Source organism: Panthera onca, chromosome A3, assembly GCF_046562875.1.
Source record: "Panthera onca isolate mPanOnc1 chromosome A3, mPanOnc1 haplotype 2, whole genome shotgun sequence".
In the NCBI taxonomy this organism is placed as follows: domain Eukaryota; kingdom Metazoa; phylum Chordata; class Mammalia; order Carnivora; family Felidae; genus Panthera; species Panthera onca.
The window spans coordinates 87,718,428-87,862,606 of record NC_138341.1 but is presented as its reverse complement, the minus strand read 5'-3'; the positions used below and the strand labels follow the sequence as shown (position 1 = coordinate 87,862,606).

The 144,179-nt window shown below is 40.9% G+C and overlaps 2 protein-coding genes across 2 annotated transcripts; both read right to left on the bottom strand.

Annotated features, from left to right (window-relative positions):
* Positions 1-46,566: 46,566 nt before the first annotated feature.
* SULT1C2 (sulfotransferase family 1C member 2) lies at positions 46,567-94,045 on the bottom strand. Its single transcript, XM_078443801.2, is given in 8 exon segments — positions 46,567-46,679; positions 49,128-49,308; positions 49,440-49,534; positions 49,968-50,094; positions 53,817-53,914; positions 65,828-65,953; positions 66,387-66,564; positions 94,004-94,045. Coding segments are annotated over 8 exon segments (960 nt in total).
* On the bottom strand, positions 93,056-143,282 carry LOC132663679 (sulfotransferase 1C1-like). Its single transcript, XM_060610174.3, has 8 exons — positions 143,067-143,282; positions 121,992-122,176; positions 119,654-119,782; positions 100,209-100,306; positions 97,229-97,355; positions 96,193-96,287; positions 94,826-95,006; positions 93,056-94,592 (listed from the first exon to the last, which is right to left on the bottom strand). The coding sequence occupies exons 2-8, from the start codon at positions 122,161-122,163 to the stop codon at positions 94,480-94,482; spliced, it is 915 nt and encodes a 304-aa protein (XP_060466157.1). The 5' UTR covers positions 122,164-122,176; positions 143,067-143,282; the 3' UTR covers positions 93,056-94,479.
* Between the last annotated feature and the right edge of the window lie 897 nt (positions 143,283-144,179).

Below are 144,179 nucleotides of genomic sequence, written 5' to 3'. Positions count from 1 at the left end.
TCCATTTCTATTTTTTGGAAGAGTTTGAGAAGAATGGGTATTAACTCTTCTTTGAATGTCTGGTAGTCCCCTGCAAAGCCATCTGGCCAAGGACTCTTATCTGTTGGGAAATTTTTGATTATTGATTCAATCTCCTTACTGGTTATGGGTCTGTTCAAATTTTCTATTTCTTCCCGTTTGAGTTTTGGTAGTGTGTGTGTGTCTAGGAATTTGTTCATTTCTTCCAGATTGTCCAGTTTGTTGGCATATAATTTTTCATAGTATTTTATAATCATTACTTGTATTTCTGTAATGTTTGTGATCTCTCCTCTTTCATTCATGATTTTATCTATTTGGGTCCTCTCTCTTTTCTTTTTGAGGAGTCTGGCTAGGGGTTTATCAATTTTGTTTATTCTTAAAAAACAGCTTTTAGTTTCATGGATCCATTCTACTTTTTTTCTTGTTTGTTTCTATATAATTTATTTCTGCTCTAATACTTATTATTTCCCTTGTTCTGCTGGCTTTGGACTTTATTTGCTGATCATTTTCTAGTTCCTTTAGGTGTAACTTAGGTTGTGTATTTGGGACCTTTCTTGCTTCATGAGATGAACTTGAATTGCAATGTACTTTCCTCTTAGAACTGCCTTTGTTGCATAGCAAAGCGTTTATACTCTTGTGTTTTCAATTTCATTTGCTTCCAGTTTTTTAAATTTCTTTTTAAATTTCCTGGTTAACCCATTCATTCTTTAGTAAGATGTTCTTTAACCTTCATGTATTTGAGGGCTTTCCACAATTTTTCTTGTAGTTGATTTTAAGTTTCATGGCATTGTGGTCTGAAAATATGCATGGTATGACCTCGATATTTTTGTAGCTGTTGAGGGCTGATTTGTGACCCAGTATGTGACCTATTCTGGAGAATGTTCTGTGTACACTTGAGAAGAATGTGTATTTTGCTGCTTTAGGATGAAATGTTCTGAATATATCTGTTAAGTCTATCCAGTCCAGTGTGTCATTCAAAGCCATTGTTTCCTTGTTGATTTTCTGCTTAGGTGATCTGTACCTTGTTGTAAGTGGGGTATTAAAGTCCCCTAATATTATCATATTGTTACCAATGAGTTTTTTTATGTTTCTAATTAATTGGTTTATATATTTGAGTGCTCCCAAATTGGCATATTTACAATTGTTAGGTCTTGATGGCTCGACCCCTTAATTATGATATAATGCCTTTCTTAATCTCTTGTTGCACTCTTTGATTTAAAATCTCAATTGTCTGATGTAAGTATGGCCACTCTGGCTTTCTTGTGATGTCTGTTAGCATGATAGATGGTTCTCTGTCTCCTCACTTTCAATATGCAGGTGTCCTTAGGTCTAACATGAATCTTTTGTAGGCAGCTTATAGATGGATCTTGTTTTTTTAGTCCATTCTTATATCTTATGTCTTTTGTTTAGAGCATTTAGTCCATTTACATTCAGAGTGATTATTAAAAGATATGAATTTAGTGCCATTGTGTTACCTATAGAGTTGGTGTTTCTGATGATGTCCTCCAGTCCTGTGTAGTCTTTGATGTTTTGGTCTTTTTTTTTTTTTTTATTCCCCCTTCAGGGAGTCCCCTTTAAAATTTCTTGCAGGACTGGTTTAGTGGTCATGAACTCCTTTAGGTTTTGTTTGTTTGGGAAACTATCTCTCCTTCTATTCTGAATGACAGACTTGCTGGATAAAGGATTCTTGTATGCATATTTTCCCTATTTGTCACATTGAATATTTCCTGCTACTCCCTTCTGGTCTGCCAAGTTTCAGTGGACAGGTCTGCTACTAATCTTATGTCTCTACCCTTGTAGATTGGGACATTTTGTCCCTAGCTCCTTTTAGAATTCTCTCATTATCCTTGTATTTTGCAAGTTTCAGTATAATATATCATGGTGTTGACCTATTTTTGTTGATTTTGAAAGGAATTCTCTGTGCCTCTTGGACTTGGATGCCTGTTTCCTTTCCCAGATTAGGGAAGTTCTCAACTATAACTTGTTCAAATAAACCTTATGCCCCCCCCCCCTTTTTCACTCTTCTTCATCTGGGACTCCTATGGTAGGGATATTAATTCATTTCATGGAATCACTTAGTTTTCTAGGTCTCCCCTTGTGATCTAGTAATTTCCTTCTTTTTTTCAGCTTCATTATTTTCTATAATTTTATTTTCTATTATACCTATTCTCTCCTCTTCTTCAATCCTCACTGTCACTGTATCTAGCTTATTTTGCATCTCACCTATAGCATTTTTAAATTCTTTCTGACTAGTTCTTAGGTCTTTGATCTCTGCAGCAAGGGATTCTCTGGTATCTTCTATGCTTTTTTCAAGCCCATCTAGTAGTCTCATGACTGTTGTTCTAAATTCTTGTTCAGATTTATTGCTTATATCTGTTTTGATCAAGTCCTTGGCTGTGATTTCTTCTTGACCTTTCTTCTGGGGAGAATTCCCCAATCTTGTCATTTTGGCTAAGTTTCTGTCTTTTGTGTGTTATAAAATCTTGCTGTATTTCCTGAACCTGAGAGTATTAAAAAGGGGTCATACACTGTTCAGGGCCTGGCACTACAGGAAGTGTTTCTGGTGTATGTTGTGTACACTCTGCTGTTGGTTTTGGCTGCTCTTTCCCACTGGTCAGACCTCTGCAGAGCTCCTCCTTGCTTGTGGTGGTGGAGTGCTTAGACCTTTAACTAGGTGTACTTTGATTTGTTTGTTGAAGTAACCCTGCGATAAAAGGGGTGGGGGTGGGGGAAGCCTGATACCAAAAAAGAGAAAAGGAAAGGGAACAAAAAAAAAACCAATCAGATAATTAAAAAACTATAAGGCTGATTTCAAAGAAAAAGAAAGGAAAAAATGGAGCAAAAAGCAGAAGAAAAGAAAAAAGAAGGGGAAAGAAAAAGAATAAAAAAGACTGATCCCAAAAGAAGAGAGAGAGAGAGAGAGAGAGAGAGAAAGAGAGAGAGAAGGAAATGAAAAAAAAAATGAAAAAAAAAAAAAACCCAAATAAGGAACTATGATCCTGATTCCAAAAGATAAAAAGGAGGAAGAAAAAAAGAGAGAGCGAGAGAGAGGGTGAGAGAGAGAGAGAGAGAGAGAGAGAGCTGTCTGTTCGTGCCTGGGTGGTGGTGGCTGTGTGTTGGTCTTCTTGAGGGGAGGCTAACTGCTTTGGCTCAGAGTCACTCTTGCCCCAGTCAATAAGCAGTTTCCAGGCACAGTGGGGCAGGGTTTGGTATAAGCGGTCCCACCTCCACTGGGGGATGCTATGCTGCTCTCTGAAGTTCCACCATGTTGGGAGGAAAAATGTTGCCACCCCAATCTCTCATTCTTGGATCAGGGATTTTAACCCCTGATGTTCAGGTAGCCCTCACAGAATAGAAAGGGAGGTTAGTTTACCCTATGCCAAAATTCTCTTGCATTTTTTTCTTCAGTGCGTGGCTGGGGATTTAAAACCCAAAGTCTTAAAGGACCCAGCATGGCATGGATCCACTCTCTTCCTCCAGAGTAGACCTTCTCTATCCTGCTGTTGAAAGGACTTTGGCTGGCACCTGTAGGGTCTTTTGCCTTGGGGAGGCAATAAACCCTCTTCCAAAAGTACTCCAGGAAGGAGACTTTTCTCTCCCGGTGCATCCCAGAGATTGCTACACCATGCTATGCTCTCTAGCCCCCTTCTCCCAAGAAGCGTGCACACAGCTCTGCTCCAGAGAAACTCGCACACTCCAAAACCTGAGTTTGAACTCCAAAAGCTGTTTGCAAAAAAGAACTGGGACCCTCAGCACTTCTTGCTCCCCAGTCTGTGGTTCAGAGAAGTTTTCCTCTTGTGCTAACTCAATGCTGCACTATCTCAACCCCTCTCTCTTTCTCTCTCTTTTGCCTCTCCACAAGAAAGGGTTCTTGTGGCACAAGGGTTCTTGTGGCACAAAAGTGGCACAGCCATTTTTCTCTCCCCCAATTCACATCCATGCACCTCGCACCTGCCAGGCTGTCTCCCTCTAACTGTGGAGATCCTTGTGCCACTCAGAAGACCGATTTCCTGGGTCCAAGTAATATGACTTCAATACAGCTGTGTTTGAGGGATGAGGAAAGACCAGGGTCCCCCTACTTCTCCACCATCTTAACTCTTCTCCAAATGCCTAGTCATTTCTTTTTGATTGGCTCATTTCTATTGTATGAAGGGTGGTCTATGGTCATACTGTTCCTTGTGGATCATATATTTTACGTTCTACTCATTTATAGTCAGGTCTTTTGTTTGTCAAATTCCTGAGGGAAACCTGAGGGGAAGTAGGTGGTGTCTGTCATATTTTCAAGAGGAACTTTATGCCTGAGTGAGTTTGCTTGAGGTCAGACTTTCCCACAAGAAATGTCTTAAAATAGTTTTTTTCCTCACCCAAGGATCTCAGGTCCTAACCTTTCCCTTTCTGCCTATTTTATCCTACCTTTCCCTATCATATCAGTGCCTTATGAGCTGCAAAATGAAAACCAGTGAGGACTGCTTCAGTCTCTTTCAGATGGATCCAAGTGTTTTTCCACATATCCTGACTCCATACAAGCTTATCCATAATCATTCAGTCCTTAAAACAACCTAGCTAATCAGCGCAAAGGGTTAAAGTTTAGGGCTCATGAGTAATCACTAGCCAGACCACTCTGAGCTCAACCCACTGCTGCTCAACTGGCTACTATGTGAGAGGTTCTACCTGGAGAAGTGCTGTGTACACTGCTAGGAGCAGTTGCTCTGTAGAGGTATATCAGGCTTTTGTCCACTTCCAGAAATGGGACCAAAATCCTAGGGGCATTCTCATCTTCATTTTTCTGTGCTATATTGCATACTCCATTCCCTATGCCTTCTATAGTCACAGAAATATATAACTTTAATGGTAGTCCTGCTTGGGACATGCCCAGAACTTTAATCTGCTTTACTACTTTTTGCCTTCTCAAATGCCCCTTGCTGCTCTGATCCCCATTTTCATACATATCCTTTCTTTACCAGGCAGCATAAGAAACAGAGGCACTTTGCAAGTGGGGAATAAATGTCCTCCCAGAACCCAAAATCCCCACAAGGGCTTGTAGCTCTTTCACATTTTTAGGGGTTGGGTAGGCTTGTACCTTATCAATTACAGCTTTGAGGACAACAAGTCTTACTTGTACAGATGACACCCAAAACCTCACTGTAGTGCTTGGGCCTTGAATTTTCTGTGGTTTTATTGCCCATCCTCTCTCTTATAAATGCTCCAGCAAAGCCTGCCTGGTGTTTTGCAGCAGAGGCAAATTGTTACATGTTAACATCATATAATAAATATAATGGGTCCATTTTACTGTTTGTGAGGAGGGTAAACAGGGACAAGTCCCCAGATACCATTCCATTACATATCATAGGACTATGCAGGTAGACTCAGGGGGAGCACTTGAAAGTTTCATCATGTCCCTTCCACACGAAGGTAAATTGATCTTAGTTGTCTGTACTTGTCAAAGTCTTTTCCATGAATCTCCTTGAAATGAAGACTTTTGCAGGAACATGTTTTTGGCAAAGCATCAGAGTAAAACAATAACATTTCAAATGACAAAAGATATATATGTCATATGATATGTCATATATGTCATATATATGTGACATATATGTCACATCTCTTTACAATGGCCATGGTTAAAGATCTGATGAGAGTTTATTATAATGCAATTGACAAGGGGATACCATTATAACAGAACATATAAGATTTTAGGAATTTCAGGGGTGCCTGGGTGACTCAGCCAGTTAAGTGTCCGACTTTGGCTCAAGTCATGATCTCATGGTTCAAGAGTTCTGGCCTCATGTCAGGCTTTGTGCTGATAGCTCAGAGCCTGGACCTACTTCAGATTCTGTTTCCCTCTCTCTCTGTCCCTCCCCTGCTTGCGCTCTGTCTCTTTCTCTTTCTGAAAAATAAATAAACATTAAAAAAAGATTTTAGGAATTTCATACAAATATATCCTAAAAGAAGTTTAGAATCACTTTTTATTTGACAATGCTTTCCATGAAATTTAACATATATAAAAAGTTACATTGTTGTAAAAAACTTAGCTCTTTAATAGAGGGGGCCCAATTTTCTCATGTAATCAAAAACATGATAAAGACAAAACACAGAATCTTTCTCTAGGCAAATTACATGAAAAGTAAGGAAAAACATTTGTTTACAATTTCTTATTAAGAGCAGACCAATAATGTAGGAAAACATTGCTCTTTTAACAGAGAGAAAACCATATTCTAATTTCACATCAGTGTACTTTTGATTTTAAAATTCTTTTTTTTTCCTTTTTAACTTACATGAATCCATTCCAGTTGTAGCTTGATCACACATAAAATTCCTTTTTCAATATGTCTCTTCCACAAAACTTTTGCAACTTTCTATATACATTCAGCTTTCATTTCAAAACCCTAGTAATGAATCTGGTACCCACTCCTATGGCTAAAGATTTCACTGATATCTATGATCTTTGGAGGCTGTGATGTGAATTCTGGGCATGGGAACTCCTGCAGAAGTCTGTATTTTATTTTATTTTTTAAAATATTTTATTTTTTTAAAGTAATCTTTATAACCAACGTGGGGCTCAAACTCACAGCTCTCAGATAAAGAATCAAATGCTTTCTTGACTCAGCCACCCATGCACCCCTACAGCAGTGAAATAAGTCACTGAGAGAAAGACAGATATCATATGTTTTCCTCATATGTGGAACTTGAGAAACTTAACGGAAGACCATGGGGGAAGAAAAGGGGAAAAATAGTTTCAAACAGAGAGGGAGGCAAACCATAAGAGACTCTTAAATACAGAGAACCAACTGAGGGTTGATGGAGGGGTGGGGGAGAGGGGAAAATGGGTGATGGGCATTGAGGAGGTCATTTGTTGGGATGAGCACTGGGTGTTGTATGTAAGCGATGAATCACAGGAATCTACCCCCAAAACCAAGAGCACACTGTATATGCTGTATGTTAGCTAGCTTGACAATAAATTATATTAAAAAAAAAAAAAAAAAAGCTCTCCTCCTACCTTTTTTTTCCTGTCTCTGTGGGCAATGTTTTGGTTATCTCTTGGGGTGTTTACATTTCAAAGACATGATAAGAACAGAGAAAGAATGCAAAGTTTTTTCTTAGGAGTTTGGGGGTAATTGTTATTTAAAATTTTCCTATGTATTAGGGGTCAGAAGTCATGGAGCATTTTGTCTGTTTTCTCTCCAGTTACCTCTTCATTCTCATCATCTTCCCACAGATTTCACCTCTTAGAGTCCTAATCAGGCTTTGTCATAAGTGTCTGGATCTTAATCAGAGACATTTTTTGTCATTCTAGTTTTGCAAAATGGCATGAAGGTCTCCAGTTTATTACCCTGCTCTCCCACCTTGTCTGCCAACCCAAAGCTAGCATGGTAGTAGACATTCCCACATCCTTGTCTAATCTCAGCTTTTCTTCTAACTTTCTAATTTGAGCTCTAGTTGGGCATCAGTGGCCAGCCAAACCGCTCACGTTAGAGGGCCCACTGCAGCAGCCACTTATTTCCCTCCTTTGCTATAGTGTGCTGTGCACAGTTTTTCAAATGTGCGCATCACAGCAGTCAGCAGTTTTGGAGTATCCCTGTATTTACTTGGAGCTCCACAAGCATCTGACATACAGTACACTCTTCCCTACAGATAGGTCAAGAGGTTGATGACCAACGAGGGATTTCCCCCATGAATGTCCCTTTCCCAAGGTTAGGGAACTTACCTAAGAGAATATGTAGGCTACCCCTCCCCACATAAAGGTTTGCTGGCCAACTTGGAATTTCCCCACAGATGCCTCATTTCCAAGGCCCATGTCTTATCTCCTGCCTGGCTCACAAATTGTTGGTTCACAGACCTCTTGAAGCATCCTGGGTATAATCTGAGACTGGCCCCTGTACTCAGAGGGCAGGGAGAGACTAAAGCAGGCGACTCCAGCTTGGGAGGTGGAGGTTTTAACAAGCAAAGGGGACTTGCATACTAGGCTTGTCATGGGCAACTGCAAGATGAATGGATCCCAGCACCCCCCTGCCAAATCTTAAAAGTTTATAAACAGGACTTAACAGTGTTCAGTCACATAAACTGTGCAGGTGTTCTCAGGACCATATCACTATCTCAAGGCTATGTCTTTGGAGCAGCCTCTGGAAGTGGGGAAGGCAAACAGAACCCACATTCCAAAGACAGGGGAGAGCATGCTGAGCTTCCAATTGCCCAGGTCCAGCTCACAGGTCAACCAGTGTTCATGTGTTTTTGATGCCCTTCCCAACAGAATCCCATTCTATTATCTGTTATTTATTTATTTATTTATTTATTTATTTATTTATTTATTTATTATTTTTCTCTTAGCTTTGTATGCACGTTAATAGAAACCAGGTAGTCACTGAGAAATGGCGACTACACCCTGGATCTGGGGAAAGGGACTCCAAGGAACTCGGGAACTAAGGACTGAATTAAGTGCTAAGGACTAAGAACTCTGTTAGAGCCTCTGTCAGTCCAGATTGATCTGTTAACCCTGGATGGGAAAGCCAATTAGATATGGAGCTCAAATGGAAAAATCCCACACTGAGAGAGACTTACAACAGCCCTTAGAAATGTTGAGAAAGTGAACTCAGAGAGACTCAAGGGATGCCATGCTTGTGTCTCTCATTGTTCTTGGATTCTGTCAGAAGTTTTCTTTGAATTCTGGTGCTGCCACTAAATCTGTTAAGAGAAAATGCAACCAAGAAAATTTGAAGATCTAATTGGCTTTATTTTTATGTTTCATGAATTGGGCATCATCCCATCTAGCAAGTAGGGGCTCCACTGAGCCACAGGTTTTTAAAGGCAGAGAGAGAGGGCATTAAAAAAGGATTTTATTAGCAAAGACTTCATAGCAAGACCCTTCTAAGTTGGAAGGATCTCCCAGGGGATTGCCTCCAGGAAATTCCACTTTGGCTAATTAATGGTTACATTCCTGAGAGGGTTGCAACTACAGTTAGGTTAGGTATTAAATCTTGGTTTAGTGACATGGGACCTTAAGTGATTTCACTGGAGATTTTTTTTTTCAGCACACTCTAAAGCTACTAGTTGGAAACCTCTGCTCTAAGTGGAAGCTAGGTGGAATTATATCTTCAAGACCAAAGCCTAATAAGGAGTCTTTCTAGACTTCTCTCTGAAGCTGACTTTAGCCTAGTTCCCATAGTCATGATGTTACTTCACTTAGCAATAAGTACTGGTTTGTTTTTTCTGGGTCTAACTCTGCACTAGAGCTTGGTTGGCCTCCTTAAGAGTCTAGAAGTCTAGAAATTTCTAACCGGTATCCTCCTTAGTTCCTGTGGTAAACATGATTTATAGAAATTGTGAAAATGTACTTTAGGAAACAGACCCCAAAATGTGCATTCCAAAGCATTAAGAAGACATATTAATTTCTCTCTGTGGAGAGAGCAGGATATTGCCTTATACATCCCCTTCCTAGCATTTTAAAATAGATTACATGTGACAGTGTCTGTGGAAATTTCCAAGTCTCTATGGAAGAAGTCATTAGTAACACAGGACTCTGTTTCAAAAAATTTATATATGAAATTATAATTATTTATGCTACTTAATTTTAAAGCTAAGTGATAAGACAGAAAGCAAAAACTAAGAACGAGAGTTATAATTTATTGATTTTATGTCTCTCCATGAAAGCACCTGAAGGGCAGGGACTGTGTCTAATTTTTCCTTGATGTTCTGGCATCTACAGCATTAAATGGGTAGATTGCTTTGGATAGTATAGACATTTTAACAACATTTGTTTTCCCAATCCAGGAGTATGGAATGCCTTTCCATTTATTTGTATCATCTTCAATTTCTTTCATCAGTTTTCATCTAAAAACTTTATAGTTTTCAGAATACAGATCTTTTACCTCTTTGGTTAGGTGTATTCCTTGGTATCTTATGATTTTTGGTGCAATTGTAAATGAGATTAATTCCTTAATTTTTCTTTCTACTCTTTCATCATTGGTATATAGAAATGCTACAGGTTACTACCTGTCGATTTTGTATCCTATGACCTTACTGATTCATTTATCAGTTCTAGCATATTTTAGTTGGAGTCTTTCAGGTTTTCTATATAGAGTATCATGTCTACAAATAGTGAAAGTTTTACTTCTTCCTTCCTGATTTGGATGGCTTTATATCTTTTGGTAGTCTGCTGTGGCTAGGACTCCCAGTACTATGTTGAATAAAAGTGGTGAGAGCATACATCATTGTCTTGTTCCCGACCTTAGGGGAAAAGCTCAGTTTTTCCCCATGGAGGATGACATTCGCTGTGGGTTTTTCATATATGGTCTTTATTATGTTGAGGTATGTTCTCTAAACCTACCTTGTTGAGTGTTTTTTATCATGAATAAATGTTGTACTGTGTCAAATGCTTTTTCTGCCTTTATTGAAAGGATCATATAGCTTTTATCCTTTTTTTTTATTGATATAATGTATCACGTTGCTTGACTTGTGAATATTGAACCACACGTGCAACCCAGGAATAAATCTCTGACCGTAGTGAATTATTTTTTTAATGTATTGTTGAATTCGGTTTGCTAGTATTTTATTGAGAATTTTTTTAATTTTTTTAATTTTTTTTTATTTTTTAATATATGAAATTTACTGTCAAATTGGTTTCCATACAACACCCAGTACTCATCCCAAAAGGTGCCCTCCTCAATACCCATCACCCACCCTGCCCTCCCTCCCACCCCCCATCAACCCTCAGTTTGTTCTCAGTTTTTAACAGTCTCTTATGCTTTGGCTCTCTCCCACTCTAACCTCTTTTTTTTTTTTTTCCTTCCCCTCCCCCATGGGTTTCTGTTACGTTTCTCAGGATCCACATAAGAGTGAAACCATATGGTATCTGTCTTTCTCTGTATGGCTTATTTCACTTAGCATCACACTCTCCAGTTCCATCCACGTTGCTACGAAAGGCCATATTTCATTTTTTCTCATTGCCACGTAGTATTCCATTGTGTATATAAACCACTATTTCTTTATCCATTCATCAGTTGATGGACATTTAGGCTCTTTCCATAATTTGGCTATTGTTGAGAGTGCTGCTATAAACATTGGGGTACAAGTGCCCCTATGCATCAGTACTCCTGTATCCCTTGGATAAATTCCTAGCAGTGCTATTGCTGGGTCATAGGGTAAGTCTATTTTTAATTTTCTGAGGAACCTCCACACTGCTTTCCAGAGCGGCTGCACCAATTTGCATTCCCACCAACAGTGCAAGAGGGTTCCTGTTTCTCCACATCCTCTCCAGCATCTATAGTCTCCTGATTTCTTCATTTTGGCCACTCTGACTGGCGTGAGGTGATATCTGAGTGTGGTTTTGATTTGTATTTCCCTGATAAGGCGCGACGTTGAACATCTTTTCATGTGCCTGTTGGCCATCCGGATGTCTTCTTTAGAGAAGTGTCTATTCATGTTTTCTGCCCATTTCTTCACTGGGTTATTTGTTTTTCGGGTGTGGAGTTTGGTGAGCTCTTTATAGATTTCGGATACTAGCCCTTTGTCCGATATGTCATTTGCAAATATCTTTTCCCATTCTGTTGGTTGCCTTTTAGTTTTGTTGGTTGTTTCCTTTGCTGTGCAGAAGCTTTTTATCTTCGTAAGGTCCCAGTAATTCACTTTTGCTTTTAATTCCCTTGCCTTTGGGGATGTGCCGTGTAAGAGATTGCTACGGCTGAGGTCAGAGAGGTCTTTTCCTGCTTTCTCCTCTAAGGTTTTGACGGTTTCCTGTCTCACATTCAGGTCCTTTATCCATTTTGAGTTTATTTTTGTGAATGGTGTGAGAAAGTGCCCTAGTTTCAACCTTCTGCATGTTGCTGTCCAGTTCTCCCAGCACCATTTGTTAAAGAGACTGTCTTTTTTCCATTGGATGTTCTTTCCTGCTTTGTCAAAGATGAGTTGGCCATACGTTTGTGGGTCTAGTTCTGGGGTTTCTATTCTATTCCATTGGTCTATGTGTCTGTTTTTATGCCAATACCATGCTGTCTTGAGGATGACAGCTTTGTAGTAGAGGCTAAAGTCTGGGATTGTGATGCCTCCTGCTTTGGTCTTCTTCTTCAAAATTACTTTGGCTATTCGGGGCCTTTTGTGGTTCCATATGAATTTTAGGATTGCTTGTTCTAGTTTTGAGAAGAATGCTGGTGCAATTTTGATTGGGATTGCATTGAATGTGTAGATAGCTTTGGGTAGTATTGACATTTTGACAATATTTATTCTTCCAATCCATGAGCAGGGAATGTCTTTCCATTTCTTTATATCTTCTTCAATTACCTGCATAAGCTTTCTATAGTTTTCAGCATACAGATCTTTTACATCTTTGGTTAGATTTATTCCTAGGTATTTTATGCTTCTTGGTGCAATTGTGAATGGGATCAATTTCTTTATTTGGCTTTCTGTTGCTTCATTGTTAGTGTATTAGAATGCGACTGATTTCTGTACATTGATTTTGTATCCTGCAACTTTGCTGAATTCATGTATCAGTTCTAGCAGACTTTTGGTGGAGTCTATCGGATTTTCCATGTATAATATCATGTCCTCTGCAAAAAGCGAAAGCTTGACTTCATCTTTGCCAATTTTGATGCCTTTGATTTCCTTTTGTTGTCTGATTGCTGATGCTAGAACTTCCAGCACTATGTTAAACAACAGCGGTGAGAGTGGGCATCCCTGTCGTGTTCCTGATCTCAGGAAAAAAGCTCTCAGTTTTTCCCCGTTGAGGATGATGTTAGCTGTGCGCTTTTCATAAATGGCTTTTATGATCTTTAAGTATGTTCCTTCTATCCCGACTTTCTCAAGGGTTTTTATTAAGAAAGGGTGCTGGATTTTGTCAAAGGCCTTTTCTGCATTGATTGACAGGATCATATGGTTCTTCTCTTTTTTTTTTGTTAATGTGATGTATCACGTTGATCGATTTGCGAATGTTGAACCAGCCCTGCATCCCAGGAATGAATCCCACTTGATCATGGTGAATAATTCTTTTTATATGCTGTTGAATTCGATTTGCTAGTATCTTATTGAGAATTTTTGCATCCATATTCATCAGAGAGATTGGCCTGTAGTTCTCTTTTTTTACTGGGTCTCTGTCTGGTTTAGGAATCAAAGTAATACTGGCTTCATAGAATGAGTCTGGAAGTTTTCCTTCCCTTTCTATTTCTTGGAATAGCTTGAGAAGGATAGGTATTATCTCTGCTTTAAACGTCTGGTAGAACTCCCCTGGGAAGCCATCTGGTCCTGGACTCTTATTTGTTGGGAGATTTTTGATAACTGATTCAATTTCTTCGCTGGTTATGGGTCTGTTCAAGCTTTCTATTTCCTCCTGATTGAGTTTTGGAAGAGTGTGGGTGTTTAGGAATTTGTCCATTTCTTCCAGGTTGTCCAATTTGTTGGCATATAATTTTTCATAGTATTCCCTGATAATTGCTTGTATCTCTGAGGGATTGGTTGTAATAATTCCATTTTCATTCATGATTTTATCTATTTGGGTCATCTCCCTTTTCTTTTTGAGAAGCCTGGCTACAGGTTTGTCAATTTTGTTTATTTTTTCAAAAAACCAACTCTTGGTTTCGTTGATCTGCTCTACAGTTTTTTTAGATTCTATATTGTTTATTTCTGCTCTGATCTATATTATTTCTCTTCTTCTGCTGGGTTTAGACTACCTCTGCTGTTCTGCTTCTATTTCCTTTAGGTGTGCTGTTAGATTTTGTATTTGGGATTTTTCTTGTTTCTTGAGATAGGCCTGGATTGCAATGTATTTTCCTCTCAGGACTGCCTTCGCTGCGTCCCAAAGCGTTTGGATTGTTGTATTTTCATTTTTGTTTGTTTCCATATATTTTCTAATTTCTTCTCTAATTGCCTGGTCGACCCACTCATTCGTCAGTAGGGTGTTCTTTAACCTCCATGCTTTTGGAGGTTTTCCAGACTTTTTCCTGTGGTTGATTTCAAGCTTCATAGCATTGTGGTCTGAAAGTATGCATGGTATAATTTCAATTCTTGTAAACTTATGAAGGGCTGTTTTGTGACCCAGTATATGATCTATCTTGGAGAATGTTCCATGTGCACTCGAGAAGAAAGTATATTCTGTTGCTTTGGGATGCAGAGTTCTAAATATATCTGTCAAGTCCGTCTGATCCAATGTATCATTCAGGGCCCTTGTTTCTTTATTGACTGTGTGTCTAGATGATCTATCCATTTCTGTAAGTGGGGTGTTAAAGTCCCCTGCAATGACCACATTCTTATCAATAAGGTTGCTTATATTTATGAGTAATTGTTTTTTATATCTGGGGGCTCCGGTATTCGGCACATAGACACTTATAATTGTTAGCTCTTCCTGATGGATAGACCCTGTAATTATTATATAATGCCCTTCTTCATCTCTTGTTACAGCCTTTAATTTAAAGTCTAGTTTGTCTGATATAAGTATGGCTACTCCAGCTTTCTTTTGGCTTCCAGTAGCCTGATAAATAGTTCTCCATCCCCTCACTCTCAATCTAAAGGTGTCCTCAGATCTAAAATGAGTCTCTTGTAGACAGCAAATAGATGGGTCTTGTTTTTTTATTCATTCTGATAGCCCATGTCTTTTGGTTGGCGCATTTAATCCATTTACATTCAGTGTTATTATAGAAAGATACAGGTTTAGAGTCATTGTGATGTCTGTATGTTTTATGCTTGTAGGGATGTCTCTGGTACTTTGTCTCACAGGATCCCCCTTAGGATCTCTTGTAGGGCTGGTTTAATGGTGACAAATTCCTTCAGTTTTTGTTTGTTTGGGAAGACCTTTATCTCTCCTTCTATTCTAAATGACAGACTTGCTGGATAAAGGATTCTCGGCTGCATATTTTTTCTGTTTAGCACACTGAAGATATCGTGCCAAGGCTTTCTGGCCTGCCAAGTTTCAAAGGAGAGATCAGTCACGAGTCTTATAGGTCTCCCTTTATATGTGAGGGCACGTTTATCCCTAGCTGCTTTCAGAATTTTCTCTTTATCCTTGTATTTTGCCAGTTTCACTACGATATGTCGTGCAGAAGATCGATTCAAGTTACGTCTGAAGGGAGTTCTCTGTGCCTCTTGGATTTCAATGCCTTTTTCCTTCCCCAGTTCAGGGAAGTTCTCAGCTATAATTTCTTCAAGTACCCCTTCAGCACCTTTCCCTCTCTCTTCCTCCTCTGGGATACCAATTATGCGTATATTATTTTTTTTTAGTGTATCACTTAGTTCTCTAATTTTCCCCTCATACTCCTGGATTTTTTTATCTCTCTTTCTCTCAGCTTCCTCTTTTTCCATAACTTTATCTTCTAGTTCACCTATTCTCTCCTCTGCCTCTTCAATCCGAGCCGTCGTCGTTTCCATTTTGTTTTGCATTTCATTTAAAGCGCTTTTCAGCTCCTCGTGACTGTTCCTTAGTCCCTTGATCTCTGTGGCAAGAGATTCTCTGCTGTCCTGTATACTGTTTTCAAGCCCAGCGATTATTTTTATGACTATTATTCTAAATTCACTTTCTGTTATATTATTTAAATCCTTTTTGATCAGTTCATTAGCTGTTGTTATTTCCTGGAGATTCTTCTGAGGGGAATTCTTCCGTTTGGTCATTTTGGATAGTCCCTGGAGTGGTGAGGACCTGCAGGGCACTTCCCCTGTGCTGTGGTGTATAACTGGAGTTGGTGGGCGGGGCCACAGTCAGACCTGATGTCTGCCCCCAGCCCACCGCTGGGGCCACAGTCAGACTGGTGTGTGCCTTCTCTTCCCCTCTCCTAGGGGCGGGATTCACTGTGGGGTGGCGTGGCCTGTCTGGGCTACTTGCACATGCCAGGCTTGTGGTGCTGGGGATCTGGTGTATTAGCTGGGGTGGGTAGGCAAGGTGCACGGGGGCAGGAGGGGCAGGCTTAGCTCGCTTCTCCTTAGGTGATCCACTTCAGGAGGGGCCCTGTGGCAGCGGGAGGGAGTCAGATCTGCTGCCGGAGGTTTGGTTCTGCAGAAGCACAGAGTTGGGTGTTTGCGCGCTGAGCGAGCAAGTTCCCTGGCAGGAACTGTTTCTCTTTGGGATTTTGGCTGGGGGATGGGCGAGGGAGATGGCGCTGGCGAGCGTCTTTGTTCCCCGCCAAGCTGAGCTCTGCCTTCCGGGGGCTCAGCAGCTCTCCCTCCCTTTGTCCTCCAGCCTTCCCGCTTTCTGAGCAGAGCTGTTAACTTCTGACCTCCCAGACGCTAAGTCGCGCTTGCTGTCGGAACACAGTCCGTCCGGCCCCTCCGCTTTTGCCAGCCAGACTCGGGGGCTCTGCTTGGCCGGCGAGCGGCCCCTCCGCCCCGGCTCCCTCCCACCAGTCCGTGGAGCGCGCACCGCCTCGCAGCCCTTCCTACCCTCTTCCATGGGCCTCTCGTCTGCGCTTGGCTCTGGAGACTCCGTTCTGCTAGTCCTCTGGCGGTTTTCTGGGTTCTTTAGGCAGGTGTAGGTGGAATCTAAGTGATCAGCAGGACGCGCGGTGAGCCCAGTGTCCTCCTACACCGCCATCTTCCCTCCCGGTGAGAATTTTTGCATCTATGCTCATCAGGGGTGTTGACCTATAGTTCTCTTTAAAAAAAAATTTTTTTTAAAGTTTATTTATTTTTGACAGAGAGAGAGAGACAGAGTGTGAGTGGGGGATGGGCAGAGAGAGCAAGTGAGGGAGACGCAGAATCCAAAGTAGGCTCCAGGCTCTGAGCTGTCAGCACAGAGTCCGATGTGGGGCTACGAGATCATGACCAGAGCTGAAGTCAGATGCTTACCCGACTGAGCCACCCAGGTGCTCCAGACTTATAGTTCTCTTTTTTAGTGGTATGTTTAACTGTTTTTGGTGTCAAAATAATGCTGGCCTCATAGAATGAATTTGGAAGTTTTCTTTCCTTTTCTATTTTTTTTGGAGTTGTTTGAGAAGAATAAGTATCAATTCTTCTTTAAATGTTTGGTAGAATTCACCTGTAAAGCCATCTGGCCCTGGAGTTTTGTTTGTTGGGGAGTTTTTTGATTACTGACTCAATTTCTTTGCTGGTTATTGATATGTTCAAATTTTATATTTCTTCCTGTTTCAGTTTTGGTAGTTTGTATGTTTCTAGGAATTTGTCTATTTCTTCCATGTGGTCTAATTTGTTGGTGTATAGTTTTTCATAATATTCTCTTATGATTATTTGTATTTCTATGGTGTTGTTTGTTATTCTCCTCTCTCATTTGTGATTTTATTCATTTTAGTCTTTTCTATTTTTTCTTGACAAGTCTGGCTAGAGGTTTATCAATTTTCTCGATTTTTTTTTAAAAGAACTAGCTCCTGTTTTCATTGACCTATTGATTTTTTTTTAGTTTATATATCATTTATTTCTGCTCTAATCTTTATTATTTCCAGCTGTTTTTAGGTTTTGTTTATTTTTATTTTTCTAGCTCCTTTAGATGTAAGGTTAGGTTGTTTGAGATTTTTCTTGCATCTTGAAGTGGACCTGTATTGCTATAAACTTCTCTCTCAGAATTGTTTTGACTGGATCACAAAGGTTTTGGACCACTGTGTTTTTTTCTCTCATTTGTTTCCATGTACTTTTTAATTTCTTCTTTGATTTCCTGGTTGACCCATTCATTGTTTAGTAGCATGTTATTTAACCTCCTTATATTCATGGTCTTTACAGATTTTTCTTGTGGTTGTATTCTAGTAAGACTTCTGGTAAGAAAATATGCATGGCATGATTTTGATATTCATGGATTTGTTGAAGTTTGTTTTCTGGGCTAATATGCGATCTATTCTGGAGAATATTTCATGTGCACTTGAAAAGAATGTGTATTCTGCTATTTTAGGATAGAATGCTCTGAATAAATCTGTTAAATCCATCTGTTCCAGTGTATCATTCAAAGCCTTTATTTCTTTGTTTATTTTTTGTTTAGACGATCTGCCCATTGATGTAAGCAGGGTGTGAAAGTCCCCTACTATTATTGTATTTTTATTAACTAGTTCCTTTTTGTTTGTTATTAACTTTTTAATGTATTTGAGTGCTTCTATGTTGGGTAAATAAATATTTACAATTGTTACATCTTTTTGTTGGATTGTCTCCTTTATTACTACATAGTGTTCTTTATCTCTTGTTACAGGCTTTGTTTTAAAGTCTATTTTGTGTGATATGAGCATTGCTACTCCTGCTGTCTTTTGACATCCATTTGCGTGATAAATGTTTCTCTATCCTCTCAATTTCAATCTGCAGGTGTCTTTAGGTCTAAAATGAGTCTATTGTAGGCAGCATACAGATGGGTCTTATTTTTTTAATCCATTATGTCACCCTATATCTTTTGATTTGAGTGTTTATTCCATTTACATTAAGAGTAATTATTAATAGATATGTATTTATTGCCATTTTATTCCTTGGTTTTTGGTTGTTTTTGAAGATTTTATCTCATTCTTTCTTGTCTTTCTCTCATGTTTTGCTGATTTTCTTTACTAATATATTTAAATTTCTTTCTCTTTATTCTTTGCATATTCATTAGTGATTTTTAATATGTGGTTACCATTAGGTTTGTATATAACCTCTTCTGCATATAGCAGTCTACATTAAGTTGATGGTCATTTAAGTATGAACCCATTCTTCTCTCCTCCCCACATTTTAGGTATATGTTATTATATTTTTTTTATCCTTTTTTTGAGAGTTCTTTGACTGATATTTTACAGAAATATTCATTTTTATTACTTTTGTGTTTCATACCTCTATACTGTCATGTTTGGTCTCTCCTTCCAGTCAAAGTGTCCCTTTTAGTATTCCTTGCAGAGCTGGTTTAGTGGTCATGAACTCCTTTAGTTTTTGTTTGTCTGGGAAACTCTTGATCTCTTTTTGTATTCTGAATTATAGCCTTGCTTGATAGAGTATTCTTGCCTGCAGATTTTTCCCATTAACACAGTGAATGTAAGATGCCACTCCCTTCTGGCTTGCAAAGTTTCTGTTGAAAAATCTCCAGTTAGCCTTATGGGTTTTCCCTTATAATTTATAGACTTCTTCTGTCTTGCTGTTTTTAGAATTTTTATCATTATATTTTGGAAATTTAATTACCAAGTGTCTTGGTGTGGGTCTGCTTTTGTTAATTTTATTGGGGGTTCTCTGTGCCTCCTGGATCTGGACATCAGTTTTCTTTCCCAGATTAGGGAAATTTTCAGCTATTATTTCTTCAAATCAATGTTCTTCTCCCTTTTCTCACTCCTTTTCTGGGACTTGTATATTATGAATGTTATTTTGTTTGATGGGGTCACTGGGTTGCCTAAGTCCATTCTCATTCTGTGTAATTCTTTTTTCTCTCTTTTTTTCATCTTGATTACTTTCCATTACTTTGTCCTCTAGGTCACTAATTTGTTCCTGTGTTTCTTCCATCCTGCTGTTCATTCCATCAAACATATTCCTCATTTCATTTATTGAGTCCTTTATCTGTGCTATGTTATTCCTTATCTCACTCATGTCTCACTCATGTCTTCCACACTTTTCTAAAGTCCAGTGAGTATCCTTATGAATATTGCTTTAAATTATCTATGAGACATGTTACTTATGTCTGTTCTGATTAGATCTCTGGCTATGGTCTTGTCCTATTCTTTCATTTGGGATAAATTTCTCTGTCTTCTCATTTTTTTGGTCTCTATGTGTTCTAAATAAGATTATATTGTATAGAACTTATGAAAGAAATGGTTTTTGTTTGTTTTTTAAAAAAATTTAATGTTTATTTATTTTTGAGAGAGAGCGAGAGAACGAGAGAGAGAGAGAGAGAGAGAGAGAGAGAGAAACAGAACGTGAGTGGGGGAGGGGCAGAGAGAGGGAGACAGAATCTGAAGCAGGCTTCAGGCTCCTAGCTGTCAGCACACAGCTCAAGACAGAGCTTGAAGTAATGAACTGCAAGATCATGACCTGAGCTGAAATCAGGTGCTGCCTGACTGAGCCACCAAGGCTCCCTGAAAGAAATGGCTTTTGTTAAAGTTTATTTATTTATTTTGAGAGAGAGAGAGAGAGAGAGAGAGAGAGAGAAAGAAAGTTCATAAGAGCAGGGGAGGGGCAGAGAGAGAGAGGGAGAGAGAGAATCCCAAGCAGGCTCCATACTGTCAGCACAGAGCCTGATGTGGGGCTTGATCCCACGAACTGTGAGATCACGACCTGAGCTTAAATCAAGAGTTGGATGCTCAACCAACTGAGCCACCCAGGTGCCCCTAAAATGAATGTTTTAATTAAAAGAAAATATAATAGAAGATGGAAAGAGGATGTATATAAGAAACAGGAATGATTAAATGTGTAGCATGTTGGCATGTTGAAATTCACCTAAACGCTAAAAATCTACAGATAGAGAGTTAAGAAAAAACTTTGATATTGATACTAGATAGTTGAAGTCACATTGGAGTTAATCCAAAAAGAAAGATCAGAGGTGCTCTTGGGGGACTTACTTTGTTAAGCATTCCACTCTTGGTTTCAGTTCAGGTCATGATCATGGTTCATGGGATCAAACCCCTCATCAGCCTCTGTGCTCACAGTTCAGAGCCTGCTCGTGATTCTCTCTCCTTCTCTCTCTCTCTCTCTCCCACTCACACCCTTGCTCTCTCTCTGAAATAAATAAATAAATACATACATACATACATACATAAATAAATGTTTAAAGAGTAAACACAAAAAACAAATCAGAAATTCAAGACTAAAAATGTCAGTAGCATTATGCTTTGATTCCTTTCTCTTTTGCATATCTACTATAGGTTTTTACTTTTTCATCACCATGAGGCTTATATAAGACATCTTATAGATAGAATAGTCTATTTTAAGCTGATAACAACTTTTACATATAAGACTACCCTTTTACCCCTCCTCATTTTTAGTTTTTGATGTTACAATTTATATTTTTACATTGCATACATTAACAACTTATTGTAGCTATAGTTAATTTAAAATATTTCTTTTTATAACCTTTATGCTAGATTTAAAACTCATTTATATTCCACTATTATAGTTTTAGAATATTCTGAATTTGACTATATACTAAGCTTTATCAATAAATTTTTTTGCTTTCATATGTTTACATGTTACTAATTAATGTCTTCCGGTTTCAGCTTAAAGAACTTCCTTTAGCATTTCTTGTACAGCAGGTCTCTTGGTGATTGATTCCTTCAGCTCCTATTCATTTTCAAAAGTCTGTTCTCTCATTCTGAAAGACAGGTTTACCAAAAAAGTATTCTTGATTGACAGTTTGTTTTTTCCTTTTCTTTGTTTTTTCTTTTAGAACTTTGAGCATATCACCTCACTCTCTCCTTGCCTGCAAGGTGTGTGCTGAAAACTCTAGTGATAGCCTGTGGGTTTTTTTTTTTTTTTTGTATGTGAAAAGTCTCTCTTCTCTTTTTGTTTTCAAATTTCTCTGTCTTTGATTTTTGACAGTGTAATTACAATGTGTCTCATTGAGGACCTCTTTGGGTGAATCTGGGGACGTTTGAGCTTCAGGTCCCTGGATGTGTATAACTGTTTTCAGATTCAGGAATTTTTAGCCATTATCTTTTATTCAGTGTTTTTCTGCATATCCTTTATTTGTATAAATTATTGCAAAATATATACTACTATTTTGTGTGCATGTGTGAGGGCGTATAGCCCTCAATCTGCTTTATTTTTCCCTAAGTCTTTATTTAAATTCCAGATAGTTAACATACAGTATAATATTAGTTTCATCTGTACAATTTAGTGATTCATCACTTACATATAATACCCGGTGCTTATCACAACAAATGGCTTCCTTAATACCCATCACCTGTTTAACCCAGCCCTCCCCACCTCCACTCCTTTTCCACCCACCTCCCCTTCAGTAAACCATTAGTTTGTTCTCTATAGTTAAGAGTCTGTTTCTTGGTTTGCCCCTCTTTTTCCACCCTATGTTCATTTGTTTTCTTTCTTAGATTCCATCAGCCATTATATCTTTAAATAAGCTTTCTGCCTTTCTCTCTCTCTCTCTTTTCTCCTTTTGGTGTTCCCATGATTGTATACTGGTACTCTTGATGGTACCCTACAAATGCCACAGAATTTTTTAAATGTTTATTTTTGAGACAGAGAGAGACAGAGTGTGAGTGGGGGAGAGACAGAGAGAGAGAGGGAGACACAGAATCTGAAGCAGGCTCCAGGTTCCCTGCTGTCAGTACAGAGCCCGATGTAGGGCTTGAACCCACAAACCATGAGATCAACACAATTAAAATCACAAATCATACTAGATGTCTCTTTTTCCACTTCTTCCATAGCCAACCTTTGACCAAGCCCTATAGATTCTGTCAGTTCTGTATATTTGGAATGCATCTCTTAACTGCCTCTGCCTCACTTTGAGTTTTCCTAATGCTTTCCTGGACTGTTGCCATCATCTTCTCATTGACATCCTGCTTTCAGTCTTGCCCCATTCTGTTCACTCCTCCACACCACCATGCCCCAGGGAGCTGTCTAAAATTTAAACAGGTTCCTTTCACTTCCTTCTTCAAATTCTTCAGTGGGACCCAAGTAGCTTGCAGGACAAAGTCTAAACATTCTAACACAGCAATGAGGTTCTTCACCTGAGGCTCCTATCTACCGTCCAGGCCTCATTTCTGACCTTGCATGTATTCTCTTAAGTGCAAAGGTCTCAGCTTCTGCTCTGTTGTAAACAGGAATGCTCTTCCCTTCCTTATCACTTGGAAAATTCCTATTTACTCCTCATGACCCAATTCCTTTGTTACCCTTGTCAAACTTCCTTGTCAAGGAGTTACGTATTCCTACCTTTCTACTCCCAGAACTCGGTACTCAGTTCTTCATTATGGTGCTCATCAGATTGCTGTTATAATTATTCTAATTTTACTGTTACCCCCAACCCAGGCCTGGCTCTGACTATACTAATAATATATTGTGTTTGTCTTCCGTCACTTTTTCTTTTCCCTGGACTCCAGATCTACAAAGAAAAACATACTAGGGTCAGCAAGGTAGAGTGATTAAGGGCCTGAATACACTCTGGAGAACCAGGAATGATTTAAGATGCTGATCTTGACAAGAATGTCAAAGGGCACAAAAAACTGTCCCATGGACAGGGAAGGATAGTGGCTGTTTTGGCTTAGTTCCAAGGGCCCCTCTGCAGCCTTTCTCTGTAGGTGAGCACTTCTTTAGACCAGAAGGCAATAAATGGTCTCTTAAGGCTCTGAAAAAGTTGAAACAAATTCCTTAGTGACCAACTGAATATGTATGTGAAAAAGTGCACATTAGGTTTCAATATGGAAAGTAATTTTGATGTTTATAAAAGTTTGACAAAATAATATGGATTTCACCAATTTTCAGAATGACCAGAACTTGTGTCATTAGATACTTGAAAGTTAGTTTGGCTACAGTGAAATAAAGTAAGAGGATAGTAGAACACATGGTTTCTGAGATTTCTTTAATGCCATCTTCTGATCACTTAAATAAATACTCATGACCTCAAGGCCAGGAGCAGTCCAGCCGTGTGTGAGCTTAAGAAGACTGTTGTGGTTGTAGGAGGCATAGAGTAGGTCATTGCCTACCCCGTTTTGGGGTAGGGAAAGATCATGGACTGTCAGGTCAAGAAGATCTGGATTTGCAGCTCATCTCTTCTACCTTCAGGTGTTTATTATTGGACAAGTTGTGTAACATCTCTGAGCAGTAGTGTTCCCTTCTGTAACTTCCACTCATAACATTATTGAAGTGATGAAAGATGCTTAAAATGGAGCCTAAAAGATGTTGGTCCTCGCCCTCTTCTCAACATAGGTGTGTACTGAGACCATCTGTATCAATGAGAGATGAAGAACATTGAAGATGAACTTAAGTCCAATAATCTATTTATTCCTTTGCACTCCTGGAAGATACAACATAGGCATAACTGGGCAATGGTTATGACACAAGATTCTTACAGGGAAAACCCATCTCTGAATATTTTCTGCTTCAAATTTACCTTACAGTTTTTCTCCCAGGAAGATAGAGGCAGAAGTTATGTGGGAAGATGAGTTTTCAGGGTCTTTAGGGAAGCCATTGCATTAGCTTGGTCACCTCCCAAAAAATTGTTCTTCTTATTCTTTAATGTTTAAAAAGTTTTATCTCTTATGTAATTGATTTTGTCAGTTTTTTCCCCCTGATTTCTGGCTTCTGGATTTTATGTCATGTTTAGCTCTTCTTCACTTCTAGAAGGTAAAAAAAAAAAATTCATTTTTGTTTTCTTTTAGTGCTTGGTATTTTATGTTTCATTTTGTATGTTAAGATCTTTGATATGTTGTTGTCCACTTGGTGTCTTATTCACTATTATGTACTCCTCCCCATTTCTCACCCTGTTAACCTTCGATAATTACACTAGTACCACTCAGTATCAAGGGATTGTTGACACAGATGCAAATGAAGACCCTAGGACCATGTGGCAGAAATTAGTGTATACACTGATCATTAGATGATCCAGAGCATGCCTTCACAGTATTTTTAAATTGCCATTCAAATAAAATAATAACTAAGAAATTGTTGTAGAGGTCGTGAGGACTCCCCAAAATGTGTCCATAGATGGTCTCTAAGATCAAACCCAAATTACTTAGTGTAGCCTAGAATATTCTTTGAGATATGTTCACAGTTATTTTTTACCCTCATTTTTACCACTTATATGTGACACTGACCAAGTGGTTTTGAAACATAGTGCATGTTTGGCTACTTCAGAGAGGGAGAGAGAGAAGAAAATAAAAGACAATAAACATTAGTTAAATTATTTTCCAAATAAGAGTTTATAATTAATTGTTTTTTCAGATTGGGTTAGAATGGATTCCTGTTGAAACAGTTATTAAATATGACCGGTTTCCCATGCTAGTCACCAGTCTCTTTAACTCCATCCTATACCTCAGTTACATATGCCAGGAGTATTCCAACAAGAGGTACACACATACACATGCACACACTATACCTTAGTAGTTCAGAGCATGGACTTTAGAAAAAGAATTCCCAAGTTCAAACCTTGGTTCTGTTACCTATTAGTTGTGAATCTTGAGAAAATCATACCCTCTCTGTTTCAGTATCTTCCTCTGTGACAGGGGTATAAAATAGTTACCTCACAAGGTTGTTGTGAAAACTAAATACATTAATACATGGAAAGTGTTTAGAATAATGCCTGCACATGGGTAAATGCTACAAAAATATTAGCTATGACTGTACCATTTATTATTTTTTCATGGAAAGTACATTGTAAAATCTCACTAGACACTAGGGTTCTTGGTGCTAGCCTTCCTTGACGTTGGCACTGGGGTCCCACATGGGAAAGCAAGGACTCTATTGGGGGAGGACTAGGTAGATATTCTTTGGCACTTGTAACCCATTGATACTTCATTTAGTAGAGGGAAATTACCTCTCTATTTTTAAATAGTAGGGTTAAATAAACTTCTAAGTGAAGGGACCTATGTAGATTTGCATAAGAAAAGACAACTTTCATCCAGTATTTAGATAGCATTTTTTTAAATATGAAATTTATTGTCAAATTGGTTTCCATACAGCACCCAGTGGTCATCCTAACAGGTGCCCTCCTCAATACCCATCATCCACCCTCTACTCCCTCCCACCCCCATCAACCCTCAGTTTGTTCTCAGTTTTTAAGAGTCTCTTAAATTTTGGCTCCCTCCCTCTCTAACCTTTTTTTTTTTTTCCTTCCCCTTCCCCATGTTCTTCTGTTAAGTTTCTCAGGATCCACATAGGAATGAAAACATATGGTATCTGTCTTTCTCTGTATGACTTATTTCACTTAGCATAACACTCCCCAGTTCCATCCATGTTGCTACAAAGGCCATATTTCATTCTTTCTCATTGCCACGTAGTATTACATTGTGTATATAAATCAAAACCACGCTCAGATACCACCTCACGCCCGTCAGAGTGGCTAAAAGGAACAAATCAGGAGACTATAGATGCTGGAGAGGATGTGGAGAAACGGGAACCCTCTTGCACTGTTGGTGGGAATGCAAACTGGTGCAGCCACTCTGGAAAACAGTGTGGAGGTTCCTCAAAAATTAAAAATAGATCTACCCTATGACCCAGTAATAACACTGCTAGGAATTTACCCAAGGGATACAGGAATGCTGATGCATAGGGGCACTTGTACTCCAAAGTTTATAGATAGCATTTTTAAAGTTTATTTTATTTATTTTAAGAGAGAGAGAGATAGAGGGAGATGGAGAGAGAGAGAGAGAGAGAGAGAGAGAGAATCCCAAGCAGACTCCACTCTGTCAGTGCAGAGCTTGATGTGGAGCTCAATCCCACGAAGTGTGAGATCATGACCTGAGTTGAAACCAAGAGTAAGATGTTTAATTCAATGAGCCACCCAGGAGTCCCTCATCCAGAATTGAAACTATTAAGATTATTTTTTCCTCACCAGAAAGTTTAAGGGAAGAAATGCTACATTCATTTTTATATTCCAATGATGTAATTTTAAAAATCTGAATGTACACTGATATTTCTAGAAAATGATAATACAGATAATTATTATATGTAACAATAGGGGTGAATTTGAAAAATATTACTATTCAAGGAAAATGACAGAAATTTCCACTTTTACCATTAAACCCTGACTGCTAATAAATAATCTTGTTCCTCAACCACGTTACCTTTTTTTGAACCATGAAGTTAATCCAATGCCAGCAATATGAAAAGGAAAGAAAAGTAAGAATTCCAAATAATCACAAACTGAAGAAATCTAGATTGAATGAATTTGTTATTAAAAGGCAAAGAAAGACTCAATGTAACAGTGACTCTTACAAAAAAGTTGAATTTTTTAAATTTTTTAGTTTTTTTAATTTTTGAGAGGGGAGAGGAGCAGAGGGAGAGGGAGAGAGAATGTTAAGTAGGCTCCATGCCCAGTGCAGAGGCTGATGTGGGGCATATCTCATAACCATGAGATCATGACCTGAACTGAAATAAAGAGTTAGATGCTTAACCAGCTGAGTCACCCAGGTGCCCCTTGAATTGATTTTAAACAGAAAAATAACCTTTGCTCTATTTGGGGGTATTATTTGTTTCTTTATAAGGCTTCATTGGCTATCTCCGCATGGATTCTGGGGAGCTCCTCTCAGCCCCGATTCCCCTTGGCCTGCCCAAAAAGTGTCTCCCTGTTTGGCTTCTGGGACACTTGGTGACCTGGTCTTGTATCTCTGGGAGGAAGCATGGTTTGGATGTGTGTGGGGCTGTCGAATTATATGGACTCCAAGCCTATCTCTGGGACATAGGAGTTGAGTGGTTTTGGATAAATTATGTAAAACCACTGGGAATCAAATATTCTTGTGTGTTTTTGAGAATTAGAAGAGAAAATAAGCAGAATCCAGCTTATGGTAGGGACTAAATAAACAATGTGCCCTAATCTTTTGACTGTGTTGATGCTAATATATTGGGAGGGCCAGAGCCAGGACATGTGAGACCATCTTGCTCAGGTAACCCCTGGAGAGAAAGATGTCATTATTGTAATGGTGCCCTCATGCCAGTTTCCCAAGATCCTGGTTCCCCTTTCCTTAGTACCTTGATGGTGATCTCTGGGTGCTGTCTTAAGTCTCCCCTTTTAGACTGTACTCTAGTACCATGTCTGCTCATCTCCTGGTTGGTTCCTATTCTGCAGTAAAACCAATTTCTCCTTCTCCACTTCCAAAATTAGAGTTAGACTCATCTGTGAAACTTTTGTTGCTTTCTTGTCAACTTATTGTCCTGACTCCATACTGTTTGGTTCTGCCCAATCCAGGCTGCTTTGAGATCATCACAGAGCTCCTTCTCTACACAGACTGGCTCTGCTTCCTTTTCAGGACACTTGAGGGTGGCCAAGCCTCTCAAAGGAAGTTGTGGTTCCCTATATCTATAGATTCCACCTCTGAGCTTGGCTTTGATGTTGTAGGTGCTGTGAACATCTCAGAACACCTGGGTTCCCTCAGATGTTGGTCCAGGCCATCCAAGGGCTCCTGCAAGACTTCCTTGCCTCACACTCCAGACTTGCCTTGCAACACAGTCTATTGACAAAGACCCTTACACTATGATTTGAAGTCATCAGTAATTACCCCTTATAGTCTCAGGAGAGCTGAATCCTACTAGCCCGTGCTCCTGGAGTCCTCAGTTTTGCCTTTCAGTGCAGTCTGATATCTTCCTTCCTTCCACGGACCCTAACTGCTAGCTGGAATCTTCCCAGAAATGAATGTTAACCTGAATGGAACCTCAGCAAACTATGACATGGCTCAGGCAAGCTGTGGCTGGAGTTATGTCCTATACTCATATGTGGAAGGTTGTAAAGGGTGAGGGATAAGCCCCTTAGATTACTCTTCTGAACAAAACTGTTTATTCCAGTTACTAGGGGTGCTGCTGATAGACAGCTCTCAGGTATTCCTTCCTTTTTGGGACCAAGTTCATGCCCCTTTCCTAAGTCAACTTACATCTTGTGATTGGTTGGTACCTGGTCCTCTCACCCAAACTGGGATGGCACCAGCTGTGAAGGGCCATCCCAGCTTCAGAGCATTGGATGAGGCCCTTGCTGGGACTAAGTTGAAGCTTAGTTTCTCCCTTTGTTCAATCCGACCTCCTTCTCTACCTTCCAGAGGAAGTGATCCCAAGAGCACTCCCTTTAAACATAACACACAATTATTTCTGATTCAGAGTCTGCCTTCCATGGAACATGACCTATGACATGGACAGAAAGGGACTCATTTGGGAAAGAATATCATGAACTAGGATTACAGCAGGCTGACTCAGGTAAGTAGCAGATGGGGACCTAGAACCTTGTGTGACCCTATTTGGAGTTAGGGTCTTTACAGAAGTAATAAAGTTAAAATAATGTCATTAGGGTGGGTCCTAATCCAATATGACTAGTGTTCTTAAAAAAAGGGGGGTAAATTTGGAGATAGATGTGAATACAGGGTGAACACTATGTGAACATGAAGACAGTCATCTGTAAACCAAGGAGAGAGGCCTGGAACAGACTCTTCTCTCATAGCCCTCAGAAGGAACCAACCCCAATGACCTGTGATTTCAGAGCTCTAACCCCCAGAACTATGGGAATGACTTTCTGTTATTTCAGTGCCCCAGTGGCACTTGGTTACAGTAGCCCTGAGCAGACTAGTTCAGCTTCTTTTTTATACCTTCCTCTATCTAAATTAGGGCCCACTGATATTCTACCCTTTATTTTTCCTTCTTATCCCTTATTACATGCTGTAATCAAAGATCTGTGTAATGATTTGATTAATGGCTTGATGTCCTACAGACTGCACTGGTAATGCCAGCAGGGCAAAGATAATGAATATTTTATCTATCACTATGTCTGGTGCTGGTCGCTGGTGTTTAAAATATTCTTGATGAGTTGCTGTTGAATGAAAGGAAAACAAATGATTAGCATAGATATTTTGACCTACAGAATCTGTTTTATCTGGTTGTATATTTTCAATAAATCAACTATTCTATTTCTGAAAAAAAAAAAAAAAACCCTTGGGGAAGCAAGGTACACTCTAGCTCCCTTGTCTCCTTCACGTTTATGCTTGGCCATTCCTTCCAACTTGGTCTTAGGCACTAGCGGGGGAAAGTGAAAAGTAAATGGAAGTTAGGATTCACATAGGCTTTATATCCCCAGTGCCTATATCCACAGAGCTCTATTCATTTTTTCCAGGTATGTATGTTCAGGCAAACAAAGAGAGGTAATTTGCATGACTCTGCATCCTGAAAGAAACTGGAACAAAATCCTTAATGTTGTGCCAGAGTAGCCTTCCCTGACTCTTCCTTGTTGCTGTAAGAAGGAAGAGCAGTGGGAAGATAGGTCAGCTAGGGGGCTTGCCCAAATCCTGGAGGTCATTTCCTGGTCCCCACAAAGATGAGGAATTGAGAAATGTCACTGAAGGAATGTCCAGAGCAAGCCTCCAGGAACCACCCTTTCTTCCTCCCTCTCTTCACCCGCACTTAGTAATTCTTTGTTCTAGGCTTGGTCATCCATGAAGATTTGGAGAAAATATCTTCCCCAGACTGAAAAGAACTGAGTTTCTGTTAGCACGTCATATGTTAAAGGCACATGTTGATATTGCCAACTGGGAAAGTTCAGCTTGGAATTCCATCCCAACTTCCAAGGTTGAATTAGAGTTACTTAATTCTCAGGACTCTATTTTTTGTAAGCATGAAGTTAGATTGTAATTGAATTTTTAAAAATCAAGGCATAATATACAGTAAAATGCATAAACCACAAATTACATTCTGATGGATTTATTTATACATACACTCATGTAAATACCACTCAGATCAAGGTAAGGAATGTTTCCATCACCTCAGAAAGTTCCTTCCTGCCTCTCTTCAGTCAATGCCTCACTACCAACCAATGCCCAAGGCAAGCACTATTTTGACTTTGATCACCACAGATAAATATTACTTATTCTTTGTTTATTCAAGTATAATTAATATGCAGTGTTATATTAGGTTCAGGTGTACAATATAGTGATTCAACAATTCTATACATGTCTCAGTGCTCATCAAGATAAGTGTACTCTTAATCCCATTTATCTATGTCATCCCTCCACCTCCCCCTTGTAACATCCAGTCTGTTCTCTATATTTAATAGTCTGTTTTTTGGTTTGTGTCCTTTTTTTCTTTATTTATTCATTTGTTTTATTTCTTTAAAAATTTTTAAAAGTTTATTTATTTATTTTGAGAGAGAGAGAGAGAGAGAGCGCGCAAGCACGAATGGGAGAAAGGCAGAGAGAGAGAGGGAGAGACAGAATCCCAAGCAGACTCTGCATTAACAGTGCAGGTTAGGGTTTGAACTCATGAACCATGAGATCATGCCCTGAGCCAAAACCAAAAGTCAGAGGCTTAACTGATTGAGCCACCCAGGTTCCCCTCGTTTGTTTTATTTCTTAAATTCCACATATGAATGAAATATATATATCTCCATTCATCTATCAATAGACACACTTGGGTTGCTTCCATATCTTGGTTATTGTTAAAAAATAATATATATGTATATTGCTAAAAATATATTTATAGTTAAAATATATATATAGTTATATATATTTATATATATTGTTTATAAATATATATAATATATATATTTAATGGTCAACAGTTTAAAAATTGAAGTCTAGTTGACATAAAATATTATATTACTTTCAAATGTACAATACAGTTATTTGCTTATTCTTTTTTATTTTATTTATATATTTTTTTACACTCATTTTTGAGAGACAGAGTAAGGCAGAGAGCGAGCGGGGGAGTGGCAGAGACAGAGGGAGACACAGAATCCGAAGCAGGTTCCAGGCTCTGAGCAAGCATTCTGCGCAGAGTCCAATGCAGGGCTTGAACCCATGAACCGTGAGATCCTGACCTGAGCCAAAGTCTGATGCTCAACCTACTGAGCCATCCAGGTGTCTTGCTTATTCTTTTTTTTTTAAAAGTTTTTATTTTAATTCCCATTAGTTAATGTACAGTGTTACATTAGTTTGAGATATACAATATAGTGATTCAATAATTCTGTACATCACCCAGTGCTCATCATGACAAGTAAGGTAGTGCTTATTCTTTAACTTTACATTAGTGGCATCATATATTGTACACTCTCTCCTGTCTTGCTTTGTTCTCTCAGCAGTTTTTGATTTGATTACAAGTGTCAGTAGTTCGTGTATTTCTATTGCTGTATACTGTACCATACTATTTGTTTATCCACTCTTCTTTTGATGGACATATGTGTTGATTACAACTTTTGGTGGTTATCAATAAAGCTTCTATGAGATTTTTGTATATTTTATGAGATTTTGTACATTCTATGAGATTGTGTGTGTGTGTGTGTGTGTGGACATATATCTTATTTCTCTTGGGTATATGCCTAAGATCTGAACTGCTGAGTCATAGATATGCTTAGCTCAAGTAGAAACTGCCAGTTTCCCAGTGCACAGATAAGCACACAGATTAATGACTTAATGACGTCAAAGAGCCACATGACTACTTGTCCGAATGACTTCCAAAAGCTTCTAATTCTGAGATTCTTTCTAGTAGAGTAGGAGGAAGGGCAGCTTTTTGTTTATCTCAGTTGCTGGCTCAGGTGGGATCGGCCTGGTAGGATTGTAAGTTTCACTCACTTTGGAGTGAATCCAGCATGTCCCCATGTCACTCAGCGCCACTGTGTTGGACAGTCAGGCTTCTCTGGGAATCACCTCTGCTAGAATTTCTCTCAGCCTCAAGATTGACAACACTGGAAGGGGACTCTTCTCTATGTCACCTTAAAGGAATTTTAGAGCCCATACTTTTCATCTATTTTGTAGTATGTTTCCTTTGGCATGCTGGGCATTGGCTATAATCACAAATTTCAAGCAAGCCATTACATAGGCCATCCAGGAAACGTTCGTTTCTCAACTTCAGCCTCAGCTACTACTGCTGCTTCCTCTGAGAGCCCTCACATGTGCTGCAAGAGTTTTTCCAGAGAAGACCCACCACCTGGAATCCCGGAGTGAAGGTGCAAAGAAAGGAAGAGTGTGCTAACTGTATCAGAGCTGATTGCTTTATTTCCTTTAGATAAGTCTAGATATTTTCCCATTTATTTTACTCTATCTATCTATCTATCATCTATCTATCTATCTAATTAGTTTGATCTATCTGAAGTTGCTTTTGAGATTAAAAATGTCAGACATTGGCTGGCCCAGCTTTAAATTATTGCCTCTCATGTCTGAGTTCACCAGTATGTGGTATTTCTTGAGATGCAGGGGCTGGAACAAGGCAGTCCAGGTTTCTGCTTGGCTGGCTGGCCCCTCTGAGTCTCTGCACTAGGGACACTGAGAGACAAGAGGAAGAACTTGGATTTGTTCCCTCTGTGAGCAGAACCCCAAGCCGTTTCTTCCTCCAGTGTGCAATTCCCTCCTGTAGCAGCAGCTGAACCCAGTGTGCAGGTTACCATCACTTACACGACCAGACTTTTATGGCCTCAGGGACATGAACAGGGCCAAGCAGTACTTCCTCCCCAGAGGTTGGGGTTTCCATTCCAGGTGCCCCATCCCCCAGCTTCTCAGTGTTAGTAATTTTAGTCATTCTGAAGTTGCTGCCTTTTTGATACTTGTTTTTTCTATTTTTTTTGTGGCCATTTTCAAATGATTCAACCTCATATTTACTTGCACATTTGAATTTAATAGTACAGGTCACTCTGACAAAAGGAAAATAATGTTCTCTTTTTCAGTGAGATGCAGACACTTGGCACATGAGAGATTTACTGAGGACAATGTTTGTGAAGGAAATCAGGAAGGGGGCTGTCAGAGCATGGTGCAGGACAAACCCCTGTGGAGGAGAGGGGGAAAGAAGAAAGACCAGGTGAGAAAACTCTTAGGCCGTGGTCAAGGTCTAAGAGTTTTAGCAAAGACACTGTGGAATTCTTGAGCCAAAGTTGCCTAGTAGAGAAAATACTCTTGCAGGGAAGGTCAGGGACAGGTGAAGGATGAACTTGGCCAGCAGACCTCAACAACTTCATACCTTGCTTTAGAGACATAACCACCATTTTCCTAAGTTCCATAGTTATTGTTACAACTATAAACTCTGTGCTTAAAGACCTGCAAAACCAGCACATTAGTTAACATAATGTTTTTATTTCCCAGGTGCATGCAAAAAGGAAAAAATGTACATAATTTCTAGTTCTTGCCTGAACAATTTGAACAGGTTCAGAAAGTCATTTCTAAATGGAAACTGATAAAGAAAATTAAAAAAAACCCACAAGATAAGGTAATAAAATTTCCCCTGAATATTCTAGATTTTGTCTTCCTCTCTGTAGAGTTCCGTGTGGAAGGTCAGAGAAGTGCCAGGCATCTTCCTCTCACAGTCTTCACTGAACCTCTAATTCTGTGCACTTTGAAGTAACTCTTCCAATCTCCCATTATCCCTGAAAGACAATGAAATCATACTTGAGAGATTGGGTAGGAAGTCTATTCTGAATGCTTTCCCCTTGAAGTGAAATTTTAGACATAAGTGAAAAGCACTAATTTCTGTTACTAATTTTATTGCACGTCACAAGCTATTTTCTTTCAAATAATGGTTTGAGAAAATCTCAGTTATTGGCAGCCTAGTGACAGTTAAAAATTTAATGAGCATATTCTTTCCCAAAATAATAGTTACACAAGAGCATTGTTCTCAATGAGCTTCTTGATGTCTGGAAAGTATCTTTTCTCATAAATGGGGAGATGTAGAGGTTCACAACTTTAGAAGACAAGGTTTTGTAGCTGGTCATTGGGTTTGTCTTCATAACTGTGAGTGAAGTGTGCTGAACAATCCTTTGACAGTTCTCTCCCTCTAGCTTCTTCCCCACAAATACTCCATCTTTTCATGTTCCTGATGGTGTGTGGGGGAAACAAGTGTTCATTAGGGGATTTTGGTAAGAAAATCAAGAAAAGCAAGGAAACAAAATTTGGGAGAGGTTTTTTCAATTCTCTTTATCTTAGTAATCATGCTCTTATTGGTCTTGCTCACCTGAAGAACATGAGGTGATCTTCATCTTGAATTCATTACATTATTTTGATTTATTTCTCTCTGTGTTTCTTCTGCTTTTCTCACCATTCAACAGTCTTCACTGTAGCTTCCCTGTCAGAAGATACATTACCTTTCAGTAAAGGACTGAACATATCTAGAGCTTCTACCTTACTCTGATGGGCCTGTGTCCCTGCTCTATTACCCTATCCCTAATCCCTGCCCCAGACATAGACCCTAATTATTTTCTTTGTAGTTTCACTGAGCAGCTCCTGCTCTGACCTTCCCCATTCCCATTTTTTTCTCTTACCTACAGAATTTTCTTTATTCTTGATTTTGTACTAGAAACCCCTTCATTAGAAAAATATTTGAGGGGTGTCTGTGTGGCTCAGTTGGTTGAGCACCTGACTTCGGTCACGATCTCGTGGTTTGGGGGTTCAAGCACCATGTTGGGCTCTGTGCTGACAACGCGGAGCATGCTTCAGATTCTCTGTCTCCCTTTCTCTCTGCCCCTGTCCTACTCACTCGCGCGGGTGCACGCGCTCTCTCTCTTTCTCTCTCTGTCAAAAATAAATAAATATTAAAAAAATAAAAAAAAATATATTTGACTAATATTCCACCTGGAGTACTCTCTTAGTATGAGAGTATTATGAGTATGTCTTTACATATTTATTTTACTTTCTAAGGAGCACGAATGCCATAAATAATATGAAACATGTAGGAAGATGACTTTCATTTCTGAATTTTTTAAATTAGAGAAATAAAGTAGTGTAATCACCCTGGTAGGTATTTTTCTAATCCAAGTATTAGGCAATATTTGCACCAAAGATTGACAGAACCTTTTCCCAGGGAGTTGAATAAACTAACTAATGGTTTCTGAGTCAAGTAGAACACGAGTTGGAGAAAAAAAAAATGTTTTATGTGATTTATGGGTACTTTGAGGTAATAACCTTACATGGATCTGATAAAGAAAGAAGTAAATTATCTCTGAGAATAAAGTGAGAATACAGACAATTTGAGAACTAAGAAGTCTGTAGAAACCAGTTGCATAATTCTTGCCTTCCAAGAACCTCTTAGAGAGAGAAAACTATTTTGGATTTCCAAAGGCTACCATGGTTCGATCTGCTGTCCCAGACATAAAGGTCTAGGAATCTGGTTCCTGCCACATGGCACAAGGCAGTGTATGTGCATATTTTATCCTGGTAGTTTGCTTGCTTTGCTGATATGTGTGCAGTGAATGGAGGGGGTATATTGCCTCCTCTCTTTCATTTCCTTGTGGAAACAGTGGTTTATTAAATTCCACCTTGTCTTTCTCTTTCCATCATCCTTTTACACGGTCATACCAGGAACCCCTGTGCACTGAAAGAAAGGAAGAAAATGCGGGCGTGGGTTGACTTGCCTAAATGCTAGTATGTGAAGGGTCCTTAGGCTGGGGCTGAGGTGTCAAAGGGAGGTGCTTAGTGAAGTTGGCTTCAGAGCTGGATTGTTTTTGTTTCCTTTCCTCTCACTGTAGAGTAGATATTACTAAGACTTCATAGGACCCCACAAGATCCACTCTCCCCTTTCACAGATGCTTCAGAGTACTGATTCCATGTTCCAGGGCCAGTGAGATGTGGTCATCCTGTGGAAGTAATAGCAGGACACTGTGTTGTCTTTGACATTCCTTGCCAAGTAGGTTATCTGTGATGATGGGTGAACCAGAGGTGAGAGAAAGAAAATTTTATTATTTGTGTTGTCACTTGTTTGTAAATCAAAGAATGTTCCCACAGGGAGTAGTAAATGCATGGGGTCTCTAGCAGAATTCAAGGAGCAATTTAGTTCAGGAAATATTTTAATGTTCTTTTTCTTAGTTTGTGAAAATTTAATGTTTTTCTTCTTTGTTCAGTGAATATAGTAATATTTTGTTTCTTTCAGGTTAATACTGAATCTTCTGAAAAGCTCCTAGGGCTCTTGCTCAGGCCTGGATACCCTTACTTCCTTTTTCTCTTTGTCATAGGATCCAAGGACTCAACGTGTTTGAGTTCTTTTTTAAATCTGACATTGCCCAAATTAACTCTCTGTGTTGGTAGTACTAATATGACTTTCCTAACTACTAATACTAATTACAGCAAAACAAAACAAATAAAACTTACTGAGCCCTTACTAGCAGGAGACTTTCCCAAGGGCTTTATATGCTCCAACTCATTTATCCTTCAAACTTTATAAGATAGATAAGAGTCTGACATGAATTCATGAGTGTTTTCCCAATACCACCAGGCAATTCTTCAGCCCCAACTGGGTGTCTTACAGTTCAACTCAATTCTGACACTATCTACATAGAGATAGTGTCAGATCCCACAGGTTAAGGGCTCAGACTGACAAGACTATCCTCCCTACACTCCTACTTGAGATATTAATTGCAAGTCCAGGTTGTTACCCAGGGTTTGGACCTACTGGCTATAGATCAGAGTTTCCCATGCCCCCCTTCTTGGGTTCAATTAATTTGTTAGAGTGGTTCACAGAACTCAGAAAAATATTTTCTTTGCTAGATTACCAGTTTATTATAAAAGGATACAACTCAGGGTCAGCTAGATAGAAGAGATGGGTAGGCAAGGTATGTAGGAAGAGGCATGGACTTCCACATTTCATGAGTGCATCACTCTTCCCAAATCACCACATGTTTACTAACGTGGAAGCTCTAAAAATCTAGTCCTTTTGAGTTTTTGTGAAGTCTAATTACATAGACAATTGATTAAATCATTGGCCACTAGTGGTTCAACTCAATCTCAAGCCCCTCTCTCCTCCCCAGTGTTTGGAGTGGGGCTCAAAGTTCCAATCCAGCTCCCATTACTATGTGACCCAGGGGCTTTCCAGAAGTCACTTCATTAATGTAACAAAAACACTTTTGCTGCTCTCAGGACCTGGGAAATTCCAGGGTTTTAAGAGTTCTGTGCCAGGAATGAGATAAAGACCAAATATATATTTCTTATTATAAATCATAATATCACAGTTGGTATGATCATTGACCCCATTTTCCAGATGAGGAAACTAAAGCCAGAGAAGTGAGGTGACTAGTACAAGGATGCACATCTAATAATTGGCAGAATCAAGGCTCAACCCTTGCAGTGAGTTCCAGAACTTATTAGATTGCTTGTCTAGGTTGACAGAGTCATTAGCATGCCCCTTTCATGTGACCTTGAAAGCAGGACCCTCAAGCTAAGCATGAGGACACTTTTTGAGAGTTTTATGGCTGTTCACTGTGGGGAACTAGTCCTGGGACATCCTTAAAATAATTTTAAAAATTTAAGAATCTTAGCAAGTTCTGACAGTCTCTGTGACTAAAGTCGCAGATTCCCTTTCTTGATGTGGAGCTTGTGCAAGCCTCCCCTGCTTCAGCTCCAGCCCTTCACTAGGCATGATAATTTCATCAGTTTTTCCTGCACTGATCTGAGGGCAAGCATATCAGAAGCTTTAACACAGGAGTGAATTAGACTCCTAGCACCCACTCACTGTGAATTTATGGGGACCTTCAGAATGAGTGATGCCCATCTCCTTGCTAAGGAAACTTTTTTCTTTCTTCTCTCTTGTCCTTTCTATAAGTTGGCTACTATTGATCACTCCTTCCCTGATGTTCTCCCTTGCTCCTAGGTTCCTGCATTCATTTATTCATTCATCAAATACTTATCCAGCACCTGTTATACACCATCTAACAGACATGATCTCTTCTCCCAAAGGCACTTCAATACTAACAAGGAAGTCAAGGGTAAACAATTATTCATGTAATTAATTGAGTACATTGTGTTTTGTAAAAATGGGAGAATTTTTTTGAAAGTTTTTGGAGACACCCCTCCCTCCCAAGCCATCAGAGAAATGAGACAAGGGATCATTGAAATGACACCAAATAGACCAATGGAAGAGAATACAGACTCCAGAATTGGACCCACGAATGTATGGCCAACTAATCTTTGACAAAGCAAAAAAGAATATCCAATGGAAAAAGTCTCTTTAACAAATGGTGCTGGGAGAACTGGACAGCAACACACAGAAGGATGAAACTAGATCACTTTCTTACACCATTCACAAAAATAAACTCAAAATGGATGAAGGACCTGAATGTGAGACAGGAAACCATCAAAACCCTGGAGGAGAAAGCTGAGAAAAGACCTCTCTGACCTCAGCCGTAGCAATCTCTTACTCGACACATCCCCAAAGGCAAGGGAATTAAAAGCAAAAATGAATTACTGGGACCTCATGAAGATAAAAAGCTTCTGCACAGCAAAGGAAACAACCAACAAAACTTAAAGGCAACCAACGGAATGGGAAAAGATATTTGCAAATGACATATCGGACAAAGGGCTAGTATCCAAAATCTATACAGAGCTCACCAAACTCCACCACAAAAAAACAAATAATGCCTTGAAGAAACGGGCAGAAAACATGAATAGATACTTCTCTAAAGAAGACATCCAGATGGCCAACAGGCACATGAAAGGATGATCAACGTCACTCCTCACCAGGGAAATACAAATCAAAACCACATTCAGATATCACCTCATGTCAGTCAGAGTGGCCAAAATGAACAAATCAGGAGACTATAGATGCTGGAGAGGATGTGGAGAAACGGGAACCCTCTTGCACTGTTGGTGGGAATGCAAATTGGTGCAGCCACTCTGGAAAGCAGTGTGGAGGTTCCTCAGAAAATTAAAAATAGACCTACCCTATGACCCAGCAATAGCACTGCTAGGAATTTACCCAAGGGATACAGGAGTGCTGATGCATAGGGGCACTTGTACCCCAATGTTTATAGCAGCACTCTCAACAATAGCCAAATTATGGAAAGAGCCTAAATGTCCATCAACTGATGAGTGGATAAAGAAATTGTGGTTTATATCCACAATGGAATACTAGTTGGCAATGAGAAAGAATGAAATATGGCCTTTTGTAGCAATGTGGATGGAACTGGAGAGTGTTATGCTAAGTGAAATAAGTCATGCAGAGAAAGCAGATGCCATATGTTTTCACTGTTATGTGGATCCTGAGAAATTTAACAGAAGACCATGGGGGAGGGGAAGGAGAAAAAAAGTTGGAGAGGGAGGGAGTCAAACCATAAGAGACTCTTAAAAACTGAGAATAAACTGAGGGTTTTTGGGGAGTGGGGGGGGGTGGGTGATGGGCATTGAGCAGGGCACCTGTTGAGATGAGCACTGGGTGTTGTATGGAAATCAATTTGACAATAAATTTCATATTTAAAAAAAAGGAAATGACACCAAAGAAGTGATGGGGTGGATGAGAGCTGAAGCATCGATGGCATGGTCAGCCTTGGGTGGGAAGGGGGTTTTATCTGCCCCAGAGACAAGAGGGGGAGATTTAGATAGTCACTGGGAAACTTGGGGGGGGGGGCGGTTCAGGCTTTGAGAAGTCAGAGGAAATTTTGGCACAGAGACAGAAGGACATGGGGAGGAGAGACACCAGAATTTGCAGTGATTTCTGCAGCATTGACAAGTTTTGTCAAACAGTTCTGTGGCTTGAAAGAGAGAAAGCTAAAAGGTGAATTGATCCAGACCTGGGCATTGCAAGTTGAAGACAACAATTAAAAAGCAGAGTAATTGGAAGTAATGGAACCAGAAAGAAGGATTCCAATTCAGACAGGAGGCAATTGGTATTTAAGATGTCTGAGGCACAGCAGTTGGTTGTTTCTATTTAACCACCCATTAAAGGCAAAATGGGCTAGTTTCTTCATAAGACATGGAAGAATTTTCAAGGGCCATGAAAGCTACTGGGACTCAGATTCCTGAATGTTGTAAATTGACATTTGGGATCTTACAGTGGCCTGTTGTCCTAATGGTCAGGGTTTTTAAATTCTATTGCAAACTATGATTTGCTATGGTGTATAATTAGGCAGGAACATGGTACCCAAGGTAATTCTGGGGCTTCTTTAAAAGACCTGATAACAACTTTGAGTAACTCACAAATTTGAGCTAATGGAGAGGGAAGTTAAAGAACAAGCTTAATTTCAGAATTACTTCAAAGCAACAATAATGTATTACATTAAATTACATTTGATGATTTAGGACAATTGCTAATCAATGTTCCCAAGAAGAGGTCTTACCAATTTTACTTCAGAGAGTCTAAGTGTTCTCTATAATTAGCAGTAGGGTATTACTGTACACATCACAGGTTATCAGTGGAAACATTGATAACCACATAAACATATGGAAACGTTGATTTGTGTAGGAATAATGAACATATAAGAGTAGTTTGGTACCATTTAATCCTGTACTGGGTTATAACATTTCTTCTGAAATCTTGTTTATACAATTAATAGTTTAGCAAGACATTTTTCCTAGGTGTTACAAAAAGCAAACAAGTTCAGCCTAAATTTCCACAAATCCAAAATCTTTTAAATTAAGTGGCTGTTTAATTTTCATAAAATAGCACTTTTTTTTTTTGCTTCTTAACTTGCAATCCCCCCCCCACAATGGATGGTGACATCAATTGCAAAATGAGTTGTTTTAATGATTTGTTGGAAAGCATTACATCAGCCTTTTCTAAGCCTGTAAACTGATTTGATTTTATTTATGTCTGTTTAAGAAACTTAATTTGGGGGTGCCTAGGTGACACCATCAGTTAAGCATCCAACTTCAGCTCAGGTCATGATCTCAAGGTTCATGAGTTTGAGCCCCACATCAGGCTCTGTGCTAACAGTTCAGAACCTGGACCTGTTTCAGATTCTGTCTCCCTCTCTCTCTGCCCCTTCCCTATCAGCACTCTGTCTCTCAAAAATAAATAAAAACATTAGAAAAATTAAAAAAAGAAAATTAATTAGAAGATGTTTCTACATAGGTGATTTTGTTTGCTGGGTGATGAAGGAGAATGCTCTATCACTAAGTACTTTACCTGCTTCCTCCCCCATATCCTGGGAGCTATGGTCACAAAGAGATGTCTTCTCTAACAGCCTACCTTGCATAAGTTAGTGCTGTGGCCACAGTCGATCCCACTTTCCTCTCTTCATCCAAACACATCACTCACAACTCTCCCAATCTGTCCCTCCTTTCTGCCTTCACTGTGTCTATTGTCCTTCACTGCAGCTACTCTTGCCAGTGCTCTCAATGCCCTTGCTTTTTTGTCTTTCATTTTCATTGGGAGTTTGGATAAATATTGATCAATGTTCTCTGCTTCCACAAGAGGGCCTTTTTCTCAATCTATATGCTCTCCATGGTTAATCCTAGTCCCTTGCTGGGCTTTACTTCCTGGCCATGGTCTGGTGACTCTCCTATTTACCTCTCCAGTCCAGTGGCCTCTCTCTCTCTTCTTAATTTTTTCTATTAAAAATTTTTTTTGAGTTTATTTATTTATTTTTAGAGAGAGAGAGAACAAGCAGGGGAGGGGCAGAGAGAGAGGGAGACACAGAATCTGAAGTAGGTTCCAGGCTCTGAGCTGTCAGTAAAGAGCCCAACACAGGCCTCAGACCCATGAACTGTTAAGTCATGAACTGAGCCGAAGTCAGATGCTTAATTGACTGAGCCATCCAAATGCCCCTCTAGTGGTCTCTTTGGAGTCCTATCTCCACTAACACATTTCATGGGCACCTCCTAATTCCCCAAAGAAAACTAAACCCACCATATTCCCAGGTGCTCAAGTTGGGGACTTGGTAACATGGGAGGCCCAGAGAAGTTAATTAACTTGTCCAAGATCACACAGCTTGTAAGTGGAAGAGTCTGAGGTTGAAGGATTTTCTCTTTCCACTGATCCACATAACAGCTTCTCTTTTATTTAGGGGTTAGGACTATTTTCCTATGCATCTTCAGGTCTCCAGTCATACATAGCACAGTGGCTAGCACACTGCAAAGTTCAGTAAATTTTTATTAAAACAAAGAATGCAAGTATATTCAAACATTTTCTTCTACTTTCTCACTATGCATGTAAGAAAATGAAAGCCAAAGGAGTTAGAGCATTTTCTCATGGGTGTGGTGCAGACTCACTCTTGGCACTTCATACACATCACCAACTGACTAGGAATTGGATTGATTTCTCTTCTGCTTCTTCCATCATCAATAGTTAATGGATCCAGTCAGTTAAGCGTATGACTTTGGCTCAGGTCATGATCTCGTGGTTTGAGCCATGTGTTGGGCTCTGTGCTGACAGCTCAGAGCATGGAGCCTGCTTCAGATTCTGTATCTCCCTCTCTCTCTGCTCCTCTTCCCACTCATTCTCTCTCTCTCTCTCTCTCTCTCTCAAAAAGAAACATTATTAAAAAAAGAGCTAATGAAAGGAGAAGTAAGAGGATATGAGGAGAATATCTAAAATAAAATAGAATTATATGGAAACACTGCTGAGGGGATGCTCATGGTCAAGATGAAGCAGGTTTAGGAAAACTTACTTCCACCTGTATATATCTCACTCCTGGGCAGGGGTAGATGACAATGCTGCCTGATTCTGTATGTGTGTGTGTGTGTGTGTATGTGTGTGTGTGTGTGTGTGTGTGTGTGTGTATGTGTGTGTGTATGTGTGTGTGTATGTGTGTGTGCATGTATGTGTATGCGTGCATGCATATGTGCCAGTACTTTGGTGTTTTGATGCATATTGCCTAGCACTATTCACACTGATGCTTGCTCTGCCAAGGGGAATAACCAGGAGATTGGAGGTGATGTGTGGGAGCACTAACCCTACGTTACCCATGAGGGTACACATGTGAGAAGCTTTTGCTCTTAGATGTGCTCTTTGGCTTCCCATAACCTGCCTTCCTATCTTCCTCAGCAATTTTGCACACCTGCTTTAGGATATGTAGCAATGAGATCATTAGGCCAGCCTGGAAGCACTGAATTTCATTCCAAAAGGCATACATGGCTTTGGTCAACAAAATTCCCTGCACATCTTCCATTTTGAGGTGCTGAATTTGGCCTTTCTGCTCTGGGCCATTGGGAAATGGTATTCTAAAATAAAACAAATAAAATAAAAAAGAGAGGGAAAAGTATTTTATTTTAGTTGATGTAGTTTGTCTCAGTAGAGATGTTCAGAAATGTACAAGCTTGTAGCAATGTGTAAGCTTGTCTTATTTGGGGACAGTTCTAGCTGCCAAGTGGTAGGGTAGGAAATGCTCCCCGGAAAGAGAGGATCAGGGTGTGATTTCACTTGCAGTGCTGTTGATTATAGCTGAGGCACTGTAATTTTTATTTTATCACATCATGACTAAGCACAATGGGAGATGTCAGCGTGTTAACTCTTGGCACACTCTGAAATGGTTCACCAGAAGACCTAAGAACACATCTCATTATGACTTGGTTGAGTGGTATTCTGACTGTCTCCACAACTGGATGAAGAGCCTGAAACAATTTAAACTGGTCATGTGGGGTTAGGTAGCTTGTTATCTTCTCTTTTTTCTTTTTGTTCTTTCTTTCCTTTTTCCTTCTCTTCCCACTTCTTCTTTATAAGTTAATATTCATTAGTATCCTGCACAGTTTTACCATGGCTTTATTTTGTTGAAAATTTCTATAAGTGTTCACTCATTGGAGTGGTGGGAGAGGCGGACAAGAAGAGCTTTGCCTAAACATGACCTACATTTCATGTGCCATTTGTTTACTAAATCATACCACTAATGTAATATTTCATTTTCTTGATTCATTCTTCATTCTTGCTTGGTTACTACTAATCATTAGAGAGTAAATTTCCATTTTAAAGATATTATTCAAAATCAGTGGGGCACCTGGGTGGCTCAGTAGGTTAAGTGTTTGACTTTGGCTTAGGTCATTATCTCATGTTTCATGAGTTGGAGCCCCACATTGGGCTCTCCATTCTCAGTGCGGAGCTTGCTTCAGATCCTCTGTTGGCCTCTTTCTCTGCTCCTCCCCCATGCTCTCTCTCTCAAAAATAAATAAAAACTTAAAAAATTTAAAAATATCAGTGAGCTATTTCCTGTAACAACAAAACTTTGCACTTACTAAGCAAAAAATTAATACCTTTCTGTTTTCACTTCTTTAAAATTTTTTTAATGTTTGTTTTTGAGAAAGCGTGTGAGTGGGAGAGTGGCAGAGAGAGAGGGAGACACAGAATCTGAAGCAGGCTCCAGGCTCTGAGCTGTAAGCACAGAGCCTGATATGGGGCTCGAGTCCACAAACTGTGAGATCATGTCCTGAGCTGAAGTCTGATGCTTAACCAACTGAACCACTCAGATGCCCTTATTTTCACTTATTTAAATTTCACTGAATTATGACTACAAAACCCCAAGCAGTCACATAGAATGACAGAATTGAAGAAACTAAAAATTTGCATCTTTGTTTTTATAATTACTGTGCTATCATTGTTCTGAATCTACTACTGTTGAAACAGGAATATTCATATACAACAGGGACACAAATTGTACTTGAAGTGAGTTTGAAGGATTCTGAACCGTTATGAACTTACCCTGAAAGGAAGCAGGCATCACTGCATCTGTGTGTCAGTTACAGAGGCTGGCTGTATACTTGGGTGTTCTCTGAATTAACTTCCATACAGAGGTAAGTAGACATGAAACCAAATCGCAAAAAATTAAAATCTAAAATTGCCAAATATGAGGGATATAAACAACTTTTTTTACACAGGAAAAAGATGCTAATTTGAACTTACATACATATGATTAAAATTTAGTAGTAACCAAGCAATTGTTTAGAATTTAGGGCTAATAGAAGATGGCCTTTTGCCCCCCACTGGAATATTTATCACTGATATTGTTTAGAACTGCCAGAGGAGGGTGATTATAAAAAACAATTTTAGTTGGCTTAAATCAAACTCTTATTGCCTTCTTGCCAGGTAAACTGCTCCTGTTGCCCTCAGCTTTGGAATGCCACTAGTTGGGACTAAAAGTTGGGAATCTGTGATATGAAATGTGCCCACCTTCCTATAGTCATTCATCTATGCATTCATTTGCTTATTCACTATATACTTGGTGGACACTTGTTATGTACCTTGCATTGCATTACGTATTGGGAGTAAAATGTTGAATAAGACGTGGAACCAAGTGCTAAAGAATTTATGATCAAGTACGAGATATAACAAGTAAATTGACAAATAAATGTGGAGCAAGAGGGCTACAGGTGGGGTAAAATATGCAAGCCCTTGGTTATGCAAGCCCTCAGTGGCCACAGCATTGCGGTTGAGACTATCTCTAAATCTGACAACCATGCCTGGGCTGACTTTGCTGATGCTATCTCCCGTTTTCTGCTTTTAGCAGGATATGACTCAGGCTCCCAAGTGGACACCCTTCAACTTCCTGTTTCTGTAATTAAGCACGCTATGACTCCTAATTAGGTTTTGGTCATCTGGCATCCCCCTCCATGCCCTTCCCTTTTCTTTCTCACCAGATATATTCGCATTATGGACTACTGCACAGAAGTGAAAAGCAGTGAACTACTGATGCAAGCCAATGGAGGAATCTCAAATGTTACATTGAGTGATAGACACCAGACACAAGCAGGTACATACTGTACGATTTCATTTATATGAAGTCCAAGAATAGGCAAAGTCAATCTGTGCTGACAGAAATTAGAATGGTGGTTTTATCCAAGGGTAGAGATTAACTGACACTCTGGACATGTTTTCTCAGGGCTGGCTGCATCAAGACTACCCTCAAAGTGTCCCTTCCATGCTAATCAGGTGGAACCCCAGAACATAGCACAGCTGGAGTTTCTTGAATGACTGGGAGAGATATCAGTGATTTCATATTTTCAACATAGATATAACCTAGTATTTGCATATTTACACCCAAGGTATTTTATATTACACACTAGAAAACTAGGATGCACTTTCCAGAATAATGGAGACCTAAAAAAAAAATCTTTGCAGTATTCAAGTCTTTATTTTATATTTTATTTTATTTTATTTTATTTTATTTTATTTTACTTTATTTTGTTTTGTTTTGTTTTACTTTACTTTATTTTATTTTATTTTATTTTATTTTATTTTATTTATTAAGCCATTTTATTTCTTACTTTGGAAAGGATGGTTGAGAAAATAAGCATTAGACATAATCCTTTTGAAAAATGAGGTTGGTAATAATCACAGAGACAGTGGTACCACAATTGTATATTTTTACAATATGCTTTCAGAGATTCTTTGGGCTTGACTGAAGGATTGAAGATAGCTTCCCCATTCTTGTCATCTACCTTTCTATGTACATCTTGTTCAGAGTTCCATGCAGAAATTTATTGAGGTTCCTTCCATCTTTTGTCTGTAGATTTCATCAAATCTTTCACTCTGAACCACAGTGAAGTGGTTTTTCCAATCCCCCACAGTTCCTAGAAGAGGAAAACCAAGCTCGACAACACGTTTGCCTTTCTCCCCCTCCCCATCGATGCCTACACTTCCACCTGCAGCCCTCTGATCTAAGAAGGACCCTAGCATGCTCTGCACAGGGGGTGGACTCTTAGCTAGAGTGGATAATTGCCGCAAAGGTGCTGGTGCTTGGCCTCACTTGTGATATATTCACATAATGGACCACTGCACAGAAATGACACAGACCAATGGAGGAATCTCAGACGTTACACTGAGTGATAGACACAACACACAAGAAGGTACATACTGTATGATTTCATTTATATGCAGTCTAAGAACGGGCAAAATCAATCTGTAGTGATAGAAATTAGAACGGTGGTTGTATCTGAGGGTAGAGATTAACTGGGGTGCTGGTTATATGGGTGTATACATTTTTTAATATATTGAACTGCATATTTCAGAGTTTGAATTTTTTGGTAAGTTACTTCTCAATTAAAAAGAAATAACTTTTGGGAAAAATGTCATTGAGACACTGGATATGTATGAGCTTTTTCACCAACTAGTAACTACTAAAATAATGTTAAAAAGGGGAAATACTCTATATCTCCGCAGTGCCTCTTCTGAAAATTTGTGCAACAGAAATAAAAGCATCAGGACATAACGTGCATACAAAGATGTTTACTATAACATTATTCATAAAGATAAAATATTAAAAAAACAAACTGTGGTATCTTTCACTAGGGGAATAGTTGAATGAGTTATGATGCATCCATGCTTCGGCATAACATGAGACCACTAAAAACAGTGAGCTATATGGACCTACATGCCTTGCTCTGGAGGGATGTCTTATATTCTGGCAAATGAAGGTGTGAAGTATGACCACATTTGGGTTTTAGCCTTCACCATGTTCTATATTTTTGTTTGCATATGTATGAGCCTGAGGGAAGGAAGGTGTATAGAAAGATAAGTTTGTCTGGATCTGAAGAAGGGCTACTTGCCAAATCTTCACCATTGATTATCTGAAGAGAAAAGGAATGGCATTTTTTGGTTTGCTGTACTAGCATGGGATGATGCTGTAAATTCAAAAATGCAACAAAATAAAGTAATAAATTAAAAAAATAAGAAAAGTTGCAAAGCAGTAGTATACCATGGTTCCTCTGTTGTGCAAAAGAAGTCTGTGTTCTTAAATAGAAAGGGAGCCATACTACTGGTGGCTACTTCTGGGGGGCAGGGTTTTGGTGAAGAAAAAAATTTTTTTCATTAAAAATGCAATTCCATATTGATCTAATTTTTTTTACAATGATATATATTACTTTTTAAATAAAAAATGATAAGGCTTTTTTTCCTCAAAAAATATTAGCTGGAGCCAATTAGAATTCCTGTTTTGGGAAGTAGAACTAAAAAATTAAGACAATGAAGCAGTGCTCAGTAGCAGTGATAGTTGGAAGTCATGATGGCCCATGTGTGGGCCATCATCAAGACCAAGCTATGAGCAGGGGTGCCTGGGTGGCTCAGTTGGTTAAGTGTCTGACTCTGGCTCAGGTCACAATCTCAGAGTCTGTGAGTTCAAGCCCTGTGTCGGGCTCTGTGCTGATAGCTCAGAGCCTGAAGTCTGCTTCAGATTCTGTGTCTCCCTCTCTCTCTGCCCCTCCGCCACTCTCCCTCTGTCTCTCTTACTCTCAAAAGTAAATCAACATAAAAAATAATTTAATAATAAATAAAGACCAACCTATGAGAAGAAGCCGAGTCAGCAGAAGCTATAAAGTAGAAGTGTAATGGGCAGAGTGACAGGAAGCTGGTCAGTGGAGGAAAGCACTCCTAGCAGATATGTGAAGGGCAGCTGAGTCCTGTAAGGGATGAAGCTTTCTAGCAAAAAGCTGTACCCTCCTGCTGCTGAGGCTCTTACTCTGAGATCCAGGGATCCCCACAAGGTCTAGACCAATGGTGGCTCTTGCTCTTAACTACCTGCAAGACTGCATTTCTCTTATACCTCTGCCTGACTTCTCCTAACAAACCCGTTTCTTACAACCAAATACCCCAGAGAGCTCTCTTCTGTAACAAGATTAAATCCCCACCTTATTAGTGGCATATTATTTTTAATAGGCTAAGTGTATTGTCTTGAAATTAATAAAACCTAACATCTTCTTGGGGCACTTGGGTGGCTCAGTTGGTTGAGCCAATGACTTTGGCTCAGGTCATGATCTCGCAGTTTGTGAGTTGGAACTCCACATCGGGCTCTGTGCTGACAGCTCAGAGCCTGGAGCCTGCTTCGCATTCTGTGTCTCCCCCTCTCTCTACCCCCCCCACCACTCACACTCTGTGTCTGTCTCTCAATAAGAAATAAATTTTAAAGAAAAAAATTTAAAAAAAAACCCCTAACATCTTCTTGATAAGAGGCAGACAGATATTACTAGACAAACTGAGTGTTTGGTTTATACTTATATTTATATAGTATTTGAGGCCACACACACCTTTTCTTATGAAGGGGGAAATGGACTGGTCCAGGATGGATTTGGGAACTGTAGATCGATTTGTCATGGGATTTTCTTTCATTTTCTCAAATGATGTCTCTTGGACAATTTTATCTAGCACTGTTTCATGCAAGCTCTTTCCCATGAACTGCATCACTTTCTGAATTTCTTGCTTTGGGTCCTGTGGTGAGGGTAACATTGCATTGGAATGGAAGATGGTATCAGGACACACATAAATTCTTCAGGGTGTCCCTCCCAGAGGTGCAGCCCTGAAAGAGCCTAGAATGATTTTTCTGAAGGGCCATTACTCACCCGTTTTATGTCCTCAAAGAAGAGGAAGAGAATCTGGTATCTGTCTTTCATCTCCCACCATCCCTTTACATGGTCATACCAGGAACCCCAGCCCACTGCAACAGACACAAGAAACATAACACTCTACATAAGGATCACCCAAAGTCCCAGATATATGCTGAGTCCTGATCTGTTTGACTTAGAGGGTGATATTGTATGGTATAGCCCTGGGGTAATTTATCCCAACATGCTACCTAAAATGGATTCATATTTATTGTGTATAATCACATATGCCCTGATATTGGAACAAGGATACTCTTTGGAATGGGGATGACTCTATGGGTCAGGTAACCTGGGGTAAAGGCTTTCAAATTGGGTGAGAGATATTTGCTGGGACTATGGGTATTCACTCTGAGCTCAGGCAGCCTGCCCTTCTCAGTCCCAGTCTGAGGTAGGACACATATAAGGAGGAACACAACCTTCTAAGGAATCAAATGATTCCTAGATACCTGGATTGGGAACCCAAAGATGTGAAGGATTATCCTTTACCTTTCCCATTGATGAAGGTTTCAAAATACTCTTCCCAGGTGCCAGGGTCAGGAAGCATTTGATTCATCCTTTGAAAATGGTAGTAGGAAACCATGCAGTCTTTGGCATTTCAAGCTACATAAAGGAACTTTGGGGTGACAATAGAGGAGGGTAAAAGATGGTATGAAAAGTGAATTTTCACAGAATTCACTCAGTTTGAGCCATGCCAATGGTGGCCACACACACTTGCCTCAGCTCTCCTGTGCTGACAGTTCAACTTGGCCATGACCTCTTCCTCCTCTGGCTGTCCCCTGCTTCTCTGCTGATTGTCCTCTTTATCCAAACTCAGTCCTGTTAAGTAGCCTGATTCTTGCTTGCCCCTTTAGTGTCAGAGTCCAATCATTCTCTAGCAACTATGACCTCCCGTCACACAGAAACTACCACATGCATGTGCTGATGATCCTCCCAACATCTCATCTCAGTTTCCCGGAGAAGCAGGATGACGTCTCGGTCTTATTTCTTTCCTGTTCTCATCAACTCTATTATTTTCATCTTGAATCACTTCAGGTCTTGTCCTACAAAGCATCCTGTTTAGGTTTCATTTTGACCACAACCTTGTCTCCTACCCTCCCAGCCTTTCACTTTAACCAAATATGACCTTTAATGATTGCTAAGTACTCAACTCACATTCTGACAGCATCAATCCTGAGCTGGTCTCATTGACTGGTCACCTTAGATCCATAACTAGTCATTTCAATGTTGTTTGTTTGTTTGTTTGTTTGTTTGTTTTTACCCTAAAACAGTTCTCAACTAGGAATGATTTTGCCTACTGGGGGACATTTGGCAATGTCTGGAGGTATTTTTTGTTGTCACAACAGGGGGTGGCAGTGCTACTGGCATCTAATGAGTAGAGGTTAGGGATGTTGCTCAACATTTTACAGTGTACAGGGCAGCCCCCTGCCTCTCCACCCAAAAGAATTATCTGGCCCAAAACGTCAGTAGTGCTACTTCCTATATTCTGATGCTTTGACATCCTGGGGCTTTGCTAACCTTGGATGGACTGCCCCTGCCAGGTTTAGCAGGTTACTAGAGATAGTAACAACTCACAAGCACGCTCACTTATCACTCCACCAGTCTGGAGCCTACATCTCAAACACCTCCCTTATTGGGCTCTCACACTCTGTGCCACTATCCATCTGCTCTAATCACCCCAGGGCCAGGACCACAAAAGCAGAAGCATCATCCCTTTTGCCCCAGAGACTGCAGAAATCATCCAAACTACCCAATCCTAAACCTGCTTACCTGCCTCACCCATTCCTTCCTTCGGAAACCAGAATAAAGGCTCTTGACCACATGTTACCCTTGCTCCCTCTGCCTCCTGACTGACCCTGGTGCTTCCTAGGCGTGAGAAGTTTAAAAAAAAAATCCACCTGAATTCTTAGGCTTTTTAATTTCTGGTTGGCTAATCATTTAATTAATCTTCCTATCTTATTTCTCACTTCCAGCCACAAGGCTCTCCCTTCCCTCCTCAAAACTTCATCCCATTTCCCCCACCAAGTTCATTTATTCTCTCTTTTGTGGTGTCCGTTCTGCACTTCACCTGTTGTTGAATTTGTGTGTGTGAGTGTATTATTAGCTTTTTTTAGTTCAGAAATTGAAAGGGCTAGAAAGAAAGGGACTAAGTAACAGTGTGAAATAGCCACAGGTAATTAATAACACATTTTTGGAAGGTGCATGACAATAAGTGGCGACAAAAGCTATTTCTGTGGCAATCTCACATCCCACAAACAATGACAAGAAATTTGATTGTCAGGGCTTGGGTTCTACTTCCAGTTTTGGGGTCGTGGTTCAGGTCTGAGGAACACCATCTTTCTAACGCTGGTGGTTTTTATCCGAAAGCAGAGACCATGGTGATGGAGCTTAAGGCCACAAACCCGGAGACAGCGAGAGGGAGAGAGGAAGGCTTGGCTTGTGAGGGTCAGTCCTGCAGGCGCAGATTCGCGATGGGGTCCTAGTGCACAGCAGGAGCGGATACCCTCCCGCAGGCAGAGGACCCAGAAGCAAGTGGGGAGATGAAGTGGGACGGGGCGCCTCCTCTCTCACCCACGGCGGTCTCTCTGTCCCCGTGGCCACCCTGCTGCAGCCAGCCCAGGCGCCCTGGCCCTTCCGGGGCCTCGGCGGCCCCTCGGAGGCACCACGTGCTGTGCCCTCCCAGGTCCATGTGAGAGAGCCACCGCAGATGTTGTCAAATCAGAGAGCTTTGGTTGGATTTTTATAGCAGATGCTTATATATTGTTTCAGTCACAGAAATCCTGATTATTTGTTTAACTTAATAAAAATTATGCTTTAAAAATAGCATCTTATTCCCTTCTTTGATTTTTGATTCAATCTTTCAATTTTCTTACACAACTTATATTTCTATATCTGGTCATTTTGATATCTGAAGTCCTTGAGGTCCAACCCTGCTGTTTGTTCTTTCTGCAGACTCTTTCTCTTGCTGGCTTGTTCCTTTTGTTGTTGTTGTTGTTGTTGTTGTTCAGTTTATTTGTTTGGTTGGTTTTTAATATATTTTTAGCTTGTTCCTTTGTATATTTTGTAATGTGAGATGGTCGACTCAAGACGGAGCACTGCAAGCAGAAGGTATGCCCCCCTCCCCCCGACCATCCCATGTTTGTGTTTGCTAGTCATCCTGGGGATGCCACCAATGGAACCACCTTATACAGTTTCTCAGCATGGGGCTTCTTGGACAATGCAAGAAGTGCAGCTTGAATTTCCTCCTTTGAAGAGGAGACCTTCAAAATGTGGCCACACATTTTTAGGGAAGCTGAGAGCCCAGGTCAACACAGAGAGACTTCTGTCCATTGACAGTGAAGCCCTTCAGCTGTCCCAGCTTGGGCTCCTTACTTTTCTGGTTCCTTCTGCTCTGGGATTTGTCCCTGTGCAGCCATTGAAACTCACGCTGCTGCATTCTCCAGGTCATCAAATACCCACAGGACAGCTACGGTGTCAGTGACCTCTCTGAGTTCCAGTGCCCTCTTCATTGTGGGACTGAGGGATTTCCTCAACTGTATCTGGATCTCAGTTACACATTTACAAGGAAACCTGTCATTTGTTATGTGTAATTGCTAAGCGTTTTATACAAGAGGTTTCAGGGTGTTTAGTCTTAACATAATCCCAGAAATGGAGGTTCTTGTTCCCTTATATAACTTTACTGAAAGGACCCACATAATCGCTATTGTTCCCTAGAAATACACCCTTCCTAGCCCTTTGTTCCCTTCATTCCCACCTTTGAGAAAACTTCCTTAACATCGCTGGCTGACACCTTAGTTTCTTTCCTTGACCTAATTCATTTGTTATTCATTCAGCAAACACATTTTGAATGTCCTCTATGTGCCAGGAACTGATTAGACGCTGAATACAGAATAAATAAAGTCCCAGAAGCAGTAAAGCTAAGAGCCCAGAGTTTACTAGAGGTTAAGGCCAACTGCTCCCCTCAAGAAACACTGCTCCATCTATTTACCCTTTTAAACAATCATCAGGGTTTTTTTCTCCTCACTTTTTCTTCTGTCCTCTATTATGAGAATTCCATTGCCCACACCCTTGGATCAACTGTGGACACTCACTATCTCTTGTTCTCTCCAAAAATTCGTCTGTACCTTCAAACAATCCACATCTTATTTGAAAACATTCAGGTGAATATCCTGCTGAGTATAGAACTTTACATTTTCTCTTATTGCTGATCAACAGCAATACTGCAGAGATAGCGGAGAAGTAAACATGATGGCAGTGTTGTGAGTTAGGGTCTGGCGGATTTGCTCTCAGGAGGGTTAGTCTTCCCGCCTGTCCCCAGGGAAGCTATTGCTGTCTTACCTTGCAGTTATTTTCCCAGAAAGATGGAGGCAAGAGCTGAACTGGAAGGTGAGTCCTTAGTATCCGTGGAGAGGGCATTGCTTTGGCTTTTTCCACCCCTTTGAAGTAAATCAAGAGGAAACATCTGTGTAATACAAGTACTGCATGGGGGAACTTATATTCTTGGCTCTGTCCAGAATGTCCCATCACCCCCCACCCCCATCTTTCTGCTTATCTCTTGACTTCCTTTGGGATTTCATAATAAGATTATTTATTTTACCATCACTTCTGTAGACTCAAACAGCTTGAGAGTTGGAAGGGAGCTTAGATTAATTTACTCTGTCACTTCTAGGATGTGGAGACAGAAGCTGAGAAGGGACAAGTGAGTTCTTATTGTAGCAGAGCCAGGGGGAACCAGAGTGCAGGCCTCTCTTGCCTCCCAGCCAGTGCCCACCCCTGCGTGTCTGCAACAGGCTGCCCATGTACTTGGCCCATGTGCTAGTCACTTGTTTCATCTCTAAAAACATATGTACTTGTCACATGAGTTGTGATTTCCACTCTGTCCTCTAAAACACTGACTAGACACTTGCTCTGTGCAATCATTGTGTTAGACTGACGTAGGGGATGTGAGATAATAGAAAATTTATATTTGTCTCTGCTTCTGCTTCTCGGCACAGAATTCCTGAAACCCCTATAATATCCTGGGTGATAAGGGTGCCCTTCTTTTTGAAAAAAGTTTTTTTAATGATTATTTATTTTTGAGAGAGACAGAGAGAGAGAGAGAGAGAGAGAGGAAGTGCATGAGCAAAGAAGGGGCAGAGAGAGAGATGAAGACACAGAATTGGAAGCAGGCCCCAGGCTCTGAGCTGTCAGCACAGAGCCCAATGCAGGGCTTGAACTCATGAGGTGTCAGATCATGACCTGAACTGAAGTTGGATGCTTAACCAACGGAACCACTCAGGCACCCCAGGGTGTCCTGTTCTAATGAGCTGACTCTAAGTGGGCTCCTGGATGGAGGCTGGTCACCAGCAAGACCAGCCATGATTAGAAGCTTGGAATTTTCAGCCCTATCCCCCATTCTCCAGAGAGGGAGGAAGGGCTGAAAATGGAGTAAGTGATAGATCATACCTGCACGATGAAGCCTCCATTAAGTCCCTAAAGTCTGGGGTTTGGAGAGCTTCTGGGTTGGTGAACACACGGACACTGGGGAGAGTGCTGCTGCTTTTGAGCAGCTCAGACCATGTGCCTCTTCTGTTTGGAAACCTTCTATACTAACGGTGGTTTTTCACACTTGTTCCCCAAGCTATGTGTTTGAGGTAGGGGATTCAAGGTGGAGTTGAAAGGATGTGTTTCATTCTGGTCATCTTTGGTTTTGCTTATTTTATATGTTTTGAACCCCTAATAATTTTTTTTAAAACTTGTGGCAAGATACACGTAAAGTAAAATTTTCCATCTTAACTCTTTTAAAGAGAACAGTTCAGTAGTGCTAATTGCATTCATGTTGTTGTGCAACCAATCTGCTTAAACACTGTACCTTTTAAACACTAACTCCCCATTCCACCCTTCCCCAGCACTGGCAGCCACCATTCTTTCTGATTCTATGAATTTGACTCCTGTGGATACCTAATATAAGTGGAATCATACAGTGTTTGTCTTTTTTTGGTGACTGGCTTATTCCACTTAGCATAATGTCCTTAAGGTTCATCCTTGTTGTAGCAGGTATCAGAATTTCCTTCCTTTTTAAGACTGAATAATCTTTCATTGCATGTATGTATCACATTTTACTCATCCATTCATCTGTCCTGGACACTTGGGTTTCTTCCATCCTTGGCTATTGTGAATGATGCTTCTATGAATGATGCTTCTCTAGTCTCTGTCTTTTTTTTTTTTTTTTTTTTTTTTTGTTGTTGTTGTAATACAATTATTATTTATTTTATTTTTTTTTTTAATATATGAAATTTACTGTCAAATTGGTTTCCATACAACACCCAGTGCTCATCCCAAAAGGTGCCCTCCTCAATACCCATCACCCACCCTGCCCTCCCTCCCACCCTGCCCTCCCTCCCACCCCCCATCAACCCTCAGTTTGTTCTCAGTTTTTAACAGTCTCTTATGCTTTGGCTCTCTCCCACTCTAACCTCTTTTTTTTTTTTTTTCCTTCCCCTCCCCCATGGGTTTCTGTTACGTTTCTCAGGATCCACATAAGAGTGAAACCATATGGTATCTGTCTTTCTCTGTATGGCTTATTTCACTTAGCATCACACTCTCCAGTTCCATCCATGTTGCTACAAAAGGCCATATTTCATTTTTTCTCATTGCCACGTAGTATTCCATTGTGTATATAAACCACAATTTCTTTATCCATTCATCAGTTGATGGACATTTAGGCTCTTTCCATAATTTGGCTATTGTTGAGAGTGCTGCTATAAACATTGGGGTACAGGTGCCCCTATGCATCAGTACTCCTGTATCCCTTGGATAAATTCCTAGCAGTGCTATTGCTGGGTCATAGGGTAGGTCTATTTTTAATTTTCTGAGGAACCTCCACACTGCTTTCCAGAGCGGCTGCACCAATTTGCATTCCCACCAACAGTGCAAGAGGGTTCCTGTTTCTCCACATCCTCTCCAGCATCTATAGTCTCCTGATTTCTTCATTTTGGCCACTCTGACTGGCGTGAGGTGGTATCTGAGTGTGGTTTTGATTTGTATTTCCCTGATAAGGAGCGACGTTGAACATCTTTTCATGTGCCTGTTGGCCATCCGGATGTCTTCTTTAGAGAAGTGTCTATTCATGTTTTCTGCCCATTTCTTCACTGGGTTATTTGTTTTTCGGGTGTGGAGTTTGATGAGCTCTTTATAGATTTTGGATACTAGCCCTTTGTCCGATGTGTCATTTGCAAATATCTTTTCCCATTCCGTTGGTTGCCTTTTAGTTTTGTTGGTTGTTTCCTTTGCTGTGCAGAAGCTTTTTATCTTCATAAGGTCCCAGTAATTCACTTTTGCTTTTAATTCCCTTGCCTTTGGGGATGTGCCGAGTAAGAGATTGCTACGGCTGAGGTCAGAGAGGTCTTTTCCTGCTTTCTCCTCTAAGGTTTTGATGGTTTCCTGTCTCACATTCAGGTCCTTTATCCATTTTGAGTTTATTTTTGTGAATGGTGTGAGAAAGTGGTCTAGTTTCAACCTTCTGCATGTTGCTGTCCAGTTCTCCCAGCACCATTTGTTAAAGAGACTGTCTTTTTTCCATTGGATGTTCTTTCCTGCTTTGTCAAAGATGAGTTGGCCATACGTTTGTGGGTCTAGTTCTGGGGTTTCTATTCTATTCCATTGGTCTATGTGTCTGTTTTTATGCCAATACCATGCTGTCTTGATGATGACAGCTTTGTAGTAGAGGCTAAAGTCTGGGATTGTGATGCCTCCTGCTTTGGTCTTCTTCTTCAAAATTACTTTGGCTATTCGGGGCCTTTTGTGGTTCCATATGAATTTTAGGATTGCTTGTTCTAGTTTCGAGAAGAATGCTGGTGCAATTTTGATTGGGATTGCATTGAATGTGTAGATAGCTTTGGGTAGTATTGACATTTTGACAATATTTATTCTTCCAATCCATGAGCAGGGAATGTCTTTCCATTTCTTTATATCTTCTTCAATTACCTGCATAAGCTTTCTATAGTTTTCAGCATACAGATCTTTTACATTTTTGGTTAGATTTATTCCTAGGTATTTTATGCTTCTTGGTGCTATTGTGAATGGGATCAGTTTCTTCATTTGTCTTTCTGTTGCTTCATTGTTAGTGTATAAGAATGCAACTGATTTCTGCACATTGATTTTGTATCCTGCAACTTTGCTGAATTCATGTATCAGTTCTAGCAGACTTTTGGTGGAGTCTATCGGATTTTCCATGTATAATATCATGTCATCTGCAAAAAGCGAAAGCTTGACTTCATCTTTGTCAATTTTGATGCCTTTGATTTCCTTTTGTTGTCTGATTGCTGAGGCTAGAACTTCCAGCACTATGTTAAACAGCAGCGGTGACAGTGGGCATCCCTGTCGTGTTCCTGATCTCAGGGAAAAAGCTCTCAGTTTTTCCCCGTTGAGGATGATGTTAGCTGTGGGCTTTTCATAAATGGCCTTTATGATCTTTAAGTATGTTCCTTCTATCCCGACTTTCTCAAGGGTTTTTATTAAGAAAGGGTGCTGGATTTTGTCAAAGGCCTTTTCTGCATCGATTGACAGGATCATATGGTTCTTCTCTTTTTTTTTTGTTAATGTGATGTATCACGTTGATCGATTTGCGAATGTTGAACCAGCCCTGCATCCCAGGAATGAATCCCACTTGATCATGGTGAATAATTCTTTTTATATGCTGTTGAATTCGATTAGCTAGTATCTTATTAAGAATTTTTGCATCCATATTCATCAGGGATATTGGCCTGTAGTTCTCTTTTTTTACTGGGTCTCTGTCTGGTTTAGGAATCAAAGTAATACTGGCTTCATAGAATGAGTCTGGAAGTTTTCCTTCCCTTTCTATTTCTTGGAATAGCTTGAGAAGGATAGGTATTATCTCTGCTTTAAATGTCTGGTAGAACTCCCCTGGGAAGCCATCTGGTCCTGGACTCTTATTTGTTGGGAGATTTTTGATAACCGATTCAATTTCTTCGCTGGTTATGGGTCTGTTCAAGCTTTCTATTTCCTCCTGATTGAGTTTTGGAAGAGTGTGGGTGTTTAGAAATTTGTCCATTTCTTCCAGGTTGTCCAATTTGCTGGCATATAATTTTTCATAGTATTCCCTGATAATTGCTTGTATCTCTGAGGGATTGGTTGTAATCATTCCATTTTCATTCATGATTTTATCTATTTGGGTCATCTCCCTTTTCTTTTTGAGAAGCCTGGCTAGAGGTTTGTCAATTTTGTTTATTTTTTCAAAAAACCAACTCTTGGTTTCGTTGATCTGCTCTACAGTTTTTTTAGATTCTATATTGTTTATTTCTGCTCTGATCTTTATTATTTCTCTTCTTCTGCTGGGTTTAGGCTGCCTTTGCTGTTCTGCTTCTATTTCCTTTAGGTGTGCTGTTAGATTTTGTATTTGGGATTTTTCTTGTTTCTTGAGATAGGCCTGGATTGCAATGTATTTTCCTCTCAGGACTGCCTTCGCTGCGTCCCAAAGCGTTTGGATTGTTGTATTTTCATTTTCGTTTGTTTCCATATATGTTTTAATTTCTTCTCTAATTGCCTGGTTGACCCACTCATTCGTTAGTAGGGTGTTCTTTAACCTCCATGCTTTTGGAGGTTTTCCAGACTTTTTCCTGTGGTTGATTTCAAGCTTCATAGCATTGTGGTCTGAAAGTATGCATGGTATAATTTCAATTCTTGTAAACTTATGAAGGGCTGTTTTGTGACCCAGTATATGATCTATCTTGGAGAATGTTCCATGTGCACTCGAGAAGAAAGTATATTCTGTTGCTTTGGGATGCAGAGTTCTAAATATATCTGTCAAGTCCATCTGATCCAATGTATCATTCAGGGCCCTTGTTTCTTTATTGACTGTGTGTCTAGATGATCTATCCATTTCTGTAAGTGGGGTGTTAAAGTCCCCTGCAATGACCACATTCTTATCAATAAGGTTGCTTATGTTTATGAGTAATTGTTTTATATATCTGGGGGCTCGGGTATTTGGCGCATAGACATTTATAATAGTTAGCTCTTCCTGGTGGATAGACCCTGTGATTATTATATAATGCCCTTCTTCATCTCTTGTTACAGCCTTTAATTTAAAGTCTAGTTTGTCTGATATAAGTATGGCTACTCCAGCTTTCTTTTGGCTTCCAGTAGCCTGATAAATAGTTCTCCATCCCCTCACTCTCAATCTAAAGGTGTCCTCAGATCTAAAATGTGTCTCTTGTAGACAGCAAATAGATGGGTCTTGTTTTTTTATCCATTCTGATACCCTATGTCTTTTAGTTGGCGCATTTAATCCATTTACATTCAGTGTTATTATAGAAAGATATGGGTTTAGAGTCATTGTGATGTCTGTATGTTTTATGCTTGTAGTGATGTCTCTGGTACTTTGTCTCACAGGATCCCCCTTAGGATCTCTTGTAGGGCTGGTTTCGTGGTGACAAATTCCTTCAGTTTTTGTTTGTTTGGGAAGACCTTTATCTCTCCTTCTATTCTAAATGACAGACTTGCTGGATAAAGGATTCTCGGCTGCATATTTTTTCTGTTTAGCACACTGTAGATATCGTGCCAAGCCTTTCTGGCCTGCCAAGTTTCAAAGGAGAGATCAGTCACGAGTCTTATAGGTCTCCCTTTATATGTGAGGGCACGTTTATCCCTTGCTGCTTTCAGAATTTTCTCTTTATCCTTGTATTTTGCCAGTTTCACTATGATATGTCGTGCAGAAGATCGATTCAAGTTACGTCTGAAGGGAGTTCTCTGTGCCTCTTGGATTTCAATGCCTTTTTCCTTCCCCAGTTCAGGGAAGTTCTCAGCTATAATTTGTTCAAGTACCCCTTCAGCACCCTTCCCTCTCTCTTCCTCCTCTGGGATACCAATTATGCGTATATTATTTTTTTTTAGTGTATCACTTAGTTCTCTAATTTTCCCCTCATACTCCTGGATTTTTTTATCTCTCTTTCTTTCAGCTTCCTCTTTCTCCATAACTTTATCTTCTAGTTCACCTATTCTCTCCTCTGCCTCTTCAAGCCGAGCCATCGTGGATTCCATTTTGTTTTGCAATTCGTTTAAAGCGTTTTTCAACTCCTCGTGACTGTTCCTTAGTCCCTCGATCTTTGTGGCAAGAGATTCTCTGCTGTCCTGTATACTGTTTTCAAGCCCAGCGATTAATTTTATGACTATTATTCTAAATTCACTTTCTGTTATATTATTTAAATCCTTTTTGATCAGTTCATTAGCTGTTGTTATTTCCTGGAGATTCTTCTGAGGGGAATTCTTCCGTTTGGTCATTTTGGAGAGTCCCTGGCGTGGTGAGGACCTGCAGTGCACTTCCCCTGTGCTGTGGTGTATAACTGGAGTTAGTGGGCGGGGCCGCAGTCCGACCCGATGTCTGCCCCCAGCCCACTGCTGGGGCCACAGTCAGACTGGTGTGTGCCTTCTCTTCCCCTCTCCTAGGGGCGGGATTCACTGTGGGGTGGCGTGTCCCGTCTGGGCTACTTGCACACTGCCAGGCTTGTGTTGCTGGGGATCTGGCGTATTAGCTGGGGTGGGTAGGCAAGGTGCACGGGGGCTGGAGGGGCAGGCTTAGCTCGCTTCTCCTTAGGTGATCCACTTCAGGAGGAGCCCTGTGGCAGCGGGAGGGAGTCAGATCCGCTGCCGGAGGTTTGGCTCCGCAGAAGCACAGAGTTGGGTGTTTGCGCGGAGCGAGCAAGTTCCCTGGCAGGAACTGGTTCCCTTTGGGATTTTGGCTGGGGGATGGGCGGGGGAGATGGCGCTGGCGTGCGCCTTTGTTCCCCGCCAAGCTGAGCTCTGCCGTCCGGGGGCTCAGCAGCTCTCCCTCCCTTTGTCCTCCAGCCTTCCCGCTTTCCGAGCAGAGCTGTTCACTTATGACCTCCCAGACGCTAAGTCGCGCTTGCTGTCGGAACACAGTCCGTCAGGCCCCTCCGCTTTTGCCAGCCAGACTCGGGGGCTCTGCTTGGCCGGCGAGCCGCCCCTCCGCCCCGGCTCCCTCCCGCCAGTCCGTGGAGCGCGCACCGCCTCGCCGCCCTTCCTACCCTCTTCCGTGGGCCTCTCGTCTGCGCTTGACTCCGGAGACTCCCTTCTGCTAATCCTCTGGCGGTTTTCTGGGTTCTTTAGGCAGGTGTAGGTGGAATCTAAATGATCGGCAGGACGCGCTGTGAGCCCCGCGTCCTCCTACGCCGCCATCTTCCGGACCAATCCTTCTCTAGTCTCTGTCTTTAATTCTTTAGGGAATATACGCAGAGGTGGAATTATTGATTCATATGGTCCCAATAATTAAAAAAAATTCTGGTACTGAAAAGAAAAATTAGCAAGCTACTGGTCTATAGTTAAAGCCCATATTCCTTAGCAAGACTGTGAAATTGTCCTGCGTCTAGCTCCTTTCCTCAGCTTCCATCGTGTCTCCTGCTCACATGTTACCCTTCAGAGCTATTTACACTTGTTCTGCTTCTCCAGGTCTCTTGTCTTCCTTGCCTATATCTCTGGGCACCTGGTTCGTCCCAGTCACTTTTTAGAGTCTCTCCAGACACTTCCACTGCTAGCAATATAGTGTTCCAGACACTATGAAGACCTCTTCTGTTGTAAAGCACCTGTAAAATCTGATTAAAACACCACAAACATCCTTTAAATGCATAACCAATCTCGCAAGAAACTAAGAAGGCTCCCCAGGGGCCCAAGTGTAGAGGGACTTGCAAGACAGGGAGGTGAGAAGGAAGAAGAAGATAAGGTTGTGATGACCTGAGGATGTTTGCCCCTCAGATCCTGGGCTCAATGACCCCTGTGTGGGAAGGGGGCTGGTAGTCTTGGGTTTTCATCCTCTTACATGCAACCCTCCCAGCAGGCTTGACCTAGCTCCAGCTTCAAACTTTGCTCCCAAAGAATCCTTACAATAGACAGAGATTCTGCAGGTTTAGGGCTTTACATGGAGCATTCCACCCATGTTTTATTTCACAGATTCAAGTAAATTATATGTTTTCTCCTTCTCTCTCTCTCTCTGTCTCTTATCAGTGCTTCAGGAGAGCTGGTTGGGGTGGTCTCATTTCCTGGGCACTCTGCCATGAGTGCTCAGCCTCAGGGGGTGAGAAGGGCAGGGGAGAGTGTCCATGAACACACCTCAGGTCATAAAGTCATTCCCGAGCCTGCCCCGTGGAAGAAGAGGGCCAATGGAGTAATTTTTGGCCCTCATCATCTGCATGAGAAGCTTGCAGTCTGGCAGGAAAAACACAGCAACAGCAGCAGTAGCAGCTTGTCATTGCAGGTGTCAGCTTCTCCAGGCATTGGTTTTCAGGCACGTTCTTCACCCTGCTGATGGTGTCCTATGCTAACCTCTACCCAACATACCCACTCCTTGTCATCATATGGTCTGCCTTTGCCTCCTCCATTGGACCATGAACTATTGAAGGCAAGTGGAGGTATGGAGTCATATATGCAGCCCAGGGCCTGTAGTATAAGTTCTTGTTGAGCTGTAGGAGTTATTTCTAGATCTCACCTATATACAGTTCTCTCTCTCTCTCTCTCTCTCTCTCTCTCTCTCTCACACACACACACACACACACACACACACACACACACATGCACCTTTTCAAATTCTTCCCGGCCTTGCTTTTATTAGGTCATATATGCAATGCTTTAGATGTCAAACACCTCTGTTGCTAGGAGTTGGTGGGAGAGTAGGAGGGCTCCTGGGAGGGAGACTGACCATGCGGGACACAAACTTCCATTACATCCAGGAGTGTCCGCTCACTCTTGAACCCTCTGAGGGTGGTTGGTATACTTGACCAACATCCATCAGTCTATTTCAGCAACCATATTACCCTCCTAATGGTAGCCCTCACCTCAGGTGGCAGGGACCATCTGCTCTTAAATAAAACTACTGCCTAGCTGAGTCTTCACCCAGCCTCTGTCTGTTTATAGCTGGAAAGACCATAACCCTTTTCAGTGTTTATCTCATCTTTGGACATGGGGCACCTTGTTTTTTTTTAAATTATTTATTTATTGTTGAGAGAGACAGAGAGATTGAGAGAGAGAACAGGGGAGGGGCAGAGAGAGAGAGGGAAACACAGAATCCGAAGCAGGCTCCAGGGTCTGAGCTGTCAGCACAGAGCCTGATGTGGCGTTCAAACTCAAGAACTTGAGTCAAAGTCAGACGTTTAACTGACTGAGCCACCCAGGCACCCCAAGGGCACCTTGTTTTGTAAAGATCCATCTTGATTTCTGTATGATGTGCCATGCTGGGCTATTGGTTATTATCCTTTCTTGAATTCTGTAGCTACTGGCATTGCCTTGAGAGAAGCTCTATCCTGCTTTTTATGCTGACTTAACAATAGCATATGCTTATGCTGGATACTCTGCTCCCCCACTGCCAAGAATGCCTCACTAGAAATCATGTTTAGGATTTTTTTCCCTCTCCTTAATCTCCCAGATTGTCAGAGGTAAGATGATAGTGTCTGGGGTTGAATGTAGAAATAAGATAAAAAAATGGGCTTGGATGACCAGGGAACACATGCCGTTGTGGGGCAAGGGATTTAGCCTAAGAGGTGATCGGGAATACCTAACACTTAAATGGTATCTACTCTGTGCCAGGTGTTGTTCTAAGCTTTTGACACATATTAACTCATTTAATCCCTACAATGACTTTTTAAAGTAGGCACCAATTCTATTGACATTTTGCAGTGGAGACAATTGTAACACAGAGAAGGTAACTTGCTAAAGGTCACTGAGCTGAGTGAGTGATGGCATCAGGATCTAAACCCTTGTTGTCTTTATTCCTTATACCATCCTGCTGCTCAAGGGATCAAAGGACCAGACACCAACAAAAATGGAAGGCCCTGGCTACACACAGAGTGGGGTCACAGTTAAGCAGGCAGAGAGTACTCTGCGTGCAGTGTCAGAGACTCACAGGTAGTTCAGAGCAGCGATCAGACCAGGCACTGGATTGCTAAGCTAGTGAATAACCAGACAGACAGGAATTGAGGGTCAAAGGAGTCTGAGTGGCTAGGCAAGTAGAACCAGAAGGACAAGAAAGTACCTAAGGCTATTCTAACTTGGGCACAAGTTTAAGGTTTGATGGGCATCAGATAAGGAACTTCTCTATCACAAGACATTGGTAGCTCCGTCCACAATTGGTTCAACACTAGAGTTGTGCTGCTTATAATATTGCAGCTCTAGCTAGTTGTGTTTCCAGCTTTTCATTGTGCTGTCCTATGCAATACTGAAATAGCAAAGTAGGTCTTCCTCTTATCCTTGTTCTGTAACATGCTTTCAGCAGCTGCCAGTTACCTGGAATGGCTTCTTTTGCCTTCTGGTTGCCCTTTTTTTTTTTTTTAATTTCAAGAAGTGTATTGAATTCCAAGAAGTTCTGGTTGTCTTTTTGTCTTTTTTTTTTTGTGTGTGTGTGTTTTGAATACTCAATTCTAGGTTGAGTATTACCCTAAAAAAGTCTCCCTACAGAACAGAAATAGTTGGCTGCAAACGCATTATTTTTGATGATTATCTGTCACTTTCTTGGCTGCTCTGGGATTTTGTATGGGTGGAGTAAGGAAAGGAGAGAGTGCAAATTGTTTCATAAATAGCTCTCTACCTTCTCTGTGTGTTCTATAGCGTGATGGTCAGAGGGAGCATTTAAGAAGAAAATAAGGCAAATCCTTTTTACTTAGATTCATTTTTGGCAAATAATTTTAGGTAATATGTAGAAAGAATCAGAGAGGGAGAAAGGAGGAAGAGAGAGGAAGAGAAAGGGATAAGGAGAGCCACTGGAATGCCCTTCAGTAGGTGAATGGATAAATTGTGGTACATCTAAGCAATGGAATATTAGCACTGAAAAGAAATGAGCTATCATGCCATGAAAATACATGGAGGAAACTTAAATGCACATTGCTGAGTGAGAGAAGCCTGTCTAAAAAGGCCACATACTGTATGATTCCAACTATATGATATTCTGGAAAAGGAAAAACTGGAAAGAGTAAACAGATTAGTGGTTGTCAGGGTTGGGGAGAGAGGGAGGGATGAACGAGTGGAGCACAGAGAATTTTTAGGGCAGTGGAGCTACTCTGTGTGGTATTACAGTGCTGGATCCAGGTCATTATACATTGGTCCAAACTCATAGAATGTACAACATCCAGAGCAAACACTGGGCTTTGGGTGATTATGATGTGTCAGTGTAGGTTCATCAATTGAAACAAATGCACCATCTGGGGGAGGAGGTAGATATTGATAATGGAGGAGGCTATGCATGTGCGGAAAATCTCTGTGAGTCTACTTTGTTGTAAATCTAACACTGCTCTAAAAAAAATCTTAAAAGAAGAGAAAGAATGGAATCATAGCAATAATGGGGGAACTCTCACCAGAAGGCTGGGGTGGCCGAGCCCACTCGATGAATGGATGGCGGTGTTGAATTACGGCTCTCTGACATTTCTCCACATCTCCATTCTGCTCAATCATGTCCACAATTTCCTGAATCCACGTGGTCCCTGGGGCCCAAATGGAAAGGGTGAGATACAGAAACTGGTTAGACAATCTGTCTTAAGTGTCCTGGGTGAAAAAGAGGACGTGGATATTGATGGTATTTGGTTCAACCTCCCCTCAGGTCAGGATCCTGTCCTGAACGTCCATGTGGGAAAACCCCACAAGGTCTCTATGGACAGAAGGAGCTGCATGACGTTGTCACCCAAGAGCAATCCATAATAGAGCACAACAGGCTGGGTCCTCTAAAGCCATTATGCTTGACCCTAATAAACCCAGGGACATTAGGCATCCCAAGATTGCCTCATCATGGAATAGCGAGAAGGAGCAGCTTTCCTTGAATGAGTGAGTGCACTGTATCAAGGGGGATTATAACTGACATGAGCAGCCCTTTCTTACTCCACAGGCTGAAGTTTGGTTGTACCCTAACCCCACAGTCACCTGATTTAGGGTAGGTACAGATGAGGAGATCATCTGGCTTGGCCTCAAAGTTCTGGATCTGGCTCCAGTTGTCCACAGTGCTAGCCTGCAGGGGGATCCCTGCCACCTCTCTCAGTTGTAGCTGTGTCCTCAACTCTGTGGTCAGGGCCACACTGTCTTGCAATGGGAGGGGGAGTCCCTGTGGGCACAGGATAGAGGACTTTTAAAACAATTGCGGTAAAATACACATAACATAAAATTTACCATTTTAACCATTTTTAAGTATCCAGTTCAGTGGTATTAAGTACATTCTCATTGTTGTGCAGCCATCACCAACATCCATGTCTAGAACTTTTTAATCTTCCCAAAATGAAACTACACCATTAAACACTAACTCCCCATAGTTCTTTTCCCCTATCCCCTTCTACTTTTTCTATGAATTTGTCTATACTAGGTCCCTCATGTGAATGGAATCATACAATATTTGTCCTTTTGTGACTGGCTTATTTTACTTAGGATAATATCTCCAAAGTTTATCCATGTTGTACAATGTGTCAGAATTTCATTCCTTTTTGAGGCTGAAAAACATCCCACTGTGTGACAAAAACTACATTTTGCTTTTCATTCATCCATGTATGGACATTTAGATTGCTTCTAATGTTTGACTTTTGTGAATAATGCTGTTATGAACATGGGTATTTAAATATTTCTTCAAGATCCTACTTTCAATTCTTTGGGGTATATACCCAGAAATGGAATTGTTAGATCATATGGTAATTTTATGTTTAATTTTTTGAGAAATTGCCATGCTGTTTTCCACAGTACACAGTATACTATTTAACATTCTCACCAGAAAGGAACAAGGGTTCCAATTTCTTCACATCTTCAACAATATTTGTTATTTTCTGTTTATTTTATTTATTAAGTATATGTTTAAAATGTTTTTAATTTCTAGAATAGTCATTCTAATAGGTATGTGGTGATATTTCATGTAGTTTTGATTTTCATTTCCTTAATGATTAATGATGTTGAGCATCTTTTCATGTGCCTATTTGTCATTCATATATCTCTTTTGGAGAAATGTCCATTTAAATCTTTAGCCCATTTTTTGAATCAGGTTTTTTGTGTGTTTGGTTCTATTGAAAGAAATGTATGAAATGCACAAAATGAGAAAGCCAGGAGAATGGGCCACTATTACTCTAGAATAATTGGCTACTGCGATCCCAGAAGACATTTATTGCTACTGCTAGTAATTAAATATTACTTAAAAGCTAACATTTATTGAACACTTCAATTTGCATGTGCTGGGATGAGTTCCTTGTATACATAAATTTAACTATTGTATATAAATTCAGTGCCAGGACTTTAGAGTTGAAAGCATCCTTACAGGAAATGTTCCATACTTACTGGAAATTGAATAAGAGAATCTGGCCCAGCCTTTCCAGGCAGTGGGTGAGAGGGAGTTTGTGCTACCATAGTAAGGCTCATTTTCAAGGCTCTACTCTCAGAGTGAGGTAAATCTCTTAGAATGGAGACTATGTTTTAAGAAAATGAAAGATGAACTATTTCCAAAAAAAAAATTTCAAGTGTAAGAAACAGCTGGTTTGATGATATGTCAAAGAAGGTAGAGTTTGGATAATATCAAAATTACCATGTGATCAACATTAAGAGGGAGGTGGGAAGAGAACTAACATTTCTTTAAAAAAATATTTTAGTGTTTATTCATTTTTTGAGAGACAGTGAGAGACAGAGCATGAGTAGGAGAGGGGCAGAGACAGAGGGAGACACAGAATTGGAAGTAGGTTCCAAGCTCTGAGCTGTCAGCACAGAGTCCAATGAGGGGCTCTAACTCACCAACCATGAAAATCATGACCTGAGCTGAAGTTGGACATTTGACTGAGCCACCCAGGCATCTCAAGAGCTAACATTTCTTATAGGCCTTCTATGTTAGATCTTTTATATACTTTTCTTTTCTCTTTTAATTCATATCATGATTTTATAATTTATATTCATAAATGTGAGGAAGCTGGGAGTCACATGATCAATAAGTTGTCCAAGGTTGTAGCCAGTGTGTGTCTGCAAATTCCAGATTCCTTTAAAAAAGATTAGCTCTCTTGTTTTTTATTGTGAGTGTATATATGTACCAGAAAATTTGGAATAAGCCCAAATGTATGAAGAAAAATTATTATTTTTATGTTTTTATGTTTTTTTCAAATATATATTGATATGTCTATATTGAGGGGTGCACACAGTTATAATCTACAATATAAACATATTCCAAAAAAGATTGGATTCAGAGAGCTTCTCAGCTGATGAACACGTGGAGGTGCTGGAAGCATGGTACCCCTGGAGAAAGCATGGAAACTCATGCCCCTTCCCACACACCTTTCCCTATGCATCTTTCCCATCTGGCTGTTCCTGAGTTATATCCTTTTCTAGTAATCCAGTAATATATTAAGTGAAGTGTTTTCCCAAGTTCTATGAGCCATTCTAGCAAATGAATTAAATTCATGGAAGGGGTCATGGGGACCTTCAACCTAAAGGTAGTTGGTTAGTGGGGTGACTGGGTGGCTCAGCTGGTTAAGTGACCCACTCTTGATTTCACCTCAGGTTGTGATCTCATGGTCGTAAGATCGAGCCCCGTGTGGAGCTCTGCTCTGAGTGTGAGCCTTCTTTAAGATTCTCTTTCTCCCTCTTCCTCTGCCTCTCCCCCTATTGTGTGCACACTTCCCCTTGTCAAAAAAAAAAAAAAAAGTGGTTGGTTAGAAACACAGGCTGTAATATGAATTTGTGACTGGCATGTGAAGTCAGGGTTGAGGGGAGCAGTCTTGTGGGAACTAAGCCCTTAACCTGTGGGATCTGATGCTATCTCTAGGTAAAGGGTGTCTAAACTGCCAGTATCCAGAAAATCTGAGGATTGCTTGGTAAACCGCCCCAACCCTGCCCCATATCTGGTCTCAGAAGTATAAAGTATGTATGAAGTATGCTACTTAAGTAGCATAAAGGAGAGGCACAGAAAGAGTTCTTCCTTTACAGGCATAAAGGCATAAAATTTCCACTTGAGAAACCAGCTGGAAACTTTGTCATCCCTGCAGGTCAGGGGCCTCCTTTGTGAAGCTGTCTCTGACTCCATGGACAGAAAGAGTTGTCCCTTCTCATGGGATCTTGTAGCATTTTGTGTGTAGATTTTATAGCTCTTACTCCACCGTCCTACAATTACTTATTTTTATTTCTAGCCATCCCGAAGCTCAGGGACCTACCTGGTCTAGTCCCCTTTGTAGGCTCAGCATGTAGGGGAGAGATCCAGGTGGGAAGGAGAGATGATATTATGGGACAGGCATTTTGGAGGTTTTTGACTCAGCTTCCTGAATTTCTAGACTTACATTGTTAAGCTGGTATTTGTTGGTTATAAATAACTTTTATTTTTTTAGGTTCCTTAAAATATTCTCTGGCTTTAGTTAAGCACTTCTATTTATAGCAATATAGCAGCACCTACATAAAAATTTGAAAAGTAAATCAGTGAGTTGAGGATTTCTTTTAAGCCATATTCTTACCTTCAAGTTCCAGCTGAAAATCGGCAGCCCAAAGTCCTGACCAAGGGTCAGTGGACACACAAAATGCATTCCAAGGAAGCAGGGTAGCATTCCCTGGGTATGGCAATTGCAGGGGCTCAAATTACCACTGTGTCTGAGGCATACGGGGCCTTCAGCAGGTAAAGGCCCTTTGGGGGCTCTTGGCATCCATGTGGTAAGTTGGAGCCATTCGTGGAAGAATTAGTCCTGAACAGGAACTAGCCCTGTGACCTGGCCTGATGTGGAAGAAATGTAAACAAGGTCGAATGTGGCTTTGACCACTCTGCAAATATCAGCTCCCTTGACTTGATGCAAACTTGAGGGTTGTGTGGATGTTCCTTCCTCTGAATTGGCTTCTCAGTATCTGTGCATGCTCGGTGGATAGCTGAGCTTGGCAGCAGAATCCAGATTTCGAGTTGCTGCAGTTTCTCTGCCTGGCAGAGAATCTAAAACACCTGGGCCTGTGGGAAAACAGGAAGTTGGCTTCAGGAGCAGATGCATCCAGCTCCAGGTAGACTCTTGCTCCTTTGGTGTTCTTTCGTTTGACTTCTTAGCCTGACTCACTGTGAGTGACAGTTCCTGTCTCCAACTGATGTTTTAAGATTAAAACCAGCAATATTAATGAAAACACCTTTCCTAGTACATAGTAAGTGCTTAAAATGCTGGTTCTTCCCAACCTGTATTTAGCCAAGCCTAAATGCAGAGAGGACAGAACCACAGTCTAGAGCTTGGTGTATATCTATTTATACCTTGCCTTGTCCTACATAGGGTGTACTTTTATGGAGGCAAATTATATTCCCTAGTATCCTTGGCTACCTGGAAATTTAATCCATTCTTGTGTTAAATAATCTCTGTTACTGCTATAGTTTTTGCCAACTCCCAACCTTGTTTATGACCCAGTGCTTTTCTTTCTTGGGTTCAAGTGTAACCAGGCATCCTAGCCTCCATTTCTGACAATGTCTTCTTGTATTCTTTGACCGCACCCTCGGATGCTTCTTCACTGACATCTCTGCCTCCTGTTTTCCAAAGGTTTTTTCTATAATCTCAACCCATTTTTCTTCATTCTGCTCTCTTCTCTTTGACAACCTCACTGATTTCAGTGCTGTTAACTCATGGAACCTTGGATAACTCATAAGTTCCCAGCACTAGCTCGCTATCTTTCTCTGTGAAGCCCTCATTACCAGCCACCTACTAATGTTCTTCCAATGTCAGAGACACCTGGCGTTGTGTACTTCACTTGCCCCACATTCTCTGCTGTCAAGGTAGCACCATTATCCACACCTGAAGCATCACCTTGGACTAAGGATGGGAAAGCCCCCCTACTTAGCAATGTCAGTTATTAACATATAGTTACTGAACACAAATGTAAGCAGTGAATAAACCCATGGCTCTCAAAGAATTTGCAGTTAAAACTACTGTACATGTCTGCTTCTTCCATATCCACAGCAGATGAAGTGTAACATCACAGAACTTTCTAGCATATCTGCTCACCTCTGGCCTCTTCTTTTCTGGTCTCTGGTGCACTTAGCATATGAATTAAGTTTTATGAGTCCAGATCAAGTTATCCACTGATTGTTTATGGCCCAAAGCTTGAATGCTTTTAACTTAAAGTATCTGATATCAAGATTTGTTATAAAAGCACATTAATTAAGGAAGTGTGGTATTTGTGTAAGGACAGACAAGTAGTCTGATGAGACAGAAAGGAGAGTCCTCAAATGGAACCACACAGAGACAGCTATCGAGTTTAGAAGATGGAACTGCAATGGAGAAGAAGAAAGTGTGACCTTTCCAATAAATAGTGCTGGAAATTGGATATCCAGCTGAAAGAAGCTGAATCTTCACCTCATTGTATGCCATACATGAAAACCAGGCCTAGGTGGATTGTAGATCTAAATGTGAAAGGTAAAACAATAAAGGTCCTAGAAGGAAACATGAGAGAACATTTCTATGACCTTTGGAAAAGCCAAGCTTTATTAGATGAGCTAAAACAGACATCCACCATAACGGAAAACAATCACAAAATTGGATTAAATTAAAGTGACGAACTATGTTCATCGAAAACACATTAAAAGAGTAAAAAACAATCTACACAGGAGGAGGAAGCATTTTTCAAAGACTCATATCCAGATTACATATAGAACTCCTTCAGATCTTTGAGAAAAAGATTAACAGCCCAATAGGAAAATGGGCAAAAGACTCGAATGGGTACTTCACAAATGATGACATGGCCAACAAATACATGAAAAAATACTAACGTCAATAATATCTAGAGAGATAGATTTAATCAATAAATTAATAAATTAAAATTAAAATTAATGAAATAAAAACTTACATCACAAATGCAACTACCCAACCACCAGAATGTGTAAAGATGAAGACCAGGTTTCCCAAGTTTGGGGGATGATGAGTAACTAGGCTCCAATTCCACTTGCCTTTTCTTTTATTTTCTTTCTGTTTTTCTGTATTTTCCAAATTTTCTACTGAATTTGTGTTCTTTTGTAATCAGAATATAATGATATTTTTCTCCAGAGCATATTTTATTTTTTTAAATCCTTCTCAGCTATGCATCTGAAAGCAAAGTTACCAGCAGAATGGAGGGATCTATCCAAATAAATCTGGTGGGTTTGCCCTGATTCCTCAGAGTGCATGGGAGGGTAAACTAAGGGGAACAACTTTTGAATTCTGAAGGAAGAACTTCAGGAACATGTTTTGGGTTCATGCCTCTCAACAAGTAGAGTACAGATGACTTTCATGGTAGCGGGTGATTGTCCCCCTGAGTCTAATAGTTTATGGGGTCAGTGACAGGTCACTGTTGCTCTTTCTTTGGCCTCAGTTCTTCCAGGACTTCCTACTCTGCCAGACTTCTCTGCAGAAATCATTACAGTTGTTGGCTGTCCAGGTACACAGCAGACTTACCTAGCCTGGTATTTTATCTCTGTGTACATCTCCATGATGTGGATGTCAGCCAATGTGAGTAGGATTTTCTTTCTTGACATTATAGTCATAATTCTTCAAGGTGTTTGTGTTCTGGTGAATAAACTTGAATAAACCACGTTAGTTCATTGTTTAGCAGCTTCCTTTCTTTAAATTAAAATCTCTCTTATGACATTAAGGATGATATAATAAGACTTACTATATAACTGGCACTGTTCCAAGAACTTCACAGTTTTTGGTATTTAATTTAGACCTCTAAATTATTGTGGGGTGGATGATACTTTTGTGTCATAGCAGAATGACACTGAAGCACTTGGGTAAATTCCCCACTCTGGGTCACAGCAGCAGAGCCACAATTTGAACCCTAGGAAGCTACATCCCTAACACAGGCTTTTAAACAGACTATACCATGTTTAAGTCCATCTACTTCTATAGCATTGTTTCCTGTTGAATGTAGAGTAGCAGCACTAGTACAAAATGAGGAATATTCCAGATTGGGTCATATTTTTTGAGGTCAGAGCTCCAGGCTCAATTTCAGGACACAAAAGTCCTCAGATACTTTCTCATAGCATAGCTTACTTCCGACTCCCTTCCCCATATGTTCCCTGGGCCACATCTCTAAATCACTTATAATTCACCTTCTCCTCCAAAGGAATTGTTTGTTCATCTTTGTGGTCTTGTATGTTAAGTATAAAGGGTGCTTTGATAGTTCAGAGTATGGAGAAATATAACTTTTTAAAAACATTTCTTTCCCAGAGGAACTGAAGAGAGATTTTTCCAAATAAGATGTGCAAATGGCCAACAGACACATGAAAAGATGCTGAAGATCACTCATCATCAGGGAAATACAAATCAAAACCACAATGAGATACCACCTCACACCTTAGAATGGCTATTATCAAATAGACAAGGAATAAAAAGTGTTGGCAAGGATGTGAAGAAAAGGGAACGCTTTTGCACTGTCAGTGGAAATGTAAATTGGTGCAGCTACTGTGGAAAACTGTATGGAGGATCCTGAAAACATTAAAGATAGAACTACCATATGATGCAACAATTCTGTTTCTGGATATATAAAGAAAATGGGGAAAAAAGGATATTGAAGATATATCTACACTCAATGTTTTTTTTGAGCATTATTCTCAATAAGCCATGACATGGAATGACTTAAGTATCCATTAACAGATGAATGGATAAAGAAGATGAGGCATACACATACACACACACACACACACACACACACACACACACGAGTATTATTCAGTCATGAGAAAGAAGGAAATTCTGCCATTTGTGACAACATAGATTGAGCTAGAGGGCATTATGCTAAGTGAAATAAGTTAGATAAAGACAAACTACTGTATGATCTCACTTACATGTGGAAACTAAAAAGAAGCTGAACTCCTAGAAACAGATAGTAGAATGGTGGTTACCAGGGGCTAGAGGGTAGAGAAAATGTTGGTGAAAGGGTTATAAGATGAATAAGTTATAAGATGAATAAGTTCTGGGGATCTAATGTAAAGCATTGGGATTATAGTTAACAATATGCGTTATAAACTTGAAAGTTAAGAGAGTACACCTTAAATTTTCTCTCCTCCAAGAAGTAATGGTAGTTATGTCACATAATGGAGGTGTTAGCTAATGCTATGGTGGTAATCATTTCAAAATATTTAAGTGTATCAAATCAACACGCTGAACATTTTAAGCTTATACAATGTAATATGTCAATTATATGTCAATAAAGCTAGAAAAAAATAAAATGACAAAGAAGTAAATAAACCATTTTCAAGTTTCAAGTTCACCTGAAATTTAGTTTTGTCTTTTAAGAGGCTAACAATCCTATCCCCTTTCAAAATCAATAACATTTCATTTTCAGTATTTTAATCCATTTCATTTAAAGGAGTAACTAAAGGCAGAGCTACAAATATATCCTCCCTCTGTTTCTTTTTTTCTTTTTTTTTTTTTTTAATTTTTAACGTTTATTTATTTTTGAGACAGAGAGAGACAGAGCATGAATGGGGGAGGGTCAGAGAGAGGGAGACACAGAATCCAAAACAGGCTCCGGGCTCTGAGCTGTCAGCACAGGGGCCCGATGCGGGGCTCGAACTCACGGACCGCGAGATCGTGACCTGAGCCGAAGTCGGCGCTCAACCGACTGAGCCACCCAGGCGCCCCTCCTCCCTCTGTTTCTACTATTACTTACAGTTTGTGTTTAAAGGCAAGCAATGTATCTTCAGACGAGGAAGATCTAGGTTTTGCTTAGAGAGATTTTAACCAGGCTTCACTTTCAGGATGTTTGAACACCTTGACACAGGGAAAACTGGCAGCATGGAGGTCCAATCACCATTGGTCCCACCACTGAGGCATGTGGTCACATTCTTAGTGATGCTGTAGCCTGTACGTTGCTACAGCTTTCTTATCCAAGAATTCATTTTCTGTTATCACTGTATTAGAGCCCTGACCAAAGAGTTTACTTTTGATAGCATTCACCACACCTAGGTACAGAATCAGGGTCGGGTTTCTGTTCAAAGTGTAACACAGGGTGAATTCATTCGCAACCATGGGAGGAAATGATGGAATGAGCACCCTTCCATGAAAATAAGGCCACAGTGAGAGGACAGAGTACTCTCTTGAACTCAAACTACCACATGATCTAGCAATATTACTTCTGGGTATTTATCCAAAGGAAACAAAACACTAACTCAAAAAGATATATGCACCTTCATGTTTATTTTAGTATTATTTAAAATAGCCAAGTTATGGAAACAACCTAAGTGTCCATTAGTGGATAAATAGAGAAAATGTGATACATACATGCTGGATATTATTAAGCCATAAAAATGGACATACTGTCATTTGTGGCAACATGGATGGACCTTGAGGCTATTATGCTAAGTGAAATAAAATGGAGAAATACAAACACTGTATCTCCCTTATGTGTGGGATCTTAAAAAAAAACAAAAACCAACAAACTGAACTCACAGATACAGAGAACAAACTTGTGGTTGCCAGAGGTGGGGGGTTTGGGGTGGGCAAAATGGGTGAAGGTGAAAGTGGTCAAAAGGTACAAACTTTGAGTTATGAAATAAATAAGTCCTAGAATATAATGCACATCATGGTGACTATAGTTAATAATATTGTACTGCATATTTGAAAGTTGCTAAGAGAGTATATCTTAAAAATTCTCAACATAAGAAACAAATTTATAATTTTGGGTAGTGATGGTTGTTAACTAGACTTCTTGTGGTGATTATTTCACCATATATATGTATGGAATCATTATGTTGTACACCAGAAACTAATTTTATGTCAATTAGGTCTCAATTAAAACAACCAACCAAACAAATGAAAGGGCCTGTGTCCTTAGTATCAGGACAAATGGAAGTGGTGTTGGGCCATGCTTTCTATTGGATAGCCCTGAGCACAGAGATGAGCAGAGGTTCAAGCAGAGGGTGACAGCTTGCGGAAGAAGCGGTAGACAGAATTCTGGGGGTCTGTGTCTAGGACAATAAGGATCTACTTGTTCCTCCTCCATCAAATCTACTCTCTGAGCAGCAAGCAGAGTTATCTTCTCAAAAACTCTCACTTCCCCAGGCGCCTGGGTGGCTCAGTTGGTTGAGCGTCCAACTTCCGCTCAGGTCATGATCTCACAGTTCGTTGGTTCAAGCCCAGCGTCAGGCTCTGTGCTGACAGCCTGGAACCTGCTTTGGATTCTGTGTCTCCCTCTCTCTCTGTCCCTCCCCTGCTCATTCTCTGTCTCTCAAAAATAAATAAGTGTTAAAAAAACTCTCACTGGCTTCACCCTGTATAATATCTATCAGGGGTTAGCAAACTTTTCCTGTAAAGGAGGAAGTAGTGAATATTTTAGAGTTTGCCAATCATACGGTGTCAGTTGCAACTACTCAGCTCCACCATTGCAGCATGAAAGCAGTTACAGACAATACTCAATGGGCCATAGTTGTGTTCCAATAAGATTTTCTTTACAAAAACAGGTGGTGCGTCATAGTTTGCTCACTCTGGTATATAGAATAAGGAGAAAAGTCTTGAATTTAGAATAAAAGCCACTTTTGGTAAATTCCTCCTACCTATAGCTCTGGGTTCTCTGCTGCCATTCTTCTTCACTACACAGTCAGCCAGCTATCACCTTCAAGGTGATGTCACTGTTCTTTTTGGTTCCTTTATGTAACAGTTTTGTTTAGATATAACTCACGTACCACAAATTTGCCGATTTAAAATGTATAATTTAGTGGCTTTAGTGTCCACAGATTTGTGCCACCATCAATTTTAGAGCATTTTTATCACCCCAAAGAGATCTTGTACCATTTAGATACCTCCTCCAGCCTAGGTAACCACTAATTTCCTTTATGTATCTGAAAATTTGCCTATTCTGGATATTTCATACAAATGGAATCATACACTATGTGGCCGTTAGTGGCTGAATTCTTTCATAATATTCTTAAACTTATAATTTCAATTTTGTGGTCTTTTCAAGGTTCAGCCATACTGTAAATAGCATTTCATTTTAGGTATACACCACACCTTTATTCATTTATCAGTTGATGGACATTTATCAGTTGATGGACATTTTGACTCTTATAAATAATGCTCCTATGAACATTCATATGCAAGTTCTTATGTGAACAAATCTTTTTCATTTATTTTGGATATATACCTAAATATATATGAGTAGGGAGGGGATAATACTAAACATTAAAATAAGGTAAGTATTTAAAAACAGTATAATAGTAATTTTTAAAATTCATGTATTTCCTTAAGAGAATTCACCACTACAAGCTGAATGTACTTTCTGAATTGTTCATATAATCAAGGCAGTGTTTCTTCTTTTAAAACATCAGAAAATGTACTAAGGCTTATAAATAGATGTAGCTGCCCTCAAGATTTCAGTATCAGTGGCTTTCTTTAAATTAAAACTCACAAAGTGCATAATTAAGGCATATCAAAAAACTAAATCTTTTACTCTAATGACAGGTTTCCATGCTTAATATTTAGTGGCTTATGTGACAAAATTAGGTCTTTTCAGGGAAAAAATATAAGCCACTGTAAAACATTTAGTTTGAAATGTATTTTAATATCTTCTTAGAAATGAAAATTTATTGGTGCCCAGGTGCCCAGTGCCAAGTGTCTGACTTGATTTCAGTTCAGGTCATGATCTCATGTTTCATGTGATCCAGCCCTGAGTCGGCCTCTGTGCTGATACTGCAGAGCCTGCTTGGGATTCTCCATATCCCTCTCTTTCTTCCCATCCCCAGATGACACTCTCCTCTCTCAAAATAAATAAACATTAAAAAAAAAAAAAGATTTTCTCCCTCTTCCTCTGCTCCTCCCCTGCACACATGCTTGCATGGACATGCGTGTTCTTTTTCACTCTCTCTCTCTCTAAGGAAGAAAAAGAAAGAAAGAAAGAAAAAAAGAAAGAAAGAAAGAAAGAAAGAAGAAACAAAAGTTTATAGAGGAAAGGGGTCATCAAAAGGGAAAGACAAAACCCCTGTTCAGGACTCTTATCTCCTCCTGGATATTAGCCTTTCTTGTATTCAATTCTGCATCCTCTCTCTTGCTGGACAAGAGAGAACTGCACACTCAAAGTCTGTGACGTGTGTGTGTGTGTGTGTGTGTGTGTGTGTATTGAGGCAGAGGCCAGCTTACTGGAGTTATTTTTTCACAAATAATAGCAACTGACCATGCTTAAGTTAGACACAAAAATATTTTATTTGAAAGATACAGGGTAGCCTACAAAACTGAAAGAAAAGAGGAAGAACCAGGGCAGTAAGTGAAGCAGCCCTAGGAATGTAGGAAGAGTACTCAATGGGCAATCTCTCTTCAAGGCACTTCTCTCAAGTTGAGTGAGCCCCAAATAAATTCAGTGTCTGCTCATAATTACAATTCCAGGGCTAAGTATCTGACTGACCTAGTTTGGCTCATATTTTCACCCTTTGGCCAGAAAAAGGTGGGGTTCCTTTATGGCTAATTCCATGAAATTATATACATTTGGGGAGGAGAAGTTTGTCAAAGCAAAACTGAGATGGTAATAGTGGAAGGGGGAATTAGTGTTGGAAAGGTGAGAACAATGTATGTGTACAAGAAGAAATAAAATCAATACATAAACAGCAATAATGAAAGGGAAAATTCTATAAGTACCATAGAAGAGACATAAATAAAATACTCTGAAGAGTCTGCAGAAGGAAACTTACACACACACACAGATACGCACACACACAAATGGTGGTGGCCCATCATGAAAAATCTCACAAAGGAGATGACATGTAAGTTCCTCTTTCAAAGGAGAAGAAAAAGCCTTGTTATATAGATTAGAGTTAGTGGGGCAGATAGGACTCAGACTGAGGAAACAGCCTCATTAAAGATGAGGATCTTGGGTGTGTGTGTGAGATCTGTCTGGGGAACAGAGACTAGTCCTGTTTGACTTTAACAGTGAGCAGCAATTTCCCAACATGTGCTTTGGGAATCCATGTTGACCCCTGAGACTCTTTCAGGGGATCTTCAGGTCAAAAGTTTCCATAATAATAAACGATGTTTGCCTTTTACACACTCATTCTCTCAGGATTGTACAGTGGGGTTTTCCAGAGCTATATTATCTGTGAGAATGCCATTGTTTTGATGACAGATGGGATGATGGAATTAATATGAATTATTCTTGTGTTTTAAAAATTTCTGTTTTAATTTGTAATATGGAAAATATTGCTAGATATAAACCACATAAGTAAAATCTATTTGGGATTCTCAAAAATTTTTTAAGAGTGTGTAAGGATCCTGAGAACCACTGGTATAGACCAGATGGGTAGAGAAATGGAGATATACTATGGTGACTTTTTTAGTTTCTCATGACAAAGAGTGTATGATTAGTTTGACAGTCAGTGGATTACTGCTGAAGCAGTAGAATGACGTACTCAGAGCTGCCTTTTAAGAACCATATGAATTAGACTATAAAATGGGTTGAAGAAACAAGAGTAGAAGCTGGGAGCAAACTTACAAGGTTATTACTAGGTTGCTCTAGGAGCCTAGGCAAGGGGTATGTGCTACTGAAGCAGAAGGGAGAGTGGGAAAGAGAAGGTCAGCAGAAGTGGACATTACTGGACCCAGCATATGACTAACATGGGGATTACTAGAGAGTGAGATGTTAAGAATACATGACTTCAATGTTTAAACCTAGATGCTTATTATGATTAATTTTATGTGTCAACTTGACTGAACCATAAAGTGCTCAGATGTTCAGTCAAATATTATTTTCTGTGTTTTTGTGATGAGATTAACATTTAAGTTGGTAGACTGAGTACAGCAGATTGCCATCCACCATGTGAGTGGGCCTCATCCACTCAGTTGAAGGCCTGAATAGAACAAAAGACTGACTTCCCTTGATTAAGAAAGAATTCTCCTGCCTGAGGGGCTTGGAACTGGGACATTGGCTCTGCAAGTCTCCATAATTGTATGAGTCAATTCTTTAATACATATACTGGTTCTGTTTCTCTGGAGAATTCTAACAAGATTTTGGTACAAAGAGTGGTTCTGGAGGAATAGAATCTTAAGGATGAATTTTCCAAATTGGTTCTGGGAGTTCCTGGAATTGGCTCTCTAATATGATAAGATTTAAAGACACTAAAGATACTATTTCCGGTAGTAAAGAGAACATCCTTTGGCATGATTTAGCAGTAGAGATATGTGAAATATCACCATTGGATACTCCTAATCAAGCACTTGGGAGAAGCAAAGATCTGGGTTATCATGCATGTGATATGTTCAAACATTTGTCATTATAAACTGGTGAGTGTAATTAGATTGGCTGGTTGCTTGCAACATCACTGGACACAGATATTGCTGGACAAAATGAGGAATGAAAATGACAAGCTCAGGAGCTTGAATTCCCTGCTAAAATGCCACATAAGTGATCTGAAAGCCTCTATGTCTTGCCTGAAAGAGATCCTCATCTCTTACATCTGCAGGGCTGAGATGTCAAAAACCAAACCCAGAAGCTATCCTGCAAGTGGCTGGATTACAATACAATGCAATTATTAGAACACAAATAGAATACCCAGCTCATTGGGTATCTACTGTTAAAGTGAGGTTATTGACTGGGAGGAGTGAGATACTGAAATTTAGAATGGGTGTGTGTATAGAAACCATTGTGGAGCTGGGTATTCAGTGCCCCCTGAATTCTGATGAATCTTCATTGCCAGGAGAATGGTCTTTCCACTTCCATTGGTGGGGATTGACCCTGCATTGCCTGAGGAGACTGTACTGGCTTCTCCTGAGACAACTGCCTTGTAAGAAACTGCTGATTCTTCTCAGGACTCACTCTAGCACCTTCTTTGATTCTAGACCAATACCTAGACTCAAGTCCCAGAAGATCCCTAAAGGTGAGGTACAGTGTGACTCATAAGAAGGTGCATTGCACTCCAAAGAACTACTTGAGTTTTTTAATTTATAAAACCAAATCCTGGGACTATGTGTAGGAACGTATATAAGGGTGAGGAGTAATGGTGGAAGGAATATAAAATTTAATTAAGCCAAATTCATGCATGAGGGCCCACTAAGCAGAGATTCTGCATTTACTGTTGCAACTCTGGGGGTTAGGGAGCATTGCACTGTGTGGGTGGTTGCCTGAAGCATGGCCCAAGAGATGGCCCACTCTAAGCCAATGAGAAATACTGTGCCTGAATTGGTTTAATGTAGAGGAAGACATTCAAAGGCTTAGGGAGACCAGAATATTAGAGTGGATTTGTCATTTAGGACCTATTCAGCCACACTGGGAGGGTCCAGAAGGCATCCTTTCCACCACGGCTGCGAGGAATAAATTTATGAGGGAAGCCTGGCATCCTTGTGGAGTTTGGTGACTGTAAGTCCCCACCTCACTGTGGGGCCTGCAGTCTGTGAACTGGGTAGCCTAATGCAAGGAGAGTAGTTAGATTCTGGGGTGGCAGGGCCAAGGGATGGCACTCAACCACCAGAGACAAAGTGGGTATGGTTGTTACCAATCCATCTATCACAGCCACTAATTCAGGAAACAAACAGGTGAGTCTTGGCATGCTGCCATGGCCAACTGCTTAAATCCCAATGGGGCTGGACAAATGGGAAGCATAGCACCTGACTGAGTTTGCCAACACTGTTGCTGAACAAACATGGATAAACTTGTAGCAAGAGAAGCCAATAACTCAGAAGGCAAGGGTTTGGAAAAGAGGAAGGGAAAAATTTATTTCAAGTGCCAGCAGTTGAGGGAGGTGGCAGGCTCAAGCCTTAACAACTGACCTCTCCACCTGCAAGATGGGCATCTAGAGTTTTATAAGGAGAGGCTGGGGGTAGGTGATGGGTGTGTGCAAGAGAGCAGGCAGAGAGTACGTGGTCACCAGTGGGGGTCAGTGTGTGTTAAGCATGTGATCACGTGCCAGATGTGGTCTTCTAGGCATTCTGTTGCTGTCAGGGCTTTTCTGATCCAGTCATTGTAAAATGTCCTTGTCACTGTCTCAAGAAAGTGAGATAAGGAATAAGCACAACGTGTTTCTGTTAGAGCCTTAGTTAAGCGGTATTGTCTATTTCTGGTTTTAACTGTTGGGGTCTATAGTTGAGCAAGAGGTCGCTGTAAAGGACAGCTGAGTCAAACCAGTGCTCAAGTACTCTGATGTGTACAGACCTACGGCATTGCCTCATTGATTGTGGTGTGCCTAGAAGTGAAATAGGAAGCCTGCTAAATTCTTACTTGATCTGTATAAGCAGAAAAGTTCTAGGTCAAGTGAACAAAGTCTAACCTCACTCATCAAAACAGATCGTTAAGGCTCCTCACTCAATTCTGAGACAGGAGTCAGTTTACAGACGTAGAATCTCATAGGATGAAGGAAGGCCAGGTCCTCTTGAGGAGAGACCCTGGTAAACTATCAAAAACATACTGTTAATCTTTCTCTCTCCCTCCCCAAAGGAACCTACAGCTATTTACCAGGATAACTGTGCACTTGGGAAAGGGAGATAATCAGACCTGTTAAGGACTACTGGACACTGGCTCTGAATGGACACTGGCTCCAGGAGACCCCAAATATCACCATGGTCCCTTAGAGTAGGGGCTTAGGTGATCAGTAGGTCAGGTGATCAATGGAGTTTTAGCTCAAGTCTGTCTTGTAGTGAGTCCAGTGGGTCCTCAAACCTATCCTGTGGTTATTTACCCAGCTCTGGAGTGCATAATAGAAATACACATATTCAGCAGCTGGCAGAATCCACCCTCATGGTTGTTCCTGACCTGTAGAGTGAGGGCTATTGTGATGGAAAAGGCTGAGTGGAAGCCACTGGAACTGCCTCCACCCAGGAAAATAGTAAACCTAAAACAATGCCACATTCCTGGAGACACTGTAGAGATTAATGTCACCATCAAGGACTGGAGGGATGCAGTCCCACTACATCCCCATTCAACTCTCCTATTTGGGTTGTGCTGAAGACAGATAGAGCTTGGAGAATGATGTGGATTATTGTAAGTTCAACCAGGTATTAACTTTAATTGCAGCCTCTGTACCAGATGTGGTCTCCTTGCTTGAGCAAATTAATGCATTGCTGGTACCTGGTATGCAGCTATTGACCATGCCAATGCTTTTTTCTCCATATTTGTTCATAGAGACCACCAGCACTTTAGATTTCAGTGGGCAAGGCTGGCAATACACCTTCACTGTCCAACCTCTGAGGTACATCAGCTCTCCAGCTCTATGTCATAATTGATCACCTTTCCGTTCCACAAGATATCACGCTGATCAATTACGTTGTTGATATTATGCTGATTGGAACTATTGAGCACTAGGCTTATTGGACACTAGACATATTGGCATGTCACAGGGTGTGAAATAAATCCAACAAAAATTCAGTGGCCTCCTACCTCAGTGAAATTCTTAGGGGCTCAGTGGTGCAGGGCATGTTGAGAAACCATTCTAAGGTGAAGAATAAGTTGTTGCACCTAGCCCTTCCCACAACCAAAAGTCCCAGTGCCTAGGATGCCTCTTTGGATTTGTTGGCAACATATTCCCCATTTGGGTGTGCTACTCTGACCCATTTACTGAGTGACCCGACAAATATGCTAGTTTTGAGTGGGGCCCAGAACAAGAGAAGGCTCTGCAGCAGGTCCAGACTACTGTGCAAGGTGCTCTGTCACTTGGGCCATGTGACCCAGCAGATCCAACAGTGCTTGGAATGGCAGTGGCAGAGAAGGATGCTGTTCAGAGCATCTGATGGACTCCTACAGGTGAAATGCAGCCCTTGGGATTTTGGATTAAAGCCTTGCCAAGCTCTTCAAATAACTACTCATCTTAAGAAACAACTCTTGGCCTATTACTGGGTCTTAGTAGAGACTGAACACTTAACCCTGAGCTGCCAAGTTGTCGTGTGGCCTGAGCTGCCCATCAGGAATTGGGTGTTACCTGACCCACCAAATTATAAAGCTGGGTGTGCACAGCAGCACTCCATAATCAGATGGAGGTGGTATATACATGATCAAACCCAAGCAGGCCCTTGGGCACAAGTAAGTTACATGAAGTGGCTCCAATACCCATGGTCCGGCTCCTGCTACATGGCCTTCTCTCTCCCAGCCTACACCTGTGGCCTCATAGGGAGTTTCTACCATCAGTCAACAGAGGAAGAGAAGACTCAGGCCTGCTTTACAGATGCTTCTGCAGGATATGCAGGGTCCACGTGAACATAGAAGTTGCATGCTATAGCCCCTTTATGGGGCATCTTTGAAGTATGACTTCAAGCAATGAACCTCATTGTTCACTTTGATGCAGAAATGACCAGATGTGTAATTATATACTGATTTGTAGGCTATGGCCAATTGTTTGGCTGATGGTCAAGGACTTGGAAGGAATATGTTGGAAAATTGGTGACAAAGAAATTTGGGCATGGTATATGTGGATAGGCCTTTCTCAGTGGGCAAATAATGTGAAGATATCTGTATCTTGTGAGAATGCTCAGTGACCTCAGTGATAATCAAGTGAGTAGGATGACTTGTTCTGTGGATGTCAGTCAGCCTCTCTCCCCAGCCACCCTTGTCATTGCCCAGTAGGTTTGTGAACAAAGTGGCCATGGTAGCAGGGTGGAGGTTATATGTGGGATCACCAATATGGGCTTTCATTCCCCAAGTCTGGCTATGGGCACTGCTGAGTGTCCTATCTGCCAGCAGCAGAGACCAGTCCAGAGTCCTAGGTCTGCACCATTCCCCAGGGTGATGAATCAGGTATAGGTTAATTGCATTAGGCCACTTCCACCATGAAAGGGGCAGCATTTTGTTCCCACTGGAACAGACACTTACTCCAGATATTGTTGCAGGACAAAGGACCAGTTCTGAAATCAAGTTTGGCCTGCTTGCTGCTCCAAAGTCAATACTCAAGAGACAGGTGATGATGAAAAAGGAAAAGTTGCTTTATTCAGGAAGCTGGCAACCTGGGAAGATGGTGGACTCATGTCCCAAGACTGTCTTCCCTATCCAGAGGAACCAGTGGAAAAGAGAGAAAATGGGGGAGCGGGCTACATGCAGGAAAAACTGATGCTCAGGGGTTAATCATTTGTCCTTGCAAGGCCTCCAGAATCCTCTGTTCTGCCAGTAATCAAGGCTCCCAGGTGTCTCTCAGTAAAGGATGCCCCTGCAGCCAGCAAGCCATGTCCTGGCAAGGAAGTCCAGATTCCCACTGCCTGTACTAGGAATCAAGACACCCAGATGTCTCTTACTGAGGATACCATGGTCAGTGGTGGCTGTTTTCGAGTGCGGTAAGGCCTTATCTTCCAGAAAGTCTAGTCCTTCCTTCCTCAAGGCCAGGGGTCTGCAGGCTCTGAAGGGAAGTAGGTTGATTCTGCTATAAACTATGGGGTTTAGGTCAGCAAGCAAAGAGTGCCTACCTTGAAGCAAGTTAACATATAAGACCTGTTGGAGTGCTGTTACAATACGATTTGCCTTCCTTGGATGCAATGCTTCTGCCAAAACTATTATCCATGGTCTTACAGAATGCTTTATCCAGCACCAAGTTATAGTAAACAGCCTTGTTTCTGATCAAGGAATCATTTCATGGTAAGTGAAGTGAGCCAAGGGGCTTGTACTCACAGAATCAGTTCACTGGTCTTACCATTCCCACTGTCCTAAAACAGCTGGCTTGATAGAACTGTGGAATGTCCTTTTGAAGACTCAGTTACAGTGCAGGTGGGGTGGTAAGATATGTTAGGAGGCTCTATAGTCTCTGAATCAACATTCAATGTATGGTGTTGTTTCTCCCATAGCCAGGATTCATGAGTCCAGGAATGAGGTGTGGAAATAAGAATAATGGCACCAATTGCTATCAACACCCAGAGACCCACCAGCAAAAGTTTTGCTTCCTGTTCCTGTAAGCTTCTGCTCTACTGATCTAGAGGCCTTAGTTCCAAAGGGAAGGATGATTCCAGCAGGAGACTCATTGAATTGGAAATTAAGATTGCTGCCAGGCCATTTTGGGCTCCTCATGCCTCTGAATCAACAGGTAAAGAAAGTAGTTGTTTGCTACCAAGGGGACTATACTCCACAATGGAGGTGAGGAAGAGTATGTCTGGAACACAGGAAATCCTGTAGGGCATCATTTAGTATTACCATGCCCTGTGATTAAGATCATTGAAAAACTACAACAACCCAATCCAGGCAGGATACTAATGGTCCAGATGCTTCAGGAATGAATATTTGGGTACCCCCACCAGGTAAAGAACCACAACCTGATGAGGTGCTTACTGAAGGCAAAGGGAATATGGAATAGAAGAAGCTAATTATGAATACCAGCTATGACCACATTACCAGTTACATTAATGAGAACAGTAACTACTATGAGAATTTCCTCCTTATTTTGTTATGAATACGTTTGTGTTTATGTACTGACTTTACATCATGTTATTTAAGTATTTACTTCATGACATCATAGTATTTAAGCTGTAGGACATCAAGGAGAAAAATTCCCAAGAAAATAGTGCTCCTATAAACAGCAACTGGAAATCAGGAGCAATTGTTTATGAGGGAGAGGGAACAGGGGAAGAGAAGGAGAATGAGTTAGGTTTTAAAAATTTCTGAGACTGAAGTGCCACAGGTACTGTAGGTGGGAATATCTATGAGGCAGTTGAAAATATAACAATCGTGGGGAGGGTTTGAGACTGGATATTTCAATGTGCGAGTGAATCACACAGGAGCACCATTTGGAGTTTTTGAAGGGGGCAGAATATATTCAGATCTGAATTTCAAATTCATAGACGCTAGACTTAAAGGAAACTTAGATGATTCTCTTGTTTCCACCTCCAACCCAGAGGGAAGCATGTAGTCTTCAGTCTCTTTCTTACAATGAACCCCCAATCTCCTAATAAGAAATATATGTACTATGAAATGCCCTTGGATTAGTTGACAGAGGTGCAAGCATGCTCTCCTATTTGAGTGAGAAGATGAGTCAGGTTCCTGAGGAATGGAGGACTTCTACTTCTGTTGATGAACGACTTACATTTTTCACAACATTCCAGAAAGAAGCTGAACTCCAAGGTCTTTTATCACTCACCTTGACAGGCTTGCTGTATGAAGCTTTGTATGCAGATTGCTTTATGATTTCAAAGTATTTTTTTCAGCTTTAGATCTTTTATTTTTTTAGATTTATTTATTTTTGAGAGAGAGAGTACAAGCAGGGAAGGGGCAGAGAGAAGGGGACAGAAGGTCCTAAGTGGGCTCTGTGCTGACAGCAACAAGTCTGATGTGGGGCTCAAACTCATGAACCATGAGATACCATGACCTGAGCTGAAGCTGGATGCTTACCCAACTGAGTCACCCAGGTGCCCCTAGATCTTCTTTGACGTAATATAATACCAGCTTGAATTCCTAAAGACTGTCTGAAAAGACAAATCTTTCATCTTGCTGGGGTTGATGTGCCAGGCAAACATTGTGCCAGGCGTTAAGACATGTGCACAAAATCAAATGCACTTTAAAACAGCTTCAATTTTTTTTCTCTAGGTCTATCATCTATCTATGTATGTATCTCAATAAGAGATTTTGTTGTAAAATTCAATGTCAAGCGGGAAAGTATAAAAGTTTTCAAATTTTCAACTTTCTCTGAGAAATAAAGTATTTAATAAATATTTATATCCAGAAAATAAGGCAGTATTTTGTCCCTTTTAGTGAAGTGGTGCTCACCTGGTTAGGAATTTTGCCATCATCTTACTTCAAGGGTCCAGTATTTACCCCCAAATCCTTTCTGATGCTCACTTTCCCCACCCATCTTGTCCTCTTTCCCATCCCTTTCTCCTTCAGCTTTGTGTCGCAGTCCTGACACACGCTCAGGCCCTCTCCAGGCCATCTTCTCTAGCCACCTTGTCTCTCAGTCCCCCATTTCAGACTTAATTCTTGACTCTGCTCTCTTGATCACAGTAGGACTTGTGTGACAGGGGACATGCTCTCTGGCACCCCTGCTGGCTGGGACCTCCTAATTTCTGCTCCATGGGAGGGGATTAGGGTATGCGCCTAAGGTTCCAGGTGGTTCCCACCTAAGTGGCTACACACCATGTGTCAGGGAACAGGGTGTGGTGGGATAAGAAGGGGGACTTGAGCTGGCAGGCCTATCCCACGTGCACCCACACTGCCATTCCTCTCCCTTGCCAGTCTCCATCCTCACCCTGTGGTTTGACTACACAGGGCCTGGCCTCAGAATAAAGCATTCTAATTATGCAGAACTCATGGTTCTTGGTGGCACTACCACAGCGGTGTGCTTTTCACATGGGACTCAGGGTTGGGTTCCTCTTTAAAAGCTCTGGAATGGGGCAGCACTACTGGTGCCCTGCCCAGATTCCCGTGGATTGGCACCCCCAGCCTCCATCTCATGCCCCAGGAATGTGCTTCCTTCTTATAGGCCCTGGCCTGCTTCCTTCAGAGAAGGAAGTCTGCCCTTTGGCACTGAATGGCTTTGCCCAGAAGCTCTGACAGCACAGGAATCTGGGAGCTGACATCCCCCTGGGGCAGCCACATGGAGGGACTGAGGGCAGGAAAGGAAAGCCCAGCTCCCTGCCCTGCCTCTAGGAAGGACTCTCCCAGGAATGAGGGACTCCCTAGAGAATGAGACTGAGGCTGGGACTGTGCAGAATCCCTCCCCTTCCTGTTTCCCATTCTCTGATTATTCTCTCATGGGAACACTTTTATTTTTTATTTTATTTTATTTTTATTTTTTCAATATATGAAATTTATTGTCAAATTTGTTTCCATACAACACCCAGTGCTCATCCCAAAAGGTGCCCTCCTCAATACCCATCACCCACCCTCCCCTCCCTCCCACCCCCCATCAACCCTCAGTTTGTTCCCAGTTTTTAAGAGTCTCTTATGCTTTGGCTCTCTCCCACTCTAACCTCTTTTTTTTTTTTTCCTTCCCCTCCTCCATGGGTTTCTGTTAAGTTTCTCAGGATCCACATAAGAGTGAAATCATATGGTATCTGTCTTTCTCTGTATGGCTTATTTCACTTAGCATCACACTCTCCAGTTCCATCCACGTTGCTACAAAGGGCCATATTTCGTTCTTTCTCATTGCCATGTAGTACTCCATTGTGTATATAAACCACTATTGCTTTATCCATTCATCAGTTGATGGACATTTAGGCTCTTTCCATAATTTGGCTATTGTTGAGAGTGCTGCTATAAACATTGGGGTACAAGTGCCCCTATGCATCAGTACTCCTGTATCCCTTGGGTAAATTCCTGGAAGTGCTATTGCTGGGTCATAGGGTAGGTCTATTTTTAATTTTCTGAGGAAACTCCACACTGCTTTCCAGAGTGGCTGCACCAGTTTGCATTCCTACCAACAGTGCAAGAGGGTTCTCATGGGATCACTTTTAAAATAGGTTACTTGCAGAGGTGTCTGAGTGGCTCAGTAGGTTGAACGTCCGACTTCAGCTCAGGTCATGACTTCATGGCTTGTGAGTTCGAGCCCCTGCATCAGGCTCTGTGCTCACAGCTCAGAGTCTGGAGCCTGCTTTGGATTCTGTGTCTCCCTTTCTTTCTGCCCCTCCCCTACTCACACTGTGTCTCTCTCCCTCCCTTTCTCGAAAATAAATAAACATTAAAAAACAATAAAATAAAATAAGTTACTTGGAATCTTCATTCCAAGGTCTGCTTCTGGAAACCAATCGCAAACAGGGGATGCCAAGGGCTTCTGGAGAGCCCTGAGAACTCTCTGCCTTGGGGGCAACCTGTGGCCAATTGCAGCTTCCTGCTGCTTCTAGAAGCAGGGTAGTGACCTGCCATTCCACCAAATCCCATCTCCCTAGGACCTGAGAGGGCAGAGCTGGGACATGCTCTGTGCTAGTGTCTTGTGTTCATAGCACATGGTGCTGGCAAGGATAGCTGAGCTTATATTTGGGTGTCACAGCCAACTCTGTAAAAAGAGCCTCATGTAGGAAGCTTGCCTGGCCTGCTTCTCTGCATACCCCGACAGTTCCCTACTCCACATTGCTAATCCTGGTGGTGGTCGGGGATGTTCTCCAGCTCCCAGGAACTCAGGGAGGCAGTCAGTGGTCTTCTGGTCAAGGCTATGATGGACTGTGGAATTTTAAGCATAGTGTGGACCAAGCCCTAGCCATTCAGTCCTGCTTTTCCTGCCAAACTTTGGACTTGAGCCTGACCCCACCAATGACTGCTCCTGGGGGACTGATTACCCACAGACCTTGGCAATACAGGGGTTCACTGGGGTGACCTAATACACAGAGAGATGTCCATTAGCCACTTGCAACCCTTCCTGGTCCTCATCTTCTCCTGGCTGGGGACCTTGTTCCCACTACTGCATGATAGCCACACTCTGTACTTACTTTATAATCCCTGCTAGCCTGGTCCACACCCACCATGGGTCCTGGATATGCTCACCTGCTTGCTCCTAGAACCCAAAATATGTGTGCTGCTTCTCGGAGATGCGTCCAGATGAGGGTGGTGGGGCAGACCCCACCTTAGGAGCTGGGCATCTCTGCTGCCCTGGGCCCTGTCTGGGCCTACTTGGCTGGAAGTACTGCCCCCACAAGCCTCAAAAGGAGGCAGGCCTCTCCTAGGTACACATACTTTTGTTGCTGGAGGTGCCTGCACTGTTCTTTGGGAAGCAGAAGGAGAAGCTCTGGCAAGATCTAGATTTCTGGGGCTTCAGTTTGATCCCATCCAGGACTCCTGCTCTTGCATTCCAAATGTGGGAGTCTGAGTCTTCACAAATATGGACCTTCAGGATGCCTCTAGACTCATTCACACCAAGTCCTGGTCCAGATAAAGCAGATCCAGAAACTCAGGTCTGAGACAGGATAGTAGATGATATTTCAGGCTTTAAGGATCCCTTCTTCTTTGTTTCTGGTGTTTTTGCAACAACCTTTTTAAAATAGAAAAATCCTCTTAGCTCCCATGCATACCAAATGAAATGAATTTGGCCCAGGAGCTATAGTTTTCCAGCCTTGTGACCCCTAGACCAACAACAAAGTAGGGAGAGAGAAGGGCAGGGCAGTGATGATGAAGGAGGGTGGATGGTTTGCCACTGAAAAGTAAACTCAGAAGAAAGCTGGTCATCAGATTTCACTAGTATAAACTCTAATTTCTTCAAGCCAAAAAAAAAAAAAAGTGGATACCTAGAAAGATTTAAGAGTTTTTATTCCCATGCCTTGCCTTCCTTTCTCCATCATTTTTTAAAGTTTATTTATTTATTTTGAGAAAGGGAGAGAGAGAGTACAGAGGAAGGGCAGAGAGTGAGAGAAAGAATCCCAAGGAGGCTCCACACTGTCAGTGCAGGGCTTTAACCCATAAACCATGAGGTCCTGACCTGAGCTGGTATGAAGAGTCAGACACTTAACAGATTGAGCCACCCAGGTGCCCCTCTCCATCATTTGTTATTACCATTTCACATACTTGAATTCAGAATATTCCAGATTATGTGGACTAAGTTTGACGCAGATGGATGTTTTGAAGTTTCATTACCAGCAAACCCCACACAGGTTTATTATGAGTGAGATGGGTAAGGGACAGAAGACTGGTGGATGCAGGGTGGGGAATGAGATCCTCTTCTCCAAGGGTAGGCAATGGGCTTGGGTATGTTAGGATGGGAAACCCATAGAATACCAAAGAGCAAAAGAAGGGCCCAGGAGCCTGGGACAACAGATGGCTTGGAAGGACGGAGGGACCAAGAAGGCTACACTATTTTGGGAAAGGGGAGCTTCTGCTCAGGGCTACCTCACACTTACAGACTTTTCCATGACAAAGACACTCTGATCCCAGCGTTCTACTAGGGAAAAACTGCCTTTCTAACCATATTTCCACTAAGCCTTGGTTTTCTTTTTCTAAACATGCCAGTTAGGAAGGTTTTGGTATTTGTTAGATAATCAGAAAGGATCCCCGGAACCCCAGGTTGTGATGGCAGTGTTCTGAGTGCCCAGATGAACAGAATTACAGCCTGGAGGAGGTGCAGGCAATATGCTCCAGCTCCAGGAATGTGCTAAAAAATGGGCCTGGCCAGGAGCAGGGACATGAGTTCACTTAGCTCTGCTGGGTCCCACCTGTTGATTCTTAGTCATCTCATCACCAGTGAAGTCTTTGGGCAGTGTGACCGGATTCCTCAACCTCTTATTCTGGTTTCAGGATTCCAAGCTCAGTTCCATTTCCCATTACTCTGTTTTTCTCTCCTAAGTGCATGGCTCCAAATCCCTTAGGCATGAATATTTACAATATCATCTTACACGACCACAGTATATAGAGGAATGTGTGTGTGTGTGTGTGTGTGTGTGTGTGTGTGTGTAAATATGTAATATGTGATTAGAAGGATATTATATTGCCCTGGATACGTGGATAGTCACCTTCTCCATCATCATCATTTTATAGAGCTGGGACTAAAGACTTAAAATTGAATGAAGCCTGGGACACCTGAGTGGCTCAGTCAGTTAAGCCTCAGACTCTTGATTTCAGATGTGATTCATGAGATAGAGCCCCACTTTGGGCTCTGCTGACAGCATGGAGCCTGCTTGGGATTCTATCTCTCTCTCTCTGCCCTCCCTGCCCCCTTCTCAAAATAACTAACCAGGTAGCTAACTAACTAACTAAAATTGAATGAAGCCATTACTTCTTGTTAGTACTCCAAGTATTGTTTTAAAGCATATATCAGAACGTGAGAGAGAAATCCATGAATACTCTGCAACTGAAACTGATGGAGAATACAAGAATGGAATTTATTTTTATAATGAAAGTAAAAAGAATCTTACAATTCATAAAAGAATAGCTGCACATTTTCCCAATTTGTGAACTCCAGATGCATTACAGATATTCCCTTTATTTGCCCAGGTCATACTGTGTACAGAAAGGGAGTTTTAGCAGTCTGCTGTCTATATTTTTAGGTAGCTCTTAGAATGTGAGCTGGGAATGTGGTGTGGGTGTTCACTGATAAAAAATGTATTTACTATTCAATCATGCTGGTTCACTTCACCATGTATTTCCTCAGAGCAGCTTGGCACTGCACAAATACTGTACTGGATTATTTGCCATGTGGTTAATGATTTTCATGCTTAGAAAGTATGACGATGAAAGAATGCAAATGGGGCTTCTTTTGTTCCTGCACAGAGTTGATAATATTCTCTATATTATGATTTAGTGGCATAGGAATGCAGTACTCCCACAAACTGTACCTTCCTGACATCCTTTTAAAATAATACATTGATATTCACACTACTTGTGTAAATGATGCTAGACACTTTCTTGAGACAGGTTTTAATGAAAAAAAGAGGCAGAACATAATTACATGTGTAGCTGAATAATTTATCAATATTGACCATTTTGCTTAGAGCTTCTTTTTAAGAAGCATGAAAGATGATCCTTCCAGAGATGTGATACTCAAGATTTTCTTAAAGTGCATGTGGTGCTGGTATTTTATTTTCTTTGAGGGAGGGGGGCTAATTTGAAGATTTTTCCTCCATTTCTCTCTAAAAAGCCCATCTGAAATATATATTGTTTTCTGCCTGTCTGCCTTGTGTTGGTCTCAAAAGTGAACTGCATCTGTTTCTGTTTCTTGTGCTGCTTATCACCCATTCCTTTCTGGCCTTTCTTCATGTCCAGCTTGAGACCTCCTGAGTCAGGCACAGTTCACTGGCTTCCCTTCTTTTTACCTTCTGCACCTCATAACCTAATACTTCCAAGAGCTGGGCCATCCTCTGTGTCTCGTTGTTGATGGTTAAGGATAAAACCTGGTTCCCTTTTCACATTCTCCATAGTGTTCACCTTCTCCTTCTCTGCTTCTCACTCACTTTATCTTATGTTGAAGTTCTACTCTACTCTATTTCTCTCTTTTAATGAATTTTGCATCCAGGGAGCCAGGCTATTGTGAGATAGTGATTGGGTTATATCACGGGTTTGCAGATAAGCACACCATCATGTGGTGGGTGTCTATGTGAATGATCATGTAATTTAATTTTAAATTTCTACCCAAGATTTGGTTGCATTTGGATGAAGTATATCACAGTGGCATAGAATTTCTGAGAGTGTAGGAAAGCTCAGGATTAAAGTTTAAGTATTCTTGATTATGAGGCTCAAGTGTCTAAAATCTAGGAAGGAGGTCCTTGACTGATGGGCTCCCCTGTTGCCCTCAGATCTCTGTGCGGAAGGTCAGGGTGCTCCCTGCCATCTTCTTCTGGTAGTCCTTGTCAAATTCTTCATTCTGGGTCACAGTGAAATGGCTCTTCCAGTCCCCAGGCATCCCTGAAATGGAGCAAAGTTTCAGTGTTTACCACACAAGAGTACAGGGTGGAGTGAGCACACACCCTTGGAACCAGGATAAGAGTGGGAAAAAAAAGGAAGTTTGCCTCTGAAAAATTATGTAGTGTCACTGACAAGAATGCATAATGGGGCAAGAAACATTACTGGAAAATCTAAGCAGAGCATGGGGACCACAGCGTCCAATCTGGCATCTGAGAATATGAGTCTTAACGTACCTTTCCTCATAAAAGGGGAGATAGAGTGGTCCAGGAAGCTGATAGGGAAAGTGGTGTAGTTGGCCATTGGGTTGTGCTTCATTACATCAAAGGAGGTGTGATAGATGATTTTATTCAGAATTTCCTCTGGTATTTCTTTCTCCAAGAACTTCAAAATCTTCTGAATTTCCCGCTTTGGGTCCTGTATGTAGAATAGTTATACAAAGCAAATAATTTGAGTTTTCCATTAAGGATGACATTCTGTGTGGACAAACAGTGTTTGGGGAGAAATGAGTTAAGGGATCAGTTCAAATATATTCAATAAACATCCCTCAGGTGACGACTATGTGCAAAGGTGCTGCCAAGACACAAAAATGAGAGCTGTTCCTGCCCTCAGGAGGCTCATGTTGCAATAGGGAGATGAATGTAGACATAACTAACTGTAAGAACTGGCCCAGAAAACATGCTGTACACACACACACACACACACACACACACACACATACACAGAGAGAAAGATTGAGAGAGAGAGATCCATGAGATTTGTTGAAAGCAGCAATTATGTTTCCTGGTAGAGATGAGGAAAAGTTGTATAAAGGAGAAAAAATTTTGCAGGTGAGTCATGGTATGACCAAATTTAGTATTTGAGCTATAAAAGATGACAAAAAGTCTGTGAATTTAATAGAAGGTCAGTAAGGGGATGAATACAAAGGAATCTCAATTTGATACAGAAATGTGAGTTCTTGTGCACTGGTTCTTTGATCAAAGAGTTGCAGAAAAGGAGCTATAGCTTTTGATTAGATTTCTCACCATTGGCACAAGAAGTAGTTTAATTCTAGGACACTAACCCTGGGGTCCTGAGAGTGATTTTGTCATGCCTCTCATACACAATGATTTGAAATGGAAAAATCCGTCCTCTGTCCCAATATGTGAAGCCAGTCCTGCCAATGATTAAACTTCAGTTTGTGATGTGGGCCTGGGGTGCGGAAGAGGGAGAAGGAAACTCTCCCTGCATGTTCACTGAACACAACTAGGCACTTTGCATATGTGATCTTATAAATCCTTATAATAATTTCATGAGATACAAAATGAGATGATACCCACTTTGTAGGTGAAGACATGGTTCATGAGTGTCAGAATTAATTCAACTATAAAGACATGTGATATTTCCTGAGGAGGAAGGATCTTCCAGAAACTGTGAACTGAAGCAAAGAAAATTGAGAAGAGCAGAAAAGTAGTTAGAACTTTCAAGGGTAAAACTGAGTCAAGAAGAGTGTCATGGAGAGAAAGGACTTGCACTGAAGGCTCTCCTGTGGGCAAGCCCACAAACAGGATCACGACTGTGGTTTGCTGCCCTGGAGAATATGGTAGACTGCACTGCCCCTCACCTCCTTCATGTCCTCATAGAAGATGTAGAGAATACGGTGTTGGTCTTTTGCATCCCACCATCCCTTCACATGGTCATACCAGGAGCCCCATAGCACTGGAGGGAACAAGAGAGAAGTGGGGGGGCATCAATATCAACTTGAAACTTATAAAATGAGCATGGATGTCTCAAATAAAAGGGAAAAAGGCAAAGAAGACAAAGACCCCGGACAGAATTCTTATTTGCAGAAGACAGTTTTTTTTTAATATTTAAGGAGATGATAAGAAGTATTCTGGATTCCTTGGTTTTATATTTCTTCTCTGGAACTTAATAGCACATTAGATACTGTGTAGTTGCCAGGAGTCATAATCTTTCTTTCTTTTGCATCACTACATGATGCCTAGATTAGTGTTACACAATAAACATTGTATCCTAGTAGGCTGATTTTCATTCTGAAAAATCTATAATTACCAGATATTTGGGCACCTTTACTCTCTGTAATGGTGAATGAGAGGAAGAGAGGTGCACTGGGTGTCTTCTGTTGGCCCTGCCAAATCCACTCTGCACCCTCCTCCACCCTGTGAGGTTGACCTCTAGGGACTGCGTTGATGCCTCCTTTGTGCTCAGACTTCCACCTGGGCTTTGCCAGGAAAAGGTACTCAGAGGCTTTTGGGGGTAAAGGAGAGTAGGGAAGGTATGTTTATTTCCCTGATGCTCTTCCTGTTGGCTCACTGTTGTGGTCTGTTTCCCTTAATGAAGGCTTCAGCTCCTGTTAAGGGGCCCTGTCCTTTTTCCAGGGGGCAATGGCTCCCTGCTCGTACTCACCCAAGAGCACTGTATTATCACCTGTTTGTTTCTTTAAACTCTGCCCGTAGCTTTCTAAATAGTCTCTTGGTTAAATTCTCCCCAAATGATCCAGTTTGAATGTGCCATCACACCCTCCTATGACCTTGATGACTACAATCATTCACTGAAAACCCATCCTTTCTGAAGTCAGTAGTGAACAAGGAAACATGAATGAATAAGGACACATGCACCCACAATTTCCTTTCACTTACCTTTACCAGCTTTGAATGCCTCAACAAACTCCTCCCATGTACGAGGGGTAGGTAGTAATGCAGCCATTCTTGAGAAATGGTAGTAGGACACCACGGTGTCTTTTGCATTTCTAGCCACATAGATAATCTGAAATCAGCCAGCAAGTGATTGAGACAGAGAGAAAACAAAACACAGAAATATTATTGCTTGATGCAGAGGACCTTAGTATTAGAAGAATCTTAGACTATCCCATTTGAGTATCTGAACGTGTGTGCCTTTTCTGTGATCAGGATGACCACATTTTTCGGTTTGTCCAGAGTTCCAACATATATCTGTGGTTTCAGATAATGATTAGGAGCATCCCTCCTTTTCTTAAAGGTACCCTGGTTTGCCTGATAAATACTATGGTCACCCTAACTATGATATTCCTGGAGGCTAAAGAGGCCCCTGTGTTTTTTTCCAGTGTGTAAGGTCGGTCCTCCTTGGCTTGCACTGAGGACTCTAGGTTATTGTATGGGGGTAGCTAATGCAGTCAGCCATTTGGTCTCATCTGAGCATGAACTGCAGCTTTATAGATTAATGTTATCACTCCTACTTTTCATTTGTGATAAGATTGAAGGACCTTTGACGGCAGTGCTAAGTCTCCCTTTGGAGCTGCTTGTGATGATTCTTTTCATTGGAAAAGCAGGGGTGTGGTTTGGCCGGGGAGATCTCACCTCTGCTTTGTGTCCTGTGGTTCCCTTTCTCCCACTCACTGTCCAGGCTCTAATGCCCACCTGTGCTGCTGTGTGCATTCTCAGCAGAGCCAGAGAGGAGGAGCACATTAATGGTGTCACAAGCATTTTCCCATGTCTCACTTACTGAACAGAATTTCTGTGTCCAACACAACCATTCACCCAGTGGTATTTCTCTCTCAGCCAATCTCCCCAGGCTCTTGCTTTCCCAGCTGCCTTTCCCCCACTGCTGTCTTAGAGGAGAACAGACCCAACATGTTTCTCTGCCTCTTTTCCTACTGCTTGATTTTTCTCTGATATTTGTGAAAGCATGTAGGGAACCAAAAAGTGTGACACAGCTGCACCATCTTATAATGTAAATACATTTCTTAATGCTGGTGTTGGTTACTGCCTTTTTGTAAACTTGAGTAATTGTGAAGGGGCAGTCTGTGCTAGATGGGGAACATATCCAGTGTGCTTGTGGCAGGAGTCTGATGACTGGATATGACCTAATGTCCAGGACATTTTCTGAGAGCCTGCTGACTTATCTGTGTGAATCCCTCATGGCTGCTGTAACAAATGTACTGGCTTAAACAATAAGAGATTTATTCTCTTATGGTTCTAGAGGCTAGATTTCACTGGGCTCAGGTCAAGCTGTGGGCAGGGCTGGTCCCTTTGGTGGCAGTAAGGGAGAATCCCTTCACTTGCTGTTGCTAGCCCTCAAAGGCCACTTGCATTCCTTGGCTCTTGACCCAATCCCTGGCTTCACTTTTCACATCTCCTACTTTTTACTTTGATCTTCTTGTCTCCCTCTTCTAAGAATCCTTTTGATGATATTTAGGGCCCACCTATTAATCTAGGATAATCTTCGAATCTCAAGATCCCCAACTTAATCAAATCTGCAAATCTCATTTTACCATATAAGGTAGCATTCACAGGTTCTGTTGATTAGGACATGGATATCTTTAGGGGATGGCTATTTAGCTTACCACTGCATCATAAAATGAAAATCTTGGCCTAAACTCTCTAATGTCACTTCCTGCTCAAGTAATCCACAATTCTAAACAAATAAAAGGAGGTGCCATCATTGAGATTTTTACATTTTTAGAAGGCCTGATTTTTATAAAAAGAAGGTGCTAGTATGATGACTAACAAAATGCTATTGTGTCTTCTCACATTGAATCTATAATACCATTTGGAAATAGTATTGCTTGTTGAGCATCAAGAGTCACATGAGTTATCTACCTGTGGGAACAAAGCAGGAAGTTTTCACAAATCAAAATGACCTGGGTGTAATCTCAGAGAAGCAGGTAATGAATGGGATAGCATATTGGAATGTGGAATCTTATTCAATTGTATTGTACCTTGTTTGGAGATGGGAGATGGGCAAGATGAAGAGCTGGTGACTCATGGAAGCCCAGAAAAAAAAAAAAAAAGAGTCAAAAGCAATCACTTGCCCTGTGTATCTGAGCACCACACATAGGGGAAATTGTCTTGACTAAACAGACTTGACCCTTATGGTTTTCTTGGTAAGGGTTCAGTCTGGGTTTCTAAAGTAGCTTGCCTGCAAGGAGATGATGTTCTGGTCTAGTTGATACAAACATTTTGATTCTGCTGGATGGTTACACTTTTCACTGCAAATTTATAAGTCCGTATTTTGCTTATATTCCATATTTCATTGACTTTAAGACTCACTGATGAAGCATATATCAAAAAGCAACACTAGCATTTTGCTGTACATTACACATTGATCCTGAATTTGGAAGGTCAAAATAAATGAAAAATTTTGAAAACGGAGGACATAGTGTTATAACAGTTCCTGGGAGCTTGCTCCACAAGATATTCTGTAAGGGTTGTCAATGTAGTATCATGATCTTATGGTTGTTCATCCTTCTTTGTATTGCTCTACCTTTCCCTTCACAAGTTTTCCCTAAATAAATCACTTTTATGCCTTGGCTTTTGCTTCTTAGATGATTCAAACTAAGATAAAAGCCTTCTTCAGGAAATATGTGCTTTGTTTCACAACTTGTTGTCTTTGGATGTGGCTTCACTGGCAGCTAATCAGAATGATTTTGTATGAAAACTTCCTAGTATATACCCAGAAATAATATTTTGAAAGAAAGTTGGATTCAGGGTGGAGTATGTGGGAATGTGGAGGTAAGGACACCATCTGCTGTATACCTTCATTGGTTATTTATCTTTCAACATCTTTGATTGTTTCCACTTAGATAGAGATAGTGTTTGTCCATATGAACAAAACTGGGCTTGAAGAGTTGGATTTTCCTACCTTTGAATTTTCTTTCCAGAAGGAAGGTGGCAGCAACTGAACAGGAAGGTGAGTCTTCATAGTTCTAGGAGAAGGCATTTTTTCGGCCAGATCTAGACCTGGGAAAGAAGGCCACACCATTTCCTTGAACATTTTTCATCATCAGCCCCCTGAATTCAATATTATTGTTTTGTTAAATATCTAGAATGAGATTTACCAAATAGTTGTCTTTGCCTAAAATTATGGTTTTACATGTCTAAATGCTTCCCTCCTGGTGACACCTCTACCATCCATTCAGGTAGAGGAAATCACTGATGAGATACTGGAAACCACCAAGGGAGGCAACATTACTCTTCTTATTTGATGGATTGGTTGTACTTGTGTGGGAAGATGAAGATGCTTTGGGAGGTCTGAGGATGGTGATAACTATGACCCCAACAAGCACTTGGATATTTTGTCCTTTGGAGTTTTCTATTACTGCAATGGAGAGTAGATTAAAGCAGCTGGAGAAGAGCTGGTGTCCCTCTTGATGTAGGTGAATTACTGGCCAGCTCTACAACACAAGCAGTTCCATTGATCTTTCTTCCAACCTTTACTTTCCAGGCCAAGAACTGCAACAGCCACTATCTAAACACCACACTGGTCTCTGTGCTAGGATGTATTTTCAGATGAAAAATTGAGCCTTACAGTAGTCAAGTAATTTCAGTAATTTCTCCAAGTTAGTAACTATGACAGCCAGGGCTGGAAATCAGTTAGTCTTTGGTGTGGAAAGCCAATGGAGCGGGGGGAGGTGGAGCTCAAGAGACTTTGTGAAAATCACCAGAGAGGCAAGGAACAATTAGATAAATCACAACCAAATCCTCCTTGGAAACAGAATGTCCAATCCTGAGTGTTAAAATACCAAATATAGGCTGGGATTTGGCCACACAGAGTACCAGTCTCAGGGAGGGGGCTTGTCACTGAGGCAGAGAGGCAGACTTGGTTGGAGAAGCACAGCTTCTAGTGGAGAATCAGAAGGAGGAGGCACCCCCTGGAGACCTGGCAGTGATGGGAAATAAGGAAGTAAAAGAAAGAAAAATAAAGATCCTGCAGAAATGAAAGAAACAGCATGCCAATTCTTCCTCCCCACCAACCACCAATGTTGTCCATGAACAAAACTGCACAGTAGAGGGCAGAATGGACAGAAGAGGGTGCTTTCAAACTAGAAATTATGACAATAAAATGAATACAAACATAAAAAAGCAGATCTCATGAATACAAAACTGCTATGAAAACCAGAAAAGGCAAATCAAAGCCTTTAACCTGATGAAAATTCTCCCCTCAAAACCAACTACAATCCTAAACAAAATTGTGATACAATACTCCAATCTTGATTAAATATCCAAAACAAACGTTTGGGAAAAGGAACAAACAACTCAGAAATATAAAAATTAGGAAATGAAATAGGCAAAATTTATTTATAAAAATAAATAAAATAAAATAAAATAAAATAAAATAAAATATATAAAAAAGAAAAGGGGATAAATGAGAAAAGATTTTATGGAACTGAGAAAAGAAAAAGCACAATAACATAAGAAGGGAAGATTAAATCATAAGGTTGACAATGAAGGATAGGTTTGAAAGGAAATTTAAAAAAGGATGTTGAAGAAAAGCAAGAAGGTAACCAAGAGATGGACGATGAGGTAAATAAACAAGTAAAAAGGGTCAGAGAGAAAGTGTCTGATTTGGAAGACAAGCCTGGCAGCTCTAACGTTGGTATAAACTGCAGTTCCTGAAAAGAAAATGAAAATGGTGGAATAGAACTAATATTTAAACTTATAATATGAACAAACTTTCTTGAAAAGAAGACTTGAATTTTTTGAGATTTTAGCTAAACTATTCCATAATGTCTCGTAATCCATTCTGGGTGGCCAAGCAGCCTACAGGGGCCTTGAGCATGCCAGTTCACGCCCCAGCTGCATAACAGTCTGCAGAGACTACCCAATGGCCCTGAGATCAACAGTGTCTGTTACCTCCCAAGGCCTTCCCTGGGAGCACCCCTTTAGATAAGACCCCTGTAGAGCCTACCAAAACCCTGCTCCTTTTGGTTTGGATTGACTGTTCTGGACTTAGCCCAGAATCCCCAAAGCTTTCCACTTATGGACCTTAATAAGGGCATGTGCCCCAGGTCCCATCTCTCTACCAGCATCCTGCCTTGACCTCTCGTTTGGTCACTCAAGGCATGCCCTGCACTTCCTCCAGGACCAAGGAGTAGTGGACAGTGCTATTTTGATTCCTTATGGTCTTTCCTTGAACTGAGGCTCACCAGACCACCAAATGTTAATTTAACAAAGTCACAATTAGGTTCACAAGTAGGATGGACTAAATCAGCTTGCTTTTGATAATAAGAAATGAATTTTAGTTTCAATGGCTTACTGATGGGCTTTATCATGTGCATAATTCCATGGGGGAGGAATCCACTGCCTACTGGAGTTTGGTTGCACTGCTTTGCCCTACTGCATACTGCCTTTTCAGAGAGCTGCCCCAAGTTTCCATCCCACAAGTGCAAGTTACAAAAAAAGCAATGATAATTCTCCCAAACCTTGAGAGTATTGCTAATCAGAGCTGGTTTGAGGGGCCATGGGTGTATTTTCCACTTAATAATGCCCAAGGGTTACCCTCAGTGGCTGTTAGACTTTGAGCATGTTTCTCAGCTTGTAGTACAGACCCAGATGCTGACTGTTAGGGGCAACTGGCTAAGATTTTAGCAATATCCTGTTGCCCTTAGTTAACAGAAGAGAATATGTGAGTTGCACACCCGGCTCACACATAGGGCCAGATAAATGTGCAGTGCCCCTAAGAGGAGAGGGACACTCCCTGTCTCTGATTGGCGGTGCTTATGGGATGTACTAGGACTCTAAGTTATAACTTGGATGATAGGGATGTCCTCACTGGGGAGGTAATGGCCCCTCAAAAAGGCAAGAGTGGCTGGGTCCCACAGTCCCTCTGTCACTGCATACCTTGTTGCTGTGGCAGTTTGTCCCTTGACCCTATGCGGTATCAGGGGTCCCACTCCTGGTGTATAGGGGCACAAAATCTAATAGCCAAGTACAAATGACTTGAGCACCTGGTGCCTGCATCAACTAAAACTGTCTGAGGAAATTAGCAAGCTCTGTACTAAATGGAAAACACTCATAGAGGTGCTGTGGGCACTGCTCAGTGTTGTGGTGTACCAACAGACCAAGGGACTGGTTCTATACTCTAGGGACCTGGGGCCAGCCCTAATGAGTCTGCCACTGCTGGTCTGATGGAGACTGACACTAAACCCAGTGAAGTCAATTGGGACACCCTGGAGAGGGAAGCAGCAGGTATTGGCCACTGGGGACGTCTACCACAGATTTTTCCAGTGAGGATTCAGAAAGTCAAATCAGTGGTGGGTAATAGAGAATTAGAAACTGAAATTTGAAGCTTTACACATCTCAAGATTAAAAATATCTGAAAGGACTGTAGAGCAGGAGGGAGGAAAAGGGGCTGACTGGCTGTTGAGAGTGTTTAATACGGACTCTGAGCTATTATTACTCAACTCACAGACATGAGTCAACTAGTCAGTATTTACAAGAAGCCCCAAATGGATAACTTCTTAAAAGTCCAAATTCTGGACAGACACAGATGACCCAACCCCCAACCCATAAGAGACTACCCCAGGACTAATTCAACCAGAATTAAAGCAAAAACTGCAGCCACAGATTGTCTCCATGTCCTAACTGGGATTTCTAATAACAAGGGAGAATCCAAACCCAAAGACACAAGCCCCAAAGATATAGAGGGCAAATCCAACTCTCTGCTTACTTGGATTTTCAAGGTTTGTTGTGAAGTTTACCCTTTTATCATAGTTATTACTGCAAAGATTCAAAGCCAGTGGAAGATAGTCAATGAGGCCCAACTCCTTTCCTGTATGATTGATATGGTCCTGTGGGTATATCACTCCTTTGAATATAGCAACCTATCCAGATGACCTGGATTTCATCTCCAGTCTGAGGAAGTCCCAATTGATTATGAATCCAAAGAATTCTTCTTGCAGGGAGCCTCCACCAAATGACAGGACCAAACTTCATTTTAAGAGGACCTCCCATAATATTCTGGAGGCCATGCTGGGAATAGACTTGACAGTTCTTCCTTCATGAGGGAGACACTCTGCCAGCTGGGGGTCCAGATCTCATATCTGGACAGTTATGGTGCAAGCTCCTCTCAGAAACTCATGTTCATTTTGAAAAAGACCCCAATCTCAATGGCCCAGATGACTTTAGGGGGTCTCAAAGCTCCCTCTGCCCCAAAGAACATCACTGACCTGTGGGCCTGACAAACCCCCAGAGCATTACCCTAGAACTGAATGGCTCATGGAACTTGTCACCTCCTGGGGATAATTGCCTATTCATGACTCAGTAGTCCACAGGGACTAAGGCAGTAACCTGACATTCTTTTCTTTGTCAAACACCATAGCCCAAGTCATAGAAATCCCAGGTAATCCTTCTAAATTTCTCAAATAATCTCCTACAGCCTACATGTCAGAGCCAATAAAACCACAAAGGGAGTACAAGGAAAGCTGGCTATGGCTTTCCAAACCAGTTGCCAGTGGTGGTGGCCTCCCTGGCTCTCTTTTTCCCTATTATAGGTTTGCATGCACTTACTTCATGACATGCCTAGTAGAATAAACCCAAATTCCTGGATTTCTCATAAAAGGTGCCAGACAATAACCTGCCCAATTTCCTCCTCCAGGAAAAAAACTAAATACACCACATTATTGACTGAGTACACAGGACTTAAGGTCTGTCATTAGAGATATACTTGAATTGGGGTCAGTAGGCCCCCCACCTCACACTTTAATAGCCTGGCCTGGTCAGTGTGAAAACTGGCTACCAGTTAATGGAGATTAACTATTGACTATTATTGGAGGGGGGGGGGGGTGCCTGGTGGCTCAATCAGTTAAGTGTCTGACTCTTGGTTTCAGCTCATGTCATTATCTCATAGTTTGTAAGACTGATCCCCACGTTGGGCTCTGTGCTGTGTGGAGCCCGCTTGGGAATCTCTTTCTCCCTCTATCTCTGTCCCCCCGACCCCCGTTCACCTCTCCCCTTCTCTCTCAAAATTAATAAACTTAAAAAAAAGAAATACTTAAAAAACCACAATTGACTATCAAAACTTAAATGCACAGGTTTCTGTCATTAAGTTTCCCATTCCCAGTATTATAGACATGGTAGATGACATCCAAAAAGCATGCGGTCCTTACTTTGATGTCCTAGATCTAGCCAACGTGTTTCACTTGATCCTGATAATGGAAGACTCACAACTTCAATTTGCTTTCCATTTCAAGGGCATTTTGAACCTTTACTTGGGTGCCCATGGGTTATTTAAACATTTAAGCACCCTGCTTTTGCATATAACCAATGCAGACAAGATTTAAATTCACTCCAATTAACCCACTGTAGCCTTTGATATTATATAAGTGACATTGTCCCTTTGGAACCTTTTGAGGATGCCATCCAGGAGACTTACACTTAGTAATGTATTTATAGCAGAGAGGATGGGCCATTACCTTGTATAAGATCCAAGGACCAGCCACTTCTTTCAAGTTTCTAGACATAATGTGGCAGCTGTGGACTGTGAAGTTTCTCTCACTATAAAACATTAACTCCTTATAATTAAGCCTCCTGTTACATTATAGCAGGCAAAACACATATCAGGTGTCTTCATTTTTTGGGGGCAACACATTCTACATTTACCATTTTACTAAAACCTATTTGTGTTGTTAGATGCAATCCAGCTTCTTTCCATTTGGGAGAACCTCACCAAACTGTCTTGCATCTGGCCCAGCAAGCCATACAGCAGGTCCTGTCCTTAGTCTCTCTGGGCTCAGGCTTTTGAGTTGAATCAGTGGAGATATTTGATTAGGCCTTGTGGAGTCTTGGGACTAGGCATGGCTTTATCTGACTGTCCATGGGACCTGGATCAAAGATCTGCCCCAGACAGCAGCTTAGCACATGCCACTTGAGCATGAAATTTTGGAAGCCCACTGGGCCCTTTTGGGAAAAAAGGCATTCGTAGCCCACCCTGATTTGCAAAAAGTCCCCATCCTTCATTGGGTTAGCAATTCAACCCAGCAAAGGTTCAGCATGGTCCTGAGACCTCATTGTTAAAGTGAAAATGGTACCTTTAAAAAAGCTCAATCTGATGTCAAGGGCCTTTCCAGATTACAGGAGGGTGTGGCTCCTCAAAGCTCAGCCTCTTGCCTACTGTTAATGAAGGCAACTGGTGGCAACCCCAATGTTGGCCCCTATAGCATTTTGAGAAGCTCCCTGGGACCAGTTGTCTGGCATGGAAAGGGAGTGAGTGTTCTTCACATACAGCAGTGCTGCCATCATACACAATGCTGCCCACCAGCAGGCTGCAGTGGTCATCCCTAGTCAAGAAGGCCACTCCTGGCTTGGCCCAGATGGCAGGGTTGGTGGCAGTGTGCTTGGTTCCACAACAGACCACAAAGTGAGACTCCCAAGGGCATATATTTTTACTGATTCCTGAGCTCTTAGCCAGTGGGCTCTCAGTCTGGTCTGGATAATGGCAAAAGGATAATTCAATGTCTCTGGGTGTCTCCATTTGGAGAGGGACAGCCAATTCACATATGCCAATTATAGTCACTCATGTCTGCGTACAAATGCCAACAAACAGCAGAAGCACATTCTAATAACATTGCAGACTCCTTGTTCCAACATTCCAATAACATTCCAGACATAACCACCATATAACTATTCCTCCAGAGATGCCATGCCCACCAGAAGAGCAGACCCCTATTTCAGGCCACAGGGGAGCAACAACACTCACTGATTGGGGAAACAGGCGTGGAATCCTTTTCACCCTTGCTCTATCCAAACTGGTGGTAGATAATTGATTGCTCCTTTGTCCCCAAACAAAACTCTGGAAGATTATCAGGTCAGTGTGACAACTTGTGATGGCAAATTTGTTGTATCAGACTGCTGCTGCCCTCTGCTGGAGCTAGTGGGTATGTGAACACCATCATCAATACCTTCTCAGGATGCCTACAGGCTGTTCTCTCCAGAAACACTGCTTCCTATTGCTCAATATCCTCCTTAACCAGATATGTGCTTGTCCCCTTACACCCACCAGACATTACAGATTCAGATCAAGATAGCCTTCCACCTCCCAAGCAGTTCAATAATGGGCTCTGGAACATGGAATCTTGTGGAATTTCTGCCTAGCTCACTGACCCCAAGCAGGTGGACGTATGGAGAGGAACAATGGCCTTCAGAGACATGCTTCTCAGATTTTAAACAGAAGGGAGGCCCCAAGTGGACAGAAATTTTCCCCGTGGCTCTAATACTGCTTGATTCCTGGCTCTCAGCTCTTCCTACCCCCACACCAAATACATCTTCTCCAAAAACCCCTTTCTGGTACTGACAGGGAACCCTGACTCCTCTGACATCAAGGAGGATGTCATTCACTTCTGTTCACTGGATGAATGCTTCCCTCACCATTGTGATCTTTCCATTGTCTCACTGTCATCCATATGCTGGCAACCTCATCAGGGGTGGATTGTACAATATGACCCTCTTCTAATAGAGAGCTCAATGGAACAAACCCTACCAAATTGCTTAGAGATCATGATTATACCAATTTCTTTGGCATGGATGATGGTCCAGTATTAGCCACAAAGCTAAGAACACTGGCCTTGCTCAATATTCTGGTTTTAAGGCAGGTTAATTAAAGCAAATTCATAGAAAGTTTTGTGGGAGATTGAAATTATGGCTTCAGGGTCAACTAGTGGGATTGTGGATCTCAGAGAGAAGAAAAAGGTATTCTGCCCAGTGGATGCCAGTCACATTAAGAAATGAAGCCCCAAAAGAACCATAGAATCCAATGGTGGGTCTCAGTGGATGCAGGCCAGGTCTCTACCCCACCTTAGATGAAGAGGTAAATGACCTCTTGCTCCTAAGCAAACATGCTCCTCCTTTTGTTGCTATCCAGATTGCTTTCCCTGAAGGACACCCCACAAGCTATTCAAATGCAAATGCTCTCTTTTACTGTGGCTACCTTGGATAATAGGGTTGTTGGTAGATCCCTCCAGCCTAACTCTATCTCAGGAGATGAGCTGGAACAAAATTAGCCAGGTATACAACTGTACTGAACGATGGCTGAGCACCAAGTGTTGCAGGCTCTATGTAGCAGGGGTCAATTCAGCAGGCACAAATTCTGACCCAGAGTTCATCTCTTCTATATTAAATGGTGCCAATGGAAGTGATGCTTAAAAGAGTCATTCCATCCTTACACCATGCCTCAAATTATATTTACCCCAGGCCAAATGGCCCTACTGTCATAACCAAATCAGACCCATCTTGGCTGGCAGGTTTGTGCTCTAACCACCCTATCATAGTTTTCATGAGGTTATCTCTGGATTGTACATCTGCCATCCACAAAATATCCCTACTGTGAGCCTATCAATGTATCCAGAATCTATATGCATTATGGATGTGGTCCCCACAAAGTTCAGTCATGGATATTGCATGCTCCTTTGCAAAGTGCACCCTGATGATCTAATGGAGCCCAATGAGGTCTGCCCATCTAGTACTAGAGTCCACACTTGTAGTCCCACCCCGAGCCAGGCCTCTAGGACATGTACTTGGTATTTAACACCAGCAGCCACTTCTACCCTTCATGGATCTTCACCTGGGAAACCACCCTCTCCTGGCCTCACCATCCCCAAGCACAGCAATGCCTCAGATAACACTGCCCCAGCCCAAGAGCTCTTGCTGCCATTAGAGTTGTGACTGCCTTACAGACAGCAATGCCACAACCCAAGGGAAAGATGAGAGACAATGTACTTCAACCTTACTTGACCTTGGGATTCCCACCCTGAGATCACCTCTGCCCCAGGAAGGAAATGACTGTGGTAACTGTCAGCACAGAGGCCTCCATTTGTAAAAATGCCTCCACTTGATGGAACCTGAAGACCTCATAGATTCTACTTTTCTGAAAGAGCTATCTGCTTCTCTGGAGAAACTTGCCTCCATCAAAACAATTGCAAAACCTCTGTTGACTGCCTGGTGGTGGTAGACATCATTTTACCTTTGTGGCAAGCCAAACAATGTATTCTTTTTTTTTTTTTAAACAAATTTTTTTTAAGTTTATTTATTTTTGACAGAGAGAGTGTGAGCATGAGCGGGGGAGGGGCAGAGAGAGAGGGAGACACAGAATCTGAAGCAGGCTCCAGGCTCCAAGCGGTCAGCACAGAGCCCGACGCGGGGCTCGAACTCACAAACTGCGAGATCATGACCTGGGCTGAAGTCAGATGCCTAACCGACTGAGCCACCCAGGCGCCCCCAAACAATGTATTCTTAACCACGCTAGCCAAAATATAACACTTCTCTGCAACACTTTCTTAACCATGCATATCATAAAAAGTTGATTATTATTGATCAACTCTGAAACATACCAAACTAAAATTATTATATTTTAAGATAAAGAAAACAATTCTTACTCCAGGTAAAAGATGAAATGATTCATAAAGTCAAGAGAATTAAACTGGCATCAGACTATCAAAAACAGCATACAAAGCAAGTAAACAGTAGAACATTTTCAAGAAACTTAAGGAAAGAAAGTGTGAATGAAAGATATATCCAGGCAAGCTGTGCTTCAAGTATCAACACTATAGAAAACAGTTTAAAACATTCAAGAACACACACAGAATACAATATATATGTATTTTCCTGAACAATTCACTAGGGTAAGTTTGATTTAACCAAAAGGAAAACATTAGTACAAGGATTGATAGTGAGAATTTCACATTATTTAATACTAGAACTAAAACTTAAAAGGGATGAAGGGATAGGTGGAAGAACAATATGTAAACCTTATAGGCTCTAATAAAGTAGAAAGAATGCAACTTAAAATTTAGAGTAGGATTACTGGTGGTTGTATAAGTAACAGGGGGAATAAAAAATTCCTTTGAAACTGGCAGATCAGGTAGTAAAAGCTTAAGTAAGAAAAAAGAGGATTAAGTACTTATAAAAGGTGATAATAATACATAAGCAACCAATTGCTAGAAAAAACTTAAGAATTTCCTTAAGAAAAAAAAATGAAAAACTCCCACACAAAGCCATCCAAATTGGTAAGGAAGAAGTAAACCTTTAACTATTTGCAGATGACATGATACTATATATAAAAAAACCCTAAAAACTCCACCAAGAAACTATTAGAACTGATAAATAAATTCATCAGAGTCACAGGATACAAAATTAATGTACAGAAATCTATTGCATTTGTATACAATAATAACTAAGCACCAGAAAGAGGAATTGAGAAAGTGACCCCATTTATAATTGCATCAAAAATAATAATATACCTAGGAATACAGTTATCCAAGGAAGTGAAAGATCTGTACTCTGAAAACTATAAAACATTGATGACATAAATTGAAGATGACACACAAAAAATGGAAAGACATTCCATGCTCATGGATTGGAAGAACAAATATTGTTAAAATGTTCATACTACCCAAAGTAATCTACACATTTAATGCAATCCCTATCAAAATACCAACAGCACTTATTCCAACAAATAATCCTAAAATTTGTATAAAACCACAAAAGACCCCAAATAGAACAATCTTGAAGAAGAAAAACAAAGCTGGAGGTATCACAATTCTGGACTTCAAGTTATACTACAAAGTTGTAGCAATCAAAACACTATGGTACTGACACAAACATAGACACATAGAGCAATAGACCAGGATAGAAAGCCCAGAAACAAACCCAAAATTATGTGATCAGTTAATCTTCAACAAGCAGGAAAGAATATCCAATGGGAAAAAGACTCATTCTTCAACAAGTAGTGTTGGGAAATTTGGACAGCTACATGCAGAAGAATGAAGCTGGATCACTTTCTTACACCATACACAAATACACTTCAAACTGGATGAAAAAGGCACTTGGGTGACTCAGTCAGTTGAGCATTTGACTTCAGCTTATGTTATGATCTTGCAGTTTGTGAGTTTGAGCTCCACATCAGGCTCGCTGCTGTCAGCTCCTTCAGATCCTCTGTCCTCCTCTCTCTCTGTTCCTCCCCTGTTTGTGTTCTCTTTCTCAAAAATAAATAAAAGTTAAAAAATGGGTGAAAGACCTAAATGTGAGACCTGAAACCATAAACATCCTAGAAGAGAGCACAGGCAGTAATTTCTCTGACATTGGCCATAGCAACATTTTTCTAGACATTACTCCTGAAACAAAGGAAATAAAAGCAAAAATAAACTATTGGAACCACATCAAAATAAAAATCTTCTGCTCAGAAAAGGAAACAATTAGCAAAACTAAAAAGACACTTTACTTAATGGGAGAAGATATTTGCAAATTATATATCTGATAAAGGGTTAGTATCTAAAATATATAAAGAACATATATAATTCAATGCCACAAAAACCAAGGGCACTTGCCACTAAAGTGGGAAGTTTTGCCACTAAACTGGGCAGAAGACATGAATAGACATTTCTCCAGGAAGACTTACAGATGGCCAACAGACACATGAAAAGATGTTCAACATCACTCATCGTCAGGGAAATGCAAATCAAAACTACAATAATGGGTGCCTGAGCAGTTCAGTCGATTGAGTGTTGGACTTTGGCTCAGGTCATGATCTTGCAGTTCATGGGCTTGAAACCTTCATAGCTCAGAGCCTGGAGCCTGCTTTGTATTCTGTGTCTCCCAATCTCTCTCTGCCCCCTTTTCATGCTCTCCCTGTCTCTTTCTCTCTCTCTCTCAAAAATAAACTTAAAAAATATATGTATATATTTTTAAAAAATATGAGATATCACCTCACACCTGTCAGAATAGCTAAAATCAAAAACACAAGAAATAACAAGTGTTGGTGAGGATGTGGAGAAAAAGGAACCCTTTTGCACTGTTGGTGGGAATACAAACTGGTGCAATCACTGTGGAAAACACTATAGAGCTTCCTCAAAAAATTAAAAACAGAGCTACTCTACAATATAGTAATCACAGTACTGGGCATTTACCCAAAGAATATAAAAACATTAATTCGAAAGGATATATGGACCCCTATATTTATTACATCAGTATTTACAATAGCCAAAATATGGAAGAAGCCAAATGTCCATCAATAGATGAATGGATAAAGAAGATGCAATATTACTGAGCCATAGAAAATAATGAATTCTTGCCATTTGCAATGAGGTAATGACATGGATGGAGCTAGAGTGTATTATGCTAAGTGAAATAAGTCAGCCAGAGAAAGACAAATACCATATAATTTCACTCATATGTGGAATTTAGGAAACAAAACAGATGAACAGAAGAAAAATTAAAAAAAAAAAAGAGAGAGACAAATCAAGAAAAGACTCTTAACTATGGAGAACAAACGGATGGTTACCAGAGGGGAACTAGATGAGGAGATGGGTCAAATAGGTGAAAGAGATTATAAATACACTTATTGTGATGAGCACAGAGTAACATATAGAATTGTTGAATCACTGTATTGTATACCTGAACTAATATAACACTGTATGTTTACTATAATTGGAATTAAAATAAAAAACTTAAAAAAATAAAAACTCCCACACATTTTTTTTAAAAAAAAAGAAAAACAAAAAGGATATAACAAATAGGGAAAGAAACTAAATATTTCTTATTGCACATGACAATATTGTCACTAGCTAGACACCAAGACCTGATCTTACTCACCTGCTTGTAACCACCAACATTTGTCTCACATTTTCCGTCAAGCTCTTCTTTTCAGTTTATCTCTTAACTCGGGCAAAAGACCCAATGGTCATGGCATCCTGTGATGGAAACCAAAACTATCCCTCAAGCAATAATGACTGCCCTGATGATGAGCTCCAACTGGCCCAGACCACCCAGACCAGTTTGAGCTCAACACTCAACTCACATCTGTGCAGATGGACCATGGAGTGACCTGTGGAGTGACCAACAGTTACCTTTACTTCATTATAATATTAAAATCTCCACCCAAGGAGGAGCACAGGCCTCAGTAACATAACATGCAATGTATGTATAGGCATGGTTCCTTAAGGCGCATGCATGACGTTATGCCTCCCCCTTAACATACATGACAAAACTCCCCTTTCTGAATATTTATCCTAACCCTAAATAAAATGAACCCATTTACCCTTGTTGTGAGAGTCATGGCTTTGGAAATTATTCCCCATGATCTCCTTATTTGCTGCAAATAAAGTTTCCTTTGTGTGACAGCTCTACCTGGTGTGGTTTTTATCTGTGACTCACTAAGGAGTAAACTCATGTTAGTTTGACATATGACATATGATATATGACATAATTGTGAACAAACATATCAGTCATATCAATAAATGTGAGTGGGATTAAATCATCTATTATAAATAGATGATTCAAGGGGTGCTTGGCTGGCTCAGTTGGAAGAGCACATGACTCTTGATCTTGGGGTTGTGAGTTTGAGCCCCATGTTGGATACAGAGATTACTTAAGTGAATAAAAATAGGTTCAAATTGGCTCATAAGAGAAAACCCAATCATATGAAGCATAGAAGACACACCTAAAACACAAGAAAGAGTAAAAATAAAAGGGTAGATAGATATACAAAATGCAAATGGAAACTACAAAAAAGCAAGGATTATGATATTATCAAATAAAGTAGTATTCAACCCCAAAAGCATTATATAAGAGAAGAAAGGAACTCTGGAGGTGCCTGGGTGGCTTGGTCAGTTAAGGGTCTGACTCTTAATTTTGGCTTAGGTCATGATCTCATGGTTCATGGGATTGAGCCCTGCATCAAGCTCTGTGTTAACAGTGCAGAGCCTCCTTGGAATTCTCTCTGACCTTCCTTGTGCATGTACTTGTATGTGCTCTCTCTCTGTCTCAGCATAAATAAATAAACTTAAAAAAAAAAAAGAACTTTATAATGCTAAAGTCTCCATTATAATAATACAATAGAAAAATCACGAATATTTATGTACCAAATAACAGAATAACCACTTATATAAAACAGAAACCACAGTAGATGTAAGGAAAAATAGAAATACACTAATAATAGGATGTTTAATTCTTAGTACATGACAAGTCAAGTGGACAAAAAGAAAAAGCATATATAAGATTTAAGCAACATACAGAATATATTAGATGTGGATAATAGAGAATGTATTTTCTCAAGTGCACACAGAATATTTATAAAAATTGATAATATAGTACAAATGAATAATTTTCAAAAAGGTGGAATACTACAAACAACACTCTTTGATCACAAGTGCAATAAAACTAGTAATTAAATACAAAGCCCCCCCCCCCCCCAAAAAAAAACCACCCTTCCATCTGGAAATTAAAAACTTCTACTAAGTGCCTCTGGTGTAAAATTACAGGAATTCTGAAAAATGTGGTAAAATGAAATGTAAAGAAAACACTACATATCAAAACCAAATATATTTAAAATAGCAATCGAGAAAAAATGTATAGTCATAAACAGAGAATGGCTGAAAATGAATGGATTAAATCCCCAGCTCAAAGAACACTGACAAAATTCAACAGTGATTTATGATTAAAGACTCTGAGAAAATAAAGAATTGAAGGGAGCTTCTTTGCCCTGATAAAGAATATCTACAAAAAAGCTTTAGCTAGCATCATACTTGATGGTAGGACCTGGATGCTTTTCCCTTAAGATCATGAAGAAGACAAGGATGTTTGTTTTCATGATTTCTGTTTGACATTGCACTGGAGGTTCCAGGGAATGCAATAAAGCAAGGACAAGAAAATAACAGATATCCAGACTGGAAAGGAAGAAGAAAAATATTCATTATTCACAGAACACATGATGGTTCATGTAGAAAACCAAATAGAATATACAAAAAAGTTACTAGAGTCAATAAGCTAGGATGCAGGATACAAGGTCCAATACAAATAGCAATTATATTTCAGTATACCAGCAACAAATAAAGATTAAAATAGAAAAATGCCATTTATAATAGCATTAAATAAACATTTTTAGGGTTAAATTTGATTGAAGATGTGCCAGACATAAGTGATAGAAGGTACCAGACACCAGCAAGGGAAATTAAACAAAGCCTAAATAATTGAGATGAACCACATTCCCAGATCAGAAATCCTGATTTTGTTAGGGTAATACTTCTTCCCAAACAGATCAATAGATTCAATACAATCCCAAACAAATATTGGAAGATATTTTTTTCCTAGAAACTAACAGCCTGATTCTAGAATTTACAAAGATCCTAAAATAGCTAAAGCAACTTTGAAAAAGAAGAAATCTGAATTTATAATACCTAATTTCAAAGCTTATAAAGCTACAGCAAGCAGAAGGTGTAGTGTTGGCATAGAGATAGACACAAAATGGAGAGGAACAGAATAGAAAATCTAGAATATACCTATACATATATGGTTAGTTGATTTTGGAAAAGAGGCCAAGGTTATTCAATGGGAAAAAAAGATATATTTTTTTCAACTAATGGTGCTAGAATAGTTGACCCAATCAATAATGGGTTTTCAATAGGTATTATTTTAAAAATAAAAAAATAATTTGGGCTTGAGAGTTAATAATTTGCTCAATGTCACCCAGATAAACATTTGAAGCTGGATTATTTGATTCCAAAGTCTATGGCTTTTCATCATTGGGTTGTCATCTATTACAAAAGCTAGTATTTGCCACTATTTACTTTATAAAAACATGTCCTTTATTCTTAACTGATTTCTAGCTCTTCAAGGGTGCTGTCTGTGACTGTGTGCTGTTTCCTTTTTTTTTTTTTTTTTAATTTGTAAGTTTAATTTTGTGGTTTTTTTTCAAACTTTTACTTACATTCTAGTTAGTTAACATATAGAGTAATAATGGTTTCGGGAGTGGAATTTAGTGATTCATCACTTACATATAACACCCAGTGCTCAACACAGCAAGTGCCCTCTTTAATATCCATCACCCATTTAGCCCATCTCCCACCCACCTCACCTCCATCAACCCTCAGTTTGTTCTCTATGGTTGAGTCTCATATGGTTTGTTTCCCTTTCTTTTTTTCCCTTCCCCTATGTTCATCTGTTTTGTTTCTTAAATCCTACATTTGATATCTGTGTATGTGTGCTGTTTCTTAGTATCTTTGGTGTGAAGTGTAATTGTTTGTTAATGATAATGATGCTATATATAATTTTGTTGGATTCTCTGGTTGACTGGTTATAGATGAAATATATTTGAAGATAATCCTCTATGCCAAAGGAGCACAATCACAGAGGAATATGGTTCTTTTTTTTTTTTAATGTTTATTTATTTTTGACAGAGAGAGAGAGACAGGGCATGAGTGGGGGGAGGGGCAGAGAGAGAGGGAGACACAGAATCTGAAACAGGCTCCAGGCTCTGAGCTGTCAGCACAGAGCCCGACGCGGGGCTCGAACTCACAGACCACGAGATCATGACCTGAGCTGAAGTCGGACACTCAACCGACTGAGCCACCCAGGTGCCCTGGAATATGGTTCTTAATCACTGGATGCTAGGAGTCCTCACCCTGCCTTCTCTGTGTTATACATTAATGATCACTCTTGAATTCCCAATCACCAGTAGGAAGTAAGCTGTCTGATGTTACCCAATTGCATATTTTATTTTATTTTATTTTTAGATTTTCTGTTAACAAAATTTCTTTTTTTTTAATTTCTTTTTAAAAATTTACATCCAAGTTAGTTAGCATATAGTGCATCAATGATCTCAGGAGTAGATTCTTTAATGCCCTTTACCCATTTAGCCCAATCCCCCTCCCATCTGGTAACCCTCTGTTTGTTCTCCACATTTAAGAGTCTCTTATGTTTTGTCCCCCTCCCTGTTTTTATATTATTTTTGCTTCCCTTCCCTTATGTTTATCTGTTTTGTATCTTAAAGTCCTCACATTAGTGAAGTCATATGATATTTATCTTTCTCTGACTAATTTCTCTTAGCATTATACCCTCTAGTTCCATCCATTTAGTTGCAAATGGATTTCATTCTTTTTGAATCTTATGGGAGTCCTCTGTGCTTCCTGGATTTTGATGTCTGTGTCTTTCCCAGGTTAGGAAAGTTTTTCTTTTTTTTTGAAAAGTTTTGTTTGCTATGATTTGCTCACATAACCTTCTACCCCTTTTTCTGTCTCTTCATCTTCTGGGACTATGATTCTGATGTTTTTCCTTTTTAATGAGTCACTGATTTCTCTAATTCTTAAATCGTGACCTTTTGCCTTAGTCTCCCTCTTTTTTTCTGCTTCATTATTCTCCATGTTTGTCCTCTATATCACTGATTCACTGTTCTGCCTTACCCATTCTTGCCACCGTGGCATCCATTCGACATTGCACCTCAGTTATAGCATTTTATTTCATCTTGACTAGCTTTTACTTCTTTTATCTCCATAGAAAGGGATTCTAATCTATTTTTGACCCCAGCTAGTATTCTTATTATCGTGATTCTAAATTCTGGTTCAGACATCTTGCTTGTATCTGTGTTGATTAAGTTCCTGGCTGTCATTTCTTCCTGCTCTTTCTTTTGGGGTGAATTCCCTCGTTTCATCGTTTTGAAGGAAGAAAAGGAATTAATAAGGTAAAAATTTTTTTTAGTTAAAAAATTAAAAACAACACACACACACACACACACACACACACAGACACACAAATCAAATAAATGATGTTAGGCCCTAGGTGTGTTTTGGTCTGGTTGTTGAAAGAAGCTTGATAGATTAGAGAAAAGAGAGGGGGAAAAAAAAGAAAAACATTTGAAAATTTGAAAAAATGAGTAGAATGAAATATAATAAAATGAAATGATGGAATAGAATTTGAAAAATTTTACAAAAAAGTAAAAAAAATATAGTAGAAAAAAGTTAAAGAAAAATATTTTTAATAAAACTGGAAAATAAAAATAATTTTTTTCTCTTTCTGTTTACAAGAAAAAGAAAAGAAAGGAAAAAGGAAAAAAAAGAAAATTGAATAGATGGACCAGTGAACGACTGAAATACGACTGAAATTACATCATTTTCTCCTAGATGTCAAACTATGAAGCACTTTATAGTCCATAAACTAAGCAGGCAGAGAGAGTTGTGGTGTTCCTGAAGAGCGAGATTGACCCAATTGGGCTAGGCTTAGTGTAATGGTTCCATTCTCCAGTAGGTGGTGCTGCTTAGCTTACTGGGGTGGATTGTTGTGGCACTTGTAGATGTGTACACGCATGCACGGGAGGGGTGAAAATGATGCCACCCAGCTACCTAGTCTCTAGTATCAGAACTCTGTTCTCCCCAATCAGCAATTGTGCACCCAACCTTTGTCTCTGGCTTCCATTTACTGCCTGCTTTTACACTGTCTGTGACCACGCCATCAGGTTGCCATGTGGCACCTCTCTCCTGAGTTCTATCTCAGATGTGGCTGTGTTTCCTGACCCCTTGCTTCTGAGGGACTGCAGCTTTGACCCTCTGGAAGAGGGTCTCACCAAGCAATGGCCGGATGCTGGCTGCACCCAGGAACGTTTGTGGGACCGAGCTGCTGCCAGTGCCCAGAGACTGGGGCTGGGTGTCAGCCTTCCCCAGAAAAAGTTCACATGATCATGTAGCAGCAGCATTTCAGGGATTATGGAAAGTCACAACACACATCTGGCACCAGGCTTCACCCTTAATGACCTTGTTCCAGCAGCAGCAAATGTGGTTGTTCTCTAGGGTCTGCTGGGACCAGGTGGCCACACAGCCTCTTCCAAATGTCCTTCCAGCAGGAGAACCACCTTTCCTCATGTGGCCTGACGATCCCCAGACCTCACTCTGCTCCTGGGAATTTGCCCTTCCCACCAAAGCACTGCCAGGTATTGAGCTGCAGAGTTTCAGACTCTGCACTCCCCCTGTTTATAGAGTCTCAATGGAATTTAAACCCTCTCCTTTCTCCTTTCTCCCTTTTTAGTTCAGTTCCTGCAGCTGTTTCCACTTTTCCACTTTCTCTCCAGCTGCTTGGGGGGGGGTGCCTTTCCTGTACTCTCCCCCCATTTCTGTCCTCTCTCCTCAAGCAAAAACAGCTCCCTGCTCTCCATGGCTTCTCTCTCCCCAGTTCACCTCTCCACACCATATACCTGCTGAGTTCTCTGGTTCAGGTTGTGCAGATTGTTGTGTTAATTCTCAAATAAGTTTTCTAGGTGTTCAGGATGGTTTAGTATTGATCTGGCTGTATTTCATGGACACGAGGTGCAAAATAAAACTTCCATGCTGTTCTGCCATCTTGGCTCCTCCCCAATCATATATTTTAGAAGAAGAATTTAAGAGTATTATTTCTCAATTGAAGTGAGTACTTTGATTGTAACCTTTTCCCCAGTAACCTTGAAATATTTTCCAGAAGGTTGATTGTAGAAATAATTCTATTCTCGGATGCAAACTCACCTAACACAGTAGTCATGGGTCTTAGCTACAACATCATAGGCCTTATTTGGGCACTTACCTGAGTTGAAGGGTGGGGGTAGAGTCCACTCAATGAAAGGATGCCGGTCAAAGGTGTTGGCCCGTTGGCACTTCTGCACATCTCCGTCATTTTGGATCATGTCCACAATCTCCTGTGTCCAGGTTGTACCTAGAGGCAATACTGATTGTCAGTTCCATCCACTCACTGCACAGTTCAATTCATTTCCTTGATTATTTATGTATTCAGTAAAATTTACATTTGCTGAGTGTTAAACAGAATCAGCTTACTTACCTTATTCTCTTTAATTCCCAGTGCCTTGCATAGGGCTTTGCACCTGGTAAATGTAGTCTGAGTGAATGAATACTGAATCAAGTGAATGTAGGGACATACAGAGATGAATTAGCCACCCTCCCTGTCCTATGACATTTACAATCTTTTTGGAGGTGATAAGATAGGACAATGACTGCTTTTTGCCTAGCTTATATCCATTCTTCCTTTCTTTCTCAAGTTAATAGATCCTTAATTTTTAGCTGGGCATATAGCTACTTGCCTCAAAGGTAATATTTTTCTTGCATGATGTGGCCATGTCATTTTGGGAAGTTGTCTTTAAAGGGAAGGGACATGGCCTTACTCCTCCCTTCTTACCTTCTTGCTGCTTTTTGGAATGCGCATGTGATAGCTAGAGCTCCAGGAGTCAGATTGGACAATAAAACCAAAAGCTACACCTGGAGATGGCGCAGCAGAAAGTTAGAAAAAGCCCAGGTCTTTGATGATCAAGGCAGCCACCATTTCATAACTGACTACTAATTCTCCAGACTGCTTTTTCTTTTGTGTTATTTTGGGTTTTTGACACTTCTGGCCAAATTGAATCCAAATAGACACAGAAGAGGAGTGGACATAGACATATAGATAGGCAAAGAGGCAGACTGTGCTCATTGTCCATCAGATACCCATTTTCCTCTTTACATAAGAAGTATTTGTGTCTTTCTGGCTTTTAGCAAAACCTGCTCCTTACTGATACATATGACATATACACAGATAACTAGAAGATGAACAGTATATAGTAAAAGCCAGAAAGGATGTGCAAAGGGCTAGAGGACTGGTCTACAGAGGAGAAGATCCAACTTGCTGTGGAAGAGGTCAGTAAGTCTCAGCTGAGATGGCTTTGGAGTGTAGAGTCAAGCAGGACTGAAGGTCCATTCACATTAAGAAGCCAGGGCATCCCAGGCAGGGAGCCTCAGGAGCAAGATAGAGTCACATTTCCTCACTGGGAAGTATAAGCAGGCTCACAGTGGGTAGGAGGTGGTAGGGAAGGTGAGGGAATAAGGCTGGAGACTTGGGGACTGTCTTATGAGGGGCTTTGGGACTGACTGCATAATTTCAAAGGTGAGCTGAAAAACATTTCTGCTCTGAGGTGCAATGCAAATTCAAATTCAGTTCTGGGCAGGAGAAATGTCCTGTGCAAATCAGACAGAGAAGGAGATTCTTGAAACAACTGAACCCTGATGACAGGAAGACCCTTCTCTAGTTTAAGTAATGCTTAATCATGAGAACAGAGTGAGGTTAAGGAGGGAATTCCCAGCCAGAGAGGACAGGAACAGTCTAATGAAGGTTTGAAGAACTGTAGTGACCAGACTATTTTCTGAGTTCTTTCTGGTTATGAATACCTAGAGTCCCTCTTGGTGAGTCAAATGGTCACTGAGACTTTCCCAAACTGGCTACAGCTTCAACTTCCATGCCTCACTCCGTCACTTGACATTATAAGCACAGGTAATGCAGGGGGATCATCAGTCATTCCTGGAGCTTCCCCAGTTAGGATTCTTCCACCCCTGTACAAGCCTGGGAACCCTTGCCTTTTCAGACCTTCACTTTTGTCACAACCCCCTCTTCATTTTATGAGGTCCTGGTAAGTATCATCTCCCCTCCTCCAGATTCTTCCCACTGTGCTTGGGGTTTGGACCCAGTACTATCAGAACATTTCATATTGGGGTGAAAGCCCTCATTTCCACATCAGTGTCCCCCACTAAGAGATGTTTTTTATGGGCAAGGGGTGCTGTCACTCCAGGATTTCCTCGTGGATGGGAACCAGGAGTGGCTGGGTTGGCAAGATGACTGTCATAACTTCTGTGCAATTTCTCAGACTCTGCTTTTAAATAATTCATTCAGTCCTTTGAAGATTTGGGATTCTGGCAATCTCTTTCTCCATCAGAGACCTAAGAAAACAGGAGAACCTTGGATCCTAGGGGATTGGAGCCCAGAAACAAGTCTGGTTTCATTTTTCCTGGGGCCAGGCCTGGAGAAAATCTGCATTTTTGAAAATCGGGAGGCCCCTGCTCCTCTATAGCTGGCCTCCCCACTTCCAGTTTTGCAAACCTACCTGCCTTGGCATAGGATGCAATGAGGAGATCATCAGGTCTTGCTTGGAAATTCCAGATGTTGTCCCAATTTTCACTCATCGTCTTGGTCACAAGGATTCCATTCACTTCCTTGGTTTCTGGTTGTATGTATTTTTCCCCCAGCTGAAGATCTTTCATTTCCTCCAGGGACATCTTTCTACATAGACTTATGAGACAGATGCATAAAAGAAAAGTGTGCTTGTGTCAGCTTAGAACAGTCATTCCTGTCAAGAAAATATTCTCTGAGAAAGTTAGGAGAAGGGCACTTGGGTGCCTCAGTCAGTTAAGGGTCTGACTTTGGCTCAGTTCATAACCTCTCGGTCTGTGAGTTTGAGCCCCCATCGGGCTCTGTGCTGACAGCTCAGAGCCTGGAGCCTGCTTCAGATTCTGTGTCTCCCTCTCTCTCTGCCCCTACCCACATGTACTCTCTCTCTCAAAAGTAAAATAAACGTAAAAAAAAAGAAAGAAAGAAAGGAGAGACATGGTGGGCATTCATTACTATGCTTAATGTTAACTTAAGTAAGAGAAGTCATGGTGGAGCCAGAAAGCATTTTCAATAGCTTTGTTTTAGAGCATCAGGATGGTGAAGACAGGAACATATTTCAGAGGAAAGCACACTGGGAAATCAGCTAGACTGCATGGGTTTCAAGGAGGTCATCAGAGATGGCTTGTCTGAGGCCTGAGTGACAAGAGGGGACCAGGGCAGAAGGCCACTGGGTTCACAGGCCCTTGTCAAGTTTGAGCAACAAGAGAGGGCAAGAACAGAATCAGCACTTGGGCTAATTGGGTCGGTGAAATCACGTCTGACCTAGACAGCTCTAGATCTGACCAGAGTCATAGAGCGGGTGGGGCAGAAAGGGATCTCAGTGTGTCAGGTCTGCATTACACGAAAGTCTCCCTGCGGGTCTACAGCTCCAGGTATCACTCCCTGCCCCAAATCTCTGGCTGAAGAGCAACATTTGCCAGCTGAGAAGGTAACCTCAGTTTGCTTGGGGGAGTAACCCCCACTGGCTTGGGATGCCACAGCTGTTCCCTTTGCAGATAACTTATTTCAGTTTCTTGAAATCCTACATCTATTATAGAAATGTAGCACACTAAATCAAACCACAGCATTACTAGTTTTAAGTTTAAGAATAATCTTGGCACACTTAGTAAGTACTTATTATGTAGAAGAAACTTTGACATACTGGAATATCCAACAGATAAGCCTTGCAATTAGAAGTTAAAATGTTATTGGGGTGTCTGGGTGGCCTAGTCGGTTAAGTGCCCAACTTCGGCTCGGGTCATGATCTCACAGTTTGTGAGTTCGAGCCCCGTGTTGGGCTCTGTGCTGACAGCTCAGAGCCTTGAGCCTGCTTTGGATTCTGCGTCTTCCTGTCTCTCTGCTTGCACTCTCTCTCTCTCTCTCTCTCTCTCTCTCTCACAAATAAATAAAATGTTAAAAAAATTAAAAAAAGAAGTTAATATGTTATTATTTTAATGTTTAGACTTGGGATTTTAGGCTGAAAGTTTAGGCAATTTTACTTTGTTTACGAGAAATGTTTAAGAGAATTTAAGAGTCAATTCAAAGCTTAATTTTGCTAGATTTGTGAGATTTAATGAAGTAATTAGGATTTCTTCCTATTTTGTTATTGTCAGACAACAAAAGAACTTAAAAAGAATAAATGTAATTTAAAATATTTAGTGGAATCTTATTAACTAGGTTGAAGAAGCCTTTGTAAGTGGAAAACATTTACACATATGCCCTTGATATTCTGTGATCTACTGTTTTAATCTTAATTCTCAGTTTTGCTTTCTCATCTGTAGCATGAGGGGATCAGGCTATAACTCCAAGTTGCCTCTGACTTAACTGCATATCTAATTTAACATTTTCTTTAGCTGAAAGTCAGATAAAATCATGACCACTCCATTCACAAGGTTTTTGCTTCCTGAGATCTCTTCCCTCAATCCTAAAATTTAAAGTGATCAAGCAGAATATGCAATTGCGCTCTTGACAGAGCTTGACTGTGGCATTTCCCTTCACCTGTTCTCTACCTTGGGGGTCTTCATGCAGGCATGGCACACCACATCCAGGTCTGTCATTCCAACTGGTCTGTCTCTCCTCCATCCCTCTCCTAGCTATTTTCAGGCAGCAATAGATGCTTCTGGATCACTTGGGATGCCTTTGTGACTGCAGGGGAGGCCTGGGAGCTTGTGGTTCTCCAGCAGATGGGCTCTGGGTCTTGTTCTTCCATTTGGATGGGGCAGGTTTGCATTTACCTATCTTCTATTTTGGGTTTCCAGATACATTTTGTTTTGAAGAAAGGGCTCTGGGATGCCTAGAACAAGTGTGACAACCACCTTTTTAGGACACTGCTCTCCACTTCTAAAGCAGCAATTACAGTACTTTTCCAGGAATTAATGTCCCTAAAGTCAGAGGAGATGAATATTGGGGGTGGAGGAGAAGAGACAGGTGGAAGTGTACCCTAAAGCATACTGAAGCAAATGAAACAATTTTGGAGAACTTTCTTTTGTCTTAATGATTAAATGAGTTGCAGTGGAGTATTGTTCATAACTAAAAAGATGTGAGCTATTAAGCCATGAAAAGACATGGCAGAAACTTAAGTGCATACTACTAAGTGAAAGAAGTCAATCTGAAAAGACTTTATACTGTATGATTACAACCACCTGCCATTCTGGAAAAGGTAAAACCATGGAGACAGCAAAAAGATCAGTGGTTGCCAGGGGTTGGGGGGAGGGAGGGAAGAATAAGTGCAGCAGAGACTGTCTTTAGATACTCTGTATAATACTATAATGATGGACACATGTCATTATACATTTGTCCAAACCCATAGATAAGACAGCACCAAGAGAGAAACCTAATGTAAACTATGAATTTGGGATGATTATGACGTACTGATGCAGGTTCATCAATAGTAACAAATGTGACACTCTGGTGGGGGATTTTTCAAAAAAATTTTTTTAGTGTTATTCATGAGTGGTATTTTAAAAAATTCAATTTCTGATTGTTCCTGGTAAATGGAAATACAATTGATTTTTGTGTATTGATCTGTATTCTGCAATCCTGCTAAATTCACTTAATTAGTTCTACAGGGTTACTTATTGGTTCCTTCAGAAAAACAATATTACTTGTTTTCTTCCCATTGCCTTATTGCATTAGCTATGACTTCTAGTAAAATGTTGAACAGAAGTGGTAAAAACAAACCCCCTGGTCTTGTTCCAATTTTGGGAGTAAAGCATTCCATCTTTCGTCTTCAAGTATGACATTAGCTATAGGTTTTCTGTAATGCCCTTTATTAGTTAAATGAAGTTCCCTTCTATTCCTAGTTTGATGAGAGTTTTAGCATAAATGGATATAGAATTTTGTCAAATTATTATTCTGCATTTACTGAGACCATTACACAAATTTTTCTTTTTAAGTCTATAAAAAATTGTGAACTACATTGTTTGATTTTCAAATGTTAAACCAACTTTGCATCCTTGGGATAAATCCTACTTGGTCATGACATATTACCATTTTTGTCAATTGTTGGGTTGGATTTGGTAGAATATTTGAATCCATGTTTGCAAGGAATATTGGTGTGTAGACTGTAGTTGTTATTCTTTAATTGAAATGTCTTCATCTGGTTTTGGTGTTAGGTTAATGCTTGCCTTTGACTATTTATGCCTTTAAATTGTGTGTTTAGATCATTTTCATTTGCTGTGATTATTGATATGGTTGAGTTTAAATGTACCACTTTTCTATGTGTTTTCTATTTGTCTCATCTGTTCTTTGCTGTTTTTCTTGTCCTACCCTCTTTTGGATTAATTAGAATACTTTTTATAATTTTATTTTATCTTCTTTATCTGCTTATTAGTGATATATAGTTGTTTTTGTTTTTAAATGATTGCTCTAGAGTTCACAGTATACATGTTTTAATTCATCACATTCTACCCTATGTAACATTATACTAATTCATATATGGTATAAAGATGGTAATAGCACATACTTCTTTTTGTTTCCACTCAGCCTTTGTGCTTGGTTGCCATTCATATTTACCTCCACGTACATTATAGACCCTACAATACCTTGTTGTTATCTTTTGCTTTCAACAGACATCTTTATTTTAAATATTTTTTAAATTATGAGAAATGCCTTTTATATTTACCCACATATTTACCATTTCTAGTGCTCCTCATTCTTTGTGGAGACCTACATTTCTGACCGGTTATCATTTACCAGAAGAACTTCGTTTTCTGTTTCTCCATTTCTTCGACTGGTCTGCTGGTAATTCTCTCAGCTTTTCTATGTCAACAAGTGTTTTTATTTTGACTTCATTTTTGGAAGCTTTTTGCTGGGTCTGGAATTGTAGGTGCATGTTTTTGTCTTTCAGTACTTTCAGGATGTTGTTCCATGTACTCTGGCTCATCTCTGTTTCTCTGTACTGCATCTTGTTTCTTGGATGGCTCTTAATATGTTCTTTTTGTTTCTGGCCCTCAACAATTTCATTTTATTGTGCATTCATGTGTTTTACCTCATGTTTCTTTTGCTTGAGATTTATTTGGGCTTCTTGGATCTGTGAGTTTATACTTTTCATCCAATTATGAAAATTTTGGTTATTACTTCAAGTTTATTCCATTCCTCATCTTTCTCCTCCCATTTTGAGACTCACACTACACATTTGTTAGACTGCACAATGTCTCACAGTTTTTTTATTTTTATTTTTAAATGTTTATTTATTTTTGAAGGAGTGACAGAGTGTGAGTGGGGGAAGGGCAGAGAGGTAGGGAGACACAGAATCTGAAAAAGGCTCCAGGCTCTGTGCTGTCAGCACAGAGCCTGATGCGGGGCTTGAACTCATGAGCTGTGAGATCATGACCTGAGCCGAAGTCAGATGCTTAACCGACTGAGCCACTCAGGCACCCCCACAATGTCCCATAGTTTAATGATGCTTCATTCTATTTTTCCCCTAATCTTCTGTGTTTCATTTTGAATAATTTCTATTTTGTTACACCTCCAAGTTTACTAATCTTTTCTTTAGCACTGTCCAGTCTGTTGCTTATCCTGTTCATAGTGTTGTCCATATTTGATGTTGTTTCTTTTTTTCATCTCTGGAAGTTTAATTGGGTCTTTTATATATCTTACATATCTCTGCCACCATGATCACACTTTCCTCTACCTTTTTGAAGATATGGAGTATTTTTAAAATAGCTGTTTTATTTTATTTCTTTTTGGGGGGAGGATATTTTTTAAAAATTTATTTTATGTAACCAAAACAGTTCACCCATTTCTCATAACACTTTCTCCTCACCTCTCCTCACTTCTGACAACCACCAATCTGTTTTCTGTATCTATGAACTTACTTTAAATAATACATGTATATTTTTTTCTGGATTTCACATAGAAGAGAGATCATACAGTATTTGTCTTTCTCTGTCAGATTTATTTCAGTTAGAATAATGCCTTTGAGGTCCATCCATATGGTTGCAAATGGCAATATTTCATTATTTTTTTAAGTAATCTCTACACCCAATGTGGGGCTTGAACTCCTAACCTCGTGAACTTCAAACGCTCTACCAACTGAGCCAGACAGGTGCCCCTTATTCTTTTTTTGTTTATGTTTTGTTTTTAATGTTTATTATTTTTGACACAGAGGGAGAGAGAGAGACAACACATATGTGTGGGCACATGTGTGTGAGAGGGGGAAGGGCAGAGAGGGGGGACATAGGATCTGAAGCAGGCTCCACACTGACAGCAGTGAGCCCGATGTGGGACTCGAACTCATGAACCATTAGATCTTGACCTGAGCCAAAGTCAGACGTTAAACCTACTGAGTTGCCCAGGCACCCCCCCTTTTTTTAATGGCTGAATAATATTCCATTGTATATGTACATCACAAATCCCTTGTCAATTTATTCATTGAAGAACACTTAGGTTGTTTCCATATCTTGGCTATTGTAAATAATGCTGCAGTGACATTGGGGGTGCATGTATTTTTTTTTAATTAGTGTTTTCATGTTCTTCATTAAATACACAAAAGTAGAATTGTTGGATCATATAGTAGATGGATTTTTAATTTTGTGAGAAATTTCCATACTGTTTTCATAATGGCTGCACCAATTTACCTTCCCATCAACAGTGCACAATCCTCACCATCACTTGCTATTTGGTGTCATTAAACAGGTGAGCCTCCTTCACTTTAAGTCTGGGAGTGGTCAGCTGCCTCTGTGTTGAGCCCTGGGGCGGGGAGTCTGAGCACATGAGCCCCTTAAGAGCTGTTTCTCGGTTTGCTATATATAGTCTTAGGGGTCTTGGGACATGAGCTTCCTTGGTTTTCAAAGTTAGATGTTTTAGAGACCCATTTCTCAGGTGTATACCTTAAAAGTTGGGGTGCTCGATGTGGGCTCTTCAGGGAGAAACTGTGGGTTTTGATTTTCCTCCCAGCTGTGAGTTGCAGCACCAAGGGTAGGATTTTTGGTGAGATTTTCTCCCAGTCTCTCTACCTACTTCAATGTGGTCTTCCCATTTGCCCAATCCATAGCTGTTGCTCAGTCAGCCTTTAGGTTTTTTATTCAGGAAATTGTTCCATATGTGGCTATAGACTCAGTGAGTTTGTGAGAGGAGGTTGAGTTCAGGATCTTCCTACATTGTAATCTTGAACTGGAATTCAGTCTTTGGTGGGAAATATCCATGATGCGGAAGCTAGGCATACACTGGGAGGGGATATACAAAGAATCTCTATACAATCCTCTCAATTTTTCTGTGAACCTAAAATCACTTTAGGAAATAAATTCTTGAAAGATTGGAGGAAGATGGCGGCGTAGGAGGACGGCTGGGCTCACCGCAAATCCTGCTGATCACTTAGATTCCACCCACACCTGCCTAAATAACCCAGAAAACCGCTAGAGGATTAGCAGAACGGAGCCTCCGGAGCCAAGCGCAGACGAGAGGCCCACGGAAGAGGGTAGTAAGGGTGGCGAGGCGGTGCGCGCTCCACGGACTGGCGGGAGGGAGCTGGGGCGGAGGGGCGGCTCACTGGCCAAGCAGAGCCTGAGTCTGGCTGGCAAAAGTGGAGGGGCCTGACGGACTGTGTTCCAACATCAAGCGCAACTTAGCGTCTGGGAGGTCATAAGTTAACAGCTCTGCTCAGAAAGCGGGAAGGCTGGATGACAAAGGGAGGGAGAGCTGCTGAGCCCCCAGACGGCAGAGCTCAGCTTGGCGGGGAACAAAGGCGCACGCCAGCGCCATCTCCCCCGCCCATCCCCCAGCCAAAATCCCAAAGAGAACCAGTTCCTGCCAGGGAACTTGCTCGCTCAGCGCGCAAACACCCAACTCTGTGCTTCTGCAGAGCCAAACCTCCGGCAGTGGATCTGACTCCCTCCCGCTGCCACAGGGCCCCTCCTGAAGTGGATCACCTAAGGAGAAGCGAGCTAAGCCTGCCCCTCCTACCCCCGTGCTACTTGCCTACCCACCCCAGCTAATACGCCAGATCCCTAGCACCACAAGCCTGGCAGTGTGCAAGTAGCCCAGATGGGCCACGCCACCCCACAGGGAATCCCACACCTAGGAGAGGGGAAGAGAAGGCACACACCAGTCTGACTGTGGCCCCAGCGGTGGGCTGGGGGCAGACATCAGGTTGGACTGCGGCCCCGCCCACCAACTCCAGTTATACACCACAGCACAGGGGAAGTGCCCTGCAGGTCCTCACCACTCCAGGGACTATCCAAAATGACCAAACGGAAGAATTCCCCTCAGAAGAATCTCCAGGAAATAACAACAGCTAATGAACTGATCAAAAGGATTTAAATAATATAACAGAAAGCGAATTTAGAATAATAGTCATAAAATTAATCACTGGGCTTGAAAACAGTATAGAGGACAGCAGAGAATCTCTTGCCACAGAGATCAAGGGACTAAGGAACAGTCACGAGGAACTGAAAAGCACTTTAAATGAAATGCAAAACAAAATGGAAACGATGACAGCTCGGATTGAAGAGGCAGAGGAGAGAATAGGTGAACTAGAAGATAAAGTTATGGAAAAAGAGGAAGCTGAGAGAAAGAGAGATAAAAAAATCCAGGAGTATGAGGGGAAAATTAGAGAACTAAGTGATACACTAAAAAGAAATAATATACGCATAATTGGTATCCCAGAGGAGGAAGAGAGAGGGAAAGGTGCTGAAGGGGTACTTGAAGAAATTATAGCTGAGAACTTCCCTGAACTGGGGAAGGAAAAAGGCATTGAAATCCAAGAGGCACAGAGAACTCCCTTCAGACGTAACTTGAATCGATCTTCTGCACGACATATCGTAGTGAAACTGGCAAAATACAAGGGTAAAGAGAAAATTCTGAAAGCAGCAAGGGATAAACGTGCCCTCACATATAAAGGGAGACCTATAAGACTCGTGACTGATCTCTCTTTTGAAACTTGGCAGGCCAGAAAGGCTTGGCACGATATCTTCAGTGTGCTAAACAGAAAAAATATGCAGCCGAGAATCCTTTATCCAGCAAGTCTGTCATTTAGAATAGAAGGAGAGATAAAGGTCTTCCCAAACAAACAAAAACTGAAGGAATTTGTCACCACTAAGCCAGCCCTACAAGAGATCCTAAGGGGGATCCTGTGAGACAAAGCACCAGAGACATCACTACAAGCATAAAACATACAGATATCACAATGACTCTAAACCCATATCTTTCTATAATAACACTGAATGTAAATGGATTAAATGCGCCAACCAAAAGACATAGGGTATCAGAATGGATAAAAAAACAAGACCCATCTATTTGCTGTCTACAAGAGACTCATTTTAGATCTGAGGACACCTTTAGATTGAGAGTGAGGGGATGGAGAACTATTTATCATGCTATTGGAAGCGAAAAGAAAGCTGGAGTAGCCATACTTATATCAGACAAACTAGACTTTAAATTAAAGGCTGTAACAAGAGATGAAGAAGGGCATTATATAATAATCACAGGGTCTATCCATCAGGAAGAGCTAACAATTATAAATGTCTATGCGCCGAATACCGGAGCCCCCAGATATATAAAACAATTACTCATAAACATAAGCAACCTTATTGATAAGAATGTGGTCATTGCAGGGGACTTTAACACCCCACTTACAGAAATGGATAGATCATCTAGACACACAGTCAATAAAGAAACAAGGGCCCTGAATGATACATTGGATCAGACGGACTTGACAGATATATTTAGAACTCTGCATCCCAAAGCAACAGAATATACTTTCTCTCGAGTGCACATGGAACATTCTCCAAGATAGATCATATACTGGGTCACAAAACAGCCCTTCATAAGTTTACAAGAATTGAAATTATACCATGCATACTTTCAGACCACAATGCTATGAAGCTTGAAATCAACCACAGGAAAAAGTCTGGAAAACCTCCAAAAGCATGGAGGTTAAAGAACACCCTACTAACGAATGAGTGGGTCAACCAGGCAATTAGAGAAGAAATTAAAACATATATGGAAACAAATGAAAATGAAAATACAAGAATCCAAACGCTTTGGGACGCAGCGAAGGCAGTCCTGAGAGGAAAATACATTGCAATCCAGGCCTCTCTCAAGAAACAAGAAAAATCCAAAATACAAAATCTAACAGCACACCTAAAGGAAATAGAAGCAGAACAGCAAAGGCAGCCTAAACCCAGCAGAAGAAGAGAAATAATAAAGATCAGAGCAGAAATAAACAATATAGATCTAAAAAAAATGTAGAGCAGATCAACGAAACCAAGAGTTGGTTTTTTGAAAAAATAAACAAAATTGACAAACCTGTAGCCAAGCTTCTCAAAAAGAAAAGGGAGATGACCCAAATAGATAAAATCATGAATGAAAATGGAATGATTACAACCAATCCCTCAGAGATACAAACAATTATCAGGGAATACTATGAAAAATTATATGCCAACAAATTGGACAACCTGGAAGAAATGGACAAATTCCTCAACACCCACACTCTTCCAAAACTCAATCAGGAGGAAATAGAAAGCTTGAACAGACCCATAACCAGCGGAGAAATTGAATCGGTTATCAAAAATCTCCCAACAAATAAGAGTCCAGGACCAGATGGCTTCCCAGGGGAGTTCTACCAGACGTTTAAAGCAGAGATAATACCTATCCTTCTCAAGCTATTCCAAGAAATAGAAAGGGAAGGAAAACTTCCAGACTCATTCTATGAAGCCAGTATTACTTTGATTCCTAAACCAGACAGAGACCCAGTAAAAAGAGAGAACTACAGGCCAATATCTCTGATGAATATGGATGCAAAAATTCTCAATAAGATACTAGCAAATCGAATTCAACAGCATATAAGAAGAATTCTTCACCATGATCAAGTGGGATTCATTCCTGGGATGCAGGGCTGGTTCAACATTCGCAAATCGATCAACGTGATACATCACATTAACAAAAAAAAAAAAGAGAAGAACCATATGATCCTGTCAATCGATGCAGAAAAGGCCTTTGACAAAATCCAGCACCCTTTCTTAATAAAAACCCTTGAGAAAGTCGGGATAGAAGGAACATACTTAAAGATCATAAAAGCCATTTATGAAAAGCCCACAGCTAACATCATCCTCAACGGGGAAAAACTGAGAGCTTTTTCCCTGAGATCAGGAACACGACAGGGATGCCCACTCTCACCGCTGTTGTTTAACATAGTGCTGGAAGTTCTAGCATCAGCAATCAGACAACAAAAGGAAATCAAAGGCATCAAAATTGGCAAAGATGAAGTCAAGCTTTCGCTTTTTGCAGATGACATGATATTATACATGGAAAATCCGATAGACTCCACCAAAAGTCTGCTAGAACTGATACATGAAATCAGCAAAGTTGCAGGATACAAAATCAATGTACAGAAATCAGTTGCATTCTTATACACTAACAATGAAGCAACAGAAAGCCAAATAAAGAAATTGATCCCATTGACAATTGCACCAAGAAGCATAAAATACCTAGGAATAAATCTAACCAAAGATGTAAAAGATCTGTATGCTGAAAACTATAGAAAGCTTATGAAGGAAATTGAAGAAGATATAAAGAAATGGAAAGACATTCCCTGCTCATGGATTGGAAGAATAAATATTGTCAAAATGTCAATACTACCCAAAGCTATCTACACATTCAATGCAATCCCAATCAAAATTGCACCAGCATTCTTCTCAAAACTAGAACAAGCAATCCTAAAATTCATATGGAACCACAAAAGGCCCCGAATAGCCAAAATAATTTTGAAGAAGAAGACCAAAGCAGGAGGCATCACAATCCCATACTTTAGCCTCTACTACAAAGCTGTCATCATCAAGACAGCATGGTATTGGCATAAAAACAGACACATAGACCAACGGAATAGAATAGAAACCCCAGAACTAGACCCACAAACGTATGGCCAACTCATCTTTGACAAAGCAGGAAAGAACATCCAATGGAAAAAAGACAGTCTCTTTAACAAATGGTGCTGGGAGAACTGGACAGCAACATGCAGAAGGTTGAAACTAGACCACTTTCTCACACCATTCACAAAAATAAACTCAAAATGGATAAAGGACTTGAATGTGAGACAGGAAACCATGAAAACCTTAGAGGAGAAAGCAGGAAAAGACCTCTCTGACCTCAGCCGTAGCAATCTCTTACTTGACACATCCCCAAAGGCAAGGGAATTAAAAGCAAAAGTGAATTACTGGGACCTTATGAAGATAAAAAGCTTCTGCACAGCAAAGGAAACAATGAACAAAACTAAAAGGCAACCAACGGAATGGGAAAAGATATTTGCAAATGACATATCGGACAAAGGGCTAGTATCCAAAATCTATAAAGAGCTCATCAAACTCCACACCCGAAAAACAAATAACCCAGTGAAGAAATGGGCAGAAAACATGAATAGACACTTCTCTAAAGAAGACATCCGGATGGCCAACAGGCACATGAAAAGATGTTCAACGTCGCTCCTTATCAGGGAAATACAAATCAAAACCACACTCAGATATCACCTCACGCCAGTCAGAGTGGCCAAAATGAACAAATCCGGAGACTATAGATGCTGGAGAGGATGTGGAGAAACGGGAACCCTCTTGCACTGTTGGTGGGAATGCAAATTGGTGCAGCCACTCTGGAAAGCAGTGTGGAGGTTCCTCAGAAAATTAAAAATAGACCTACCCTATGACCCAGCAATAGCACTGCTAGGAATTTATCCAAGGGATACAGGAGTACTGATGCATAGGGGCACTTGTACCCCAATGTTTATAGCAGCACTCTCAACAATAGCCAAATTATGGAAAGAGCCTAAATGTCCATCAACTGATGAATGGATAAAGAAATTGTGGTTTATATACACAATGGAATACTACGTGGCAATGAGAAAAAATGAAATATGGCCTTTTGTAGCAACGTGGATGGAACTGGAGAGTGTGATGCTAAGTGAAATAAGCCATACAGAGAAAGACAGATACCATATGGTTTCACTCTTATGTGGCTCCTGAGAAACGTAACAGAAACCCATGGGGGAGGGGAAGGAAAAAAAAAAAGAGGTTAGAGTGGGAGAGAGCCAAAGCATAAGAGACTGTTAAAAACCGAGAACAAACTGAGGGTTGATGGGGGGTGGGAGGGAGGGTAGGGTGGGTGATGGGTATTGAGGAGGGCACCTTTTGGGATGAGCACTGGGTGTTGTATGGAAAGCAATTTGACAGTAAATTTCATATATTAAAAAAATAAAAAAAAAGAAAATAAATTCGTATAAAAAATTAAAATGAGTTTTCCATTCTTCCTTGTGATATAGCTATTAATGTTTCATATAACAATATTTTGTCTCCACCCAGAATGTTCAAGTAAACTTGATTCTTCAGAGATATGTAGTCTGTTTCATGCACACCCAGAGCCACTACACATATTTTCTTTAGCATTTGTAGATTCGTAGATGCTATTTAAAAACAAAATTAACAGGGGCGCCTGGGTGGCGCAGTCGGTTCAGCGTCCGACTTCAGCCAGGTCACGATCTCGCGGTCCGTGAGTTCGAGCCCCACGTCGGGCTCTGGGCTGATGGCTCGGAGCCTGGAGCCTGTTTCCGATTCTGTGTCTCCCTCTCTCTCTGCCCCTCCCCCGTTCATGCTCTGTCTCTCTCTGTCCCAAAAATAAATAAAAAAAAAAAGTTGAAAAAAAACCAAAACAAAACAAAATTAACAGGTTACCAGTCTGACAGGATGGCTTTAATAGGGCCATGGAGACATAGTCATAACTTTAAGAAGTGACTCTAATGGTAGAAAATCCTGACAGGCCAGTGAAGCCAACTTTGGCAGGTGTTGCCCGCCATACCTGTTGGTGCTACCTCTTCTTCCTAAATGGGATGTATGTTTTGCCTGGGTTCTTTTAGAAATTGTTCTAGGTTCGGGTAGAAGTAAGAGATATTTAAAAAACGGCATTTTTTCCAAATGTAGAGAAATATGATTCTACCAGTGATTCCAAAGACAGCTTCAAGGAAGAGAGAATCTGGTCCATGATGGAAATCCCTTTTCATCTACTATCATCTTCCTCTCCACCATGCCTGTGCTGTACCCATACTGGACTTATTTCCATTTTATGAACCAGTCACAGTTAAGATTACTCCCATTTCAGCACATACAAATGACCATACCAGAGGCTGTATTTAACCACAAGGTGGATGCCTCTCCCCTAATACAGGTCACCAACCATTTGGGGCTTTCAACTTTTGACTCTACCAACAACTCTACAGCCTCCACTTTCCATCATAAAACCAAAGCTCCCACCCCCATGCCCCCGTCATTCTCTAGGTCTCACCTCCACCATTTTGGCCTTTCTTACTTACCTCTCCCTCACTACTTACTCTTCCCGTGTCTCTTCAGGTCGCGGGGGAGCTGCTGCCACACTGGTCTGGGCCCACTGTAGGGCAGTTGACAGCCCTTGCAAAATGCATTTTTCTGAATTGCAAACTATACTCTCAAGCCAAACACTGGAAATTTTCAGGTCATGCTTCAGTTCAGGGAGGGGACTGCCTTTTCAGCCACTGGCAGCAGTTTGATTTCATAGGACCACTTCCTCTGTTAGTGGGCACTACCCACTTCACTATTACCTGTGTGGATACTTTTACCAGCCTACTGCTTGCTACACCCACAAGGAACATTTTCATAGAGCAGATAATATTTCTTTTCTAAGTATGTCCTGCCCCCATTCAGCCCTCTTGATACCACTGACTCAGTTCAAGGATCTCATTTTACTGCCCTGGGCCCTCCTGCAGGACATCCAATGGAAATTTCACATCCCATACCACCACAGTCCTCTGGCATTATTGAATGTCACAGTGGTCTTTTAAAGTCTTTGCTCCTTAAGTGACAGGGCAACACACAGACTCCTAAATGAATTTCATTGCTGCAGGGACACTTTAAACTCTTGGCCATATGGCCACCACTCTCCTCACACCAATGGGCTTGTCTGGCCCTGCTGCCTGATTCTTATCACAAGAATCTAATGCCTTCACCTTATGGGAGATATTATTTACATGTTTTCCAACATTTTTGAGTCCCCTTCCTGATTTCAAACGTCAAACATCTTGCTTTCCAATATTCACTGGTGACCCAATGGGGGACAGGTGGTTAGTGATGATCCCCTGGTTGTAGGTAGTCCTGGCCCATTAGAAAAACAAAGACCCCCTCTACTGCTGCTGGGCCACACTTACCCACTTGATATGCAAATTCCAGCTGAAATTCCGAAGTTTAGTGGCTTCAGTGGATAGCTCATTTTTCCTAACCACACCTCCCCACAAGAAGTGAGACCCTAAAAGCCAATAAGGAGCTCAGGATGCCTGACACCAGAAATGTTAGATGATGGTGTGTTGTGACAGTCACAACACTTTGTCCTATCCCACTTTGGAAGAGGTTACCAGCAAGCAGCTGACCCACAATGGTCCCATAGTAAATCACTACGAGGAGCAGTCAGTGCACAGGCATGAGATTATAGCATACAGATGTTTGCTGCTGCTGGTCTTACTCTGTGCCTCATGTGCCATGCCATCTGGGTCATGGGGCTTTGCCTGGATCCCAGAGAGGCAACACTAGAGAGTTGCTGAAACTGCCTGGTCACTCACCTGAAATTGCACCCAGAGTCAGGGGAAGGCTAGTGTTGGAAGTCAGTTCTGGAGGGGCTACACCTGAAAGGACGCCACATGTGGATACTAGCTGGCAATTCAAGCCCTCTCTCTTAAATGGGACCAATGGCACAAATGCTTAAAGGCCACCAGCCCTGCCCAAATGATCACCAGCATCCTCACCTCTGGAAACAGGCCATTACACTGCCATAATTTCAATCCTAATTGGCTGATAGGTGTATGCAGTTCACACCAATCTCTGGCAAGACAAGGCCAAACATCAAACTGCCAAGCGCATATCACTAAATTTTCTTAAAACCATGGCTATACGTGTGCCTCCAGCTGTTCTGTTCAATGATGGAGACTCATGCCTTGGAGGAGAGCACCACCCAATCATTTGTGAGGTGCATCTCTGAGGACCCCCAAAATTTATTGAGAATTTGTGATAAATTCTCCTGGCAGGGCAAGCAAACCTTAATCAGGGTGTTTTAAATCCATGAGACCCTGTTAGACCTCTTGGCCCCTCAGTCCCCCTCCTAAGTGGCTTCCTGGAAGAGCCACTCTACTATGGCATGGCTCCCTTTGACTGTGGCTATGCTGGAGATGGCAATGCCCATGTCCACAATGGCATGAAATCTGAGACATGACCATACCAACAGCATGGGACTTGAGGATTCTGGACATGATAGAACCCTAGCCCATGACACCCCAGGACACAGCCTCATCCTGAATGCTATCTCTGTGACCTTCTCCTGTAGCAGAGATGACATCCAGGAACACATGGCAGTTGATGATGGTGAATACTCCTCGGGACTTGGTTGTGAACTGAACAGAATTTATTTATCAGAATCCCCTGCTGTTGATCCCCATTTGGCATAGTTAGCTATGTTTATCCCAGGCCCCCTTGCTTGCTACTTGACTGTGAGGCAGGCTGCTCTCTGCTGTGCCTTTAAGCTTTGGGAAGCCAAGGTATGTGTCCAGTCTTACCACTTTGTGGGGCCCCTTTAAACACATCACTCAATTGCTTGCTGTCATCCCACCTGTTAGATTGGTCCATATCATGCATCCTACTAGGAGTTAGTGATTTTAATTTCTGTTGAGAGGACCCTTCCCTGGCTGGAGGTGCACCTGGCATAGCACTCCCCACTTCAAGAATAAAGCCACAGGGTTACCTTCCCACACCACCCTTCCCCATAGTCACTGCTCAGGGCTCCATAATCTCCCTGTTAAGCCCTCTAATAGTCTTGTTTGTTAGTGCATTTCTTACTGATTTCTTAATACAGATGGTTTTAGATAACGATGTGGCTTTAGATTACTTATTGGCCCAGCAAGGAGGTGTATGTCCTATAAAGGCCACCTCCTGATGCATATGTATTAATAATTCTGGACAAGTTCAGACAGCCCAACAGGTACAACTATCTTATCCAAGGGCTTTATTTTCTTGGCTGGACTGCAACAAATGAGGGGAAAGATTTGACAGGATTTCGAACTGTTGTTCGTTGAATTATATTGTTGTTTGGCATTTATGCTTTGTTCATATGTTTCACGTGCTGGGTGACCAATCCATGTCAGCAGCTTTTATTATCTCTGCTGTCTGGACAGTGCCCATGAGTTTCCCTAAAGACTAAAGTCTAGGCATTGAGGGGTCACTTGTGATGTGAAAACAGCTATTTTGAGTTGCTGCCCAGGGATTTCACAGTATGACAACTTGCTCACACCCAGGGTCTGAAATTCAGTTTAGGATGCCCACCATAAGTTCCTGCTTGACTTTTACCAGGGCACCTTCTAAAATAACCACTTAGGGTTAGGCCCATGAAAAGTCAGTGACGAGCATCCTGACCACCTTGTAAGAGATGCTTGCTACCCCACTCTTGATCTCCTGCTTACTGGTGACCTGGGACTGAAGACAGCCCTTCCCTGGGCTCATTGCATCACCTCCCTTCTGGGATCTCTAAATAATAAATCTTGTGGCTGTACTTCGTTTGTGTGGGTATACTGAAATTGCATCTTCAATCAAAATGACTCCCGGGTTTTCATGGCCCCAGACTGGGAGGTCAGATATTGAGAGAGCTACCTGTTGCCCCTGAGCTTGTGCCTCTTCATTCAGCAGGTCAGTCCTGCATATTCATACTTCAGCACATTTGCTCTGGCTTCTCAGCACAATTTATGGTCAGGAACACTTGATATGTGGAACTTCTTTAGTTCTATTTTGAAGGTAGGATCCTGCAGACAACATTTTTGTTTGCTCTGCTGGGCTCTGTGACTGCTTTTAAAGCATTTCAGCTGATCTTCTTTATGGATGAATACAGCTAATAAGTGTAAAAGGAACGGTAGCTATAAAAACAATACCAGTGGATGCTAACCACCATTGGATACAGTGTTGAGAGAAATAGGATATTCACACAAAGTATCCACTCGCAGCAGATTATAGAGGGGAAAATGTACTTTCTAATTAAGAGATGGGGAGGTGATGACCTCCACCAAGTGTAAATTAGCATTCCTGATAGCAGAATGACCTGGATTGTGTGCCAGCTGCAATGCAGCCAGATATCAGAGGCATCACCTGGGGCATTTTCTAGTAACAATGTCTAACCTGAATTTCATCATCAAGAACAAATTGGATGCAACCAGAATGTGGGCTGTTCTGTGAAATAACTGGCTTGAATTTTTCAAAAGAATCAATATCAGGGAAATAGACAACAAAAGAGAACAAAATGGTTTGGGCCACGGGTACTGATCCAGATTTATAAGAGACAAAAGAGACATAACAAAAGGCAATGCAAGGATCTTTACTGAGTTCTTAACAGGAAAAAAAGCAGCTTTACAGGACATTATTGGGCAAGTTGGGGAAGTCTGAACATAGATTGCCTGCCTAGTGGTGTTCTAATAAGAGAAGAGAATGTCCTTACTTTTAGGAAATATCAACTGCAGTATGTAGGAGGTGAAGTGTCACAGTGACCTCAATTTACATTCTGATGTTCCTTTAAAATATTATACATTTATTTGTAAATAGAGGGAAAGGGTGGGGAATAGATGCAGCAAAATCTTATTCCTTGTTGAATCTAGGAGAATGTTTATAGGTGTTCTTCACACTATTTAAACAAAAATTCACGTAGGGGCACCTGGGTTGTTCAGTTGGTTCAGCATCCGACCCTTGATTTTGGCTCAGGTTGTGATCTCAAGGTTGGTGGGTTCCAGCCTCGCATGGGTTCCAGTACCACATCAAATACAAGATATATTTGAAAAATATTTTGTCTAGTTTTTTAAAAGGACGTTCTATAACTATTGGCTTGTTCAGGGTATTTGTTTCTCTAAACATACAATTCTGTCTCTGGCTATGCCTAATATAAACTTTAAAATATTGATGGCTTCATAGTCATATTACCTAAAGTTCTAAGAAGTCTTCATATGCTGTTTGACCTTTCTGCTGGTTCTTTATAAATGAGGTTTTAATTTTGGAGTTGTGAGTTTGTTTTCTGTGGGGACACATGTCAGAGTCCTATGTGGTCTGGTTGTGGGCTTGTCTGTCTGAGGTTTGGATGTGCCCCTGTGAGGTGGACCAGAGCTATTTCTAATTTGTGACTTATTTTTATGTTAATTTATTGTTTTGCGGTTGCTGGGCCCAGTGGGTTGTAGAATTTGATCTGTAGCACAGACTCAAGCTCACAAATATTTAGGGGACACTTGTTTCCATCCATAACCCACGAAAACATAGTCAAGCTTCCTCACTGTCTCCTGGTACAGAGAGACAAGTTTTCTTCAGAACACTTATTTTTTCAGAATATTTTAAAGAATCCAAGTTCACAACAGGGCTGTTTATCTTCAGTTCCCTCAGGTCCCCTCTTCTGACCTTCACAGGCGAGGAGATGGGCATTTTCCCCACCACACCCAGCAGTGGTCGGTGCCCTGCTACACCAAGCCTTTTTTCCCCTGGGTACCTTTAAATGTCCTTTTTTCTTCCTCCATGCTCAGCTTCACATTTAGGTGGATGGGGAAGCAAGATACATCCCTGGCCCAAAAGTATGCTTGTTGTATGTAATAGAATTTCTTTGCATTGGCAGGATTTTTCAAGCAATTTTGTTTGTTTTGTTATTGGAACCAGTTTATTAATCTATTATTTTTGGCTTAAGGGAAGAAACTATTATTCTTTACACCAGCAGAAAGGACTCCCCTGGGTTTTAAACTTTTAAAACTTCTTACATTGATTGAAAAATTAAATAACATTTATTTAAAAACCAAATCCTTCTTAAAAGATCATCTAAACATAATAAGTTCGGTGAAAACAATTTCCATGACACAGGAAAATAGTGGTGCCCTGGAAATCTATAAACAAACTAGTTTCAGCTTCTTGATCTCAGGAACCACATTCCATTTATCTCAGGGCCTCCACAGTGCTGGTCTGATAACTGGCACAGAGTGGGATCCTGATTTTTGTTATTGTCATTAACTGACTTTAAATGTGCTTATCTATCAAATCAATTAGGAAGACACATCTTTTTCTTCCTGAATCACAGCTTGCCTTCTGTGCGACCTTAACCCCAACAGCATATCATCATTGATACTACTTACAGACAAAGCCCCAGCCTGTGTATTTCGTTGTGGGAAAATGGAATTGGCATGTGGTCAGCTCTCCTGTGCACTGTGAAGGTGGGAGTTTCCTTCTGATTTCAAGCCCTCTGGGTCCAACCTCAATCACAGCTAAGCCAGTGGAGGCATGCATGAAATAGGACTTGCCCAGGACACTAGCCCATGAGTGCCCCCCTGCAGGCCCCTAGTTCCAGTCCCCTGTCTTGGTGGAATGTGAATGTGTCCCTTTGGGCCAGGGATGTATCTTGCTTCCCCATCCACCTATTTACTGCATTCTGACACGACTTTGTTGGGCTCCCAGGCAAGGTGAAGGGCCCAGGAGCCCACACTGCCCTGTAGAGCAGCTTTCAGGAGGTTACTGGGGGTAGTAGTTAACACTACTAGTGCCCACCTGAGGGGAGAACTTCAGCTCTGGAATGTCACAGAATTGACCTGATGCAGTTCACTCACTTGATCGTGCTGGCCACACAGGGACTGTCTCCACCACCCAAGTTCTGGCATCTCGGGAAGGGGTGGAGATTTCAGTAACGGGACAACCTGTTACTGAGGTAAAGGGTGAAGCTTTCAGAGAACCTCTGAGCCTCATTTATGCAAGATGTGGGTTATGCAAGATGCCCTGCACTACCTCAGGCTCCCGTTTCTCCTGTGGCTTTGGAATGTCACAACTCAATGTCACAGCTCCCTGGCCTGAGGCTCCAGAGAGCCTGCACATTGCCCTTCCACTCCCAGAACTAAATGTCTATGGTTGCCTAGCCTGAACCTTTTCTGAAGATAGTAAGTTAGGAGGAGAGAATTCTTTCTGTAGCCACAGAAAGGCAAAGAAGGCCTATGGTCATCCCTGTAGGCTGCTTGCCTGGGCTCCTGAATCTGCTGCCACTGTGCCCTTCAACTTTTTCAAAACAACGTCCATTGAACAGGCAGGGAAATCTGGCTCAGTCATGACACCCTTGGCAGAGAACCTGAGACCTAAGTGTCTTGGTTCGTCTGAACCCTGTTTTAGGATGGTCTCCGTTATTTGACAGACACAGATTGGGAGCCTTACTCTGTGCAGGTAGACCAGCAGTGTCTCCCACTTGCAGGGAGGGGAAAGACCTGGCAATAGTGTGCTCAGAGAGAATTTAAGTTAATTCTGAGGAAAGAGTTATACTTTAATCCAGTAAGGCCACCATAGGAGCAATGGACAGAGGCCTTGGGAAATTTGGGACTAGGGGCAGAAAAGTATCTTTTTTCTCCTTCAGATCTTTGAAAAACAGATTTCTCCTTTATGAGCTGTAGAAAGTAATCGGCTTTCATTCCATCTTCCTGACCTTGCTTTATGTTCTCCTTGAAGGAAACTAATCTGGTGATTCCATATAAGGACTTTTGGGTAATACTCACAGGATTCCAGGCAAGTGGTTTTATGAGACCTTGATCGTTGCTTTCTATTTGTTGACACTCGATGACTCTGCTTATTTTAGGCTTTTCTTGCAGGATTCTTTGTGATTCTGAAGCCTCAGATGTGTGTCACAAACAAGGACAGGATGTACACTGATCCTGTCCCTCAGTTCCCTTGATATAGGACCCGCTAAGGTAAGTCGAGCATCAGGCTACATCTAAATGCTTAACAATGGAAAGAGGAGGTGAAAGAAGTAGCCAATGAAAGCCCTGGTCATTATCTCCAGCAGATCTCACTGACAACACAGACAGACCTTTGGTTCCAAACTGTTTGCTATATGGCTGTCTATTTTCTGGCACTGGTAAACTATTTTGGAATTACAAATTTGGAATTACAAGGAAGAGTAATTCTATGGCATGTGCAGCATCACTTTCCCTGTATATCTGTAGTGTGTGCTAATAATTGATCAGGAAACTCTTTCCAATGAACCGAAATGTGTCCTCAGAATCCTTCTTAACATTTTTCAAAGAGTTCCAATTGATAATAGTTGGCTAAAAGATGAAACCTTTTGCCATTCCTGGTTTATGATGTTCATAATGCTCTGATAGAATATAAGTCAAAGGTTAAAAATGCAATGGATCTTTAAAATTTGTTTAGGATTCCATTTATTGGTAATTGCAAAGTAAACATTTTTTGTTTTGTTTTGTTTGTTTAATTGAACTACCTGGGTGCCTTACACAATTCTATTATCATAAAATGTCCTTACACATGGTTATCTTGCATTTTCAAAATCTGTTTGTTTTAATTTATTTCACAAAGTGATAGCTACATTTGCTTATGAGTTTATGCTACTCACAGTTTAAACTGCCTTTTTTCTTTCTCTGATATTTTCAAGGCTTACATGTTAATATTTGCCCTCTTATGGAAATTACCATGCAAGGAAACCATGGGCCCCCAAATGAATTAAGTCAAACAATAAGCAGCTAACACTCATTAAAGGCTCAAATATATTGGGCTCAATTTCTAAGTGCTTTACTTGTGTTACTATAATTTTAAAGTTCTTACCATAGCCATGCCGGAGAGATAGTATCATTTTTTTCCTATATTACAGATAA

What these genes read in the sequence shown, in the direction of transcription:
- LOC132663679 (XM_060610174.3), bottom strand. Translation starts at nt 122,163, where the DNA reads ATGTCCCTGGAGGAAATGAAAGATCTTCAGCTGGGGGAAAAATACATA. An exon ending in TGCATCCTATGCCAAGGCAG is followed by an intron (nt 119,783 to 121,991) that starts GTAGGTTTGCAA and finishes TATTGCCTCTAG; the next exon opens with GTACAACCTGGACACAGGAG. An exon ending in ACCCCCACCCTTCAACTCAG is followed by an intron (nt 100,307 to 119,653) that starts GTAAGTGCCCAA and finishes CTTCTTTCCCAG; the next exon opens with GTCTAGATCTGGCCGAAAAA.